Consider the following 144,179-nt stretch of genomic DNA (forward strand, 5'->3'; position numbering starts at 1 on the left):
ATCAACATGAACATTGAGGATGAATAGGATAGTCACTCACCATAACAGGACAGTTACTCACCATAACAGGATAGTTACTCAGCATAGGCAGTATTCAAGGGATCTCACATTCATATAAAAATTAATTGGTTACATCAGCATCAGGTGCTTGGTAGCTGGTGATCCAAGACTGAGTCATTTTTATGAAGGTGAGCCGATCAACTGAGTCTGTGGACAGGCACACTCTGTGATCATTGAAAAGCCTCCAGCAGCACTGAATGTGTGTTCAGAAAGAAGGCTGGATGCAGGACAGGCCAGTAGCTCAATTGTATATTGTGCAAGCTCTGGCCAGTTATCCATCCTCAAGACCCACTTACCCAGTGGATTTTCGGTTGGAAAGGTCTCCAAGTCTGATCTTACCCCTAGGTATTCCTGCACCATGTAAATCAGAGGCTGGTGATGGTTGCTGGAAGCGATCAGACCCTGGGGCTGCGGACTAAAGAATTATCTGAATGCATCTGTCAGACGGCCACCTTCTCCACCGTTCCTTCTGTGACTGACCGAAGCCTCAGCAACACGTTGTCCAGGAGGACCAGGAAATTGTAACCTCCCAGGCTCTGGAAACGCATTGCAAAAACCTTTCTGCAAGGCCTCCCGAAGATGTTTCATCCTCTGCTCCCTCTGCGAAGGCTGGATAAGTTCCACAACCTTACCGTTGTAACATGGACCAAGAAGGGTTGCCAGCCAGTAATGATCCCTCTCCTTGATACCATGAATCCGAGGGTCCTTTCGCAGGCTTTGCAGGATCAGAGAGGCCATGCAGTGAAGGTTTGTTAAGGCATTCAATCTGAAGTCCTGTGGGTCACTAAGGAAGACATGACCCACAGCCACCTCCTCCCAGCCACGTTCAAGTCCATGGGTTCCTGGGGACTGAAAACGATCCCTTGAAGACTGCTGCTGATGCTGAGTGCCACTCTCCACCTCCATGCTGACACAACCCTCCTCCTCCTCTTCCTGTGGGATTGGCTGGCCCGCAGGAATACTGTCAGGATAAAGTGGGCCTTGAGAGGTAAGGATGTCCTCCTCTTCCTCCCTCTGTTCTGCCCTGTCCATTATTCCACAAAGTGTGTGCTCCAACAGGAAGACAAGAGGGACAGTATCACTGATGCATGCACTGTCACTGCTCACCAACCTCGTGACCTCCTCAAATGGTGACAGGACAGTGCATGCAACCTTGATCAGTAGCCACTGGCATGGCAAAAAAAAGCCAAGCTCCCCTGACCCTGTCTTGGTGTCATACTCACACAGGTACTCATTGATGGCCCTCTGCTGTGTGTGCAGCCACTGCAGCATAGGCAACGTTGAGTTCCACCTGGTGGGCATGTCACAAATGACCTGGTGGGCATGTCTTGGGCAGGATGCATTCCTTTTGAAGGTAAGCCAGCCGAGCACTGGCATTATATGACCGGAGGAAATGCTCACAGACTTTCCTGGCCTGCCACAGGAGATCCTGTAAGTCTGGGTACCTGCACAAGAACCGCTGCACCACAAAATTAAGGATGTGAGCCAAACAGGGAACATGGGTCAAGTCTCCCTGTCGGAGGGTGGAGAGGAGGTTGGTGCCATTGTTGCAAACCACCATTCCTGTATGAAGCTGGCGTGACATCAACCACCTCTGAGTCTAGTCTGAATCTCTGCCCCAGTGTGGCTCCTGTCCCCTAAGCAGACCAACTCAAGCACTGCATGGCATCTTTTTTGCCTGAGTGCTTGCGTAGCTCCTTGAATGCCTACGGAGCACCACTGATTCAGAGGAGAAATCTGCAGATGAATAGGCCATAGAAAAAGAAGAGGAGGGGGTGGAGGAGAGAGATGTGGCAGAATCACCACTACTAGCATTTTGGAGGCATGGTGGCAGAACAAGCTCCAACAGTACTGCATCCTGTCCTGCATCCTTCACAGCTGCCAGCAGACTTACCCAGTGTGCCATGAAAGAAAGGTAACATCCATGTCCATGCCTGCTGGACCATGAGTCAGCCATAATATGCACCTTACCTCTGACTGCCCTGTCCAATGAGGCCAAGACATTGCCTTCCACATGCCAGTAGAGATCGAGAATTGCCTTCCGTGAAAAGAAATGGTGTTTGGGAACCTGCCACTGAGGTACGGCACATTCTACAAATTCACGAAAGGGGGCAGAGTCTACCAGCTGAAAAGGCAGCAGTTGGAGTGCTAGAAATTTAGCCAAGCTAGCATTCAGCAGCTGAGCACGTAGATGGCTGGGTCCGAGTTTCTTTCAACGGTTTAGCTACTGGGGAAGGGAAATTTGCCTTCTACATTTGGATGTTGGTGTAGTGATAGCAGATTGCCCGCAAGTATTTGGCACACCTAATTCTACATCTTCATTCCTCTCAGTGCAGGTTTCTGAGAGGACTGAAGGTATAGTGGGGTTGGAGATCCCAGCTGATGAGGAGCAAGGAGAGGTCCGCCTTGTTCTTTGGTGTGGGTACTGTTGCCAACAAACTGCATGGGAGGTCGTCATATGTCTGGTCAAGAATATGGTGCTCAAGTGGCTGCTGTTTTGGCCACGCTTGATACACCTCAGACATATGTTGCAAACAGCAACGGTGCGATCTGCTGCACACGTATCAAAAGGCCCACACCAAAGAACTTTTCAAAATACGTGGGGAGTCAGCAGCGCCCTGCAAATGCGGAACTCTGCGGTGTGATGCAGTTGGGTGGCTGCCCTTAAGCTGGCCCTTGGAGGGCATCCTGCCTCGTTGGAGATGTGCCTTCTCCTCCTCGCTTCTATCAAGCACCCACGTAGAGTCAGTGACCTCATCATCTCCTCCCTCCTCGTCACTGGAGCAAACCTGGCAATATGCTGCAGCTGGGGGAACATGACTGACAGTTTCTTGTCCTTCTTGGGCACCCCCTCTCTCTGGGCTCACGTTTCTGCCTTCCTCAACCTGGGTTCCATCATCTGAGCCTTCAAAATGCTGCATATCCTCCTGCAGCATGTACCCGGCAATGTGGTCGAACGGTTCGGGGGACTCCTCCGTGCATGATGGAGGGGCTACGGAAGGAGTGACTAATGAAATTGAGCTGATGGAATAGGCCGCTTTGGAGGCTGCATTGGCAGGCAAACTGCTCTGAGCCTGGGTGACAGAGGATGAGGAGGATGAGGACGGCTTAGTTATCCACTCTACCAACTCTTCTGCATGTTGTGGATCAACACGGCCAGCTGCTGAAAAAAAAGACAAGCGTGCCCCACGGCCAGGTGCTAAGGATGCACCGTGTCCACGACCAGCACTGTTGGCTTTAGACACTGAGCCTGCTTGCCCTCTTTTAGTGGCCTTTAAGGGTCTGCCTCTCCTTGGTGGCCTTCCAGACATGCTGTAAAATGTTATTAGCAAAACACCGCCAGAAGTTTACTACAAAAAGTACACCCGCAACGGCCTGCAGTCAGATATAGGCTTGGCTAGACTGGAATGCAGTGGATATTTATATGCAGGAGACTGTATATATATTTTATGCATGCTGTGGATCAACACAGCCAGCTGCCAAAAAAAGTGTGCCCCACGTGCTGAGGATGTACCGTGTCCATGACCAGCACTGTTGGCTGTAACACAGAGCCTGTTTGCCCTCTTTTAGTGGCCTGTGAGTGTCTGCCTCTCCTTGGTGGCCTTCCAGACATGCTGTAAAATTTTATTAGGAGACTGTATATATATTTTATGCACTGTAGATCACTGAATCCTATGCCTGCCTGCCTGAAAGTGTATTTGAAAACATACACCAGAAACAGCCTGAAGTCAGATATAGGCTTGGCTAGACTAGAATGCAGTCAATATATATATATATATATATATATATATATATATATATATATATATATATATATATGTAGGAGACTGTATATATATTTTATGCACTGCAGATCACTGAATCACCTGCCTGCCTGAAAGTATATTTGAAAATGTACACAAGCAATGGCCTGCTCAGATATAGGCTTGGCTAGACTAGAATGCAGTGGATATATATGTAGGAGACTGTATATATTTAATGCACTGCAGATCACTGAATCATCTGCCTAACTGCTTGAAACTGTACTTGAAAACGTACACCAGGAACCACCTTCAGTCAGATATAGGCTTGGCTAGACTAGAATGCGGTGGATATATATATGTAGAAGACTGTATATATATTTTATGCACTGCAGATCACTGAATCGCCTGCCTGCCTGAAGAAGTATATTAGAAACAGTACACCAGGAACAGACTGCAGTGAGATCTAGCTAATCTGTATGCAGTGGATATATATATATATATATATATATATATATATATATATATATATATATATATATATATATATATATCCACTGCACTGACTGAATCACCTGCCTGCCAGAAGTATAGTAGAAACAGTGAGTACACCAGGAACGGACTGCAGTCAGATATAGGCTTGGCTAGACTGGAATGCAGTGGATATATATATATATATATATATATATATATATATATATATATATATATATCCACTGCATACAGTTTAGCTAGATCTCACTGCAGTCCGTTCCTGGTGTACTGTTTCTAATATACTTCTTCAGGAGGTAGGAGACTTTATATATATTTTATGCACTGCAGATCACTGAATCACCTGCCTGCCTGAAAGTGTATTTGAAAATGTACACCATGAGCGATTTTCAGTCACATATAGGCTTGGCTAGACTAGAAAGCAGTGGATACATGTATGTAGAAGACTGTATATATATTTTTTGCACTGCATATCACTGAACGCCTGCCTGCCTGAAAGTGTATTTGTAAACGCACAGCAGGAACGGCCTTCAGTCAGATATAGGCTTGGCCAGACTAAAATGCAGTGATTATATATATGTAGGAGACTGTATATATATATATATATATATATATATATATATATATTTTGTGCACTGCAGCTCACTGAATCACCTGCCTGCCTGAAAGTGTATTTGAAAATGTACACCATGAGCGATTTTCAGTCACATATAGGCTTGGCTAGACTAGAAAGCAGTGGATACATGTATGTAGAAGACTGTATATATATTTTTTGCACTGCATATCACTGAACACCTGCCTGCCTGAAAGTGTATTTGTAAACGCACAGCAGGAACGGCCTTCAGTCAGATATAGGCTTGGCCAGACTAAAATGCAGTGATTATATATATGTAGGAGACTGTATATATATATATATATATATATTTTGTGCACTGCAGCTCACTGAATCACCTGCCTGCCTTAAAGTGTATTTGAGAACGTACACCAGGAACAGCCTGCTGACAGATATCGGCTTGGCCAGACTAGAATGCAGTGAATATATATATGTAGGAGACTGTATATATATTTTATGCACTGTAGATCACTGAATAACCTGCCTGCCTGAAGTATATTAGAAATAGTACACCAGGAACAGACTGCAGTGAGATCTAGCTAAACTGTATGCAGTGGATATATATATGTATATGTATGTATCCCCCCGAAAATAATGTATCCCCCCAAAATAAGACCTGCTTCCAGTTTTGCCTCTCGCTGTAATATAAGGCATCCCCCCGAGGGAGCAAACATTTATATAAGACACTGTCTTATTTTCGGGGAAACAGGGTATATATATATATATATATATATATATATATATATATATATATATATATATATATATATATATAGCGCCCACCCATTTTGGTGGGTGCTAGATAGGTTTTTTATAGGTAGCGATAGGTAAATTTGGCAAGGGCCTTACACTTTTTAGGCCTGGTTGTTTGTTTTGGGAGAGGGGAGTGATAGAATAGAGGGGGGTGTGGCCACCTACACTCTGGCTTAGAGAGATCCCCTTTACCTTCCAGTGGAAATGTTCTGGAAGGGAGGCTGGACTTGGGACTGGAGTGGCAGGCAGCTTGTATGGAGAGCTCTGGACCAATCATTAATTTGTGTTGGCAGGGGCAGGACTCGCATATAAGCTGGAGGTCACTTGCTTCCTGAGCGGAGTTTCTGGGAGCTTGAGGAAGAAGGAGTGAAGATGTAGTGTGCAGGAGGAGCAGGCTTGAAGGCCTGTCATTCAGAGACCCCAGTGCTGGATAGCAGAAGCGGGTTTGAAGGCCTGGGGGTTCAGAGACCTCAGTGCTGGATAACTCATACGGTCGCTATTTAATCTGGAGAAAAACCGGACGTCCTAGCCTGGGATGTACCGAACCATGCGGAGGAGGAACTAGTTGAAAAGAGGACGGAGGAAACTGGGATTGACCTTCTGTGGCAGTCATGGACTGTCAATGGAAGAGAGCAAGGGAGTGCAACCCAGCTGTGCTTATCCGTCAAGGACACTTTTCAGAACTAACACTGGGCGGATTGCAGGAGTCAAGGTAGGCGGTGAGGCCTGGGACTTTTAATATCCATAACCCACAGCATCTTTCAGAGGGGTGCTTGTCGGTTCATCACAGGAAAGTACACAGAGACAGAGTCAGGAACCAGATTATTAGAGGCAACCCATATCCTCTATTTCATCGGATCATCACTAAAGTTTCAAACAATAAAGTTACTAAAGTTTTGCAAAAGACTGCTGCTGTGAATTCTTGCATGGGATGAACGGAACACAAGTTAACACAAAGGTAATGAACACACTTTGCAGCTCCCAAGGGAGTAGTGCGCTATATATATATATATATATATATATATATATGATATAGATTTTGAATGTTCTGGTTATGGGTCTAGTTTTACATTTTCGGGAAGACTGTCACGTACCTGGTGGACGAGCCTGGAATGCAGGGAGCGGCCCCTCGTAGCCCCTGGCTCAAGAACCCCTGGAGGTGGTAACAGAGATTCGAAAGTTCAGGGGGCACAAGTGCCTGGCAAGTGAAGGCAGGTCCGGACAACAAACAGCAACACGGACAGCAGTCAGCAGGAGACAGCAGGCACAGACAGGTGGACTTGCAAGACAACGGTCGTCAGTGGAGACAGCGGACACAGGCAGATCAAGGCAGGAGCAGCAGGCACAAGCAGATCCGGACGGATCAGTAGACAACAGCAGAATCGGGTACAGGCAGGGTCGGCAGCAGGCGGGCAATACAGTACAAGGGCAGAGGCAGAGACGTGGTCAGACAGGCAGGTAGTCGGTGGCAGGCAGCAAACAAACGTGGTGAAGAACAAGCCGGGTCACAGGAATCAAGGTAACAGGTAACTGGTAAGCAGAATCTCCGAACACGCTGTAGACTGGACAGCAAGAGGGGAGTGGAAACCGAGTCCTTAAGAAGCCTTTAGGGCGCCAAAGCGGTCGCACGACGGGTCTGCGTGCCCCCGCGGGTGGCCGTGCGCCCGTTCGTGACCCCGCGCTCCCGCGTGCGCTCGTTCGCCACGTCGCGCACCCGTGTGCGCCCGATCGTACCGGCACGCACCCGCGTGCGTCCGTTCGCGTTAACACGCGCTAAAGGGAAACGACGGGTTCTCAACATTGGACCTCTGTGGGCAGATCTCCCATGAACGATCGGGACGCCAGGATGGTCGTGACATTGTACCCCCCCAAGGGGCAGCCTCCGGATGCCCAGTTGTGCCATCTTATTCGGGTGGGATCTCTTAAAAGCAGAAATTATTCTTCTCGCGTGGATATTGGATTCTGGTTCCCAAGAGTTCTCCTCAGGCCCGTACCCCTTCCATTTAACCAGGAATTGAACCTGGTTCCGTCTCTTCCTGCAGTCAAGTATGGATTCAACCTCGAATTCGATTTCCCCATCGACCATCACGGGTTCTGGAGGATTGGTAACTCGATCGGAAAAAGAATCTGGAACTACAGGCTTAAGTAGCGATGCGTGGAAAACAGGGTGAATCCGAAAAGACTCCGGAAGCTTTAGCTCGAATGCCACACTATTCAGCTTTCTTACGATTGGGAAGGGACCCACAAATTTCGGCCCCAACTTCTTGGATGGGCAGGACAGTTTGAGATTCAGGGTGGACAGCCAGACCTGATCCCCGACCTTGAGGTCCAGTTCCCCCCTTCTTTTCTTATCAAATACCTCTTTATTATATTCCTGCGACTTGGTCAAGGTTTCTTGCAAAAGCTTGTTATTTGTCTCGAAGAAGTTGAGGTTCTCCTGCACCGCTGGCACCGGACACTCGGGAAGGTCGCCAGATAGAAATAGTGGGTGGAAGGCAAAATTCGCAAAAAATGGGGATTGCTTGGTGGCGGAGTGCACTGAATTATTGTAGGCGAATTCAGCCAAGGGTAGAAGCGGGGCCCAGTCGTCTTGAGAGAAAGACGAGAAGCAGCGTAGATACTGCTCCAGCGTCTGGTTCGTCCTTTCGGTCTGGCCGTTGGTCTGGGGGTGATATGCTGAAGACAAGCGGAGATCAATTTTCAGCGCTCCGCAGAGCGCTCTCCAGAACCTCGAAGTGAATTGCACCCCCCTGTCAGATGTGATATTAGCGGGGATGCCGTGGAGTCTTACGATCTCCCTAATGAAGGTCTTGGCCGTCTCTGTGGCTGAAGGGGTGCCCCTCATGGGTAGGAAGTGGGCCATCTTGGTAAGCCTATCCACCACGACGAAAATCGTAGAGTATTCTTCTGAAGGGGGTAACTCGACGATGAAATCCATGGAGATCATCCTCCATGGTCGGTCAGGAACGGGCAGTGGCTTCAGTAGACCCCAGGCTCTTGACTTACTGCTCTTGTTTCGGATGCAGATGATACAAGCCTCAACATATTTCCTGCAGTCATCTTTCATTCGAGGCCACCAGAACGAGCGTCGGAGTAGCTCCAAGGTCTTGTATACCCCAAAATGGCCGGCCAATAGGTGGTCGTGACAGGCGGCCAGAACCAAAGTCCGTGCTTCCTGGGGGACAAAGATCCTGCCCTCGTACCAAAGAAGATCATCGCTAGAAGACAGCGAGAAGCCAGGTGGAGGAATAGTGCCTATGGAGGCCTGCTTAACTTGAGATACTAAATCCCCCTGGAGCAGGAGGAAGCTCCCCGCGGAGAGGATGGTATCCGAAGATGGAGAACTTTCTGGTTGGCCGTACATGCGCGACAGGGCGTCGGGCTTGACGTTCTTGGATCCTGGACGGTAGGTAATGTGTAGTGAAAACCTAGAGAAAAAGAGCGCCCATCTGGCCTGACGTGGTTTCAACCTCTTTGCTGATTTAAGGTATTCTAGGTTCTTATGGTCTGTATAAACCAGGATCGGGTGGGTGGCGCCCTCAAGAAGGTAGCGCCATTCCTCGAGTGCTGCCTTTATCGCCAACAGCTCACGATCACCGACATCATAATTTTTCTCTGCGTCGGACAGTTTACGGGAGAAGAAGGCAACCGGGTGTAGCAGGGACTTGGGCCCTTGTCTCTGGGAGAGCACCGCCCCTACTGCTATTTCTGAAGCGTCCACTTCTAGGATGTATGGTAGAGCGGAATCAGGATGCTTCAGGACGGAAGCCGAAACAAACAAGTCCTTCAGAGTCTTGAAAGCCTCTTGCGCTTCGGGGGTCCAACGGAACTTCTGACCCTGTTTGGTCAATCCGGTGATAGGGGAGATGATAGAGGAGAATCCCCTGATAAATTTACGATAAAAATTAGCGAACCCCACGAACCGCTGAACTCCCTTCTTATCGGATGGGGCAGGCCAGTCCTGAATAGCAGAGACCTTCTGGGGATCCATCTCCACCCCCTTTACGGAGATAACCAGACCAAGAAACTGGATGCTCTGTTTTTCAAAGATACATTTTTCAGGTTTGGCGTACAGGCCATGAAGTCGGAGACGAGCCAGGACATTCTTGACGTGTTCTCGGTGGTCGGCTAGAGTGGAGGAAAAGATTAGAATATCATCAAGATAAATTATTACGAATAAGTCAAGGTAGTCCCTAAAAATGTCATTGACAAAATGTTGGAATGTGGCTGGAGCATTGCACAGTCCGAACGGCATTACAAGGTATTCGAAGTGCCCAAAGCGGGTACGGAAGGCAGTTTTCCATTCGTCACCCCTCCGGATGCGGACGAGGTTATAGGCACCCCGAAGGTCCAGCTTGGAGAAGACTTTAGCAGAACCAAGTCTCTGAAAAAGTTCGGGTACTAGTGGCAGGGGGTAGCGATTCTTAATGGTAATTTTATTCAATGCCCGATAGTCCACACACGGGCGTAGGGAATGGTCCTTCTTTTCAACAAAGAAAATTCCTGCGCCTGCCGGGGAGGTGGAAGGTCGGATAAATCCCTTCTCCAGGTTGTCATCTAAGTAGGACCTCAGGGTACCCAGCTCGGACTCAGATAAGGGGAAGATTCTTCCGAAGGGAATCTCTGCCCCAGGTAGTAATTCAATTGGGCAATCGTATGGCCTGTGAGGTGGTAGGGTTTCAGCCCCCTTTTTACTGAATACATCCAGGAAATCGTGGTAGTCCTTGGGTACAGCTTGTCGGGTCTCAGTGTCTGTTTCCAAACAGAGGAGGGCAGAAGAGTCTCTATCATCAACGGGGCAACAATGCTGACGGCAATAGTCCGAAGTGAACTCAATCTTTCCAGTGGCCCAGTCGATGCGTGGATTGTGTGCTCTCAACCAAGGCATGCCTAGAATGATGGGAAACAGTGGCGACTTAATAACATCTAGGCATAGGAATTCCAGGTGGGTCCCGGCAATGGTAGCAGATAAAGGGGTAGTCTTCTGGGTCACTGGTCCGGATTCAAGGGTAGAACCATCGGCCAAAAATACTGAAAGTCCCTTCTCTCTGGGCCGAAGGGGAATCTTGTTCTTTAGAGCGAAGGACGAATCCACAAAGCCACTACACGCCCCAGAATCAATAACTGCGTGAGTCCGGACAGTCCTTTCTGGAAGCTGTAAAAGAACAGGGACAGCCAGGTGAGTAGTGTTGTTGGGTAGCACAGGTAAGGGAACAGATGGAATGAAAAGGCACTTACGCATCTTAGCTGGGCAAGTGCGAACAAAATGTCCTGATCCTCCGCAGTAAAGGCAAAGGTTTCCAACCCGGCGACGTTGACGTTCCTCAGGTGTCAGGGACGGACGGAGTAGCCCCAGCTGCATGGGTTCCGGCTGATCCAGTGTGGCTGTGGCAGGAGCAGGTGGGGCCGCATGACTTGAGCTGGGTACACGTGGCAACATCCAGACGGGGCGTGTGGCTGTGGAGGAACGCTCCTGGCGACGCTCCCTTAGACGTCTGTCGATCTGGACCGAAATGTCTATGAGGGCTTCCAGGGTCTCTGGGATGCCTACACGTGCCAATTCATCCTTCAGCGGTTCAGATAGGCCCAAACGGAACTGGTACCGGAGGGCTGCGTCGTTCCATTCTGTGTCGGAACTCCAGCGTCGGAATTCCGACACGTAATCCTCCACAGGCCTGCGACCTTGTTGCAGGGCGTGTAGGGCAGCCTCTGCGGTCGCAGCAAGTTGAGGGTCTTCATAAAGTCTTGACATTGCCAGGAAAAAGGCGTCCAAAGTGTCTAAAGATGGATCCTTTCGCTCCAAAAGACGGTGTGCCCAGGCCTGCGGTTCGTCCGTCAATAGAGAAATGACGAACCCCACTTTGGTCGCCTCGAGAGAGAAGGTCCTTGGTTGTAAAGCGAAAAAGAGCTCGCAAGAGTTGCGGAAGGCTCTAAACTTGTTCCGGTTGCCCGAAAATCGTTCCGGAGTAGGGACCCTGGGTTCAGGTGGCATCATCACCACTGATGGTGGGGCATGGAGCCCGGAGGCAGCTGGCGGGGTCGCAGACAGGGCTTGAACTTGTTCCTCCAGTCGGCCATAACCTCCCTGCAGACTCTTCACCGCCTGGGTAAGGCCGGCAAGATGGCGGCAGAGCTCGTCCATAGGGGAGGCTCCCTGCGTAGGCTCGGACATGGCTGTCCAGTACTGTCACGTACCTGGTGGACGAGCCTGGAATGCAGGGAGCGGCCCCTCGTAGCCCCTGGCTCAAGAACCCCTGGAGGTGGTAACAGAGATTCGAAAGTTCAGGGGGCACAAGTGCCTGGCAAGTGAAGGCAGGTCCGGACAACAAACAGCAACACGGACAGCAGTCAGCAGGAGACAGCAGGCACAGACAGGTGGACTGGCAAGACAACGGTCGTCAGTGGAGACAGCGGACACAGGCAGATCAAGGCAGGAGCAGCAGGCACAAGCAGATCCGGACGGATCAGTAGACAACAGCAGAATCGGGTACAGGCAGGGTCGGCAGCAGGCGGGCAATACAGTACAAGGGCAGAGGCAGAGACGTGGTCAGACAGGCAGGTAGTCGGTGGCAGGCAGCAAACAAACGTGGTGAAGAACAAGCCGGGTCACAGGAATCAAGGTAACAGGTAACTGGTAAGCAGAATCTCCGAACACGCTGTAGACTGGACAGCAAGAGGGGAGTGGAAACCGAGTCCTTAAGAAGCCTTTAGGGCGCCAAAGCGGTCGCACGACGGGTCTGCGTGCCCCCGCGGGTGGCCGTGCGCCCGTTCGTGACCCCGCGCTCCCGCGTGCGCTCGTTCGCCACGTCGCGCACCCGTGTGCGCCCGATCGTACCGGCACGCACCCGCGTGCGTCCGTTCGCGTTAACACGCGCTAAAGGGAAACGACGGGTTCTCAACATTGGACCTCTGTGGGCAGATCTCCCATGAACGATCGGGACGCCAGGACGGTCGTGACAAAGACACAGACATTTTTTTTTGCAGCAATTGACGTTTCCCTGCTGTCTTTTTTTGTGTGCAAAAAATGGCATGGGCGGCCTCTCAAAATAGATACCAGACCTGTCAGTAAGGCATTGTGCTACTGTAGCAGGGGGTTAAGCTGCTAGTAAAGAAGACCTGTCAGTATGGTATCATTTAGATGAAAAATTCATTCCACCTTCCATGCAAAAGGACCTGTTATAAAGGGATCATGTAGGCGTAGCACTGGCTAAATCCACCACCCAAGAGGATCTGTAAAAAGTTTAAAACTGAAGTCAAAGAGAGGTCAGCACCTGGTCAATGGTTTACTGAAGCAACTGGATCAGCCAGACAACTAGCCTCATGAAGAGAGGTCATATTTTTTTTCCTTAAAACTGATATCCAGTGTGGTAGCGTCCATGGAACAATCCTGAAAGATGCATTTTGGAATTGTATTGCAAGGTTCTGTCTATTTCTGCTACCCGTTTGATGCTGATATCTTACAATAAGTACATACAGTATGGTGCATATGTTGGTTTTCCATTCAAGTTGTGGTTAAAAGGTACATAAAGGGAAAAGAAGAGAAAACACAGCAGTCAGTGTTTGGAGAGACCTGCGGTTTGCTGGAAACAGAACCATATGTGTTTCCAGACTGTATACCAGATTTCACTTGCAAACAGCACAATAGTTTCTGCTAATGAAGGAAAAACTAACATATTTTCTACAGCTAGCAGATTCTAAAGACACCAAATATAAAACAGTACCAAAATGTCATACATAGCACTCTATAAATTCACAAAAAGCGTGACTGCTTAATTAAAGGGTGGCCTTTCATCTGGTCGTCTGGAGTATGGCTCCCTACATCAAAGGAATGAAAGGTCGACTATTGTCTTTTTACACTTTCAAAATCTTTCTGGAATGGGAACAGATTAACACTATAAAGCAGATAGAAAGCGCACTGGCATCTTGTGATACCTTAAAAATAAAATATTATACAATGATGTAAACTTTTATTACAAAATTATGTCTATAATACAAAAGCGTTTTTTAGTAAAAGTGCATGCAATATAAACTGTAGCCAAGGATCATGTAACTGTCGATTTTTTTTTTTAGAAATCACAAGAAAAATAAAGTGAAGGAAAATGTATCCAAGGATTGATCTACTCTAGCCACTGGATTCCAAAATTGTCCAACTGTTGAACCTGTTCAGCGGCAAATAGATATTGCCTTAAAGTGGTTGTAAACCCTTTAAAAAAATTCCCAAAAATTACTTACCTGAGATCGAAGCCCCCGCAGTAGTCCTCGTTCACCGCTCAGGTGGCTGACATCTCTCCAGGGGGTTACTTATGGGTATCAAGGCTCCGGCGCTGTGATTGGCCAGAGCCGCAATGACGTCTCTCCAGCGTATGTGCGTGGGAGCCGCCGGTAACGGCACAGTACAACTGAAGCAACGGCACGTACATGCCGTTGCTTCAGTTTGCTCAATTGCGCATGTGCCGATGATGTACATGCAAATACAGGGATGTCTGTAAACCATGCAGGTTTAGGAGATATCCAGGGTAGCTACAGGTAAGCCTAATTACAGGCTTGCCTGTAGTATACAGTGGTTGTAAAGGGTTTACAACCACTTTAAAGTGGTTGTAAATCTCCGAAATTAAGAATGAAAAAAGTATATACTTCTATGATGTGCACTTGCCTTTATCCAAAGCAGAGTGATTTCCGTCTACTCTCCCATTCATCTACTGTCTGCATGAGTCATTTCTGACAGTCTATGCCAGTGATGGTGAACCTTGGCACCCCAGATGTTTTGGAACTAATTTTCCCATGAAGCTCATGCACTCTGCATTGCAGTTTTCCATCACTGGCCACCAAGGTTCGCCATCACTGGTCTATGCCGACACCAGACAATCCCAGGAGATGGCCCTGCCTCCCCTCCAGCACAAAGAAGGCGATTGGAAGGAGATTTAGCTGTGCATGTTTCCCCATGAAATACTATAGGAGTCTCATGTGTACAGTGGGATGTGTCCATTCCCTTCATCCAGGTCTCAGATTACATTAAGCTCTCTGTATTGCATTATTTGACATCAGATCCCTGCCCCCTGCCTTCTGGTTCCGAGAAATGCTGTGTAAATTCTGTAATTTGAATTGTTGGAGAAAAGAGGGGGTTGCAGATAAACTGATACAATGTATGTAGGAGGATTTGTTTAATTTCTGTGTATCACCTGAGACCAGTCACCTCTTTGGGTATATGTAAATGTTTACAACCACTTTAATCATGTACTCTTACTTATGTATTTTGAGCATTTCGAGAGGGAATCTTCTTTCAAACCCACTAACCCTCTTCCTCAACCCTCACTGTGCTAGAATTTATAGTGCGGAGAGAGATGCAAGGCCGTGGGTATTACTTTTTAATCTCCTGGCAACACTACGGATGGAAGTATTATAATAGCTGGATGGGATCCTTCATAACACAAGCACTGACAGATTGCATGTAGACATGTGCGGTTTCGTCCCATTCCAAATTAATATTTGGACACATTTTTCGTTATTCGGAGATTTACAATATAAACAAATTTTTACCGAATGCTCCAAATAACGTAACAACATTTTGGAAATTCAAAATGAAAATTCAAATCGAATTTTACATTGAACTCCAGTCGAATTCTAACTACACATAATTCTGAAATCAAAAAGATTGTGTGTGCCAAAGGTGATTTAAGGAGTCATTGTAATCATTTAATGAAGAGAAGCAGCCAAGAGGCCCATGGTAACTCTGGAGGAGCTGCAGAGATCCACAGCTCAGGTGGGAGAATCTGTCGAAAGGACGACCATTAGTGTAGCACCCCTAGCGTTGCTAGGATGCTAAAGGTAATATTTTATTTAGAGTAGGTAAATTTGTGCAGGCTTGGCTGGCAGCCGAGCCTGTCTTTTTTTCTGGGTTGGGTAGAGATCCAGGGAGAGATAGATGGCTCATGGGTAGCATCACTGAGACCTCCCCCAAATTCTAGAATGTGCTGGAACCTTCTAGAAAGATGGTAGGGGAAGTAAGGTGAAGCTGCCTGGAGTAATTGGAGGGCCCTGACCAATCCCAAACTTGGGTTGGCAGGTGGCAGGCCCCCTAAAATACTCTGGGTCAGCCCAGCTGGGGAGGAGAGTTCCGGTGGAAGCTGGAGATGGAGTGTTAGTCTGTCGTGGCCTTTGACGGAGCTCCCCAGTCTGGGGGATGACCTTGGCCTGGGCTCAGGTGTGGACAGGACCTTCTCAAAATACACAGGGGTGTCCTGGTCAGGAGGCACTGGGAGCAAGGACAGTGGAAGAACACTGCAGGGCAAGTCTCCAGGAGCAACAGGAACAGCCAGGAGGGCTGGTGAGTGACACACAGTCAGGGGGACTGGCAGACATGCCTGAGATGACTGGGATGGAGCAGTCTGGCATGGGTGCAGAGCCAGTCAGGAGGACTGTGGTGGCATGGGCAGTGAAAGGGGCAGCAGCAGCCAGGAGGGCTGGCAGTACCTGAAGTGGTGGTACTGGGAGCATTAACCACATGCAGGACAGCTGGCACTAAGGACTACCATTTTGCTACACCATAGGGGTCCGCTGTCCCTGCTTGTAAAGGGCATTTGCTTTGAGCGTGACAGAGCCAAAGTCAGGTCCCTACATCAGTGCTAGCTGGTCCTGGGAGTGATAGCCTGCAAGCAATTGTATGTTCTGGAGGTCAAGGAGAAAAGGTTGTATATATACATTGTGAGTGTATATAGTTTAAGTCCCTACTAACTTTCATCAATCAAGTGGGCATCTCATATCAACCCTTTCCCCATCCAAGTTTTATTCCCCTAATAAAACACACAAAATAAAAATAAAAAGTGCAAGGACTTCGTCTTGACTTGGTGTGTTTGGAAATTCATGTGCCTAGCTATGCAGGGTGGGAGACGAACCACATTAACCACTGGCGGTTAACGGGGGTAGCGCAACATTAGTTGTGCGCTCCACAAATCTGGCCTTTATGGAAGAGTGGCAAGAAGGAATCCATTGTTGAAAGAAAGCATATAAGAAGTCCTGTTTGCAGTTTGCGAGAAGCCATGTGGAGAAAAGAACAAACATGTGGAAGAAGGTGCTCTGGTCAGATGAGACCAAAATTGAACTTTTTGGCCTAAAGGCAAAACGCTATGTGTGGCAGAAAACTAACACCACGCATCACCCTGAACACACCTTCCCCACCATGAAACATGGTGGTGGCTGCATCATGTTATGGGGATGCTTTTCTTCGGCAGGGACAGAAAAGCTGGTCAGAGTTGATGGGAAGATGAATGGAGCCAAATACAGGGCAATCTTAGAAGAAAACCTGTTAAAGTCTGCAAAAGACTTGAGACGGGGCAGAGTTTCACTTTCCAGCAGGACAATGACCCTAAATATACAGCCAGAGCTACAATGGAATGGTTTAGACCAAATCATATTCATGTGTTAGAATGGCCCAGTCAAAGTCAAGACCTAAATCCAATTGAGAATCTGTGGCAAGACTTGAAAATTGCTGTTCTCAGATGCTCTCCATTCAATCTGACAGAGCTTGAGCTATTTTACAAAAAGCAATTTTTAAAGAAGAATGGGCAGAAATGACATCCCCAAATAGACTTGCAGCTGTAATTGCCGCAAAAGGTGGTTCTACAAAGTATTGACTCAGGGGGGATGAATACATATACACGCCACACTTTTCATATTTATTTGTAAAAAATGTTGAAAACCATTTATACATTTTCTTCCACTTCACAAATATATGCCATTTTGTGTTGGTCTATCACATAAAATCCCATTAAAATACATTTACAGTAAAACCTTGATTTGAGAATAACTTGTTTTGAGAGCGTTTTGTAAGACAAGCAAAATGTTTTAATACATTTTGACTTGATATATAAGTGACGTCTTGATATACAAGTAGCGTCACGTTACAACTATATATAAGTATAAAATAGAAGAGAGGTGCCTCTAAGTGTAGCAATATGGTTACATTTAATGAAGGCACAACATTTAGCAACTCATGGTTGATGATTAAAACAGGCACATCTAAGTATGCAGGCATCCGGGGTAAAGCTGTCCATATAGACCATCCTCCTCACCGCCATCGTTGCCTCTTCCACTCTGCGCTCCATGAGCGGTTGAATCGCTCTACTGCAGGGTAGTCTTCCTGGTCACGATTGCAGACTGACAGCGGTGAGAGCCGGCGGTGCGGAGGATGGTGTATGTGGACAGCTTTACCCCAGATGCCTGCATTCTTAGATTTGCCTCTTTATATCATCAATGATATGAGTTGCTAAATGTTGTATCTTCATTAAATGTAACCATATTGCTACACTAAGAGGCGCCTCTCCTCTCTTTTATACTCTGTAGCTCCTGCTGGATTTTGCTTCTAATTCCCTCGCGGAGGCTTCCATTTGTGGATAGGCGTTTTATGGTTACACAACTTGGTTACATTGCTGTAATCCTTTTATATGGACTATAAACTGAAGGACTTACCAATAAATGGTTGTGGAACAAATCATCTAAGTTTCCATTATTTCTTATGGAGAAATTTGCTTTGATATACAAGTGCTTTATGCATTATGCATGTTTCCGGAACAAATTATGCTCGCAATCCAAGGTTTTACTGTACGTTTTTGATTGTTACATGACAAAATGTGGAAAATATCAAGGTGGTATAAATACTTTTTCAAGGCACTGTATGTGTGTGTAGGGGGGGGGGGGGGGGGGGGCACTGCAATTGGACTTCATCAGAAGTTCATTGTTAATCCTTCATTGTTCTATCCAAAAAAGAAAGTTTTGATTACACATACACTTTATTAATTACAAATTTGCAAAAATTTGTGCCTTTGAAATTTGGTTTGGCTAACATGTTAAATGTGCATTCTTCTAGCAGTCAATGGTATCTGAAGCATGTTTATTTACTTTTTCATTTTACCTTTCAAGGTCCATCAGTAGTTAAAATTCCCATGGCATGGCTTCACAGAATACAGCACTTTAAACCGTGAACACATTTCCCTAATGTATCACATGAAAATTTACAGCGGGGGGGGAGTCCTGCCTTTTAAAAACCAAATTTGTTTAGTCAGCGTTGTAAGGTTTATTTTATTGCAGAAACTCCAACCAACTGGCACACAGACTGTTCCAGTCATTTTGTAAAAAAAAAAAAAAATCCACAGTACATGGTAGATGTAAGCTGCATATAAACTCCTGGGTCCTAAGGTTTAAAATCATTGTTGGACAAAGAGGACCTTCTGCAGGCATAAATAGCACAGTCCCTCCTTTTTCCCCTCATCAGAAGAGCTCAGTTGCCAGCAGACACAAGTGCCCCCAGCCTGCAAGGACGCTGTAAGACTAAACTAGTAAGTACAAGCCTATCTCTTCTCCTCTTTGTACATAGCACTGCTACAAGCTGCAAGCCATGGCAAGCAGACCCTGCATGAACTTACTACAACCCTTCCCCAGAACTCTTTGTCTCTTTGTGGAACTTTCCTTGTTAAACTACTAAAACTTTCAAATTAAATTTAATATTTTGAATTCACTGAACTTTATTGCTACAAGCTAAATTTTACACTTTTTCAAAAGGCTCTTCCTAAATTTACTACTCCCAAGTTACTAATGTGGATATATTTTGAGCAGGTTCACTGAATTAGAATTGTAATTTGACTTCAGTCTTAATTCAAAAAGCTTAACACAGGGATAAGTATCTTTTAGTTTTGGTCATGTGATTGCAATTTTTAAATCTCATTGGATACAATAACTGTCACTTAAAAAAAAAAAAAAAAAAAAGATCCTTTATCTTGTTGTGTAATGGTAGCCAATGATTTCTTTTATGATCAATTGCTCCTGATAGGAATAATTGATCTATAACAGACAACACATTAAATCAATTAGTTACCCATGGGGAAGTGGATTTTGCTTGATGTTCTGAAAATACAATCATATGTTATGGGTTGCACCTCTGTGTTTTCCATGCAATCTCATAATTTGAATCTAATTGAAATAAGATCAAATTCATGACCAAAGCAAAGGCCTTTTTGATCAATTCAAAATGATTAATAGTTTTCTGCCCTCGACTCATTCTGATAGAATCTGGTCTAAATCAATTGAAAGGAAAGTTTTGCCTATTTTATTGTTCGCCAATTTTATTGTTTTGATCAATTCGCCCATTGATTGGATAATAAAATCGAAGCGCATATGGCCACCGTTAACTTTGTGAATTGAGCTTAATAATTGTTATCATCAGCAATGAAAAATAAAAATAAGAGTCACTTAGATGATAGTATAAGTTATTAAAGCTTAGTAATTTTAGGGCTGGTTCACACCACAAAATTGCACTCCAGATCTGTCCTTGATGCGTTTTTACATGTGCGATTTTAGCGTGTTTTTGGCACATTTTGGTGCGTTCTTGATGCGTTTCCAGATGCATTCCAGATGCTTTTTTTCTTCTTTTTTAATGTTTTAGTAGAAAATGAACGCTTTTAGAACATTGTACCAAATCTCTAGAGACTAAAGTTAATTATGCTATTAACTATTATATTATTATTATTATTAATAATGAACCCATCTTAACATTAGTTTATCATATTGGGCAAATGTCAGTATATAATTTTTAGTGACAAAGGTTAAAAACACAGAAGACAAATAGAGCATATGCTAGATCACTAACTGCTTATCCTAATTTTCTAGATTTAGAGTAATGGCGCATACACACGGTCAGATTTTCCAACGGAAAATGTTCGATGGGAGCTTTTTGTCGGAAATTCCGACTGTGTGTAGGCTTCATTGGACATTTTCCATCGGAATTTCTGTGGCACAAAATTTGAGCTCTGGTTCTCAAATTTTCCAACAACAAAATCTGTTGTCAGAAATTCTGATCGTGTGTACACATTTCCGAAGCACAAAGATCCACGCATGCTTGGAATTAAGCAGAAGAGCCACACTGGCTTTTGAACTTAATTTTTCTCGGCTCATCGTACGTGTTGTACGTCACCGCATGCTTGACGTTCACAATTTCTGACCAACTTTGTGTGACCGTGTGTATGCACAAGTTTGAGATCCGTCAGAAAAGATCCATGGATTTTGTTGTCGGAATGTCCGATCAATGTGTGTGTACAGGGCATAAGTTTTAGCTTTTAGAGTAGTAACTTTCATGCACTTTTATGATATGCAAAATCGGTGCAAATCTGCACTAGAATAAGAGTAAAAAGCTGCTGTTCACTGTTTCCTGAAACGAAAACACTGAAACACTGAACAAATGATAAAAACAAAAGTGCAACAAATATAGATAAGAAAACACCAATGGTTCATAAAGGTGAGACTTGTGTATTAGTAATCAAATAAAGTCCAAAAGAAAGCCCAAACAAAAAAGCTAAAGCTCCAGTTTCAGTGATCCCTTAACCTTGATGGAAAAGGAATCCTTAGAAAAGCCAGGTGATACCCTTCACGCCCATGCACTACTTACCAGATATCACGTGACCCCCTGATAAGAGTGGTCAACATACTCTTATCTTACAAAGACAATCTGGCATCTCAGGTAGACAGGAAGGCCACTTTAGGGTCGGTGAACAAACAGATCCAGCAATCAAACGGTGGCAACTCAGCAACCGTTCCAGCGCAGTGCCGGGCCACATATTAAAGAGAAGCACTCCAATAGTGTAAAATTTTAAAAACACTCTTTCCTTTATTAATAAAAAAAGATGCACTCATATATATTTATAGGGATATTGGGCATATAACAGATGCGACAGACCAGGCTTCCCACAACAATGATGACTGTCAAACATGCCCGGTGGTATGTGTGTACGTGGCCCCTCCCTATGCGTTTTGTCACATCTGACATCATCAGGGGCATGGGGCAGAAGCATGTACACATACCACCGCGCATGTGCAGCCATTTGACAGCCATCTTTGTTGTGGAAAGGCTGGTCTGTCGGCGTTCGCCACAACTGTTATATGACTGATATCTCCATAAGCATATGAGTGCATCTTTTTTATTAATAAATGGAAGAGTGTTTTTACAATATTACACTATTGGAGTGCTTCTCTTTTATATGTGGCCCAGCACTGAATGAGAATGATTGCTGAGATGCTGCTGTTTGATTGCTGGAGCTGTTTGTTCACCAGTCTTAAAGTGACCTTACTGCCTACCTGAGATGTCAGATTGTCTTTATAAGATAAGTGTATGTTGACCACCCTTATCAGGGGGTCACACGATATGTTGTAAGCAGTGAATGAGAGTGAAGAGGATCACCTGGCTTTGTTGTTGTGTGATCACTGAAACTGAAGCTTTTAGCTTTTTCGTTTGGACTTTGATTACTAATACACAATTATCACCTTTATGAACCATTGGTGCTTACTTATCTATAGATGTTGTTTAATATTTAAGTGCTGCACTTTTTTTTAATCACTTTTATGATGTCAGACTTCAAAAATATGTTTTTTAAGCTCTGTTACTAAATGTTTAACTTTTAATTTTCCAAAGTCTATACCTTAAATATGCTTATAAATAGAAGGCAATAATCTTGATTTACTAAACTGTTAAATGCATCAGTGTTCAAGTGTAGAAGCTCTATTATGGTCAACACGGGCTCACTTTACCTCACTTACAATCAGTAAGTAGGCCCATAGGACTACAACTAAAGGCCATAGAAAGGTACTCCAGGTCATTCCTGTCATGACCTAAATGCCCAGGCTAAATTTAGCAGTAGCAGCATGCAGTGATTAACTTGGCTATTCCATAATATGTCATTTGCATGCTCAATGTAATTTAGTCAGTTATGATTAGAGTATTTAAAGATAAACAAATAACAAAATATTTATAAAAAAAAAAAAAAAATATATATATATATATATATATATATATATATATATATATATATATATATATATATATATATATATATATATATATATATATATTTATATAAACTGTATGTTTTTTGAAATATTTTTTCAATTATTTATCTTTTAATCCTGTAATAATGTTTGACTATTGTCTCTGATGCCAGGGCAGAAAGGAATAAGAAATGTTTTTAAAACAAATTTTTAGTAGAGAGAGGAAAGGTTAGAATTTTTGACAATGTTTTTATTGTTACCTGTGCCTTTCTGTCCCAGTGACAACCATGCCCCTCCTTTTTTATGTCCTGGTGTCACAAACAGGGCCAGGACAAGGGTTGGGCAGAAGGGGCAGCTGCCCTGGGCACTATGGTATCATGTGAGGTGGGCGGGGGCACCACTGGGAGATTGGGGGGAGGGGATTTGTGTTGAAAGGGGGGATTTGGGGTTTGGCAGGGGGTAAGTATTGCTCTGGAAAGGGAAATTAGGGTGGGCTAAGAGTGGTGATCTAGGGGGATTTGTATTGGGATGGGGGATGGGGGGAACATTTGTGCTAGGAGGGGGGATTTGGGGAGAATATGTGGTGGGGGGGTTTGAAGTAGGGAGATTTGATGTGAAAGGGGTAGAGGATTTGTGCTAGGTGGGGTCATTTTTTTTGGGATGGGGGCATTTTAGCTACAGGGATTTGGGGGATGAGTGGCAAAGTTTTGTGCTGAAAAGGGGGATTTCAGCAAGGGGATGGATTTTTACTGGGAGGAGGAGGAATTTATGCATGCGGTGCTTTTGTGGGGGAAATTTTGCTGACACATAGAGATGGGCTCGGGCGAGTTCAGGATCTTAGTCCAAACTGACCTGCCTTATCCTGCCAGGAGGCTGACACTGGACACCACTAATCACAGGCAGTGACACATTTCCTGGTCTGTGCAGCTGTAGACAGGGAATTGTCTCACTGCTAGTGATTAGTGGTGTACATTGTTAGCTTCCAGGTGGGATCGGACAGGTGGGATCCCCGGACATGCCCAAGCCCATTCCTACTGACACATAATGCTCATACATCTTGGAGGGGGTGGGTCACAGTTTGGCATGTTTGCCCTGGGCTCTAGATGACCTTGTCCTGGTACTGTTTACAAGGACAGGAAGTGGGCGATTTTACCAAATGGGGGGGGGGGGGTGTCACAAAAATATTGACCTGCTACTACACCTAAATGTCTCTCAAAAGACCTATAGGCAAAACTTTTTTTTTCTTTTTTTTTGGGGGGGATAAAGTAAGGGAGGGTCACAGCCCCTGTCTGTTTATTTTTGGTCATCTGTGTTCCAATGGGGAGATTTACCTGCACTTCCTGTCCCATAGCCAAAACAGGAAGTGAAAGGAAATCCTTGCAAATTAAGGGAATCGGTTGGGGACCCCCAGTTCACCAGAACTAGTGTCCCCATTGCAAGATTTCCCCTATATTACTTTTCTGCGGACAACCCAAAATCTGGGATTTTCTTTTAATGTCAACTTCAATGATAATGGCAAACAGAACAAACAGAGAGAATAATCTTCCTACCAGGGGCACAGAAAGCAATACAAACTGCCAGGTGTTCTAATCTTTCTCCACTCTATCCAAAACAAAAACAAAAAAATACATTTAGTTGTAAATCTAGATGCACCACTTTTACCTACAGGTAAGCCTATAATAAGGCTGTAGGTACTGGAAATATCTCCTAAACCTGCACGGTTTAGGAGATATTTACAATATACGCTTGCGCCAAAGTCATTGGCGCATGCAAGCTGAAGAAAGGTCACAATCTAATTTCGAAAGGGCTGTGCCATGATCGGTGGCTCCTGCGCGCAGAAGTGATGTCATGTGTCTCCAACCAGTCACAGAGCTGGAGTCCACGGCCCCAGAAGGAAGAGGAAGATGGATGCAGCTACTAGCGGGGACAGCTTAGAGATCACAGGCTTTGCTTGCAGGTAAGTGCAACGTAATGGGCTAGTATGCCATACATACTAGCCCATTATGCTTTTACTTTGCAGGGGAAAAAAAGAGGAAGTAAAACTCATCAGGGTTTACTTACTCTTTAAGACATATCCCCCCTACATTGAGGTCCAAGTGATCACCATAAGAAGAGAAGGGGGTCACGTCCACCTGTTTCCTGAAGGTGGCTCAAGCTGTACCCCACTAAATTAGATCCATAGTCTTTTGAACCCAGATTCAGTGGCTCATGCATCACAGGCAGTATCTGGGTATGAACATTATTGAAAACTATTGTTTTTGAGAATAACTTGCCCTTTAAAATTAAGTCATCTGCTGGACATTTCTCCTTGTGGAAAATTCTGCTTCTATGCTAAAACCAAAGTCAAACTTTTGTTAAAGATTAATTGCATTTGGAATTGATGCTTTGCAATCTAGAACTCTGCTGGAACACTTTGAGCTGCTTCTAAGCAGAAATGTTTTGCAGATGTTTTGGGAAGTCACAGAAAATATTCATGTCTTGCTGTGTCTTTGTGTGTGTTTCTGCAGAGGACGGAAAACATGAATCTCGTGAGCAAGTTCTGCAACTTCGTCCTGACGGCGCTATTGATTGCGGGTTATTGCAGCTGTCTTCCTTTGAGCGAAGATGCTATTTGTACCGCAGAGGAGATTGCTAAGTATAGCATCATCTTTACTGGCAAATGGAACCAGGCATCCTTCCCCAAACAATATCCTTTGTACAGGCCCCCGGCACAGTGGTCATCATTGTTAGGTAAGTGATTATACACTATCCACACACTTCTGTGTTAGACTGTCGGAGATCTCATCTAGATAATGTGGGAATAGAGCAATAACACCAGCAATGGTCTTATCCTGCCTGGACCAAATCTCAGAGGGTTTCACTCCATCCACTGTGATTAGCGGGCCTGTCTGATGTGTCACTCAATATTCTTGGTCATTCTGCTGTAACGTGTGGCCTTTATAATGATATATCTCTCTCTGTTACCTGCTTTGTCGGTGCTACACAATCGGTGTACTTTACTGCTCCTTTCCACAATGCAAGACTATCATTTGGCTGACAGGTTAAAAACAATGTACTTCCCGTGTGCTTGATATCTCAACAAATTCTGACAAAAGTAAAGCTGGGTACACACTATCATTTTTTTTTAACCCAGTGGACTAAACAAAAAAAACTGAAACGCTCAAGAGCTCTATCTCATGTTAGTACAGCAATCTCCCCTGTTGAGCTTATGTGTGCTGAGTGGGGGATGCCCCTGCCAGAACACACCGGTCACTAAGCCATTGGCTGAGAGTGTTGATCGGATGTCGGCAGACCTTTTTCCGGCTCCTGTCGGACCAGCTGACGTACACATGGACTGAAAGCCGTCTGGTTTAAATTGAACCACCCAATATTTGGCCTGTGTGTATGACCCTTTAGACTGTAAAGCTGCTCATAGATGGATCATAATCCGGAGTGGTTATATTTCAATCCATCCATGGCCATTGCTGTTCCAGAGAAGTGAATCTAATGATGGACTTCTCTCAAACCTGCTTGTTGGATCTGATAAAGGTATTCTAACAGCAGAGAAGTCCCTTCTGTCAGAATACAATAACACAGCAGGGAGGATTCCTCCATCCACTTTGCGTGTGTGAAACGGAGCAATTCATTCCGTTTTTTCGATCATCCTATTGGCTGCCTGAAAAAAACAATCCACGAATGGCCAGCCTTAGGGCTTGATCACACTTGCTTTGCTCTTTGAAGAGTGATCTGCGTTGACAGGCCTTGGGGTTTGTTCACAGACGCAGGAAGATGGCAGTAAAACTGTGCAGCTGAGCCTTGGTTTTACTGCCTACTATTGCCCACCTGAGCACGAACATACAGCTGCTATCTGTCTGTGTACCAGTGACTTGGCAGCCTGACGGCTTTCTAATCACTCCTGCAACCCTTCTCAACCAGAGTTCCAAGGAACTTTAAGATTCCTTCAGAGCAAACCCGGCAAATTATTTCAGGGGTTCCTCCAATGTAAAAAGGTTGGGAAAGGCTGCTCTAGAGTAAACAAACAAGAGATGCACAGGATAAATAGGAGGCAAAATGTAGTGACTTGAACAACTTTACTGCTTCTTTTGCAACTTTCAGCATGAATTGCTCCAACTATAGAGGTCAGTGTGTTTTTTTTTTTATAAAGCCTATTTATGTTTTGTAAAGTGTAACTGAAGGCTAAAGAAAATAACAAATATGCTTTAAGTTTCAATTTGCAAGTGTTGCATTCTGTTCTTTAAACTTTTGTGTACATTTAGTCCCCGTCAACACCTTAGAATAATTGCATGGATGCCTGTCTACATCCATTTTCTGTGACTACAGTTCATTCTGTTTTTTAACCGCTTGCCGATCGCCTCATGCCCATATACGTCGGCAGAAGGGCTCGTACAGGCAAACTAACGTACCTGTATGCTGCCCTTTAACAGGTGGCCTGCGCGCACACGCTGCAGGCAAGCTCCGTGAGTCGGGTCGCGGGTCCTGCGGACTCGATGTCTGCGGGGATACCCGCAATCCTCTCACGGAGAGGAAGAACGGGGAGATGCCATTGTAAACAACCATATCACAGATCTCTGCTCCCTGTGATCACTGGAGTAGAAGTGTCTGCTAATTTACACCTTCCTTGGGGATCGAGTAGGTATGTTATATCATGCATACTGTAACCAAAAAACCATGTAAACGTCAGGTGCCGCTCCAAGCAGTTATCCTGTAATACTCCAGTGACTCACATTGATTAAGGATGTCAGCCTTGAAAGAGCCTGTCTTGGCTCTATGTACACTTATAGAAAGAGGAGTATGAAATGCCGTACTCCAAAGAAACAGCCTAAGTATGGAAAGAAATTAAAACAGCTTCAGCCCAGCTCCTCCCAGGCCACACACCTGACATGTTTTTCCCTGCCCACAGGGCTTAGTCAAATGATTAAGCTCTGTGGGTGGGCGAAATGTGTCATGACTAAAGGATTTGTCAACCTAGGTCCTTACAAATTTAGAATAAAAACACAGACTGAGTGACTGAGTGGGTTTTGTACAGCCACAGTAGCCAATTTTATTAACCAAAGAATAAAATAGCATAACCCTAAAACATACCAATAAGTGCAAATTCAACAATGTAATGCCCAACAAGAGGTCTTTGGGTGTCCTTAAGGCTCAATTTGAATTTGAATCGTCCATGTCCTCAGCTGCGCCCCCAACCGGCTCAAAGATGTTCCTTCATCACACATAATTCTATATTCCCCTCCCCTAGGAGACCTCGCTTCTGGGAGAACCACCGCTAACCAAGTGGAAATGCCATAGCTTAGATGGGCCCCACACTTTTGTAACCATATAATTACTGAGTGACACCTCATTCAAGCAAATCCCTCCACACCTGCAGCGCCCTCGGCACCCCCTCCTGTAGGCCCAAAGACCAAATATCTGTCCCTATCGCATTCAGGTGAACGCCATCGTCCCTCCAAAAGCAGACAGACTGATCCTCCAGCTCCCAGTGGCGAACCACTATGCCCCGAGCTTAGCCACAAACCTGCCTACCTCTCCATTTAAATTAAGTCTCGCCTTGTTCAGACGACCAAGCCAGGATATCTGACCATACAATGATACATCCAGGAAAAATCACGCATTAAGTGCAAACGTCAAATCTGACATCCCTCACCAGGTCCATGGTGGGCCGGACCCCAACTCATTACCCCTAACCTGCAGCACTAAACATCCAGGGGCCTGTCGACTCTAGAATAGTAATGAAAACCCGGCCCCATATCATGCCCCGAATCCCCAGCCATTTCAGAATAGCCTCACTGTACACTGCCAAGTTGCCTCCCCTCAGGATGAGCATCAGCCCACACCACCCCCCAAAAACATAGGAATTCCCCAAGATCCAGACAAAACCAGGAGGAAGATCTGAAAGAAAACAAAAGAAAACAGAGAGCCATGCGAAAACCCACAATGCAAAGAACAGCTGACAACTTCAGAGCAAATGAGGGCAAACATAAATCTTAAAACGATCAGAGTCCCACCTCCCTATGCGTCTCCCAGCCTGAGAGTCCCAACCCCATCTGGCAGCCGCCCCCACATGAAAGGAATGAGAATAGAGCTGGGAAAGCCCCGCTGCCCACCCCAGCAAAACAATGGCGAAAAACAGCCAAAAACTGAAAACTCAACAAGGACAATCCATACCTGTGCAGAAAAAAGGCACCAATTTCCAACCCCTCACCTCGACAAACCTCTGAACAGAAGAAACTGGACAAACCAAGTCATTCAGCGCCCGAAACAAGGACACAGTAACCCCCTTTCCCAACTGATCAGTTGTAGATTTCCCAATATAAATCCGGATGCAGTGGTCAGCCACTTTCATATCCGAGGCTCGCACCCCACCCACACCACACCTGTTCTTGCTAACCAGTTCCCCAATCCAGAATGCCCTAAAAAAAAGCTTGTGCAAAAGTCACAGTGAACAGCCACACCTCATAAGCAGAGGTGCAGACCCCGGGCAACTCCTCCACTAATTCCTGATGCAAATCAAATGAGACCGGGCGCCTGGTATCTAGCTGCACCATCCCATGCCGAAAACCCTGCATGGCCTGTCTCACCATAAAGTCTTTGGTAACATCACTCAAGCCATGTATTGGGAAGAGGAAAGCTAAAGCGGCCAAGCCCCTGTTCAGTTTCAAAACTGATGTGCCCCTGGCAAATTCCATCCTGATAAAATACAATAGCAAAGACAATTTATCCGGTGTGTAAAAACAACCGCATACCCAATAAGGATTGCAATTGTGCAAGCCTAACCTTCTTCGCTTTCTTGACCTCATCAACCACCCAAATGCAGATCTTCCAATTTGTCAATCGGTAAGCGACATTCCATCATTCGTGTGTCAATAACAATACCCCAGAATTGTATGACCGTGGCAGGACCCTACATGAATTTAGGTGCCAGGGGAATCCCAAACCGTGTTGCAATAGATTCCAAAGTGTCTAACAAAACAGAACAAACCAAGGAATCTGGGGGGCCAATGCAAAGGAAATCGTTGAGGTAGTGTATCATCAATTATACCTGGGTCTCCTCTGACACCACCCATTCAAAGAAGGTGCTAAAAACCTCAAAAGATGCACAGGAAATGGAACAGCCCATTGGGAGACAGCAGTCAAGAAAGAACGGCCCATCTCAAAACAATCCAGCAAATGTTGGCTCCCAGGGTGAACTGGCAGCAGATGAAAAGCACATTCGATATCTGTCTTCGCCAACAATGATCCCTGGCCATAACGTTGCACCCACCCGACTGTGGCATCGAACGATGTATATGACACTGCAACCAAATCTGGAGAAATGGCATCGCTCACTGAAGCTCCCTTCGGATGCTACAAATGGTGTATTCACCTAATTTTTGTTGGGTTCCTTTTTGGGGACCACCCCCAATGGAGACAAATGCAAAGACGGACTGGGCGGACGGTCGAATTGTCCAGCCATTCTCCTAAGTTCCACCTCTTTTGCTAATTTGTCAGAAACAAACTGAGGAAAATGCCGCGTGCCATGAAGATGGAGCTACCAGCACATAACACGGAAACAACTGAGGAAAATGCCGCGTGCCATGAAGATGGAGCTACCAGCACATAACACGGAACGCAAAAGACACTCGCAAAACCATCAGCCAGGAAATTTGCCACCTCCCTCTGTGGACATCCACCTAGATACGGCACCATCGCAGGAAGGCTTACCAGTGGCCTCCCTCTTTAAAGCAAACTCACCGGGTTGGGACTTCCCTTTGGCATAACTGTGTGAGCCCCCGCAACCGGAGCACTCATGGCAGAAACGACAGGCCACGCCAAGAAGGCATGACCCCTCACTGAACTGCCAACAAACTCCTTTTTTAAGGTTTGCTGACTGTCCAGCAGCACCCACACCGCTGCCCCCCTGAGAAAGGGCTGCCCTGGAGCCCTCGCCTGATCCATGAGCTTCATCCAAAGCCCAATGTCCTTATGATCCCAGCACAAGCCAGGCCACAAGGCCTTCTGCTGGTGGGACTGCTCATTATAATGCAGCCAAAGTGTCAAGATAGCAAATAAGCCACCAGCGGCACTTCGCCTCCTCCTCTTTCTTACTATCGTCTGCCTTACCCTTCTCTATATAAAATTGCTCCAAAGGCAATAGGGAGAATATTTCAACATACTTCGTCTTACAGATTTTGTCCCTGACATACTGCTTAGGATGGACCCCCAGTGGGCCTTCAAAGCACACGAAAATTTCACACTTTTGCCGCATTCCACCAATCCCACCTTATCCTCTGTGGTCTCCTTTGCCTTGAGGGGTTCCGACCTCCCAGCCGTCTGCATCTGCAATGCAGATGTAACACTGGAAATGGAGGACACGACTGCCTCAGTCCCGACAGTTGCCTCTCTGCGGCCCTGCAAATCAGGCTCCACCATGTCCGCCCCCCCCCCCCCCCGTAGATATCATCCCTGCTGAGGGAGGTGAAGAAGATCTGCAAATCTGGGGGGGCCTGAACCTTCCAACCTGATGCCCCTTAAAAGAACCCCATGTGGAACCCCTAAACTAATTGTTCCACCCTGACAACTAGAAACAGACATAAAGTGTAACTTACCAGGCTGCAGCCACGCTGAACCACGACCAGCCGTTCATCCGCATCCCAGTTGGCTCCGCAAGGCAGGGCGCCTCTCTGTAGACCGCCCATCATGATCTTTGCTGGTGACCTCATCGGATTCGGCAGAAGATTCCCATTCCATCAGCGTCCCTTGTGCCCTGCATTCTGGCAACTCTGGTTCAGGGCTCCCAGAAGCATCATCGATTGCCCCAGCTGTATCTCACAAGGATGATGAGCTGCGGGGCACCCTTTGAACCCCCAGCTGCAGCAGGGACATGCTGTCACTTTAAGGGGGCAGTCTCCTCCAGCATCCAGGGCAGATGATCTCCTGCCGGGAGCAGCTGAGGGGCTGCAACACCCCTCACTGCGTGTTCCTGATCATCTCCGTTGCTGAGCCCCCCCCACTTGGCACCTCAGCGGGTGGGGTCACCTCAAGCTCCAGTACCTGAAGAGAGAGGGAGGAGGGAGAGTAAGAGCAGGATGCTCCCTCCCCCCTCAGATCCTGCCGGTGAAGAGGATTCCTCCCAGGGCTGCCGCTGGGACTGGGAGCACAAATCACCACAGCAGGCCCTGGAGGGTCCCTATGACAGGGGCTCCTACCTAGACGCTGGACCCAGAGGACAGATGAAGGACTGAGGTGCTCAGGAGGGAGAACCCCCTAGCTTGTTTCTATTCCAGCAGTGATGTAGCAGGTGAGGGAGCTGCTCCTGACCCCCCAGCATGTCCGATAGCTGCTGCTGCACCCACTGTGGGCCTTGAACCTCAGCAGCAGTCCTGACTTGATCTAACAAGGCCTCCAAATCGCTCACCATGTCACTTTTCTTACAGTTGGGGAGCTGCCACTTCTCCTGACTCCTTGGAATGTGAGAGAACTACCTCATTGCAAAGACACTCTCATCTGAAGTGCCCTGCCCCTTCAAGCTCTGCCTCCAATCATGTAAGGGCTATACACTCCCATCAAACACATTGACCTAGCTGACCATTCCTGACCCTGTTCCTCCCTTAGTCATGCCGCCCCTCCGTCCATTTTCTGGAAGGAGTCTGGCTGAAGCCATGTTCATTTCTTTCCATACTTGGGCTATTTCTTTGGAATGCTCCCCTTCATCTGGTATATGCAAAGTTACATTGGTCCAAGCTAGAACAATGTAACTATGTAAAAATATCCATTCCTGGAATTCATCTTTAATGTTATGAATGTGACTTTAGCAATCCTTTAGGAATATGTCAAAAATATCCTTTGGCTGTAGATATATTGAAGTGAATGATGCTATATTTTCATATTTAATATACCCCAGTATGTAGAACAAGCTTGTTCTTGTGCCTATTCTGGCCATTTATGAGGTCTCTATTACACAGAATAAGGTAGACAGTGTTAATACACTGAGTGGTGAAGCAGAGATGGATGTGCTCATTTGTCGCTAGTGGTTGTTAAGTCTCTATTGATTTTACCTCTCTGCTCCCAACAAGTTAAATCCATTTTGCTGCGTTGATACTATCTCATGTGCTGGCGGTTGAGGCCTGCTGTGATTTACAAACAATTAATCTTGAAAAAGGCCAGTCGTACAACATGACCATCTACTCCTCTCATCTTTCAGGAGTGAGTCATAGCTCTGACTACCACATGTGGAAGAGGAATGATCATGCCAGCAATGGAGTGAGGGATTTTGCAGAAAAGGGGGAAGCCTGGGCCTTAATAAAGGAGATAGAGGCAGCTGGAGAGAAGATTCAAAGTGTCCATGGCATTTTCTCTACCCCATCCATGTCCAGTGGGACTGGCCACGCATCAACAGAGTTTGAGGTCCATACCAGGCACCCTTATGTAAGTACTAGGTAACCCAAATGTAAGTACCATGGTTTACTGTTTGCAGAGCAGTTTAAGCCATAAAGAAGTGAGAAAGTATTCCTAAGCAGCACTCTATATAGGTGGGACAATGATATCTTGGCCTCTTAGCTGCATCCTCCAGTGTACCCTAGGTAGACAGAGCAGCAAGTTGCTGCATCTGCATGCACCGCCATCTCAAATACTGAGTTTGGCAATATAGGGATTTAAAATTTCTACTACTTTTTGTGGATGCAGAATACCGGGAATGGAGTTACATAGAGGGAGTAGGTTTTGCTGACATTAAAATATCTGTAGCGCACCCCCTAAGGAGCTGCAAGTAGAATGGGATCCCCGACTAGGGTTACCACCTCATCCCTTTAAACCCGAAAACATATTAATTACACAGGTGCTGTGACCGATTAAGGTGGTAATTAAACTCACTTGGTGACTTGTTTAATCTACATTAAATTAGCCTAAGAACCTGTGTAATTCATATGTGTTCGGGTTTAAAGGGATGAGGTGGCAACTCTAAACCCCACTCTGCACAGCCAGGCACACTGCATATTCACAAGCACACTGCAGTCCGGAAACAGTCTAGTGCCTTGATTTTTTTGTGTTTTATTTAAGGGGAATAGTGATGGCCGAACGGTTCGCCCGGCGGTCGTTTCGCGGCGAATTTCCGACTTTCGCCGTCCGCGGGTTCGAACGCCTTTTTCCGTCGTTCGCCCCGGCGGACTTACGTGTTTAATGTATACAAGAACTTTAACCTTTCGTGACACGTTTATCATGTGTTACAGGACAACCAATTGAGACATGACAGCTCATGGACACTTGGACATTCCCCCTAACCTATAAATACACCCGATCCGGTGGCCATTTTACATTCTTTCTTCTGTCACTGTAGGGAAAGGATCCTGTGTGGAGTAGGGACAGAGAAAACGCTAGCTATTTGGTACACAAAAGTTCTTTTCAGGACTGGTATAGGTGTTAGGTCAGCAGCCTGAGTTTCTTTTGTCAGTTTAGATAAAGGGACAGAGCGCTGTATGCTGCTATTTTAGGGACAGCTCAGCCAGATTAGTCTTTCTTCATCATCATCATCATCATCATCATTAGCTGTTACTATCAGGTCCACAAAAGAGCTGTTCCAGCTAATCGTTCCAGCCTACTCTTTTTTGCCAATTTGTATAGGGACAGGCAGGAAGCAGTGTGTCAGGCAGTGAGGATAATTTTAAAGACTTGCTGTTACTATTAGTTCCACAAAGGTTCTTTTCAGGACTGGTATCAGTGGTACGGTAATAGGCTTGTACACGTATAATATTCTTTCTTCCAAATATAGAAAGAATATTATACTTGACTGCTGCCCTTCTGCTGCAGTCTGCTAATCATTCACAACTCACTTGTTCCACAAAGCTCTTTATCAGGACTGGTAACTTGGTCTGTCTAGGGTGCTACGGTACATAGGCTTGGGTGCGGTACAGTCTGCTGTTCTGTAAGGACCGCTATCGGTCCACAATACATAGGGTTGCCGTGCACTACTGCTGACCGCTGCCCTATACTGCAGCAGTCCTTCATTGGTATAGGGACTGACGTACAGTCTGCTAATCACTAACACACAACCTGCTTGGTCCACAAAAGTTCTTATAAGGACTGGTAACTTGGTATAGGGTGCTACGGTACATAGGCCTGAGTGCGTTACAGTCTGCTGTTCTGTAAGGACCGCTATCGGTCCACAATACATAGGGTTGCCGTGCACTACTGCTGACCGCTGCCCTATACTGCAGCAGTCCTTCAGCGGTATAGGGACTGACGCACAGTCTGCTAAACACTAACACACAACCTGCTTGGTCCACAAAAGTTTTTATAAGGACTGGTAACTTGGTATAGGGTGCTACGGTACATAGGCCTGAGTGCAGTACAGTCTGCTGTTCTGTAAGGACCGCTATCGGTCCACAATACATAGGGTTGCCGTGCACTACTGCTGACCGCTGCCCTATACTGCAGCAGTCCTTCATTGGTATAGGGACTGACGTACAGTCTGCTAATCACTAACACACAACCTGCTTGGTCCACAAAAGTTCTTATAAGGACTGGTAACTTGGTATAGGGTGCTACGGTACATAGGCCTGAGTGCGTTACAGTCTGCTGTTCTGTAAGGACCGCTATCGGTCCACAATACATAGGGTTGACGTGCACCACTGCTGACCGCTGCCCTATACTGCAGCAGTCCTTCAGCGGTATAGGGACTGACGTACAGTCTGCTAAACACTAATACACAACCTGCTTGGTCCACAAAAGTTCTTATAAGGACTGGTAACTTGGTATAGGGTGCTACGGTACATAGGCTTGAGTGCGGTACAGTCTGCTGTTCTGTAAGGACCGCTATCGGTCCACAATAGATAGGGTTGACGTGCACCACTGCTGACCGCTGCCCTATACTGCAGCAGTCCTTCAGCGGTATAGGGACTGACGCACAGTCTGCTAAACACTAACACACAACCTGCTTGGTCCACAAAAGTTTTTATAAGGACTGGTAACTTGGTATAGGGTGCTACGGTACATAGGCCTGAGTGCGTTACAGTCTGCTGTTCTGTAAGGACCGCTATCGGTCCACAATACATAGGGTTGCCGTGCACTACTGCTGACCGCTGCCCTATACTGCAGCAGTCCTTCATTGGTATAGGGACTGACGTACAGTCTGCTAATCACTAACACACAACCTGCTTGGTCCACAAAAGTTCTTATAAGGACTGGTAACTTGGTATAGGGTGCTACGGTACATAGGCCTGAGTGCGTTACAGTCTGCTGTTCTGTAAGGACCGCTATCGGTCCACAATACATAGGGTTGACGTGCACCACTGCTGACCGCTGCCCTATACTGCAGCAGTCCTTCAGCGGTATAGGGACTGACGTACAGTCTGCTAAACACTAATACACAACCTGCTTGGTCCACAAAAGTTCTTATAAGGACTGGTAACTTGGTATAGGGTGCTACGGTACATAGGCTTGAGTGCGGTACAGTCTGCTGTTCTGTAAGGACCGCTATCGGTCCACAATACATAGGGTTGCCGTGCACTACTGCTGACCGCTGCCCTATACTGCAGCAGTCCTTCATTGGTATAGGGACTGACGTACAGTCTGCTAATCACTAACACACAACCTGCTTGTTCCACAAAAGTTCTTATAAGGACTGGTAACTTGGTATAGGGTGCTACGGTACATAGGCTTGAGTGCGGTACAGTCTGCTGTTCTGTAAGGACCGCTATCGGTCCACAATAGATAGGGTTGACGTGCACCACTGCTGACCGCTGCCCTATACTGCAGCAGTCCTTCAGCGGTATAGGGACTGACGTACAGTCTGCTAAACACTAATACACAACCTGCTTGGTCCACAAAAGTTCTTATAAGGACTGGTAACTTGGTATAGGGTGCTACGGTACATAGGCTTGAGTGCGGTACAGTCTGCTGTTCTGTAAGGACCGCTATCGGTCCACAATAGATAGGGTTGACGTGCACCACTGCTGACCGCTGCCCTATACTGCAGCAGTCCTTCAGCGGTATAGGGACTGACGTACAGTCTGCTAAACACTAATACACAACCTGCTTGGTCCACAAAAGTTCTTATAAGGACTGGTAACTTGGTATAGGGTGCTACGGTACATAGGCTTGAGTGCGGTACAGTCTGCTGTTCTGTAAGGACCGCTATCGGTCCACAATACATAGGGTTGCCGTGCACTACTGCTGACCGCTGCCCTATACTGCAGCAGTCCTTCATTGGTATAGGGACTGACGTACAGTCTGCTAATCACTAACACACAACCTGCTTGTTCCACAAAAGTTCTTATAAGGACTGGTAACTTGGTATAGGGTGCTACGGTACATAGGCTTGAGTGCGGTACAGTCTGCTGTTCTGTAAGGACCGCTATCGGTCCACAATAGATAGGGTTGACGTGCACCACTGCTGACCGCTGCCCTATACTGCAGCAGTCCTTCAGCGGTATAGGGACTGACGTACAGTCTGCTAAACACTAATACACAACCTGCTTGGTCCACAAAAGTTCTTATAAGGACTGGTAACTTGGTATAGGGTGCTACGGTACATAGGCTTGAGTGCGGTACAGTCTGCTGTTCTGTAAGGACCGCTATCGGTCCACAATAGATAGGGTTGACGTGCACCACTGCTGACCGCTGCCCTATACTGCAGCAGTCCTTCAGCGGTATAGGGACTGACGTACAGTCTGCTAAACACTAATACACAACCTGCTTGGTCCACAAAAGTTCTTATAAGGACTGGTAACTTGGTATAGGGTGCTACGGTACATAGGCTTGAGTGCGGTACAGTCTGCTGTTCTGTAAGGACCGCTATAGGTCCACAATAGATAGGGTTGACGTGCACCACTGCTGACCGCTCACCTATACTGCAGCAGTCCTTCAGCGGTATAGGGACTAAGAGTTTTGTCACAGGGTCATTTAAAAAATGACATGCAGAGGAAGAGGCAGGCCCTTCCGCAGGGGTGGTAGGGGTAGGGCAGGAGCAACAGGCTTGAGCCAAAGTGGGAAGTTGCAGAAGGTGCGTTCAATTACTTTAAAGGATGCACCAGACTTGGTTGAGTGGCTCGCTCAGCCTTACTCTTCTGCACCCTCCTCATCCTCTCGATCTGCACCCTCTTCTTCACTCTCTGCTATGTGCACCCCCAAAGACACTACCACCAACAACACGACCACCACCACCACCACCACATACCTTCCGCTTGAGTCACTGGAATTATTTTCCGATCCATATCAAGAGGACATTTCTGATGCGCAGCCACTCTTGGTATTGGATCAGGAAGAGGAGGTAGCAACAAGCGCTACTCAGCAGTCTGACGCCAGTACCCAGATCAGCCCAAGGAGGAGGTTGGTCCCCGGTGTTGCTGCCTACTCTACTTATAGCGGTGGGGAAGGTGACGTTGATGATGACGTGTCTAGTGATGTCACGTGGGTGCCCACAAGAGAGGAAGAGGAGGGGAGTTCAGAGGGAGATATGGACCAGCAGATAGGGAGGAGAAGCAGCAATGACTTACATTGCACAGCAGGGACAAAGCAGACTGCAAATGTATCAGGAGCGAGTCATCGACCATGTACGGTCACATCTGGCGCTCCCAGGACACCGGCACATGGCTCCGCAGTGTGGGCTTTTTTTAACGTGTCCGCTGCTGACAATAGCGTTGCCATCTGCAATCTTTGCAGTCAACGCGTTAGTCGCGGTAAGCCCAATACTCACCTAGGGACGACCGCCTTAAGAAGGCACATGAGCAGCCATCACCGAGCCCAGTGGGAGCAACGGAACACACAAAGCCACACTGCAGGCTCTCACCGTCCAGCCTCGTCTTCTACTTCTCCTTCTCCTCTCTCCTCACAATTGTCCTCCACTCCACCTTCCATCACGCCAAGCTCACATTTTTCTGCAAAAAGGCAGGCTTCCGTGGGCCTAATGTTTGAGCGTAAAAAAATGATGACGCCGGATAACCCTCTTGCCCAACGGTTGGCGGCTGGCTTGTCAGAACTCATAGCCCGCCAACTACTGCCATATAAACTGGTGGACTCGGAGGCCTTTCGCAAATTTGTGGCCATTGGAACACCACAATGGAAGGTCCCAGGAAGGAAGTATTTCTCAGAGAAGGGCATCCCAGAGCTATATGGCCATGTTCAGCGGCAAGTGAATGTATCTCTGGCACACAGTGTCGGTGCCAAGATACATCTGACCACAGACACGTGGTCTAGCAAACACGGGCAGGGAAGGTATATCAGTTTTACTGCCCACTGGGTGAACCTTCTGACGGCCGTCAAGCATGTAACCCGTGGCACCCGTGTAGATTTGGTTTTACCGCCACGGATTGCATGCAGGCCTGACTCTTCTTCTCCTCCTCCTACTCCATCCTCCTCCCTCTCCTCCTCAGCTGCCTCCTCCTTTTCCGCTGCTAGCGTCTCTTCCACTGCACCGCCCAAGCTCCCCAGAACCTATTCCACATGCCAGGTGAGACGTTGCCATGCCGTGCTGCGTCTGTTGTGCCTGGAAGCAAAGAGCCACACTGGCCCGGCACTCCTTTCAGCTTTGCGTTCACAGGCAGATGAGTGGCTAACACCGCTCAATTTGACAGTTGGTAAAGTGGTGTGTGACAACGGTGCCAATCTGCTTAGCGCATTGAAACAGGGCAAAATCACGCACGTGCCGTGCATGGCACACGTCTTAAACTTGGTCGTGCAGCGATTCCTTGTCAAATACCCTGGGGTCCAGGACATCTTGCGGCAGGCAAGGAAAATCTCGGCCCATTTCAGAAGATCTTACACGGCCATGGCTCGCCTTGCTGACATTCAGCGGCGACACCATCTGCCGGTCAGACGTCTTATTTGCGATTGCCCGACGCGATGGAACTCAACCTTCTATATGCTTGATAGGCTGCTCCAGCAGAAACGTGCAGTTAACGTCTACCTGTATGAACTCTGCGAAAGAAACGGTTCTGGGGAGCTGGGTTTTTTTTCACCGCGCCAGTGGCTGCTCATGCGCGACACATGCAGACTTCTGCGGCCATTTGAGGAGATCACCAAACTGGTCAGTCGCAGCCATGGCGCCATCAGTGACATGGTACCTTATGCCTTCTTTCTGGAGCGTGCATTGCGTCGTGTCATTGATCAGGCTGTGGAGGAGCAGGAGCGGGAAGATGAGGAAGTCGCAATGCTGGATGAATTCCCAGGGGGGGCTACTCTATCTGAGACAAGTCAACAACAGGAGTCTGATGAGGAGTCAGAGGAGGATGGTGCCGGGGCGGATGAGCAGGAGCAAGAAGAGCATGCTTTAAACCTTTCTGGGATCCCTGTTGTGCGAGGATGGGGAGAGGAGAATGAAGAGGACGACATTATCCTGGATGATGAGCAGGAGCCAGGCCACCACACCGCTTCCACTTTAGTGCAAATGGGGGCCTTCATGCTCCAGTGTTTTAATAGGGACCCCCGTATAAAAAGCATGAGGGTCAAGGACCAGTACTGGGTGGCAACGTACTTAGACCCCCGGTACAAACACAAAATGGCGGAAATGTTACCGCCGTCGCAGAGGGCTGTCAGAATGCAGCACTTCCAGGCCTTGCTTCGAGAAATGCTGCATTCTGCTTTTGCGTGCGCTGGCAGAGGAGCAATTCCCACTCCCAGAGAAGGATTTGCGGGTACCAATCCAACAGCGCCTGCAAGAAGAGGCCGGTTTGAAGATGTGTTGGTGACTTCGGATATGAGGTCATTCTTTCAGCCGACCCATCGACAGGTGTCATCCGGATCCAGCATCAGGGAACGCCTAGACCGTCAGGTGTCCGACTACATTGGGTTAACGGCCGATGTGGACGCTCTGAGGAGTGATGAACCCCTAGACTACTGGGTGGGCAGGCTTGACCTCTGGCCAGAGCTTGCCCAATTTGCAATCGAACTGTTGGCTTGCCCCTCATCCAGTGTCCTGTCCGAAAGGACGTTCAGCGCAGCAGGGGGGATTGTGACCGATAAGCGTACTCGCCTAGCTCACCACAGTGTTAACTACCTCACATTTCTAAAAATGAATGAGGCATGGATCTCGGAGGAATTCAACACATGTGATCAGTAGACCATGTATATGTCTATAAACAATTTTTGGAATCAAGCACACAGACCTTCTTAATTCATTTGGCTCACTTCCCTGACCCAAAAAAGCACACCGTACTATATGCCCCTACCCTCCTCTTTGAAGAGGTTGAGCGGTGTCATATTTCTACTGGGGCTGCTTATTATGAGGGGTTCCCACCATCCCTGTGCTGTGCTGACTTCCTCCTGGGTGTTCTTATTATGAGGGGCTCCCACCATCCCTGTGCTGTGCTGACTTCCTCCTGGGGGTTCTTATTATGAGGGGATCACACCATCCCTGTGCTGTGCTGACTTCCTCCTGGGGCTGCTTACGGTGCTGCTGTCAGCGCTGTATGTCACGGAGCTGCTGTCAGCGCTGTATGTCACGGAGCTGCTGTCAGCGCTGTATGTCACGGAGCTGCTGTCAGCGCTGTATGTCACGGAGCTGCTGTCAGCGCTGTATGTCACGGAGCTGCTGTCAGCGCTGTATGTCACGGAGCTGCTGTCAGCGCTGTATGTCACGGAGCTGCTGTCAGCGCTGTATGTCACGGAGCTGCTGTCAGCGCTGTATGTCACGGAGCTGCTGTCAGCGCTGTATGTCACGGAGCTGCTGTCAGCGCTGTATGTCACGGAGCTGCTGTCAGCGCTGTATGTCACGGAGCTGCTGTCAGCGCTGTATGTCACGGTGCTGCTGTCAGCGCTGTATGTCACGGAGCTGCTGTCAGCGCTGTATGTCACGGAGCTGCTGTCAGTGCTGTATGTCACGGAGCTGCTGTCAGCGCTGTATGTCACGGAGCTGCTGTCAGCGCTGTATGTCACGGAGCTGCTGTCAGCGCTGTATGTCACGGTGCTGCTGTCAGCGCTGTATGTCACGGAGCTGCTGTCAGCGCTGTATGTCACGGAGCTGCTGTCAGCGCTGTATGTCACGGAGCTGCTGTCAGCGCTGTATGTCACGGAGCTGCTGTCAGCGCTGTATGTCACGGAGCTGCTGTCAGCGCTGTATGTCACGGTGCTGCTGTCAGCGCTGTATGTCACGGAGCTGCTGTCAGCGCTGTATGTCACGGAGCTGCTGTCAGTGCTGTATGTCACGGAGCTGCTGTCAGCGCTGTATGTCACGGAGCTGCTGTCAGCGCTGTATGTCACGGAGCTGCTGTCAGCGCTGTATGTCACGGTGCTGCTGTCAGCGCTGTATGTCACGGAGCTGCTGTCAGCGCTGTATGTCACGGAGCTGCTGTCAGCGCTGTATGTCACGGAGCTGCTGTCAGCGCTGTATGTCACGGAGCTGCTGTCAGCGCTGTATGTCACGGAGCTGCTGTCAGCGCTGTATGTCACGGTGCTGATGTCAGTGCTCTGTATTACGGTGCTGCTGTCAGTGCTCTGTATCTCCTGCACCCTCTTGTTTGCCTACCCTGGTCCCTGACCTTCCCTCTCCTCCATTGCCTTCATTAGCTCCATAGTCCTGAATTGTCAGAACAATTTCCCAAATAAAAAAAAAATGCTTGTAGTTATCGATCCCAAATTCACCTCATACATGTATTATGCTATTGTCCAGGTGGTGGGACTACGTGCTACCCCCTAATAATTACCCCGTGGCCGCAAATTCGACCTAAAGGTTTGCGAAATTCGCCTCCCATTGAAGTCAATGGAGCCCGCGGCGAACGGTCGTTTTCGCGAACGTTTGTGTCCGTTCGCGTTTCGCGTTCGCGAAACGTCCCGTCGGAAGTTCGTCCATCACTAAAGGGGAATACACTTGGACGGGGATAGGGGTATTATGGGAAGTTCACTTGTTTTAGCAGAACTCTTTAGGGACAACTTCTTCTGTACAGTCTTTTTGAACACTCCTCAGCTCCTCCAGCACATTGCTTGCAATACAAAATTCTCAGGACTAGCTGACACACTGTTAGGTGATCTGACAAAACAGCTCAGTCAGACGTAGCAAATGCCCATTACAGGCAGGGACCGCGGGCCCCTTGGTTGTGTAGCAAAGTCCTAGTGCCTAGCTGTCCTTCTGTGGCTACGGACTCCAGCACCACCTCTTCAGGCACTGCCAGCCCACCTGGGTGCAGCTTCCCCTTTCACTAGCTCTCTAGGCTAATTTTCCACAGTCCTCCCAGACTGTATCACTCAGGCTGCCTCTCAGTCCTCTCAGACTGTATCCCTCACCAACCCACCCGGCTCTCTTCTTCTTGGAGATCTCCCAGATGTGCTTACTGGCTCCTGCTGTCATCACACCTTCTCCCGTGCCACTGTACAGGATTCCTCCTTGGGTTTTCAGAGGGTGCCTCCTGAACCTGAGCTCCCAGGCCAGAGGTAACACCCCCCCAGACTAGGGGGTTAGCCTCAAGGGCCCACCTAAAGCCTCCTAGCACTCCATATCCAGCTTCCACCCAAACTCTCCTGCCCTGCTGGGCTGACCCTGAGTATTTGAGGGGGCCTACCCCCTGCCAACCCATCTTTTGGGGATTGGTCAGTGCTCTCATGAATTCTCAGGCAGCTCCTCCTATCCTCCCTCATATTCTTCTGGAAATTTCTCACAAGTCCCAGAAGTAAGGGGAGGTACCAGAGATGCTGCCTGATGAGTCATACCAGCCTCCCTGGATCACTCACCAGACCCAGCATAAAACACAGGCTTGGCTGCCAGCCAAGCCAAAACATTTTACCTACACAACATTACCTACTAGAGGGCGCAGAAGCTACAATGCACTTCTGTGATTCTGCTTCAATGTGATTGCCACCACTAGGGCATATATAGATACAATAAAGATAAAATAAATCTGGTGATTAGGCCTAATTACAGGGAAACATATGACAAATCCAGCCCGTGGATGAGATTCAGCCTCAAAGTGAGATCCAGCCTCACACATTAGATCTAGCTTCAGAGTTGAGATTCAGCTTTCAAATGAGATTTCACTTGAGATTCACCCTCACATAAGAGATCCAGCCACACGCAAGAGTTCTAGATTCACAGATCAGATCCAGCCTCTGAATTAAGATCCAACCCCATAAATGAGATCCAACCTCACAGGTGAGATTTAGTATTACATGACAAACCAAACCATCATAAATCTGTGCCTTTTATATCTGCCTGTAGTTTAGCTTTAATCAAACTGTAATTTAGTCTCACCGGCCCTTTAAATTCCTCAGCTGTAATAGGTGTATATAGTATACAGATCGGATTATTTTCACATACAGAGTATCGCTGACACCATAAAAACAGCACCACCAGCACTGAGGCAGCCTAGCAACAGACACAACAGTAACAGAAACATTGCAAAAGATGAATCCGTCAGTGCTTTCATCACCAAGAATTCCTGGACCGCCCTTGTCAGCCTCTCCTTTCAGCACATTCTTCTCTGTCTTCTCATTTGCTCTATTACCAGATGAGCTGAGACACCCCGAAAAGAACCTTATTGGTGCTTCTTGTAACCCAGCTGTGGCTCCCATGCCTATTTCATAACCCGTAAAAATTGTATGTTCCACAGAGAAATATTCCGGCCATTCTCACCTTCCAATTCTCTTCAAAAAGTAAAATGATCATTGGACTTTAGATGCTTTTAAACTTTGCATCAAATTGTCACAATAAAGAGAACTGGAAAGAGGGAGCACCCAAATATTTATTTGTGAAAAATATCAATGGTTGGGCTGAAACTGGTGAGCACCAAGACCTGCTGCCATGCAGGCAATGGAAATATTGGTCCCTTTTTTAACAATTCTCTTTTGCATGTGACTGGAGAGGCCTACCCTTCCCTTTAAGGTACTAGCTAAATGTGCCATACACTTTTTTGCTACCCTGTAAAAATGATCACCTAAAGCAGTGGTCTCCAGACTGCAGCCTGGGAGACCTTTGCTTGCCTTTTCCCAGCCCTTGGGGCACTATTCCTCCCACTGAAACCAACAATGGGGCACTATTCCTCCCACTGACACCAACAATGGGGAACTAGCCCACCCACTGACACCCACACTGGGGCACTATTCCTCTCACTGACACTGACAATGGGGCACTATTTCTCCCACTGACACCCACAATGGGGCACTATTAATTCCAATGACACTATTCATGGGGCACTATTCTACCTCCCTCCCCCATACCAAGGATGGGACACTGTTTACTCTCACCGACGCCAGGACATTTTCTATCCCCACTGGCCACAGCCTTACTCCCTAAAGTTTGAAGAACAGTAAACAGTAAGCTCTTTGTTTAGAGAGTTTTGGGGCCCCTGACCTAAAGAACTGTGTCCTTCTGCTGTGTCTGTTTCCTCTCTCTTCTCATTGGCACCTTGCTGGTAATCTCCATTGGTGCCTCACCTTACATTCACGCTGTGCTGCCCTGTGCTGTTCCTCATCTGTTTCTTGGGCAGTCGATTAGTGGGCAAGGCCATAGGACCAGGGAATCAATTATGGTGGTTCCCCGACATAAAGATGAGCCTTACACTGTGTGTAGTAATAAAAAGTCCCACTGTGCTGTCCCGTGTCACTGCACACCTTCACCTGATGTATATTGCATATACAGCAGGAGGGACACCGCTGAGCCCATGTCCTCTCCAGTCCAGCGTGCCTCTGCCACCTCGCTCCTAGTGACATAATGGGGTCCCGCCATGCACATGCAGACCACATGAGTGCACTTACTTAACTTCTTCACTCTCCATGCAGCTGAGCTACAGTATGGTTCTCCATAATGGAGGTTCGATCCCGATGCCTTTAGGGAACTTATCGCTGGAGAGGGAGCCAGATCACTGACTCCCTCGCTACTAGAGGACCCTCCACCATGCCAGGCACCGGCTGCAATGTATCTTGCACTAGTTACTGGTTACTCATAGCAACCACATTCCTCCTCCTGCTTATCTCTCTGAGTAGACCCTTCATAGTGGTTTTTCTTCATACCCCACATGTGTTTTACTGATCCTGTTTTTTCATACGCCAGAGACCATCATGCACCCCTTTAAATAACTTCAGAACAGCCTTCAAAACAGTTGATGTAATGTTACTGAACATTTGTGGCAAAGTAGAACAAGTACAATCCAATGTGACATAACCCTATCTAACTCACCTAAGCTGCCCAGGCATACCTTAACAAGGCGATAGTCCATGGCTGGCATCGTCCGAGGTTTGGCAGTTTTCCAGACTTTAGGTGTTTTGACAGACTACTTGGCGTAGTAAACCCTCTAATGCCCCGTACACACGAGAGGACTTATGTCCGACAGACTTCCAAAGGAGTTCTGCCGGAGTTCCGACGGAGTTCTGACAGACTTTTCGGCCGAACGGACTTGGCCACACACGATCACACTAAACTCCGACGGATTCGAACGTGATGACGTACGACCCGACTCGAATAAGGAAGTTCATAGCCAGTAGCCAATAGCTGCCCTAGCGTCGGTTTTAGTCCGTCGGAGTAGCACACACACGAGCGAATTTTTCGAAGGGGACCGGGTCCGGCGGAGTTCCGTCGGGAAAATTTGAAGCATGCTTCATTTCTAAAGTCCGTCAGACTTTAGCGAAGCTAAAGTCCGTTGCAGCCCACACACGATCGGATAGTCTGACGGACTCAGTCCGTCGGAGTTTGGATGTCGAAAAGTCCGCTCGTGTGTACGGGGCATTAGTGTTCCATGTTGATTTTGAAATTTCCGAGAGTGGGCCCATAACCCAGCCTTCCCCCATTATTTATATCACAGGGTGGACAGGCAGGGCCAAAAAAAACAGGAACTGAGGTGCTAACAGTTAACCCTTTCCCCAGCCTGGGCAAACCAGCTACCTAACTAATACACTGCAGGCAACACGCCTACATAATTCTCTTTCTCCTTTCCCTTTCTTTTATTTTATTTGCTTTCCAAATTCCCTTTTCTGGTTGCTCTGGTGGTCTCAGGAAATGGCACCTGGGAATCCAATGCTGTTGACACCTAGTAGTGACAGTGTATTTATTTGTCCTTACTTAATCAAAAACCACCAACTGAAATCAGAACTGCCCTGGAGGTTAGAATCAAATTTTTGTCTATGGTGAAATAATACACTAGACCAGCGTTCCTCAACCAGGGTTCCTGGAACCCTAGGCATAGGTGTCGTGAAGGGGTGGCTATTGAGGCTGGAGCCCCGAATGTGGGGGCCAATAAGCCCGAGTGTCTAAGCGGGTCCAGCAGTTATTGTAGAGAAAGGGAGAGAAAGGATGGACAGCAACGGCCAAATCACCTTCTGTGTGATTCGGCCGTTGAGGCACCTCCCATTGCACTGACTACTGGTAGAGTGATATGCCGCCCAGCCTGAGGAAAGCAGCTGGAGATCAGGAGAATGGCAGCAGCGCTCGATTTCTCCTATGGAGCCGGCGTTGCAATGCCCCCTTCTCCCTCCAGAGTCATGCTGTGTTAAGCAGCCAGCAGGAGAATGGAATAACAGGCGTGGTTGGCTGGGAGTGGGACAGAAGAGAATATTCAAGGTACCAGGTCAGGTAGGTCAGTGTGGGTCAGTGTATGTCAGATAGGTAGGTCAGTGTATGTCAGATAGGTAGGTCAGTGTGTGTCAGGTAGGTCAGTGTATGTCAGCCAGATAGGTCAGTGCATGTTAGGTAGGTCAGTGAGTGTCAGCCAGGTAGGTCAGTGTATCTCACATAGGTCAGTGTATGTCATGTAGGTCAGTGTATGTCAGCTAGGTAGGTCAGTGTATGTCAGATAGGTCAGTGTATGTCAGGTAGGTAACATCCCCCCTCCACACGACCCCACCACCTGCCGTCCCAGTGTATTTCAGATAGGTCGGTGTGTGTCAGGTAGGTCAGTGTATGTCAGGTAAGTCACTGTATGTCATTTAGGTAATTTTATGTCATGTACGTGTCAGGTAGGTAACACCCCCCCCCCCCTCCACACAACCCCACCGGGTTGTCAGCTCCACATGAGTTCACCTCAGTTGGACTACAGAACACCTCCCACTCTCTCTTCATCTCTATTACAAGGTGTTTTATAGTTCAGCAGATGAGAATAGGGCAGAGCTGAAAACACTGAAGTGGATTTCATTGCTACAGAGGTATTGTGTTGTCGAACAAGCAGTTAGAAGCCCAATGGGTTTCCTGCAGGATCAATAGGCATTTTTTGTACTTGCAGAGTTTTTAATGAGATAAAACATGCAGATCTAGATACTCAGACACACACATATCCATACTAGCTTCCACCCTAGTGTTAGCCAGGGCCACATTCATGGTTAGAACAGCACAATGGATACTGATAATGGGCCAATGTGTAATGGAGAAGTCTTTTTCCCTTTGATTTAATGGAAGCTTTGATATGTGCAGTATCATCCATAGTTCTGAGAAGCTTACAGGTAATCCAAATGCCCCCTTGTCTGTCAGCTACTGCCACCAAATTGGATCACATCCTATGGCAGATTTGTAGGAGGATGGCTAAGGACCAGCCAGTACTCATCCTCAGTACAGTAATGTAATAAACATTGGTACGTTGGTACATAGCAACTGCACCATTACAATTAATTTTAAAACTCAATTCATTGACTTTCTGTTCTCCTACCACTAGGTTTCATTTATGGTGAGGATTGTACCGAGTCCGGACTGGTTTGTGGGAGTGAACAGCCTAAACCTGTGTAACGGTAAACAGTGGAAAAAGTCAATTACACTAGACCTCCATCCCTATGATGCTGGAACAGACAGTGGATTCACATTCTCTTCTCCAAACTATGCTACCATCCCCCAGGGCACTGTCACAGAGGTATGTCTTAATATACCATTAGGCACAGTGGGCACCATCTTTTCTTTTGGCTGCCAAAAATTGTGTGTCTACAGGTCACAGTGATGGAAATCCAGCCTTGGGAATACACATAAACTTAAAGAAAAAAGTCCTCCCTGCAAAAAAAAAAAAAAAAAAAAAGAATACTTACCTACTGCTCACACCACTGATCTATGCTCTCTTCAAGCACTAAGTTTGCAGAAGTATCTTCCACACCCCATCATTTAGGGTTTGTTCGATGCCTGGCTGCCCTACATTTTGTAGTGCCGTAGGGACTGGCAGAAGAGTATGATGGAGTACCTGACACTGCTGGATGAGGTCCAATGCTGAAAGCTGTTCACCAAGCTTAGCTCTTTAGGAGAGCAAAAAATGGCAAGGGAGGCAATACGGGTAAAGTAATGCCGTGTACACACGACCAGACTTTTTGACAGCAAAGGTCAGACGGAACGAATCCGTCGGACAATTCGATCATGTGTGGGCTCCATTGGACCTTTGCTTGCCAAAAATCCGATGGACTTTAGAAATAGAACATGTTTTAAATTTTCCCGCCTGAACTCTGCCGGACCCAGTTCCTATCGGGAAACCCGTTGGTCTGTATGCTGGTCCGACGGACCAAATACAACGCCAGGGCAGCTACAGCACCTGCCCGTGAGAATGTTTCTCGGCGACAGGGTACTGTACATCTCGCGCTGGCTGCAATAGGAAAAACACATTTTCCTATCGCAGCGAGTGAGAGAGGGAATGCCCCTCCAAGGGCATACCAGGCCCTTAGGTCTGGTATGGATTTTAAGACCCTTATCTGAGCACGCAGCTGGCCTGTCAGGAAAGGGGGTGAGGACGAGTGAGTGCCTCCCCCCGAACCGTACCATGCCCTCAACATAGGGGGTGGGTGGTTTGGGAAAGGAGGGGCACACTGCGGGCCCCCCACCCCAAAGCACCTTGTCCCCATGTTGATGAGGACAAGGGCCTCTTCTCGACAACCCTGGCCATTTGTTGTCAGGGTCTGCGAGCAGGGGGCATATCGGAATCCGTGAGCCCCCTTTAATAAGAGGGCCCCCAGATCCCGGCCCCCCACCCTATGTGAATAAATATGGGGTACATCATACCCCTATCTATTCACCTGGGGGAAAGAAAGTCAATAGAAAAACACACTAGACAGGTTTTTAAAGTAGTTTATTAGGCAGCTCCGGGGGTCTTCTTCCGACTTCGGGGGTCTCTTCTGACTTGTGACAGGAGTGGGGCGGTGCTATGGAAGCTGAAGTTCAAGTACATTGTAAGCCAATACAAATTGTTTATGGAAGAGATAAAAGCTGTAAGTAAGCATTTTTAAACATTTGATTTACAGTGCCTTGCGAAAGTATTCAGCCCCCTTGAACTTTTCAACCTTTTGCCACATTTCAGGCTTCAAACATAAAGATATAAAATTTTTATTTTTTGTGAAGAATCACCAACAAGTGGGACACAATTGTGAAGTGAAACTAAATCTATTGGATTTTTGAAACTTTTTTAACTAATAAAAAAATGAAAAGTGGGGCGTGCAAAATTATTCGGCCCCCTTGCGTTAATACTTTGTAGAGCCACCTTTTGCTGCGATTACAGCTGCAAGTCGCTTGGGGTATGTCTCTATCAGTTTTGCACATCGAGAGACTGAAATTCTTGCCCATTCTTCCTTGCAAAACAGCTCGAGCTCAGTGAGGTTGGATGGAGAGCGTTTGTGAACAGCAGTTTTCAGCTCTTTCCACAGATTCTCGATTGGATTCAGGTCTGGACTTTGACTTGGCCATTCTAACACCTGGATACGTTTATTTGTGAACCATTCCTTTGTAGATTTTGCTGTATGTTTGGGATCATTGTCTTGTTGGAAGATAAATCTTCGTCCCAGTTTCAGGTCTTTTGCAGACTCCAACAGGTTTTCATCCAGAATGGTCCTTTATTTGGCTGCATCCATCTTCCCCTCAATTTTAACCATCTTCCCTGTCCCTGCTGAAGAAAAGCAGGCCCAAACCATGATGCTGCCACCACCATGTTTGACAGTGGGGATGGTGTGTTGAGGGTGAAGAGCTGTGTTGCTTTTACACCAAACATATCGTTTTGCATTGTGGGCAAAAAGTTCGATTTTGGTTTCATCTGACCAGAGCACCTTCTTCCACATGTTTGGTGTGTCTCCCAGGTGGCTTGTGGCAAACTTTAGACGAGACTTTTTATGGATATCTTTGAGAAATGGCTTTCTTCTTGCCACTTTTCCATAAAGGCCAGATTTGTGCAGTAGATGACTGATTGTTGTCCTATGGACAGACTCTCCCACCTCAGCTATAGTTCTCTGCAGTTCATCCAGAGTGATCATGGGCCTCTTGGCTGCATCTCTGATCAGTCTTCTCCTTGTCTGAGCTGAAAATTTAGAGGGACGGCCAGGTCTTGGTAGATTTGCAGTGGTCTGATACTCCTTCCATTTCAAAATGATCGCTTGCACAGTGCTCCTTGGGATGTTTAACCACTTTCAGACCGGACCATTTTGCTGGTAAATGACCAGAGGTCTTTTTACACTTTGGCACTGCGCTGCTTTAACTGGTAATTGCGCGGTCATGCAATGTTGTACCCAAACAAAATTTGCGTCCTTTTCTTCCCACAAATAGAGCTTTCTTTTGATGGTATTTGATTGCCTCTGCGATTTTTATTTTTTGCGATATAAACGTAAAAAGACCGCAAATTTTGAAAAAAAATGATATTTTCTACTTTTTGTTATTAGAAAAATCCAATAAACTCAATTTTAGTCATACATTTAGGCCAAAATGTATTCAGCCACATGTCTTTGGTAAAAAAAAAGTCAATAATTGTATATTTATTGGTTTGCGCAAAAGTTGTCACATCTACAAACTAAGGTACGTTTTCTGGAATTTACGCAGCTTTTAGTTTACGACTGTCTATCTCATTTCTTGAGGTGCTAAAATGACAGGGCAGTACAAAACCCCCCCAAATGACCCCATTTTGGAAAGTAGACCCCCTAAGGAAATTGATAAGAGGCATGTTGAGCCCATTGAATATTTTATTTTTTTGCCTCAAGCGATTGAATAATGACAAAAAAAAAATTTTTTTTTTTTTTTTACACAAAGTTGTCACTAAATGATATATTGCTCACACATGCTATGGGCGTATGTGAAATGACACCCCAAAATAAATTCTGCTGCTTCTCCTGAGTACGGGGATACCACATATGTGGGACTTTTTGGGAGCCTAGCCGCGTACAGGGCCCCGAAAACCAAGCACCGCCTTCAGGCTTTCTAAGGGCGTAAATTTTTGATTTCACGCCTCACTACCTATTACAGTTTTGAAGGCCATAAAATGCCAAGATGGCACAAAACCCCCACAAATGACCCCATTTTAGAAAGTAGACACCCCAAGCTATTTGCTGAGAGGCATGTTGAGTCCATGGAATATTTTATATTTTGCCACAAGTTGCGGGAAAATTACAAACTTTTTTTTTTTTTTTTTTTTTTTCACAAAGTTGTCACTAAATGATATATTGCTCATGCATGCCATGGGCATATGTGAAATGACACCCCAAAATAAATTCTGCTGCTTCTCCTGAGTACGGGGATACCACATATGTGGGACTTTTTGGGAGCCTAGCCGCGTACGGGGCCCCGAAAACCAAGCACCGCCTTCAGGCTTTCTAAGGGCGTAATTTTTTGAGTTCACTTCTCACTACCTATTACAGTTTTGAAGGCCATAAAATGCCAAGATGGCACAAAACCCCCACAAATGACCCCATTTTAGAAAGTAGACACCCCAAGCTATTTGCTGAGAGGCATGTTGAGTCCATGGAATATTTTATATTTTGCCACAAGTTGCGGGAAAATTACAAACTTTTTTTTTTTTTCACAAAGTTGTCACTAAATGATATATTGCTCACGCATGCCATGGGCATATGTGAAATGACACCCCAAAATAAATTCTGCTGCTTCTCCTGAGTACGGGGATACCACATATGTGGGACTTTTTGGGAGCCTAGCCGCGTACGGGGCCCCAAAAACCAAGCACCGCCTTCAGGCTTTCTAAGGGCGTTACAGTTTTGAAGGCCATAAAATGCCAAGATGGCACAAACCCCCCCCCCCAAATGACCCCATTTTAGAAAGTAGACACCCCTAAATTTAGGGGTACACTAGTGAGACTAGGTAATAAATGGCGGGTGCCCTGAAACTATAAAAAAATAACTAACCAACCAGCGTCACCTGTAACAGTTATATGGTGATCACTGGTGAAAGGGTTAACTAGGGGGCAATCAGGGGGCTTTATGCGGTAGTATATGGGGGTCCCTGGCGCTATAAAAAGCTGCGGCGAACCTAAATACCTACCTGCCTAACTAGCGTCACCTGTGACACTAATACAGCGATCAGAAAAACGATCGCTTATTAGGCTGGGTTCACACTGGAGCGATGCGGGAACGCCACGAATGCGCGGCGGGTTCCCGCATCGCATGCCTCCCGGCGGCAGTTCACACTGCCCTATGCGAACTGCTGGGAGTGTCAGTGAAATGTTAATGACACCCCCAGATCAGTTCGCATATCGCAGTGCGATCTGCAAACTTGGATCGCATGGTGTGAACACCCATGCGATCCGATTCTGCTGCGGACCAAAAAAAGGGTCCCGTGCGAGTTTGCGGCGGGTGCGGCGGGTGCGACACGAATTCAGCCATACTATCTGTATAGCTGAACTCGAATCGCACAGAGATCGGATGTGATTTGCACTGCAGTGCGGTGCGAATCACATCCGTTCTCATAAACCGCTGCAATGTGAACCCAGCCTTAGTGACACTGGCGACGGGGGGTGATCACGGGGTTAAACCTTTATTGGGGGGGTTAGGGGGGTACCTTAGAACTAAAGGGGGCTAACCCTAACTGCCCTAACAGTTATTAGTCACAAATGACACCTGCCGGGTGATCAGGGGGTTAAACCTTTATTAGGTAATAAATGGCGGGTGCCCTGAAACTATAAAAAAATAACTAACCAACCAGCGTCACCTGTAACAGTTATATGGTGATCACTGGTGAAAGGGTTAACTAGGGGGCAATCAGGGGGCTTTATGCGGTAGTATATGGGGGTCCCTAGCGCTATAAAAAGCTGCGGCGAACCTAAATACCTACCTGCCTAACTAGCGTCACCTGTGACACTAATACGGCGATCAGAAAAATGATCGCTTATTAGGCTGGGTTCACACTGGAGCGATGCGGAAACGCCGCGAATCCGCGGCGGGTTCCCGCATCGCATGCCTCCCGGCGGCAGTTCACACTGCCCTATGCGAACTGCTGGGAGTGTCAGTGAAATGTTACTGACACCCCCAGATCAGTTCGCATATCGCAGTGCGATCTGCAAACTCGGATCGCATGGTGTGAACACCCATGCGATCCGATTCTGCTGCGGGCCAAAAAAAGGGTCCCGTGCGAATTTGCGGCGGGTGCGGCGGGTGTGGCGGGTGCGGCGGGTGCGGCGAATGGCTGAACTCGAATCGCACAGAGATCGGATGTGATTTGCACTGCAGTGCGGTGCGAATCACATTCGTTCTCATAAACCGCTGCAATGTGAACCCAGCCTTAGTGACACTGGCGACGGGGGGTGATCACGGGGTTAAACCTTTATTGGGGGGGTTAGGGGGGTACATTAGAACTAAAGGGGGCTAACCCTAACTGCCCTAACAGTTATTACAGTCACAAATGACACCAATGCAAAAAAAAAAAAAAAAAAAAAAAAAAATGACATTGGTGTCACTGTGACTGGGGGGCAGGGGTAATTGGGGGGGTGATCGGGGGGTAAAGGGGGGGTGTGAGTGTGCCTGGCATGTTCTACTGTGTGTGGGATGTGTTGGTGCAACTCACTGATCCGCTCTCCTCCGTGTCGGAACGAAAAATACCGACACGGAGGAGAGAATACATCACTTCCTCTCCTGTGTTTACATTACAGGAGAGGAAGTGATGTCACCGGGGATTTCCATTCGTCGGGAGCGATCGCGAGGGGGTGGCCATGAATGAATGGCCGTCCCCTCGTCCGGGATCGCTCCCGAACGAAAACCGACCGCCGCAGGCACCGGGCGGGGGCCCGATCGGGCCCCCGACCCGCGGGAGGCAAAGCACGTACATGTACGTGCTTATGCCTGCCCGTGCCATTCTGCCGACGTACATCGGCGTGAGGCGGTCGGCAAGTGGTTAAAGCTTGGGAAATCTTTTTGTATCCAAATCCGGCTTTAAACTTCTCCACAACAGTATTACGGACCTGCCTGGTGTGTTCCTTGGTCTTCATGATGCTCTCTGTGCTTTCAACAGAACCCTGAGACTATCACAGAGCAGGTGCATTTATACAGAACTTCTGGAGTGAGTTTTCTGCACTGAAAGTAAAGGGGCCGAATAATTTTGCACACACCACTTTTCAGTTTTTTATTTGCTAAAAAAGTTTAAAATATCCAATAGATTTCGTTCCACTTCCCAATTGTGTCCCACTTGTTGGTGATTCTTCACAAAAAATTAAAATTTTATATCTTTATGTTTCAAGCCTGAAATGTGGCAAAAGGTTGAAAAGTTCAAGGGGGCCGAATACTTTCACAAGGCACTGTATCTGTAGTTTTGCCTGCAGTTTTTAAAGTTGGTGACTGGGTCTCTTTTATGGCCCGCACACACGGTCGGAAATTCGAACAACAGATCGTCCATGTTTTTTTTGCATGCTAGCTGCATATCGAAAATGGAGAGGTTACTAAATAAAATTCTCATACGACAGAATAAATATTGGAAGTGATGTCATGTGTTGTTGTGTATTTGTATTGTATTTTTGGACGACAACTGAACTGATTCGACAAAAATTGTACAATCTGTTATCATACGAGAAAATGTTTTGTGCTTGCTGATCAGATAATATATGATGAACTGTCATGATCGGTTCTCGAAAGCTCCGTACTAACGATCCAATTATTGTACAATTGCTTTGAAAGTGGTATTTTAGACGATTTTCAGATAGTATGTACAGGCCATGAGGATAGCCATAAATCATGAACAATCATAATGACCTTTGAGTAGAGGTGGCTGTGGAGGCTGATGGGTTAGGTGGCTTTGAAGGCACCAATTCACCCTGTATGATCCAGCCCTGAGGAAAGCATTGCGTCTCTTTGACATACACGGAAATAAAAACGATTTTACCGGTTAGACATTAGTTATTATGCATTTCATAAAACAAGATTTTTCTTTGCTAACAGAGGTTTTTCTTTAAAATCATCTGAACACATCCATAGCAAGTAATCTTCTTTTATGCATTGAGCATATAAATCTATTCCAAAATATATTGTTTTAGCCTTTACATGGTATTCTGTGGAATAATTATATGTGTGCCTTTCCTTCAGAATTTTATCATACTCACCACGGAAAGAGCTACAAAATGTCTAGGGTATTCAGAGTTGTTTGAAGTTCCGTCTTATCACTTTGCGAAATAAAAATGCAAATGTCAAAATCATTCTCTTTCATTGGCAGATTACATCTTCCTCACCAAATCATCCGGCAAACTCATTCTTTTATCCCCGACTAAAGAGCCTGCCGCCAATTGCAAAAGTGACATTTACAAAACTCAAAGGCAAGATAATGTCCTTTCTTGATATTACTTCAAATGTGACGACTACAGGAAACGAAATAGACGAAAATATCTCAGGTAAAGCACTTACCATTCTGTTAGGTTAAGATGAAACACACATTCAATTTAGAACATATACAGTGTGTATCTATACACATTATATACATATACAGAGTGTATGTGTACTGTATATATAACCTTTTCAGTCCATCAGTTATTTCAAGTCAACTGGTGTAGGCTCAGTCACTGGTTATTCTTTAAACCTCAACTCTAGCCTCACTTTACACAAAATAAAAAACTAAAAAACAAAATTTGGCTTAAGCTAAGCCCCTCCCCTGCTAGAAGCCCAATTTATGGACATTATTATTGTTGATCACAGGCAGAGCCAGGCATGTACTGGCCATTGGGACTACAGGGAGTTTCCCGGTGGGCCGATGGCTCAGTGGGCCGGTTTCAGTGACAAAGTAATGGCTGCGTGGCTCGCCCTCAACTTCATACAGTGATATGAGACAGATGAGAAAAATACAGAGGAGAATAAGTGAAATGCATGAATTTGCACAATTGCGTATAGTTTTATATACTGTTTTTTGCTTGTTTGCAAAATTAAAGTGGGCTGGTCTGGATGAAGTCCAGGGCCAAATTTTTGTCCCAGTCCAGTCCTGGGCAGAGCTCAACAATAATTACGGCTACAAATTGAACCCCCTTTTAGTGAGTGCTCCCGTGGGGCATGCTTGTTGGGAACATTGGTGTTATGCACACTGACCATTTCCCTAAGCTACCAAAATCTTTGTTCCCTCCCTCTTGATATGGCATGAGTCTGGCCGTAACTCCGGCACACAGGTCCCATGTTCCAACCCTCGTTTTAACTGTGAGAATTGAGAGGCCGAGCCTGTTATTCTTTAGAGACAAAGAGAGGGTGTAACAGGGAAAATGGTTGTCAGCTGGGTCTGTGTGTCAGGGGGCCAAAGTGTAAGATAGCCTACTTAGAACGTGTCTGTCTTAACAAGACGCATGGCCACTCATTAAAATTAGAAGAAAAGAGGTTTCTTTACTATAAGAGCGGCAAGGATGTGGAATTCCCTTCCTTATTAGATAAGCACCTGAATGACCACAACATACAGGGATATACAATGTAATACCGACATATAATCACACACATAGGTTGGACTTGATGGACTTGTGTCTTTTTTCAACCTCACCTACTATGTAACTATGTAAGAAAGGTCTTTTTTTTTTTACTGGCAAGGTATTTGACATGACCGCCAGCATTTCTAGTGATGGCTCTCATCTTGAGCAAGCACTAGTCAGCGTTCATTACATATTCATCTCCTCATCAGATGTGTGCTCGGAGAGAAAGAAGTGCTGTTGGTAACTCTAGCTTAGCATCTAGGCCACCTAGAAAGCTACATGCACTTGTTCCCTTGGGGACATGAGTAACTAAGATAAAAGTTAGGTGAGACTTCCTCTTTAACAATAGCCACAAATCATGAGTTGGTTACCAAAATGGTTGGCTCCTAGTCCTAGATAGAGGTATTGGGAGGCTGCTGGGTAGAGGTAACTTTGGAAGTTAGTAGCAAGTTCTTTAGCAGCAATGCACCCTGCATGATCCTGCCCCAGCAAAAGCTTTGAGCCTTGTTGAGATACGGGCTTGCCCTAAAGGACTGCCATAGTCCCCAGAGGGGAAGAGCAAAAACCCACTGTTCATACAGTCAGTGATTTGGACAGCAGGTGGAGCAGTATGTGGCACTGGGTGAGTTGAAGAAAATGACGTAGAGCCTACCAGGACATAAATATGTTTTTTCGCATAGTCATCCAAATTTTGCACCCATACAAACAAAGTGCAAATAAAAATATATGCCAACATGATGTCTTAGTTACATGGGCGCTCAACCTGTGGCCCTCCAGATGTTGCGGAGCTACAAGACCAATGAGGCATTGTAAGGTTGACAGTTAAATGCATGAATACCAAAGGCAGATTCATAATGGGACTTGTAGTTCCACAGCAGCTGGAAGGCCACAGGTTGAGCACCCATGTAAGATATTTTAAAGTTCCTTACAATGTGGTGTGGCATTATTTTACTTTGGTTTCAAGCTCCATCTAGTGACAAGATGCAGTATGCGCTTGGTGAATGCTTTTTTTGCTGTGTATGACTGGCATTTTCTACATTTGTTTGTGTATTTCAGGAACACCCCTGGATTGTGAGGTCTCTGTCTGGTCTTCCTGGGGTCTCTGTAAAGGAAGCTGCATATCTAATGGGGTGAAGACCAGGACCAGGTACATACGCCTGAAACCAGCCAACAACGGAACAGCCTGTCCGATGCTGACAGAAGACAGACAATGTGAACCAGAAAACTGTGTTAAGGAAATAGTATGATAATAACTTATTTTAGGAGTAGCATCAAAGTATTAGTTGTAAATATTATACAAGACAATAGAAAATCATTATGTGACCATTATCAACCAGCTGTGTCTTGAAGTTTATGATTAATACAGATACGTTTAACTAAGGCTCAGTGACTATAAGCCGAGCAAAGGATAAAAATGTGGAATTATGAACATCGAAGCATGTTTATAGGGATCAATGAGTACATCTACCTGATATAAATTATATCAGCTCCAATTTCAGAATGCTTCTGGCTCAGTTCATACCTTAGGACTTCATGGCACATAAGATTTTATTCCGCGTTGGACCCATAATACAGCTTGAAAACTAACCTGATCCACTCCTAATGGTTAAAAGTCAATCCCCTCAAAACACATATGACTAAAGTAGATCTAAACCACTAGAGGTCAACTTTCTTTATATAGGGGGACCTCAAGTGTGGTCCCTGACATCGCCAAAGAGCCAAGCAAAGTATTCCATAAATATAATGCTATAGAAAGCTGACAGAGACTGTAGACATGCAACAGGGACATGGTCAGAGACTGCAAATATGCTGCAGAAGATGGTCATAGATTGCAGATATGGTGCAGAAGATGGTCACAGACTACAGGTGTGGTGCAGCAGATGGTCACAGACTGCAGATATGGTGCAGGAGATGGTCATAGATTGCAGATATGGTGCAGGAGATGGTCATAGCCTGTAGATATGGTGCAGGAGATGGTCATAGATTGCAGATATGGTGCAGGAGATTGTCATAGCCTGTAAATTTGGTGCAGGAGATGGTCATAGACTGCAGATATGGTGCAGGAGATGGTCATAGCCTGTAGATATGGTGTAGGAGATGGTCATAGACTACAGATATGGTGCAGGAGATGGTCACAGATTACAGGTATAGTGCAAGAGATGGTAAGAGACTGCAGATATGGTTCAGGAGATGGTCAGAGACTGCAAACATTCTACAGTTGTTGGAGTTTGGGGACATTCTTAAAGTAATTGTAAACATAAAAATAAAGAATAAAAAAAAAAATAACAAACATGTCATACAGCCCTGATCCTCCTCTACTGGAGTACCCTGCTTGCGCTCCAGGCTCCTTCCCCCAAGTTCGTGGTCCCATAGCAAGCTGATTGCTATGGGAGCACTCATGCGGCTCACTCAAAAGCCAGCTCTACGTGTCCATAGACACACCCCCTGCTCCCTTCTCACTGGCTCCCACTACTGTGTCTGAGCCAATGAGGAGGAAGAGAGCTGCTGCTCTAATGCACATCTCTGTGGGGGAGAAGGACTTGCATATTGAAGGTTTTTTTTTTTTAATCTTAATGCAGAGAATGCAAAACCTTCAGTCTTTAGAACCACTTTATGGAGACATTACATGGGACTGCTAGAGATCACTGTTATTACAACCCCATTAAAAATCAATGCTTCCACATGTAGCCCTCTTAAGCACTTGACCTCCGGAAGATTTTATCCCCTTCATGACCAGAGCATTTTTTTGCTATTCGACACTGTGCTACGTTAACAGGTAATTTGCACGGTCATGCAACGCTGTACACAAGTTAAATTTATATAATTTTTTTCACACAAATAAAGCTTTCTTTTGGTGGTATTTGATCAAAACTGGGCTTTTTTTTATTCTATAAATGAAAAAAGACTAAAAATTTTGAAAAAAAAACAAACAAAACAATATTTTTTACTTTCTGCTATAAAACATATCTAATAAAAAAATAAATAAAATTAAATTTCTTCATAAATTTAGGCCAAAATAAGTGTCTATTGATTGGTTTGCATGAAAGTTATAGCATCTAAAAACCATGGTACAAATACTGGACTTTTTTTTATACTAGTAATGGTGGTTATAATGGGACTGTGATAGTGTGGTGGCCAATATGAGGATAACTGACACTGGGTGGAAACTGACTAACTGACACTGACATCACCTGTGACACTAATACAGTGATCAGTGACAATACTACACACTGTAACTGTCAGTGTTGCCAACCTCCTGCAGCATTTTTTTGTGACAAAACATGGAAAATTTACTGACGGAGCACATTTTTACTGATAACCTAAAAAAATGACAGAACTCCTATTAAAAACCAAAACAACCGATAAACACAGTATGGAAACACTGGCAATACACATAACAGGTAATTTCCCCGGTTTATACTTAAAAAGTCAATACAGCATAACAAATTGACTGCCCCTGATATGTACAGACAGTTCTGAAAATCACAGATTTTTACAAATTGTCCGTAAATTTACTGATGGTTGGTAACCCTGGTCACTATACTAATGACTCTGGCCGGGATGGGGGTCAACATCAAGGGGTCTAAGAATGTGCCTAACAATGTGTAATGTGTGCACTTAATGCTGCTTTTACTAATTGATGTGACTGATTTACCAGGGAGAAAAACTCAGCCACATTGCTGCTCCGTGTACAGAGCCCTGTGTTGTAGTAAACACAGAGCTCTGTACTGTGAATTGTTAAGCCAATCAGCAGGTCCCACCCACAAATCATTGGCCAGGATCTGCTGACCGACTTGTGTTGTACTGAATCATAGCACAGATTGTGTGACACGCAACCCCTACCCGGAAATGCCGAATCATGTACATGTACGTGATCTGGCGCAGAGTGGCCGTCCTGTCGCCATATACGTGCATGGGGTGGTCGCATGTGGTTAAAATACTTGTGCCGCATTTGATATTTCTCTCGGCAGGATCCATTATAAAAGATCAGAGGGATAAAAAAAAAAAAAAAACAACTTAAAAAAAGGAAAAGTATTGGACAGCACAGAAACAAAGTAAAGTAAGAGTAAACACTTAGGGAAGGGAAACACATACTAATGTCTTCAGGAGCCCTGAGAGCCACATAGTAGGGGCAAAAGGACTGTATACGGCTCCCAGGCTGCTGATTGGGCACCAGGGATCCACTTCCTACCTAACTGGATGACATTTGACTTGCTTAGACACTACGGGGTCTATTTATAAAAAATGTGCTGTGTGGATGTCTTAAAGCGGAGTTTCACAGAATTTTTTTTTTTTTATTAAAAAGTCAGTAGCTACAAATACTGCAGCTGCTGACTTGTAAAATATGGACACTTACCTGGCCCGCAATGCCTCACCGAAGCCGATCTGCCTCTCGGCTCTTGGGTGGAGGTGCCGCCATCTTCGGTAAGGGAATCAGGAAGTGAAGCCTTGCAGCTATGCCGGACATGGCATAGATCACGGCGGAGCCTGCCGTGAGCTATCCCTGAAAGTGGGAGCAAATACCTGGATTATACAGGTATATGCTCCCTCCCCCCCCCCCCCGAAAGGTGTCAAATGTGAAACCGGAGGGGGGGAGGCATCTGATTAGCGGAAGTTCAATTTTTGTGTGGAACTCCGCTTTAAGCAATCGCACATGCACAATGAATGATCATATTTTTTACAATATGATTATCTCCTATGAGCCTCAGCTCCATCTAGTGGCCTTAATGCAGCATTTCTTTTTTTTTTTGATTGAGACATTTCAGAAACATACCGCATTATAGCCACTAGATGCATCTGATGATCATAGGAGATGAAAACCACATTACAAACAATAATTTCTGGTTGTGCCCGTGCAAATGCTTAATATATCTGCACAGCTAATTTTATATACACAGACCCCACATTATCATAAACAATTGACACATTTTATTTCCATAAAATACTCTTTCATCTTTTTTTACATCTCAGACACTTTCTGTGCACATGCACACATTCCAGCATTGGCTGCACGTCCCTGCTTGGGGTGGGCTTCCTGATGAGTGACAACGGTGGACCGCAGCGACACTATGGGTTGATTTACTAAAGACAAATAGACTATGCACTTTGCAAGAACAGTTGCTCCAGATCTTAGTAAATGAGCAGAAGCTCTGCTGACTTTCATCATCCAATTATGTGCAAGCAAAAATGCTGTTTTTTTTAATTTTCCTTTCATGTGATTGGGTATTCTTTGCAAAGGGAATCTTTACCTCATTTATTAAGCTACTGGAGCAACTGCTCTTGGAGAGTGCAGTCTATTTGTCTTTATTAAATCAACCCCTATGTGTCAGCATGGCTCCTTGTAGCCTCCACCAGGGGGTGCAGGTGACCACACAGGAGCACAATTGGGAGGCAGTTGTCACCCTAGAACAGGAAGCAACTGATCAAAAAATTTCATGGCAGGATCACCAGGTGTTCCTCAATGAAAGATGCAAATTTGAAAAGATGAAAAACAAGTTCTGATTTGATTTGACAGGTTGAAGCTTACATGAGATTTTAGCGATTGCGTTCTTGACTCAGCCCTCCCTTCTCCTTAGTCCTCCTGCTGTGTCAAATGTAATGTAATAGTAAACTTTAACATATAGAATGCCCCCGTTTTTAATATAATCATGTCATTGTGTATTGTACCATGAAAATCTTCCACACTGTGCCTTAATAAACTGTTTATCACAAAAATGTTGACCCATGGTGATCAGAACTTGACAGTCTGTCTGGAAACCCGGCCCGTCCTATAAGTGCACCTGATGTAATTATATCCGCACTTTAAAAGCTGTACTGTATATTAGGAACCAATTGTCAATTCATGCTGACTGTTCTGGGGTCCAGTTTGGTTTTGCTACTTTTTGCTCATTCTCATGGCCCCCTCTTGTGGCTGGATATGGGATATATCCACCTTGTATCGTTACTTAAAGGTATTGTCTTTAACTACTACTATAATGTATATATGAGCACAAATTTGAACCAATAAGTGAGAAATAAAGCCACATTTTATTTTATGTTTCTCTTTTGCATTGTTCTTTCTTTTGCTTTTTCCAAGTGCAAAGTGTCAAATAGTGAGCCTTATAGTGTATTTAAAGTGCCAGCTCCCAGGGACTGAAACATGTTTAAATACCGTTTTGTGAAATACTGAAGAGCCTGACTAGCTCACAACTGATACTAAATCTTCTATTCTATTTTATGGAACTGTGTTTTCTGGCTTGAGTTCATGGGAAGCACATTTTTTTGCACATTTTGTGGACTTTTCTTCTCTTTTTTTTTCCCCACACACACACTATCACTAATGCCTGTATTTTTTTGAAAGGACTGGATTTTTAATTAATTTATAGCTTTTGTATTTAAATTTACATTTGTTTATTATAAGCGCTGCACCTAGAATGAATTATATGGCATACAGGTCAGCAACTCGACAGCTTCTCCATAGAAAATATTTATTTGAGCATTACAGCAATAACATCATCCAAAAATCTGTCGTGTTTCGGCCTTAGGCCTTCATCAAAAGCATGAAGACTTTTGATGAAGGCCTAAGGCGGAAACGCGTCAGCATTTTTGGATGATGTTATTGCTATAATGCTCAAATAAATATTTTCTATGGAGAAGCTCTCAAGTTGCCGGCCTGTACTTTCTATGGATCTTTTGTGAGCTTAATTAGCTAGAGCACCGACTACTCTACACACCAACTATACTATATAGCGGTAGAGCTTGGGTGAGTTTTTCTCTAGCTAATTATATGGAGTAGGTTTATATCTGTTAACCTGTGCCAGCAGCTGTTCTTTTTTCTTTCTCTTTGTTTTTTTTCTAGTGTGGGTTTTCACGTGGTTATATTGTGCAGAACAAGGCATTGAATTGAAAAAATAAATAATAATTATGGCACAAAAATTAGAACAATTATTAATAGAAGACAGGTTGGCCTAAGGGTTAAACATAAAAAGTCTTGTGGATGGATGACAATTAAAGTGGAGGGCCACCCTGAAAAAAAAATGAAAAATTACAAAAAAATCAAAAAAAATAAAAATCAAAAAAAATTTTTTTTTACTTACCAGAAGTGCCTGTTGCTAGGCACATAATCCTAATCTTCCTCTTCCTCCTCCGCGGAGATCTTCTTTCTTCTCTCCTCCATGCGGCGTCTTCTGGGTAATGGGTCGCGCTGTGTTCTGGGAACTGTGTGTTCCAGAACACAGCGCGTCCCATTCACAAAGCGCTGCGTGACTTGCGCATGCGCAGTAGGAAACGGGCAGTGAAGCCGTAAGGCTCCACTGCCTGTTTCCCTTACAAGGAATGGCGGCGCCAGGACCCGAGAGCCGAGGGACGGGTCGGCCTCGGGCGGCCGACATCGCGGGCGCCCTGGAAAGGTAAGTGGGCTGATTAAGTCAGCAGCTGCAGCTGCTGACTTTTTTTTTTTTTTTAAACGCCCCTCCGCTTTAAGTAAAAACAAAGTCGCTTAATGATAGTTGCAGCTCCTCAATGTCTAAGTCTTGAGTGAAACCTAGTGCACGTATATTAAATAGAAGAAAGAGGGCACCACCATCTAAGTGTAGCAATTTATTATTATAAAAATAAAACATAACAAAATGTATGCACTCACTGCATTAATATAGGTGTAGGCATATCAATCCTAATCTCCATGCAAAGCTGCACCGGGAAGCTGCTGGATGTAAGCAGCCATAACGGAGCCACACTGGAGTGCTAAATTGCCAACAACCCCTTGGTAGACGCATTATACTAATAGTCACACTTTCTTCTATTGTAAGTCAGTTGCAAGGAGAACACAGGCAGTAATGGTGACTAGTGCCGTGTCCTCTTCCTGCATTTTATTGAACAGAACTCAGGTCCTATTTAATTTTGCGGTCAGTGGGGGCCATAATATATCCTCATTACAGCCATTATTCCAAGGTTGGATTTTGCCTGTCTGATCTGGGGTGCAGTAGAAAAAGTCAGGGGTCATACTCTTAGCGCACCTTTGTTTTATCCTCTCCAGCACCCTGTTTTTCTGACTCTCCAAGTCATACAGTGTGATAGAGATGTGATGAGGCCAGTATACCCTGTTCACTTGGGTCACTTCTGTTCCACAAATCATGACCTGGAACTAATCCTGACATTGCTTCTGGGTAATGCAGAGGTGGTGCAGGAGTGAACAACAATTTTTTGGGCTGAAGGACATTTACATCTGCACTGGATAATGATGTTACCCTCTCCTTGGCACTACATGGGGTAGTGCCTCCTTCACATTAGCATTCCTGCCATCACATCAGAGTTGGCACCCTTCACATCAGACTTCCCCTATCACATCAGAGCCCCCCCTTCACATCAGAGTCCCCAGTCACATTAGAACCCCTCCTTCATATTAGTATCCCTGTCCTGCTTCCGAAATCTAAGCACTGAAAGTTTGATCTCTATAACTGACCCAGCTGTGGTGAGATAGCTTAACTTACACTCTCAGTAGTGTGGCAGACAGTGAATCTATCCAAATGGCATATTGCAGATCATAGAAATCCCAGACTTGTGCAGATCACACCAGATGAAAATCAGGAAGGTTAAAAAAAATCATAGTGTGCCTAGCTCCAGCAGAATACAGTACATGTGATGAATGGAGGCTAAAGCAAGGAGAAAAAAGGTGGGACAAAGTCAGTCCCTCCATCACATTAGAGTCAGCCCCTATCATATTAGAATTAGCGCCCATCACATTAGAGTCAGCCGCCATCAAATCAGAGCCAGCCGCCATCAAATCAGAGCCAGCCTCCAACATATCAAAGTCGCCCCCTAACAACAGTCCTCCTTTCATCAAAAAGAGTCCACCTTTTAAATTTTCATCACAATTGCACCATTATGTTAGGGGCAGGAGACAGAATATATATAGTAGGATTCAGTACTTCCACCTTCTTCTGAAATCCCAACCTGGATCAACTCCATCTGTTTCCATGGTGTGGATGGGATTGGTGGCCAGCACCAAAGCCACAAATAACTTGATACATGCACCACAGAAATGAATGATGTGGGGCTCTGGATAAGGATAAGAGCACTGTGCAGCCATGCCAATTTGGGATCACCAAGGCTATGCATTGGCCCCTCCACTTCCTGATACTGACATCACTGGTCCTGGGGGGACATGACAGAAATCTGAGGGGGTGCAGCCAACCCCAGCACTCTGGACACACTTATAGGAAGTAGTTGTTACCAATTAATAAATCTGACTAATCATATTACCTACGTCCTGTTACCAACTCCCTCACAAACTTTGACTCTGTTCACATACCTCAGCTGTGTCATGCTGATCAATATCACAGCTCATTCAGATGCATGTAGTACCCCCTAGCTGTGGGGAGTCCTGGCAAGGTACCTCCAACCAGGGTCCTATAGTAAGAGAGTTTCACCACCACTTACAGGATGGTGACATTTGGACCAGGGTGCTAAACCAGTTCCCAGTCCAGTCACCTGATTAGCTTCCCACAGGCTCTGTTACTTTTTGAGATTCCTAGACCATCTTTGTCATTAGGCCTGGTCAGGAGCAAACATTACATATGTGCATATTACAGTTTTGGTGGTTTCAGGTCTGGTCCATAGACAAGCCCAGTGCCATGTAAGAGGACTGCATTATGGTAGCCCAAACCTCCCAGAGATTGTGTCCATGGAACCTATCTGACCACTCAACTGCCCAAACTGCAGTCTCCAGATCACCACTTACTCATTATCCAAGTCAGCTGCTAGATACACTTCCAGATATAGACTGTGCTCCTCTCTTCTAAAAGACCCATGACATTCCCTGCAGTAATGTCACTGTTCCCTATATGCTTGCATCCACTGTCATTAATATAGCAGACTTCTAGATTGTTTTGGTCTATTCTGTGTTTCACTGACTGCAGGATTGACTGCTTCTCCCTGTCTGTCTGGATTGGTTCTAGAATATAGTGGGCTGGGAGAGTAAAATTAGCAGGTGAATATTTATGCAACCCTCGCCAATCCTGTGTGAAAGGTGTGCAGATGGTGGCTGGGAGAGAGCATAAATACTCCAAGATCTGGAGCAGAGGGGTTCTTGTTCTAGACTAGGAGATCCTAGCCTACAGCTCTCGGGGGCAGACCTGCCATGTGTCAGCTGTTCATCAGGGTTCCAGCTAAGCCAGCTGGGGAGCCTATTCTACTGAAAGTTGCTGGAGCTGAATGAGGGATGTTCATCTGGGGATCACTGGAAAAGGTGTCTGGAAGATATTGGAAGGATATAGTAAGCACAAACTGGTGCAAGAGACCCCTGAGGCTGTGTGCTGCTGCTATCCCTCGGGTGCTAAAGTCAGCATTGTTCAAAGATGACATGGTGCTCGGTTTCCAGGGCAGCTCTGTCCACTAATTGCTTCTGCAAGGACACCTGCTCAGAATATTAGAAGGAAGATTAATGTCCTCACGTTGCTACTAAAGTTACTGAAGTAACCCACAATTACCCTACTCCTATCCAAGTTCAAGTTATGCAATATAGCATCAGAAAAGCCTACCCCTAGACAGTGATCTTGTTATGGGGGTACGGGGGTGCGGTCCAGACACGGATGACACCCGCCAGAGGGGTGACACCAGGCCCCGACAGACAACAGGTGGCATTGCACGGGCTGCCTGCTGTGGAGACACAAGGCCAGCACACCGCTTTTTCTTATGACAGAGGCAGCGCTGGAGATCAGTAGGGGGCCCTGTGAGAGGCAGATAATTTAAGCAGCAAGGAAGAACTCGAGAAACCAGGAGGAGGCTGACTATAAGGGAAGGGACCGGATAGGAGGAGCGATGAGGGGAATAAGTAGTGAGTAATCCTTCATCCTTACAATATGTGGCACTGTACACGGCTTGGTCTGTGACCCTAGTGAGGATGGCAGAGCCCCCTCTGTGCCTGGACAGGATGTGCAGGAAACATCTGAGGGGTAAGGAGTCAGGGGATGGTGATAAGGGGGAAAGGGGAGTCTCACTCTTCTCTCTCTCTCTCTCACACCCCGTCTCTCTCTCACCCCCTACCCCCCTCTCTCTCACCCCATCCCCCCTCTCTTTCACTCCCCCTCTTTCTCTCACCCCCTCTCCCTCGCCTCTCCCGCTCATCCCCCACTTTCCTCTCTCTCTCTCTCACCCCTTACTTCCTCACCCTCCCACCCCTCCCACTTCACCCCCCTCTTCCATTCCCCTATATCTCTCACCCCCACTCCCCTCTCTCTCTCACTCACCCCCACCCCCTCACTCTATGATGCCCTACTCCCCTCTCTCACCCCCTTTCTGTCACCCCCCACCATCCTCTCTCGCCACCCCTCTCTTTCCCCGCACCCCCTTCTCTGCCACCCCTCACTCACCCCCCCATTCTCTCTTACACCCATCTCCCTCTCTCATCCTCCATCTTTCTCTCTCTTAGCCCCCTCCTTCTCTCACCCCCTCTCTCTCGCCACTTCCTCAATCTCTCTCCTACTTTCCCATCTCCCCCATCTATCTCTCTTCCCACTCTCCCCCCTCCCCTTCTATCTCTATCTCTCCAACCCCTCTTTCCCTTTTAAGACGAATTCACACTTAAACAGCATGAAATCGCAGAACAGTCAGAGCAATTTGGCACTCCAGCTACTCTGCATTACAGGCTGCTAGGGGGCAGTGTGGTGCACAATTCATTTCATTCTCCACAATGTTGGGCAGCATGCTGTCACATTTCAGGTTCTCAGGAAAAAAAATGCATACTGTCAGTAGATTTTCCACGTTTTCTCAGTGTAAAAAAAAAGTTCTGGAGGGTTGGCAACACTGTTGGGGGGGGGGGGGGGGGGGTCTGGTGCTTCAGAGTCCACCACCTATAGGCTCCTGAGATGTAAATATGGCCCTGGAGAGAGCGAGACCGGGGTGGGGGACAAAGAAGAAGAGATAGAAAGAACAAATATGTTGGATGGAGAGAGAGAGAGAGGGGAGAGAAAGAAGAAGTGATAGAAAGAACAAGAAAGATGGATAGAAAGAGAGAGAAAAAGGGAAAGAAAGGAGAAAAGAAAGAAAACAGTAGGGTAAAAGTACATTGGGGGAAAAACTACTGAGGGGGGTTTACATTTTTGGGGTTGTATTCAAGATGTGCAAAGAGAGATCACACAAACACTTGTAGGTATAACATTTAATTGAATAATGACAGATACAGATAACAAATGTAATAATATTAGAAAAGATAACAAGAATACTTAACTAAAGATGCTGCTTCGCCACAGAGTCCCGTCTGATTTCCATATGGGATGGCACAGATGATAATAGATGCATGCATGGTAGCAAGCTTTGATACGAGACTGAATATTCCAAGTTATCGCTGTAGTATATACAGGACTTGAATGTAAGGAAATGGTCAACTCCCACTGCAAGCAACAATATGACCTTTTAAGGACTTGGTCAGTTTGCAATTACATTCCTTTGGTATGAAGTCAGCTAAGGTAACAAGGATAACCAGGACATTAGAGGCTTTCTTAGATATTGTGAGACAACTAGACAACTTTAATAAGTAAATATGAAACATGCAATTTTTCCATTAGGGTGCTACTATGGGAAAATACCCTAGGGACCTTATACTGAGGGCTCCTGCAGGAGTGAGCGCTGCAGTAACAAGGCTTTGCAGTGCCTTTTATGAACTTGAATAGTATTTAAAACAGTTCACACACATTTAGTTACATACCAGGGAATTGATCAAGCTCCCTGCACCATAAAACCAGTGCAGGGAACTGTTGGGAGTGGTGCGCACCACATTAACAAACAAAAAGATCTGTTTAGTTATTTTTTTTTCCTGTTTAGTTCTGAAATGAAAAGTGAAATAGAAACTGGTGTGGGTTCTGCAACTAATTAACAAAGAAATAGCGGCAAGTGCGGCAGTTTTTACTATAGAAGACTGCTTCAGATTCTCACCAGGTTGGACCTGGCATACTGACAGCTCACATTCCTCTCTGCCTGTGCTGTAGTTACACTGCACAAACATTTCCAGCCAACAATATACCTGGCTGTTAACCCTGGAAAAGGCAGAATTAACAATTTTCCTCTTCCGTCTCATTTAAGCAGGGGCGCAGTTGGGCATTGGGAACTTGAGCAACAGACTGCCGCTAAGCACTTCTGAATTGTATGTTATGTCTGGCTGAGACACGGCATCGAAGACAGGGGAGATCATTCTTAAATAACAGAGGGGCTTCCTCTCACCACTCTTTGTTAAATACCCCCATAGCTGTTCATTACAGTTTCACATGATTGGCAATAATAAGTCCCAAAGAGGATGGCATAACATCCAAATTATTAGCAGGATTATTCTTAAAGTATGTTAGCTGGATGAAGCTCTTATTCATTAGACACAAGCTTCTCTTGAAGGTAGACTTTGCAATTAATTGAAGGTATACCCCGAGTGTAAAAAACACACATGGTAATGCTACTAGTAAGATTTATTGCAGGACTCTGTGTCTATGTTACACTATATATTTCTTCTGAGTAAAAAGAGAATTTCCTGAGAAAAACACTCAAGATTTATTATCTGTGGATGTACTGTTGCATACTTCTGAGGGCCAGGATCCAGCTGAAATTTTCATCATGAGATGCAAGTTTTGTGTGATGGAATCTGCTTTCCCTTTTTATTTTTAGGTGTGTTACATCCACTACAGCTAGTAAATTGTATCTATGGATGTGCCATGGGACTGCAATCACAATCACGATTGCCCAAAGATTAGAAATACTCTCAGGTTTGGGTCTGATGCAGATGTTGCATATTCAATACACATTGTATCCTAAAATATTCACAGATAAAAAGCAGGGGTAAGCAAAATGGGAAGTTTTGCCTTACCAAAATTTCTGTGAAAAATCAGGACATTTTGGCTCCTTTCTCCTATCCCAGACCTGTTCCAAAAAACTGAACTCTCTTAGCTTGGAAGATGACGTTAAAGTTTGTGGATATAAGAACCATGTGCGTAGTCTGCATAGGAAAATTTGAGTGAAAGGATGCAAGCATTTACAAAATTTAGTAAAAAATGTGGCAAAAGCAAGGTTGATCATTTTGCTACAGAAACAGTTTTGTCATTTTTCTCATCTCTCTGGTGATTCAAAGTATCTAGGATGTTTTAAGTGCAAATGGATTTCTCAGATTTGAGCCACTACAGTAGATAGAAGTAGACCATGGTGGGGAGATGTGCCCTCATCTCTGGCGCAGTTGGCTTTTCATTACAGGGTTTACAGCACTTACAGTATATCCCCTGGTACAGTGGGCTTCTCATTATGAGGGTTACAACACTTCTAATCCCTGGTACAGTGGGCTTCTAATTATAAGGGTTACAACACATCTAACCCCTGGTACATTGGGCTTCTAATTATAAGGGTTACAACACTTCTAACCCCTGGTACAGCGGGCTTCTAATTATAAGGGTTACAACACTTCTAACCCCTGGTGCAGTGGGCTTCTCATTATAGGGGTTACAACACTTCTAATCCCTGGTACAGTGGGCTTCTAATTATAAGGGTTACAACACTTCTAACCCCTGGTACAGTGGGCTTCTAATTATAAAGGTTACAACACTTCTAACCCCTGGTGCAGTGGGCTTCTGATTATAGGGGTTACAACACTTCTAACTCTTTGTACAGTTGGCTTCTCATTAAAATGTTTACAACAATTCTCATCCCTAGTAAAGTTGGCTTTTCTAAACAAGATATTATACTCAAAAGCCTAAGTAAATAACTAAAATATTCAAATCTTTGCACAAAATACATCCTAGCTAATACATCTCGTTTGCTTAAACTTTGATTTTGAGCATATAGGGGGTGATCTGTGGCAGCTAAATGTTCATTGTGGTGCATGGGTCCACGTCACTGGATGAACTTGGTGAACTAATAGAGGGAGTTCACACTGAAGAATGGATAAGCTGGCTTTCCCTTGCTGATGAGATGTAAAGGTCCAGATGGGATCTGGACATTAAAACCTCAACAACCACAACAGTGTACACCTTTCTGTGAACTGTGGCATCATGTCCCAAATACATTGAGGATTTGCTTAGTACCAGTTGTACCTTTTCTAAAATTAACATGTAATTCACTCTACTCTTTGCTCTTGTCAGTATGTCCACTGGGAACAGCCTAATTGGCCCGTAGTCAAGATAGAAAGTGAAGGAAAATCTTCCCATTAGAACACAGATCTGAAATCAAAACCTGAGGGACCCAAAGGATCTTGTACATGTGTTTTTAATCTTTTTTTAAAATGATAGTTCTCCCAGTGGGTTGCCCAGCATGTCCCCATAACACCTTCACCAGAATGCTGAAATCACCATCTTTAACAGTTCTGTTGTATATCAGTATGACTTAAGAATATGTTAATAGCTTGGTTACATTTCACATCTTGGTAGTTAGGAACAAAACAGCTGAATATTTGATCATAATTAGATTTTTTTTTTTAATGTGAAAACAGTAAATTATAAATACAGAATCTAGCTACATCCAGTGAGCTTTATGCTGTTGTTTTTATGGGTGTCATTTCTGTAACCTAAGAACAGGAAGCCGAGGCTACAATTTTCACCAGAATTGGACAATAGAAGATTGGAAAAATATGGCCTGGCCTGAGCAATTTTGATGGCAGGGTCAGAATTTGGCGTAAACAACATGAAAGCATGGATCCATCCTGCTTTGTATCAACAGTTCAGGCTGGTGGTATTGGTGTAATGGTGTGTGGGATATTTTCTTGTCACACTTTGGACTCCTTAGTACCAATTGAGCATTGTTTAAACGCCATGGCCCATCTGAGTAGTGTTGCTATGTCCATCCATTTATGACTACAGTGTACCCATCTTCTGATGGCTACTTCCAGCAGGATAATGCACCATGTCACAAAGCTCCAATGGGTTCACTGTACTCCAATGGCTTCCACAGTCACCAGATCTCAATCCAATAGAGCACCTTTGGGATATGGTGGAACAGGAAATTCACATTATGGATGTGTAGCCGACCAAATCTGGAGCAATTGCGTGATGCTATCACGTCAATATGGACCAAAATCTGTGAGGAATGCTTCCAACACCTTGTTGAATCTATGCCATTAAGAATTAAGGCAGTTCTGAAGGCAAAGGGGGGTCCTACTTGGTACTAGCATGATGTACCTAGTAAAATGGCTGGTGAGTGTATATTATTCATTCTATTCTATTCTAACATTTTTTTTTTAATATTCAGAGATACAATCCCATGCCCCCTTGATTTGGTTCCTATACCCCCTGGTATGAAGACCACAGTTCTAGCCCTTCTCCTTTCAGTTTTGGTTGGAGTTGGGCTTTAACTGGTCTTTTTTATCTTCTTCAGAATATTTCTAGTAACACTAGATATGTTAAAGTTTGTATTTCTGAATGTTAATAATTAACATGCAGATATTAAGCAGATGGCCTTTCCCATGAGAGTCGGTTGTGTGCTGCTCACTCCTTGTGAACGCTGACCTCCATCTGTGCTTCTAGCGTGCTTTCTCTTTGCTGTGACTACAGACATGTCAGCACATGTACCATGTTTAGTGATCATCTTCAATGTCTGGACATTGGCAAATGCTATGTACTATCATTCTGCAGAAAGAGAGGAGAAATGTGTCATAGAAGATCTCCCTGCTGAAATGCTGGTTACAGGTAAGAATATAGTACTGTCTTTGTTCATAAAGTATATCTAAAGGCACAAATATTATTATTATTTGTATTTTTGAATAGAGTTGGGAATTAATAAAACGTCTTTTTTTCTTTTGCTGTCCTTTTTGGGTTATAGCTCTTTTCTTTTTGTTTATTCTGTCCTGGAGAAACAACTGGAAGTGCAGGGTGGACATACTGTTTGAGCAGCTGCACAAGGGTCTTCCAAGACTTAGGGGCCCATTTATACTAAATGAAGAACAGATGTTTGCCAGGACCCTGCCACTGTCACCTATACCTGGACCTGTCACATGGCTCACCAGATGTTCACTGATACAATATTTTCCTTGGACAGTAGTTGGTATAGAAAATTTTATTCACAAAGGGGCCCTATGGTGACTCTGTGCACCACTCAGGAGATGAGAGGAAATTTCTCCAAAGTCAGGGGAAATCTCTACTTAGTCTAGGTTGACATTTATATGGGTGCGCTTGATGAGTTGTGGCCGCCGTGATGCCAAGGAGGAGATGCAGGGGAAGCCCCTCCAATCGCCCGGAGGGAAGCGTTGCCCGCGCCATAGATGAGGTAAGTGCGGGTTGGTAACCGACCAACCGGGGGGGGGGGGGGGAGTGTTTTTGGGTGCATTGTTTGCCGCCCTCCAAAAATATACTACAAGTCACCACTGTTAAACCCCCTGTTGCTTTTGAACGGTGCTACCGCCTGCCAAACATGACCTATTCAAGTAAATGGGGCCAATATGCAAGCGCCCCTCAACTGCATGCTTCTGGGGGGTCCAAGAGGTTAATGCAGGGGGTGAGAAAGCAACACAACATTGCCTGCTGGTTACAGGGCACTCACAGAGTGGCCTCATTTACTTGAATGGTCGGCAGGTGCTACACCCACCAACCATGACAGAGCGTATAACTCCTGCTGCAGCTGTGACATGTGCACAACCCTGGCCACTGCAGCTAAAGGGTGGTGCGGTTGGGGCAGAGGTGGTAAAAACACATCTTAACTATGGGGATTTCCCACCCCCCAACCTGCAAATGTAAATGATCCCTTACAGTTCTGAGCCCCTTATAAGGCTGCTTTCATACTGATGTGCTGAGTTTACCTGAACCGTGAATGCCGTGCATCTGTGACTTTCCTGGGTTAGCTGCGCTTTGCCATAGACTTCTATTATATCCTGCAGGTGTGGTTCACTTTCTGAAAGCACACCAAAAACTCCTGCATACAGAAAGTGCACCAAACTTACAGGATATAACTGAAGTATATGACTGCAGCAAACCCACAGGAAAGCTTCAGGTACACTGCACTGCACCCGCGGTGTGGGTAAACCGCAGCACATCAGTGTGAAAGCAGCCCTATACTATTATGCCCAGTGTAATTCTTCACACTGACCTGAAGATCTCTGGCACCACTCTGGAGACCTCTAGCCAGGATAAGAGGTGGAGTGCAGTTGGTATTACTCCTGGGACAGGAGCCAGCACTACAGAGGAGGCATTGGCTTATTCAGCTCTTTCTCCCTACTACAACTTTACAGGTAGTCCTTCTGCACTGCACTCTGTTTGATGCTCTGGTATGGTGGGTCAGCAAGCCCAGACCATGAGCTACCAGTCACCTGTCTGCAATCTACTGGTTGCTGACCCCCTGAACTATACCCTAAACTGAAAAATCCTAGAAAATCAATATACACTATATTACCAAAAGTATTGTGACGCCTGCCTTTACACGCACATGAACTTTAATGGCATCCCTACCAGTCCGTAGGTTTCAATATTGAGTTGGCCCACCCTTTGCAGCTATAACAGCTTCAACTCTTCTGGGAAGGCCGTCCACAAGGTTTAGGAGCGTGTCTATAGGAATGTTTTTGTAATATAGTGTATATAAGTGTGTACTTACCAAATCTTTCAAAACTACCTTGTTGCAAGCCCCCCCCCCCAATCTATGTTCTCAGTTCCTAGTCTACATGCATGGATTTCAACAGTTTTGTTTGGTTTGTTTTTAGAAGCACATGATTAGAGCCTGAGGCTCTAATTAGCTTCCAAAAAGGGAGGGCTCACCCAGTTGTGTGGCATTAGCAAATTAATATTTGCTAATGTCTTCCTGTCTCCCGGCCAATCAGGAAGCTGATCCTGAGACCCGATTGGCCGGGAGTCCTAAGACCCCATTGGCTGGATTCCAGGACTCCTGACTGCCCGGGAGGAGACCATTGGGACTCAGGGAGAGAGATGCAGGAAGAGAGATGTACATGAAGGTAGGTGTGAGGCTGGCAGACAACGGGCAAGAGTGCAAAATGGCGATCGACGGGGGGGGGGGGGGTGTAGCGTTGATCGATTGAGTGATGGGAGGGGGGTTTGGTGGTGGTCAGATGGATGGCTTGGGGGGGGACAGCAGGCTGCCCCCCTCCCCCCCAAGGGAAATTTGAGCAACAGCCACCACTGCCTAGTAGCCTTCCAATCCTCCAGAGTTTCTTCAAAAGGGTGACAACATATGCACACTGAGGAGAAGAGATATTAGCATTGTCACTGCCGATAGCCCATCCCACTACATGCTGATCAATGCCTGATCAGGGCCGTCTTTAGCGCAGGGCAAACAGGGCACCTGCCCTGGGCCCAATGTTTGTAGGGGGGCCCGCACTGCTACCCACGAATTAGGGCCCCAATGAAGGTTTTGCAGAGTGTGCAGAGGACACGGGACGGGAGGCTGTATTCCCGTGCTAGCCAGCTGAGAGGGGGCGGGGCTGGGAGCTCCACTGATGCTCTGACCCCTCCCCCGTACAGCCTGTATGCTCGGAACAGAGCGGCTGTAGTGAGAGCCAGTGATCGGAGTGGGAGCGTCAGTGGAGCTCCCGGCCCCGCCCCCGGACCTCTGTATTCCGCAGCCAGTATAGAGGGGCGGGGCTGGGAGCTCCACTGACACTCCCACTCCGATCACTGGCTCTCACTACAGCCGCTCTGTTCCGAGCATACAGGCTGCACGGGGGCGGGGTTAGAGCATCAGTGGAGCTCCCGGCCCCGCCCCCTCTCAGCTGGCTAGCGCGGGAATACAGCCTCCCGTGTCCTCTGTGCACTCTGCAAAACCTTCATTGGGGCCCCAATTCACGGGTAACGGGGCCCCCCTACAAAGCATCAGTGGAGCTCCCGGGTGTTGTAGTGAGATCAGAGAATGGAAGCCCCGCCCACATTCCTCTAAATGTATGTAGCGAGTTTGGCTGTTCAGGTATGTCCTTGCACCCATAAAATGCCTGACTGCTTAAACCCTGAGCTGTGTTATTCAACTGTCAAGCTGTGGTTGCTGAAAGTTCTCTGACCATCACCTGTAGCATGTCCGCAGTCTCTGATTGTCTCCTGCAGTATGTCCGCAGTCTTTGATTGTCTCCTGCAGTATGTCCGCAGTCTCTGATTGTCTCCTGCAGTATGTTCGCAGTCTCTTATTGTCTCCTGCAGTATGTCCCCAGTCTCTTATTGTCTCCTGCAGTATGTCCGCAGTCTCTTATTGTCTCCTGCAGTATGTCCGCAGTCTTTGATTGTCTCCTACAGTATGTTTGCAGTCTCTGATTGTCTCCTGCAGTATGTTCGCAGTCTCTGATTGTCTCCTGTAGTATGCCCCCAGTCTCTGTCTCCTGCAGTATGTCGCCAGTCTCTGATTGTCTCCTGCCGTATGTCCGCAGTCTCTGATTGTCTCCTGCAGTATGTCCGCAGTCTCTGATTGTCTCCTGCAGTATGTCTGCAGTCTCTGATTGTCTCCTGTAGTATGTCCGCAGTCTCTGATTGTCTCCTGCCGTATGTCCGCAGTCTCTGATTGTCTCCTGCAGTATGTCCGCAGTCTCTGATTGTCTCCTGCAGTATGTCCGCAGTCTCTGATTGTCTCCTGCAGTATGTCCGCAGTCTCTGATTGTCTCCTGCAGTATGTCTGCAGTCTCTGTCTCCTGCAGTATGTCCGCAGTCTCTGTCTCCTGCAGTATATTCGCAGTCTCTGATTGTCTCCTGCAGTATGTTCACAGTCTCTGATTGTCTCCTGCAGTATGTCGCCAGTCTCTGATTGTCTCCTGCAGTATGTCGCCAGTCTCTGATTGTCTCCTGCCGTATGTCCGCAGTCTCTGATTGTCTCCTGTAGTATGTCCGCAGTCTCTGATTGTCTCCTGCAGTATGTCCGCAGTCTCTGATTGTCTCCTGCAGTATGTCCGCAGTCTCTGATTGTCTCCTGCAGTATGTCCGCAGTCTCTGATTTTCTCCTGTAGTATGTCCGCAGTCTCTGATTGTCTCCTGCCGTATGTCCGCAGTCTCTGATTGTCTCCTGTAGTATGTCCGCAGTCTCTCATTGTCTCCTGCAGTATGTCCGCAGTCTCTGATTGTCTCCTGCAGTATGTCGCCAGTCTCTGATTGTCTCCTGCAGTATGTCGCCAGTCTCTGATTTTCTCCTGCAGTATGTCGCCAGTCTCTGATTGTCTCCTGCAGTATGTCCGCAGTCTCTGATTGTCTCCTGCCGTATGTCCGCAGTCTCTCATTGTCTCCTGCAGTATGTCCGCAGTCTCTGATTGTCTCCTGCAGTATGTCCGCAGTCTCTGATTGTCTCCTGCAGTATGTCTGCAGTCTCTGTCTCCTGCAGTATGTTAGCAATCTCTGTCTCCTGCAGTATGTTCGCAGTCTCTGATTGTCTCCTGCAGTATGTTCGCAGTCTCTGATTGTCTCCTGCAGTATGTCACCAGTCTCTGATTGTCTCCTGCAGTATGTCGCCAGTCTCTGATTGTCTCCTGCAGTATGTCGCCAGTCTCTGATTGTCTCCTGCAGTATGTCGCCAGTCTCTGATTGTCTCCTGCAGTATGTCCACAGTCTCTGATTGTCTCCTGCCGTATGTCCGCAGTCTCTGATTGTCTCCTGTAGTATGTCCGCAGTCGCTGATTGTCTCCTGCAGTATGTCCGCAGTCTCTGATTGTCTCCTGCAGTATGTCCACAGTCTCTGAACCTCTCCTGTAGTATGTGTATTATTGTGCCCCTTTACTTGCTCAATTATTTAGGATTGCTCCACTGCTCAGTGAGAGGTAATGATGTGCATTAACCTGTAGCAACCAATCAGCGAACAGTAGTGATCTGCTTTAATCTCTAGCAGCCAATCAGTAAGTGGTAATGATGTGCATTAACCTTTAGCAACCAATCGGCAAGCAGAAATTATGTGTTGCAACCTCTAGCAACCAGCCAGCGAGCAGTAAGGATAGTCTGTAATCTCTGGCAAACAATTGCAATCACTGCGTGATCTGCTGCAGTAAACTGATTTTGAGTCTACCTGCTATTTTTTGTATGTCTCAGAATGGAGGGGGGTGGGGGGGCCCAAGAAAATGTTTGCCCAGGGCCCAATCAAAATTAAAGACGGCCCTGTGCCTGATACATGATCCAATAGAGCGCCCTATGCCTGGAAGGAGATGACAAAGGGTACAGTCTTGGATCACAACTCCAGAAGGGTGAAGACCTTTGCAACCCCTGTCATAATCTCATGGGAATAAAAAGAGAACCTTGGCATCTAGAAAAAAAATCAGGAGATGGTTTACAAAAAATCCTTTGGGCAGAGCTTGACTTTAATGGGGCTGATTCAATAAATCTTGAAAAAGAAAGTCAGTGCAAACTGGAGTTCATGTCATATTGAGTCAACATTCATTTTTATGAAAAGAATGAGACAAGGATAATAAATAATTGTTATGGAGAGACAATATAGCCTCACATCATTACATCTGTAGATATGGAAATATTATTGAAGTAAAATCTATATACGGTACATCTCTCACATTTAAAGAGAGATCAGTGTCAGGACGCATTTCAGTACTCAACAAAACACTGTTATTTGATAAAGGAACAATATGACTCCAAAGTGTTCTCTGGCTCAATGTTCTGTATGATCCCAAGGCTGCAGAATAACTTTATTTCCATCATGAATACTGTACACACTGAACAATTGCATATATCAGACAGAAAACATTATACAATATGCTGATGATGTCATCTGTATTTCTGTTCATTGACCCTTGGCAAATGTAAGATATTGTTCCTTGGCATACTAATACTAAGTACATTTTACAATGAAAGCATATCAATTTTATTTACAAACTTACTTGATTTTAAAAACGAATTGGGTTTAATATATTTTGCTTGATGGCGACTGCAAAAATGCAAGATATATTCTATATAGTGCTTTAAAAAAGGGTCTCAGTCTGTTGAAATCCACAATATTTCATCCTCCTCCTTCATCCTCAATAGTAGTTCCCCCAGGGATGCCTCTAGAGTCCTTTTACTGTGCACACAGTTGACATACCATTGCTCAGTTAAGTCTGATTGACAAGGCAATCTAAAGCCCAGGGCAAACCTACCAAACTTTGCCCCCCCCCCACTCCCAAAAATCCCCTCCAAAAAAATCTGCATGCTTACCCTCTAAGCATTAATCCCCCCTCCTCCCAGTACAAACCTGCCCCCCCCCCGCTGAAATCCCCACTGCCAGCACAACCCCCCCCCCCCCATCCACCTCCGAGCTCAAATCCTCTCTCACCAAATCCTCCTAGCTCAAATCCCCCCCCCCCAAAAAAAAATCACTCCTCCTAATGCAAATCCTCTACCCCTCAAATTTCCCCTCCAAGCACAAATCCTCTCCCTCCACTCCCATTTCACCTCCTAGGACAAATCCTCCCCCCCCCCCCCAAATTTCAGCTCCTAGCACAAATCATCCCTACTAGCACAAATCCCCCCTCCCCAAAAAAATCCCTCCCCCTCTACCATATCACCTCTTCTAGCACAAACCCCCCAAACCTTCATCCAAGCATAAATCCTCTTCCCCCTCCCAACACATATCACTCCAAATCACCATTCCTAGCACCTCTCCTAGAACAATTCTTATCCTCTGCCACCCTCCAATTTCCCCCTCCCAATACAAATCTCCCCTCTCCCCCGCATGGCAATCAATTACAGCCAGCATAGAAGGCCTATCAACTTATTGAGAGGATTGATGTGCATTGGCATTGGTACTTTAATCCTCATGTCCTTTTCTAGTTTTAAGGTTGAGAATATTCTAACTTTTTGCATTACTGCTTGGTATGTTAATTTCTCTGCTGTGAATAAACAGACACTGCAGCAGGTGGTAAAGACTGCACAGAGGATTATTGGCAGCAATATGCCCAGTTGCCCACCATCAGGAATATTTACAACAGCAGGTGTAGGAAGATGCTCCTCAATATTATGAGGGACTCTTCTCATTCTGCTTATGGACCCTCCTTGCAACCTAAACACCAATTGTTACGCCTGAACAACATGAAAGAGATCAAAGATCACTGGGGTAGTGCAGTGGACAGTGTCAGTAGGGCAGTGTAGTGTCAGTAGGGCAGTAGATGGTGTCAGTAGAGCAGTTGATGCTCTCAGCAGAGCAGCGGACAGTGTCAGTGGGGCGGTAGATGTTATTAGTAGGGCAGGGATTGGTGTCAGTGGGGCAGTGGATGGTGTCAGTCAGTAGAGCAGTGGACGGTCTCAGTAGAGCAGTGGACTTTGTCAGTGTGGCAGAGGACAGTGTCAGTAGGGCAGAGGATGTTGTCAGTATAGCAGTAGACAGTGTCAGTAGGGCAGAGGTTGGTATAAATAGGGCAGTGGACAGTGTCAGTAGTTTTCTTTATTTTTATTATTGTTTTTTTATTGTTTTTTTCAATTTTATTTCAGCTCCTGGAGGGGAGAGTACAGGTTATCGGTTCCAGTAAAATCCACCTCCGTCGCTCCTTCTGTCCAGGCTCCCCTTCATTCTGCTTGTCAACAGCGCAGCATACTAAGTTGTTACTTTCCTGTGCTACTCTGCATATGTGGAAGGAGTAGTCGGGGTTGGCAAGGAAGGGACACGATCTTCCCATCACCTGCCCGCGATCGACGGGTTACTGACCTCCATCCTTCACTAATCATCCTTGTAATCCCAATATGAATCTCACAACAACCCTCCCTAACACCTTCATAAAACCTCAACATAAACACTCATACTGGGCAAACACACTTGAAGAATGTTGGACATGAGGGTGCCAGCACCAGGACCACCCACAAAGTGAATTTTGACTGGTTCATCAGAAACTGGCCAAAATTCGCTAAGTGTATGGTCAGCTTAATCTCCTCATTAAACCTAACATTGCTAGATGTAATCTTCACCTTTTGTCTAATTAGAATCATGATGCAAGTTTGTCCTCTTAAATAAAGGAAAAAACACAGTTTTTTTTAACATTTAAAAAACTGACTTAAAATGGTTGCACCCACACCTTGGTTATGTTTACAGTGCCTTGAAAAATATTCATACCCCTTGAAATGTTCCACACTTTGTCATGTTACAACCAAAAATTTTAATGTATTTTATTGGGATTTTATGTGACAGGCCAACACAAAGGCGCACATACCAGTAATTTTTAAGTGGAAGGAAAATGGTAAATGCTTTTCACTTTTTTTTTTTACAAATAAATATGTGAAAAGTTTGGCGTGCATTTGAATTCAGCCCCCCTAAGTCAATACTTTGTAGAACCCCCTTTCACTGCAATTACAGCTGCAAGTCTTTTTGGGGATGTCTCTCCCAGCTTTGCACAACTAGCGAGCGACATTTTTGCCCATTCTTCTTTGTAAAATAGCTCAAGATCTATCAGATTGGATGGAGAGCGTCTGTAACCAACAATTTTCAAGTCTTGCCACAGATTCTCAATTGGGTTTAGTTTAAGTCTGAACTTGGCCATTCTAACACATGAATATGCTTTGCTCTAAACCATTCATTGTAGCTCTGGCTGTATGTTTAGGGTCGTTGTCCTGTTGGAAGGTGAACCTCTGCTCCAGTCTCAAGTCTTTTGCAGACTCTAAAAGGTTTTGCCAGATTGCCCTGTATTTGGCTCCATCCATCTTCCCATCTACTCTGATCAGCTTCCTTGTCGCTGCTAAAGAAAAACATACAGAAAAATAAAATGATGCTGCCGCCAATATTTTTCACAGTGAGGATGGTGTGTTCAGGGTGATGTGCAGTGTTAGTTTTCCGCCACACATAGTGTTTTGCTTTTAGGCCAAAAAGTTACATTTTGGTCTCATCTGACCAGAGCACCTTCCACATGTTTGCTGCGTCCCCCCGACTTCTCACAAACTGCAAATGGGACTTCTTATGGCTTTCTTTCAACAATGGCTTTCTTCTGGCTACTCTTGTAACGGCAAGATTTGTGGAGTGAACGAATAATAGTTGTCCTGTGAAACAGATTCTCCTACCTGAGTTGTGGATCTCTGCAGCTCCACCAGAGTTACCATGGGCATCTTGTCTGCTTCTTTGATTAATGCTCTTCTTGCGCGGCAGATCAGTTTAGGTGGACGGCCATGTCTTGGTAGGCTTGCAGTTGTGCCATACTCTTTCCATTTTCGGATGATGGATTTAACAGTGCTTTGTGATATGTTGAAAGCTTGGGATATTTTTTTTATAACCTAACCCTGCTTTAATCTTCTCAACAACTTTATCCCTGACCTGTCTGGTGTGTTCCTTGGCCTTCATGATGCTGACAAACCTCTGAGGGCTTCACAGAACAGCTGTATTTATACTGAGAGTAAATTACACATAGGTGGACTCTTTTTAATAATTAGGTGACTTCTAAAGGCAATTGGTTCCACTAGATTTTAGTTAAGGGTATCAGAGAAAAGGGGGCTGAATACAAATGCACGCCACACTTTTCAGATATTTATTTGTAAAAAAAATTTAAAACCATTTATCATTTTCCTCCCACAATTATGTACCACTTTGTGTTGGTCTATCACATAAAATCCCAATAAAATACATTCACGTTTTTGGTTGTAACAAGACAAAATGTGGAACAGCTCAAGGCACTGTATACTGAGACAGGCAAGAGACTGATATCTCTTGCCCTGTACACACGGTCGGACTTTCCAACGGAAAATGTGCAATTGGATCTTGTTGTCGGAAAATCCGATCGTGTGTGGGCTCCATCTGACTTTTTCCGTCGGAATTTCCGACACACAAAGTTTGAGAGCAGTATCTAAAATTTTCCCGACAACAAAATCTGATTGTTTAAATTCTGATCGTGTGTACACAATTCCGACGGACAAAGTGCCACGCATGCTCAGAAATTAAAGCTATTGGCTACTGCCCTCTTTATAGTCCCATCGTACGTATTCTACGCCACTGCGTTCTGAACGATCGGATTTTCCGACAACTTTGTGCGACTGTGTGTATGCAAGACAAGTTTGGGCCAAAATCCGTCTGAAAAAATCAGACGGATTTTGTCGTCGGAGTGTCTGACTGTGTGTACAAGGCATTAGAGGTACATCTATTTTACACTGAATTATTTAAAAAAAATGACTCATTTTGACTACCAATCTTAGATTATAGGAGGAGGGTGACTGTCATTAAGGTCATTACATGTGTCAATGTCATAAGACCCTATCCTAACCTGTCCAGTCTGCCACAGGTCTAAGCACTATGCAAAGCTGAAGGTTTTGTCTACTTTTCCTTTCAAGCTTTATCTCTACTACTTCACATCTAAATCACACTGTGTTTTTGTTCCCTGATAAGGTCGTTATAAGATACAACAGTGGGACTTAAGCCAACATGATTTCCTTCCATCTGCTCCTGGACTTGGAATGGTTGTGACTATCAAGGCTCCAAATAGTGAGGTAAGTGCTATAATATACAATAGTTTTCACTTTGCTTTTTCACTGATTCTTTTATTTCATGTGACTTGTTAAAGACTTCCACACTATGTGTCGGAAATATTTAATCCAAGGTAAAGACCCAAAGAGGTTACACTGTGGTGGCTGGTGCTAAATATTTCAGGGGGGGACGGAAAACTAACGCCACGTAGACAGAGAGACAGACGGTGGATGGGATGGGAAGGCAGCGAATGCCGCAACCAACCAACCAACCATTCCCCCCAGCGGGAGACAGACTGCGGATGGGAAGTTGGCGATCGCCGCAAGCACCCCCCTACCCACCACACCTGGCGTTAGATGTACGAGAACGTGGCGGCGATCCACCACCACCCCTCCTGCGGGTGACTGACTTTAACTTAGGAGACAGGGGGAAGGAAGAGCTGGGCTTCTCTTCCCGGCTGAACAGAAAATGTGTCCTGAGACCCGATTAGCTAGGGAGTCCTAAGACTCCCTGGCCAATCGGGTCTCAGGACCTGCTTCCGGATTGGCCGGCAGTAGAATCAGGAAGACAACAGTGAATATTAATTCGTTATTGTCACACAACTGGGTGGGCTTAGGGTGCAGTGGTCTGCAACCTGAGCCCACCATTTTTTTAAGGAAATTAGAGCCTCAGGCTCTAATCATGTGCTTCAACAAAAAAAAAAATAACCCTGTTGGAATCCATGCGTCCGGCACTCTGCATGTAGATTAGGGGCCAGGCACATGGATTAGGGGGCCAGTGGCCCTGCGACCCGTATGGACAGGCCGCCACTGTTGCTAACTGTTCTTTACAGTACATGGCCACTGCCAAATTGCTCCTGAATGTAACATTATTGAGTATAGGAGAGGTAACTATTGGTTTCAAATCAGTGGCGTAACTAGAACCTTCAGGGCCCCGGTGCAAGAAACCATGGAGACCCCCCCCCTGACTTCCAGCCAGGGCTCTTCCCACTGATTCTGGGGGCAGCAGGACCCGTTTAGGAGGGGGAACAAATCCCCTCCATTTTCCTCCTGCAGTCACTTAATGCCTATCAGAGGGAGAGGAGGAGAAGCAGACTTTTAGTGGCTGCAGGAGAAAAATTGAGGGGATTTGTTCCTCTAAATGCCCCCATGCCCCCCCCCCCCATCCAGGTGTTCAGGGGCAACATGTGCGCTATTGCGATTGTGACCCCTGTAGTTACTCCCCTGGGATGAGTGCCAGCGGTGGTGGTGGGGGATGGGATTAGTGGCAGCACTGGTGGTTGAGGAGGGATAGGATCAGTGGCATCGGTGGTGGGGGATGGGATGAGTGGTAGTGGTGAGGGAGAGATGGGATGAATGGAAGCGGTGGGGAGGATGGGATCAGTGGCAGCAGTGGTGGTTGGGTGGGGATGGGATCAGTAGTAGAGGTTGTGGTGGGGGGATGGGATGAGTGGTAGCAGTGAGGGAGGATGGGATCAGTGGCAAGGGTTGTGGTTGGGGGGTGGGATCAGTGATGGGGGGGTTGAATGGGATGAGTGGCAGATGTGGTGGTGGGAATGGGATCAGTGGCAAGGGTAATGGTTGGAGGGGGATGGGAATGGGATGAGTGGCAGTTGTGGTGGGAGGATGGGATCCGTGGTGAGGGTGGTGGTTGGGAGGGTGGGGTGGGATGAGTGGTGGGGAGGGGAACGGTATCAATGGCAAGGATGGTCGTTGCGGGATGGGATCAGTGACAGTAATGGTCATGGTGGGGTGGATCAGTGGCAGCACTGGTTGAGGTGGTGTGGGGGGAATCAGTGGCAGTAGTGGTGGTGCCGGGGGGTATCAGTGGCAGTAGTGATGGTGCTGGGGGTATCAGTGGCAGTAGTGGTGGTGCTGGGGTGTGTCAGTGGCAGTAGTGGTGGTGCAGGGGAGGTATCAGTGGCAGTAGTGGTGGTGCCAGGGGTATCAGTGGCAGTAGTGGTGTGCCGGGGGTATCAGTGGTAGTAGTGGTGGTGTGGGGGGTATCAGAGGCAGTAGTGGTGGTGTGGGGGTATCAGTGGCAGCAATGGTGTGGGAGGATCAGTGGCAGTAGCGGTGGTGTGGGGGTATCAGTGGAAGTAGTGGTGGTGTGGAGCGTATCAGTGGCAGTAGTGGTGGTGTGGAGCATATCAGTGGCAGTAGTGGTGGTGTGGGGGGGCATCAGTGGCAGTAGTGGTGGTGTGGGGGGCATCAGTGGCAGTAGTGGTGGTGTGGGGGGTATCAGTGACAGTAGTGGTGGTTTGGGGGTATCAGTGGCAGTAGTGGTGGTGTGGGGGGTATAAGTGGCAGTAGTGGTGGTGTGGGGGCTATCAGTGGCAGTAGTGGTGGTGTCGGGGGTATCAGTGGCAGCAGTGGTGTGGAGGGGGGATCAGTGGCAGTATTAAGGAATGGGTGCCACTCACTTGCAGATCACTTGGTTCCGCCTCCTTGCTTGGTGTGAGTGAAGGTGTGGCCAGAGAAGATGGGCGGAGACTGTGCGGGCAGAGCGAATGGGTGGAGAGGATGGGCGAAGCGGGGGACTGTCCCTGTGAGTGCGGTAGCAGAGGATGGGTGCAGAGGATGGGCGGGGAGGATGGGCGGAGCAGCCGGAAAGGATGGGCAGAGTGGAGAAGGACTCCGTGTAAATTACTATCTCCCGGGCGGGGCCCCCCTACAGTGGCGAAACTCAAGGGCCCAGTCGCAAATGTGACTGGTGCGACCCTGATAATTCCGCCACTGTTTGAAATTACCTAATAGTAATTTACCCATTGGAACTGGGAAAAGTAATAAGGTAGGAATTATATTGCTGCTTGCTGCCATCTTTTCTGACCTAAAAAAAACCTATTTTGAATTGCTAAGCATGCGGTATCAGCCCTGCCTATTTATTTTCTGATAGATTACAAAGAGAGATAGATTACAAACCTTCAGAGTTTATTCTGCCGGAAAAAAATGGTCGTGTGTACAGGGCATAACACTGCACATCACCCTGAACACACTAACCCCACTGTGAAACATGGTGATGGCAGCATCCTGTTGTGGGGATGCTTTTCTTTAGCAGGGACAGGGAAGCTGGTCAGAGTGGATGGGAAGATGAATGGAGCCAAATACAGGGCAATCTTAAAAGAAAACCTGTTAGAGTCTGCAAAAGACTTGAGACTGGGGCAGAGGTTTGTCTTCCAGCAGGACAACGACCCTAAACATACAGTCAGAGCTACAATTTAATGATTTAGATCAAAGCATATTCGTGAGTTGGAATGGCCAGTTCAAAGTCCAGACCTAAATCCAATTGAGAATCTGTGGCAAGACTTGAAAATTGCTGTTCACAGACGCTCTCCATTGAGCTATTTTAAAAAGAAGAATGGGCAGAAATGTCACTCTCTAGTTGTGCAAAGCTGGTAGAGACATCCCCAAAAAGACTTGCAGCTGTAATTGCAGTGAAAGGGGGTTCTACAAAGTATTGACTCAGGGGGGCGCCATACAAATGCACGCCACACTTTTCACATGTTTACTTGTAAACATTTTTGAAAACCATTTATCATTTCACTTCACAATTATGTGTCACTTTGTGTTGGTCTATAAAATCCCAATAAAATCCATTTATGTTTTTGGTTGTAACATGATAAAATGTGGAAAATTTCAAGGGGTACGAATACTGGCACTGTAATTGTAGCACTCTTTAGCTTAGTGTGCTAGATTGTACACATTCTCTCCCTCCCTCCTCCTTCCTAGCACAAATATTCCCCCATCTCCCCTCTTAGCATAAACACCCCCCAATCATCCCTACTAGCACAACCATCCCCACCCCCCCCCAAAAAAATTCTCCTTCTCTCCCTCTGCCATCTCACCACTTCTAGCACAACCCCCCAATCGACTTCCCTAGTACAAATCCTCTTCTCCCACCCTCCTCCCAACACAAATCCCTCTGAATCATCAATCGTAGCACACACACCCAAATTTCCCCTCCTAGAACAACTCTTACCCCCTGCTGCCCCCCAAATTCCTCCTCCCAACACAAATCCCCCCCCTCAATCTCCTCTAGGTGCCCCCCTCACCTCATATAATACTACAGTGCCCAGGGCAGCTGTCCCCCCTGCCCATCCCTTGTCCTGGCCCTGGTCTTACATATTTATACTTTTTGAAATATTGTGTGCTTTAAATGTTGCTTTATTTCATACTCTCTATGCAATATTTGATGTACAACTTCTAGTCTTACATTTTATGTTTTTATTGCCTTTGTTGGTTGAGATTTCTCCTCACGTTCTGGCCTTGTGACAATCCCCCCACCCCTCCCCTGCAAAGCCATTCATTGGGAAGCTCAGTATACTGCTGTTTCTCCTCTCCCAGCTCTCTAAGATAATTATGCTGCTGTGAAAAGTGAAAATGTGATCACTTATAAAAAAAAAAAGAGTATTTATATAATTTACACTTTAAATGTACTGTATTTTGTACCATTGTATAATTTATGTTGGTATATTTATAGCTATTGCTGTCTAAATTGTATGGGCCGGATGGGAAGTTTACATTTACATCCCATACTCCTGGAGAACATACCATCTGCATGCAATCAAATTCTACAAATCTTATTGCCTTTGCTGCAAACAGATTGGTACGTATCTTACAATGCATGGTATGTGTAAAGCATTGATAACAATCATTTTGAATTAATAAGGTTTTCTAAATCTCTATCTTTTTTTTTCTCTTTTGTTATGTTAATGACAAGTCGCACAAGTGTGAATGAGGTGTTAGGGTGGCAAAGAAAATGCATACACTGCACTACCATAGACTCTTCACAGCAACGTGTCTGTGGCTCAATCATTGTATGTGTGGCCAGTGACAAATTGTCAAATAGACAGGGGAGGCATCTGTTGTTGCAGGGCCCCAAAACATTTATTGCTCTTGGCACTAATGACTTACCATTTTTTTTTTTCTTGTCAAATTTGTTTATTGAATTTTAACAATTAGTATACATAAGTACATATGGTGGCAGCAAAAGAAAAGATCACATATATGGTAATAATATTGAGTTTCAGTTCCAACATAAACTAAAAGTAGTTTAACTAAAACAATTTTAGCATGGATCTAATTACTCAAAAGATTGTGTCATACGTTGTATAAGAGGGGATACAACCAACTTAGACCAGGTTAATATAAGATGACCTCAGATTAAAAAAAAAAAAAAAAAAAAAGGTCTTAATTATTGTCAAGAGTATAGTTTTTAAATAATAATAATAAAATTTTTTTTATTATAGAATCTAAAATCTTATACTACATATTGGAACTATGTACAATTGGTATAATGATAAAAATACAAGTTCTGCTACCAGAACTATATAAATTGAAAGAGGAAAGAAAGAGAATGGGGGAAAAAGTAGAAGCGAGAAAGAAGATAAAAGAAAACGTAATCTTAGGTAGGAGAAAAAATAGATAGGGAAGAAAGAAATGAGACTTACCATTTTTTTTAATGCTAGGTGTTCATGGCTGACCAGATATTTGTAAAAGGCCATCATACATTGTTGGATGCCTCCGGTATGCAAAGCGGCAATTCGCTAACCATCACATGTCAGAAAACACAACATTGAAGAAGAAGTAAGCCCCAATGGATTTACTTCCTCTTTTGCTCCCCGCAAGGCCTGCAAATAAAAGCATAATGGGCTAGTAGGCATGGCATACTAGACCATTATATGACACTTAACTTCAAAGCAAGCGAGCTCTGTCCCCAGTGCAGGCCGCGTCTATCTTCGCCCCTCTTCCTTTCCGGGGCCGCGGACTCTGGCTCTGTGACTGACCGGAGTGGCGTGATGTTACTCCCGCACATGTGCACGGAAGCCATCAGTCACGGCACACGCTGGGTGAAGAAATGGCACGATGGTCCGTTTTTTCACAGCTCATGCGCCGATGATGACATTGACGCACTACAAGTGAAATATGTCCTAGACCGCGCATGTTTAGGAGATATTTCGACTACCTATAGGTAAGCTTTATTCTAGGCTTAACTATTGGTAAAAGTCACTTAAACGGGGTTTACAACTACTTTAAGACTAAATATACCCAAGCGTCTAAATATGTGCCATCAGTCACCATACAAAACATAAAATATTTAGATGGAGATTTCACTGGAACTGAGATGGTGGAGCAAACAAATCTAGTTAGACAATTTCACAGTCCATTTTCCCAAAAGCCAGTTAGTGTAAATACGTGAGAGCGGAGGCGCTGAGGCTTCCTGTGCGTAGAATGGAGCTAATATTGCAGAGACATGCTGGAAATCAGTTCAGTGTCTGCTCCATTATTCTGCTCCAGTGAGATGTAGAAGAGAGCCGAGCCATACTCATCACAGTTGGAGGAAATTCCATACAGATCATCGCTACCTCCTCACTCTTCTGACTGTCACTCTGGATGTCTTTATAGTTTGTTAGGATTTCACAGATGGAGCAGCGGATAATCGTTCAGGCTCAGGGGCCAGAAGGAACCACAGCAACTTTTAATAAAACAGTACAATATTGCATATATTAACCCTAACATGGAACTTTTCTTAGTTTCTCCCATTTGGTCTATTAGTTAGTTCATCTTTACAGGAAAACTGCCTATGCAGATAAGGGGCACCTCTAGGTAAAAACAAACTGTGCAGCTCTGACCAAAGTAGAATAATACCCTTGCTTTAGGTATTAAGTACCTCCCAAAGCCTGGCTAAAAAAACTCCCAGAGATGGCATCATCCCATCCTGCCTTGTCCCAAGGATTTTGCTAAGACACTCCCAGCACACGTGCATTGCCTCTCTCCCCTGTCACAGTAGCTCTGAGCTCTGATATATTTTTCATGGCTTCTTTTGATGAGGTTGATATAGCAGTGGGCCCTATGACTAAAACAATGTTGGCTCAGTTTGTTTGTCTTTGATCTGTGCATATACTGTACCTCCTGAAGCCTGGCTGTAAAACTCCCGTAGATGGCATCATCCCGTTATGCCTTGTTGCTAGGATACTGCTAAGACATTCCCAGCACATCCCCACATGTGCGTTGTCTCTCTCCCCTGTAACAGTAGCTCTGAGCTCTGATATCCTTGTCAGGGATTCTTTTGCTAAGGTTGAAATAACAGTGGGCCCTATGACTAAAACCATGTGGGCCCAGTTTGTTTGTCTTTAAAGCAGAGCTCCACACAAAAGGGGAAGCTCAACTTGTCTGCCTCCTCCCCCCTTCCACCGCCACATTTGGCACCTTTTTGGGGGGAGGGGAGAACTGGTTTTGATAGGTACCTGCTCCTACTTCGCCATGGCAAAGTGAGCCAGAAGTTTGCCCCCCCCCCCCTCCACAGCCAGCCCATTGAGAAAGCGCAGAGTGATTCGCACATGTGCAGTAGGGAACATGGCGCAAGGTCGGTTTCCCTTAGCCAAGATGGTGGTGGCAGCACCCGAGAGCTGATTCAGGAAACAGCTTGGGTGAAGACACTGCTGGATGCCTGGGTAGAATCGGCTTGGGTGAAGACACCACTGGATGCCTGGACAGAATCGGCTTGGGTGAAGACACCACTGGATGCCTGGACAGAATCGGCTTGGGTGAAGACACCACTGGATGCCTGGATAGAATCGGCTTGGGTGAAGACACTGCTGGATGCCTGGAGAGAATCGGTTTGGGTGAAAACACTGCTGGATGCCTGGACAGAATCGGCTTGGGTGAAGACACCACTGGATGCCTGGACAGAATCGGCTTGGGTGAAGACACCACTGGATGCCTGGACAGAAACGGCTTGGGTGAAGACACCACTAAATGCCTGGACAGAATCGGCTTGGGTGAAGACACCACTGGATGCCTGGATAGAATCGGCTTGGGTGAAGACACTGCTGGATGCCTGGAGAGAATCGGTTTGGGTGAAGACACCACTGGATGCCTGGACAGAATCGGCTTGGGTGAAGACACCGCTGGATGCCTGGATAGAATCGGCTTGGGTGAAGACACTGCTGGATGCCTGGACAGAATCAGCTTGGGTGAAGACACCACTGGATGCCTGGACAGAATCGGCTTGGGTGAAGACACCACTGGATGCCTGGACAGAATCAGCTTGGGTGAAGACACCACTGGATGCCTGGATAGAATCGGCTTGGGTGAAGACACTGCTGGATGCCTGGATAGAATTGGCTTTGGTGAAGACACTGCTGGATGCCTGGATAGAATCGGGTTGGGTGAAGACACTGCTGGATGCCTGGAAAGAATCGGCTTGGGTGAAGAAACCACTGGATGCCTGGACAGAATCGGCTTGGGTGAAGTCACTGCTGGATGCCTGGATAGAATCGGCTTGGGTGAAGTCACTGCTGGATGCCTGGATAGAATCGGCTTGGGTGAAGACACTGCTGGATGCCTGGACAGAATCCGCTTGGGTAAAGACACTGCTGGATGCCTGCACAGTTAAGTACCCTAATACAGTATTTGTAGCTGCTGACTTTTACAGTTTTTTTTTTCGGGTGGGGGGTGGAACTCCTCATTAATTTGCATATACTGTACCCCCTGAAGCCTGGCTGAAAAACTCCCAGAAATGGCAACATCCCATCATGCCATGTTGTTAAGACAATCCCAGCTGATTCAAATCCCCTCACATGCATTGGAGTTTATTTACTAAAACTGGAGAGTGTAAAATCTGGTGCAGCTCTACATACAAACCAATCAGTTTCTAACTTCAGCTTGTCCAAATAAGTGCAGCGCTCTCCCCGACATCCAGAGGCCTGGTGGTGACCCCCAGAGACCGGGAGAGCTGACATTCCTCCTCAGGGTGAAGGTTCCTAGGCATGGTGGGTGTAAAGCAAGGTGGAAAGATGGGCCCCAGTCACTTTTAAAAATGAACAAAGAAAAGTTTATTTCTCTTAACAGGAAAATGTGTGAGAGAGGGGTAGGGCTCAGGACACCCCTAGGCAAATGCAATGGCAATTTAGCAGGCCAAAAATGCAGAACAAGGCAGACAGCAATACAGAAAAAGTGCCTTTAAGCTGAACCCATTGATCTGTATTCTATAGCAACAGCTGTCTCTTGTAGCAACAACTTAACTCACAGTATCCCACTGAGTTTCCTCGGACAAGTTCTCTCCTGAAGCTTTCCCAGCCACTTCATAGGCCCGGCTTATGAAGAGTCTACTCTGGTAGTCCTTCAGAACTCCAGCCCACTCAACCTGCCAAGGCACCATGGGATGATAACAGTGCCAGATTACACTCTGCGGAGGCCCCTAGGCAGTGGAAACCCTAGAGCCCTCCCTGCAGGTTTCTCAAGGTTTCCTGTACGTACGCTCTAGTGGGATAACATTAAACAAAGTAGTGTACACGTCGCCGCTGGATGGAGATGACCATCATTCACTACTGTACATTACACATATGTAGGTTGCACCAAATTGAGCTTTTAAGAGACAAACTTCAATGTGAACCTGATGTCTATGGTTTATGTACTTTATGCTGTTATTGGGTACATTACATGAATACAGGATTTTCTCTATGGAGTCTTTAATTGAAAGTTTTAGTTGATTCACTTTTTTCTATCTTTTGTAAGCAATATAAGAAAGCTCCATTGTAATTTTCTTTCAAGATCAAATCAAAGAAGTATTTTGCTCTGTTGTCGCGGGGCCCTTAAACGGCGCGGGGCCCATAGGTCAGTGCCTACTCTGCCTATTTGCAAATCCAGCACTGAATGATACTATCAACATGCCATTTTTACATAGGCAGAACGGCTGCCTTTCTCCGGAACGATCGGCGGGTCCCGGAGGACCTCACATCTGCCAGACCCGCTGATTGGCTCCCGTTGATTGGCTCACTCTGTGTCCAATGACAGCGGGAGCAGGTCTCCAGCACGCCCCAGACTCCGAAGTGCCAGATCACGTACTAGGTACACATACCTCCCCCAACATTTTGAGATGGGTATGAGGGACACCCACCAGGCATAAAACCACTCTTATTCGTTTATATTGTTTTTTAAAATGTACAAATACAGCAATTTAGAATTTGGATAAAAGGTTTAGCACTGGGAAACACTTTTTGAAAGATAAAAAGTGAATTTTATTTACAACTATATGGATTAGACCAAAATGAGGGACAAATGAGGGGGACAGAGGGACATTACTCAAAATCAGGGACAATCCCTCGAAATCAGGGACCATTGGGAGGCATGGACACGCTCTGGCACAGAGCTAAGAGGTTAAAGTGGTAATAAACCCAATACCATATAGTGATTATATTGCAGCTTACCAATCATTAGATGTGTTGGCTTGATTGATTTCCTTTTTTGTGCTTTTTTTTCCGCTTGTGGGGGAGGGCTGCACATAGAAGGTTTTGTTAACTTAGCCGAGAATGCATTAAAACCTTCTACCTTTACAACCACTTTAAAATAAAACTATGGCAGTAATGACAGCGCCATCATTATACTTTTCAGCGCATACACTTGGACATTCAGGTTGGTGAACACCCTCTTGATTTCTCAGCTGTGGATCCAAAGGACAAAGTGAAGGAAGTTTCCAACATGTTAGAAAATCTTCAAGGGGAAATGAACCATATCATGAAAGAACAGGAATATCAGCGGGTATGTTTATACATGAAATTTCTGTAATGGCTTTTCACTTCAAATATAAGTGTTTACAATTGTTTAACCACTTCAGCTCTGGAAGGATTACCCCCTTCATGACCAGGCCATTTTTTGCGATACGGCACTGCGTCGCTTTAACTGACAATTTCGCGGTTGTGCGACTCTGTACCCAAATAAAATGTATGTCCTTTTTTTCCCCACAAATAGAGCTTTCTTTTGGTGGTATTTGATCACCACTGCGGTATTTATTTTTTGCGCTATATACAAAAAAAAGACCAACAATTTTGAAAAAAAACCCCAATATTTTTTACTCTCTGCTATAAAACATTTCCAATAAAATAAGTAATAAAAAAAAAAATGTCTTTATCAATTTAGGCCATTATGTATTCCATTACATATTTTTGGTAAAAAAAATCCCAATACGTGTAAATTGATTGGTTTGCGTAAAAATTACAGTGTTTATGGGATATTTTTATTTTATTTTTTTAATAATTCATTTTTTACTAGTATGAGTGACAATCAGTGACTTATAGCGGGACTGCGATATTGCGGCAGACAAATCAGACACCTAACTGACACTTTTGACACTTTTTGGGGACCAATGACAAATAATTTGGGGTGTTTGCGGCAAATTCGAAAAGCTGCGGAACACCCTTTAAAAGTCTATGGGAGAAATCTAAATTGCTCATTTTAGAGGCTAATATGCAAGTTATTGTCATAAAAAGTGTTTGGGGACCTGGGTAGGACATCATCGGGAGAAATCACCCATCGCTGGACCCCGGAGAACAGATCACCCATTGCTGGATCCTGGAGAAGAGATCACCCATCGCAGGATACCAAGAGTGGATTAACACCACTGGAATCTTTTTTTTATATTTTTTATTTTTAATAAAGGACTTATCCCAACGGTGTCTGTGTGTTTTTTAACAATTTTTTACACTTTCTTTGTTAAATGGTAGGGGTACAATGTACCCCCTTACCATTTCAAACAGGGATCTGGGGGTCCCCTTGTTAAAGGGGGCTTCCAGATTCTGATAAGCCCCCCGCCCACAGACCCCCACAACCACCGGCCAGGGTTGTGGGGACATGGTGCTTTGAGGGGTCACAGACCGCCAAAGCATCCTCCCAATGTTGAGGGCATGTGGCCTGCTACGGTTCAGGAGGGGGGGCACTCTCTCGTCCCCCCCCTCTTTTCCTACGGCCTGCCAGGTTGCATGCTCGGATAAAGGGTCTGGAATGCATTTTGGGGGGAACTCCACGCCATTTTTTTCTAAAATTTGGCATGGAGTTCCCCTTAAAATCCATACCAGACCCTTCTGGTATGGATATTTGGGGGGGAACCCCACATAATTTTTTTTTTCAATTTGATGCGGGGTTCCCCTTAATATCCATACCAGACCTGAAGGGCCTGGTAATTGAATTTGGGGGACCCCCACACATTTTTTGTTTATCAATGACTTTCAAAGACTGTTCTCTGTATTACGGTGAGCCAACAATTCATTATAGCCGCGAGTGCTTTTAAATTACTTTTTTCCTGCAGAAATTATACTTTGTGCAGGGACAGTTCTAAGCATGGGAAACATGCGCCCTTTACAGGCATACTATACACACCCCCCAGGTACAAAATTTAAAGGAATATTACACTTTTATTGTTTCACTTTAAGTATTATTAAAATCACTGCTCCCGAAAAAAACTGCCATTTTTAAATGTTTTTTTGCATTGACCCATGTCCCCTGGGGCAGGAGCCGGGTCCCCAAACCCTTTTTAGGACAATGACTTGCATTATTATCCTTTAAAATTAGCACTTTTGATTTTGAACGTTGGAGTCCCATAGACTTTAATAGGGTTCTAAACTTCACGTGAATTTTAGGTCTATTCGCAGGTTCTGGTGCGATGCGATCCAAACCGGGGGGGGGGGGGGGGGGGGGGGCGGTTCGGCTCATCCCTACTGTATATATCGATTTGAAGGCCCTCAGCCATTGCTGCTCCGAATAAGATGTCCCTAGGTCCATTGCCAACTTGAGAAGGGGTTTAGACTTCAAAAATATAAGTTTTTGTTGAAAAAATTGTTGATTGAAGTAGTTCTGGACACCACAGAAATGCATTCATTCATTTGGAGAGATTTCCTGTGGTCTGTAGAGTGGCTTGGTGGTTAGCCCTTCTTTATCGGTTCAAATCCTGGTCATGTTCCTGCATGTTCTCCCTGTGCTTTAGTGGGTTTCCTGCTGTGAATGTACAGTGTGTAAAGGACTGTGAAATATGTTGGCACTATATAAACATCTATAATAAAAAAAAATGAAAATGCCTGCTTGGGTACTCAGTACCATTCTCTGGTTTCAGATTGGCCGTCAGAAGTAAAGTACACAGGCTGGTACTGAATTAATGTACAGCTAAATAACTGCCGCCAAATAAATGTTGTTTGTGACCAGGGCCAGGACAAGGGGTGGGCAGGAGGGGAAGGGAAGATGCACAGGGCCCAGCTGTAGGTGGGGTGCCCCCCTAATGTGTCCAATCTTCAGATCAGTGGCTAGGTACCACAAGGCAGCTCTGGCAGCTATGCCTTCACACTATGCTCGGACATGCCCATGAAAAAAAAAAACTGCACTTTCAGAAACTACCTTCTAATTTGTAGGAGGCAAGCAATTGGCTATGCATGTGTAGTGCACACTCCATGCCAGCCGGGGCAAAGGGTGCAGAGAATCAATGCAGGGCAGTACACCCATTTTACACCATGCATTAGTAGTGGGAGACTAAGTGCAGTTATCCATCCATGCCCTGGGCACTGGACCAGCCTGCCCCGCTACTGTTTATAACAAAGTCTGCAAAGTTGTTTTCTGCTTATAGTATTACTTGTTCCCTTTTCAGGAGCGAGAAGAATATTACAGACAGACGAGTGAAGACATGAACAGCAATGTTTTATGGTGGGCTATTGTGCAAACCATCATCCTCACCTCTGTTGGCATCTGGCAGATCAAACGCCTAAAAGATTTCCTCATCGCCAAGAAAGTTGTATAACAATTCAGCCAGGAATGAATGCCTATTTTTACATTTGTCAGATAGAGGAGCCTCTTCTTTGATACACAGCTCTCCCCCCTGCCTAAATTCTGGTTTTACTTTGTTACTATGTGTTTGCCACGTTCACTTGTCTAATGAGTGCCCTTACTGGCCACATGGATGGTCTCGCTAGACAAGGCAAAGATAAATGAGACAAACCTCCATGGGAGGGGCTTAGGGAGGACCTTAACTTTTTAAATGGATGACTGGTTCAATTTAATTGAATCCCCTCATAACCATTCCGGTCAATGTAAAATGTTTAAAAGTGTCCCCTCAACTCAGGCATGGAAACTTTCTTGTGTTACCCTGGAATAATATAAGATAATTCACTTTTTCGTAATATAAAAATAAAATTGTTTGTGAAAAAAATAAAGTGTATGCAGATTATTATGTAATTTACATTTGTTTTTTTTTATTTTAAAGGAAATAACAGAATTATTGTACTCACTGTAAAGCCACTGTAAAGCCATGGAATGATATTCTATTCAGGAACCATGGGCTATACTGCCATCTACAGGAGGATGGACCCAAAAGGACTGAGCCCTAGGGGGCTATAACCCCAGTCCCTTACCATGCATGTCTCAGTTATAGCAAATAGTATCAAAAATTACCCCCAAGAAGAAGGGAACCTGTGCCCCTCAATTGGCTCAGAGGAAGTAATTTTACAGTGAGCACAAAAATCCTGTTTTTTTCTATTATCCTTTGATGGGCGTAGGATTCAATTCAGGAAACATTGAATGGGACATTCGCAAAAGAGGGGCTAGCAACAGACAACAACAGGCAACAAACAAAAAGACAAATCAAAGCATAATGGCGACTTTCAAAATCCTGCAGTCAAAACAACATTTGCAGTGGCTGAAACATCCATCTGTCAAAATGTTGTAAAAGTATGAACAGAAGACAGAGGTCTGATGACGAAAGGCCTAAGAGCTACACACAGTGCTAGTGGAGTGAACATTCAGAGAGATAGGGCGAACCTTATCTTTCAAATCACAAGCCCAAACAATTTGGAAATCCACCAAGAAATGGTGGAACTAGATGCCAGAGCAACCTTCCAGGGACCTTGCGGAAAAACAAACAAGAAACCAGATTTTCTGAAGGAAGCTGTAGCATTTAAATATACCTGAGCAGCTATCACTACCTCCAAACAGTGGAGAGAAATCTCCATGCCAAAATGACATCTACATTCAAAGGCTAAATTCAACTTTTCCAGGTAAATGCCTATGTTATAGCACTGCCCCCGTAGGGGTCGCTGAGTATAGCCTTCCCTGGGCTTCCCTTTCATTATCCTGCAGCCAGATGCTTGCGTATTTTCACACAACCAGGTGGACACTCATCCGCTCGTTATCCAATGACCAGTCTAGAAAATAGTTTTTTTTTTTTTTTTGTATTTATTGGTAGAACTTGGATAGGAGAAGGAATTAGTGGGATACTCCAACGTTTAACTATGCACAGAGGAGGACAGCTCTCACTTGGCCTCAATTGATTGAACTGAATAGCAGATCCTCTGCTGAACCATACAGCTCTTGTATGGAAGAAAAAGTATTTTGCTTGCTCTGGCAGCAGACTCAATTAACTTCTGATTCTTCGGGACACTAACTAGTATCCCCTTTTGCTGGCACCCATCCACTGACTTTACTAGCTTGCATGGGTGGCCCTCACAGAACAGGCCCCTAGACTTAGGTTTATACTCACAGTAGCCAGGAACAGATCCTTCTAGGTGTGCCTCCCTCCTGGTCATCTCTGCAGGACATCTGGGTTGCAGCTTCTGTGGCTCTGGCCCTCAAGTCGATCACCTGAGGCCGCATGGCAGCCTGTACAGGAGGGGCAGCAGCCTCCTTCGTCTGGGACTCCCGCTCTTCAGCCAAAAATCCTGTGTACATGTGCTCTCTTGATATAAATACAGTTACCCAGCATGCCTTGAGGCACCTTCCTAGGCTAATGGCCTGGGCTGTATCTACACCCATGCTCCCATTTGTCAGGTCTTCTCCCACTGTCCAATATGCCCCTTCCTATTGGACCAGTGTGAAACAGGCAGACAACATGAGCAGTATCTGAGCACAATAAGCAGACCCTGACATTCCTCCTGTTAGGCAGGAAAATACAAAAATTATGCACTCTCTAGCACAGGCATGTCCAAAGTCCGGCCCGCGGGCCAATTGCGGCCCGCGGCCCGGTTTTGAACGGCCCGCCTGGTTATTTGGACATACATATCTTTTGTGGCCCCCGACGATCTCCCAGCGCCGGGGCCACAAAAGATATATATCAGCCGTCACTAAAATGGCGGTCCGAGTCCGGACCGAGCAGCGCTTCTGCCCGGACCGCCATGCCGCCAGTGTAGCAAGCGACAGCAATCACTGGTTTGCTGGGACCGCGGGTTTCCCCAGCAACCAGTGACGCTGCGCGCATGCGCCCGCCCCCTGCTCCTGGCCGCGTCTCTCGGAGCTGAAGAGACACGGGCAGTAGGGGTGTGACGTCACGTGCGCGCCCCGCCCCCCTGCTGCCCGCGGTTCCCGGGTCCTGGATCTCATCACGAGGCAGCTTCAGTTGTGCCCACACTCCTGCTGCAGTTAAGGTATGTGGGCACATTAGTTATCTATTAGTGATCAGTGTTGTGCACACTGTTGGGCATATTTTAAGGGGCTTTTTTTTGTAAAGGGCACGCTGATGGGAAAATTTTATGTTAAAGGACACTCTGATGGGCACATTTTATTTTAAGGGGCACGCTGATGGATATATTTTTTATGTGCACACTGATGGGCATGTTTTGTTAAGGTGCCCCTTAACAAAATATGCCCATTGATGTGCACATTAAAAATATACCCATCAGCGTGTCCCTTAAAATAAAATGTGCCCATCAGAGTTCCCTTTAACATAAAATTTTCCCATCAACGTGCCCCTTAACATAAAATAAGGGTCACGCTGATGGGCACCTTTTATGTTAAGGGGTAATCCGATGGACAAATTTTATTTTACGGGGCACGCTGATGGGTATATTTTTAATGTGCACATCGATGGGCATATTTTGTTAAGGGGCACGCTGATGGGTACAACAAAATGTGCCCTACAAAATATGCCCATCGATGTGCACATTAAAAATATACTCATCAGCATGCCCCTTAAAATAAAAATTGTCCATCAGAATGCCTCCTAACATAATAGGTGCCCATCAGTGTGACCCTTATTTCATGTTAAGGGGCACGCTGATGGGCAGATTTTATTTTAAGAGCAACACTGATAGGTACATTTTATATTAAAAGGGGCACTTTGATGGGCAAATTTTAAGTTAAGGGGCATGTTTTGTTGTGTCCATCAGAGTGCCCCTTAATATAAAATGTGCCTATCAGCATGACACTTATTTTATGTTAAGGGAAATCCTGATGTGCACATTTTATGTTAAGGGGCACTGTGATGGGGACGCCTGATGTAAAGGGGCACTGTGATGGGGACACCTGATGTAAAGAGGCACTGTGATGGGGACACCTGATGTAAAGGGGCACTGTGATGGGCACACCTGATGTAAAGGGGCACTGTGATGGGGACACCTGATGTAAAGGGGCACTGTGATGGGGACACCTGATGTAAAGGGGCACTGTGATGGGGACACCTGATGTAAAGGGGCACTGTGATGGGGACACCTGATGTAAAGGGGCACTGTGATGGGGACACCTGATGTAAAGGGGCACTGTGATGGGGACACCTGATGTAAAGGGGCACTGTGATGGGGACACCTGATGTAAAGGGGCACTGTGATGGGGACACCTGATGTAAAGGGGCACTGTGATGGGGACACCTGATGTAAAGGGGCGCTGTGATGGGGACACCTGATGTAAAGGGGCGCTGTGATGGGGACACCAGATTTAACTTGACAATAAATATTGTTGAAATGCTAAGGAAATTGTACATTTCTCATGTTTTTGATAGATATACAGTTACTACAATATTTCTGAGTCGTAGCACAGACTTGAGATTCGGACCTCGGCCCAAAGAAAATTTTGGCGACCGGACCTCCTTTAATTTGAATTCATTACCCCTGATATATATGCTTCGGAAGGTACAGGGAGGACAGGACCGAGCGCCGTACACAGGAGAATTTCCTGTTTACGGGCGGCCTCTGTAATAGGAAGTCCTTCTCCTGCACTGCCATTGGACGACTTTTCTGTCCATCAAAGGAGGCGGGACTTTCTATTAAAGAAGCCGCCGTGTAAACAGGAGATTCTCCTTTGGCGCTCGTCAGTGCATTCCTGGCAATGGTGCTGTGTTCCTGGCAATGGTGCTGCGTTCCTGGCAATGGTGCTGCGTTCCTGGCAATGGTGAGGCATTTGGGGAGGCATTCCTGGCAATGGTGAGGCATTTGGGGAGGCATTCCTGGCAATGGTGAGGCATTTGGGGAGGCATTCCTGGCAATGGTGCTGCGTCCCAGGCAATGGTGCTGCGTCCCAGGCAATGGTGCTGCGTCCCAGGCAATGGTGCTGCGTCCCTGGCAATGGTGCTGCGTTCCTGGCAATGGTGAGGCATTTGGGGAGGCATTCCTGGCAATGGTGAGGCATTTGGGGAGGCATTCCTGGCAATGGTGCTGCGTCCCTGGCAATGGTGCTGCGTCCCTGGCAATGGTGGGGGAATTCCTGGCTATGGTGGGGGCATTCCTGGCTATGGTGGGGGGCATTCCTGGCTATGGGGGGGCATTCCTGGCTATGGTGGGGGGCATTCCTGGCTGTGGTGGGTCTGCAGATGTGCACTGATTAGGCTGCATTGGTGGGCACTGACCATTATTTTGCTTCACAGTTCTTTATTTAAACATTTTTTTTTCCTGAAACTTCCCTCTTAAAGTGAAGGTGTGTGTTATACGCCAATTAATACAGTATGTACAAATACGCCCAAGCTCAATTCTTCCCACACACAGCCACAAAGGCAAGAGAATTCTTGTTGGGCAATGTATTAGTGCTCGAACGAACACACTTAGACCGAATTTTAACGATTCAAAGAATGTCAGGCAAAATGGTCGGCCCTCGCGCATGTTCACTTCATCAAATCCGGCCCTCTTTGAAAAAAGTTTGGACACCCCTGCTCTAGCACCTACCTAAGAGGGTGTTACACAGTCAACATGCCCTAGTAGGTATTAAAAAAAAACTGTGCACTTTGTAAAATGTTCATTAACTTTCTTGTCATACCTGTAGGCATACCTCACAATTTTTTGAAATGATAAAGAGAGGCAGATTTTAGCAAACAGTATGCAGATGTAGCCCCCTTGTCCTAAACAGGGGCTACTATGTCAATTTAGTGTTTGGCTGGGCTATAGTTAGCTCAGCCATTGCATAGTTTTTTACCTGGTTCTTCCCTAAGCTTAATATTTCTCACCTTTGCCAGTAGATGCCACTGGTATCACCAGTCACAGTATGAGACTTCCCATGCAAAACTAAGTTATTAATATTTATATTTTCTTCAGCCAATCCAGTAGGTGGTGTATGCCACTGGTGCATGCTGGGGAAGGACATAAATATTTGGGACTGGTCATGTGTTCACTCTCTTTACCTGGACTAAGGCATAGGCAGGTACTGCTGGATGGAGCTCTGCTGTTAGACCCAAATACACATACACATACACATTTAAGGGTCTAATGCATGCTCAAGTGGTCCTTAAACTGTCCTGCTTGGCCTGGAGGAAGCTGTACCAAGGAGAAGACCCAGGGGAGGGTCTTCAGAGAGATAGGAAGAAGGCTGGTCTCTCAGAAAGGACTGGTGACTCACTTGGAGGATGCATTGAAATTTGGGAACGGGTGTTCAGTGTTGCCGGGTTGGCTTAAAGTTCTGACATTGGGAAGCTGGACATTCATCTGGGTCTTGAGAGTCTGTAAGTGAACTGCTACAGTATCTGAGACCCCTAACCCTCACCTCATTAACCGTTCTGCAATTCAATTTAAAAAAAAAGTGATTGGCGCCCAATATTATTTTTTCGGTCAACCATTTCATCTACAGCCTTAACCCTGGCGTGAAATTCTAGCCCGCCCCTGGCTTCTGGAGGTGCTATTCTGCCTTTGGGGTATCAGAGGGGAGCTACAAAGGTAAAGGACATGTCCCTGCCACAGCCCCAGTTACATGGACCACAAGGGTCTAATATGCAGAAAATGATTGGCTGAACCACACAAGTGCTAATTTTCCTTTATTTTGACTTTTCAAAATAACAAATGCAGTAATATTGAGCTTGCATAAACAGTTTAGCATACACTTTTGGTAATAAAATAGTACGTTTTGTATAGAGATGTACACATTGGACCAAAAGAAGGGACATCTGAGGCTGCACGAGAGACAGATGGATTTGGTCTCAAGGGGTCAATGGGAGGTACAGGTATGCCACTAGATATCCAAGTTCAATTCAGAAGTCTTTTTGATTGTTCTATTAGCCTTGAAGAAAGAAGAGTCTTATCCCCAGAAACATGTTGGCTGCTATGCCCCGTACACATGATCTGAAATTCCCGCCAGCAAAAGTCCGATGTGAGCTTTTCGTCAGAATTTCCGACCATGTGTATGCTCCATCGGACTTTTGCTGGCAGAATTCCTGAAAAATGAAATTCCGATTGCCTGTACCAATTCCAACGCGCAGAATTCCTACGCATGCTCGGAAACAATTCGACGTATGCTCGGAAGCATTGAATGTCCTTTTCTTGGCTCGTCGTAGTGTTGTACGTCACTGCGTTCTTGATGGTCGAAAGTTTAGAGAACTTTTGTGTGACCGTGTGTATGCAAGACAAGCTTGAGCGATATTCCTTTGGAAAAACCATCAGATTTTTCCGACGGAAATTCTGCTCGTGTGTACGGGACATAACTGTTCTTAACAAAGATTTTAAAAGAATTTCAAATAAGATGTTCATTTTTTACTTGGTACCCCTAACCCCACATCTTAGACCCCTTTCACACTGGCGCGGTGCGGGGGCGTTCGCGGTAAAGCGCCCCTTTACCGCTGTTATAGCACCACTTTTCATCCACTAGCAGGGCACTTTTAACCTCCACAAGTGGCCAAAGAAAGGGTTAATAGCACCCGCAGGTGCTTTGGCAGTGCTGCCCATTCATTTCAATGGACAGGGGTGGTGCACCATCCCAAAGATGCTGCTTGCAGGCCTTTTTTTCCCGCCCTGCAAGCGCACCGCTCCAGTGTGAAAGCACTCAGGCTTTCACACTGTGGTGGCTTGAGAGACGCTTTTCAGGTGCTTTACAGGTGCAATTTTTAGAGCTAAAATGCCTGAAAAGCACCCCAGTGTGAAAGAGGTCTAAAAGTCATGCATCTGTTGAGTAACTCAACTATCGTAACCAGAGAGAGAGCAGCCTAGTGCCCAGATCTGGGTCCATACCTCTACAATAAATGAAACTTTGGCTAGGAAAATCCATTTCATCCTCTATTTAGGGGTTATTTTATTAATTACCTCTATTCACATTAGTGTAGCGCTATCGCACACCTATCAGATATGCAGGGATACATACACTGCAAATTTGTCGTAGAGAGTTTACCAATATACTTTAAGAGGAGGTCCAGTCCCCCCACGGAAAATTAAAAGTCAGCAGCTACAAATACTGTAGATGCTGACTTTTCATATATGGACACTTACCTGTCTAGTGAGCCCGCAATGTTGGCACCCCAGCCGATCTTTGGATCGGCTGTCGGGTGAAGCCACTGCCATTACTGGTAAGGGAACCAGGCAGTGAAGCCTTTAGGCTCCACAGCTGGTTCCCTAATTTGCATGCGCGAAATGCACTGCGCTTTCTAATTGGCCCGGCGCCGGAGGAAGGAGGAGAGGGGCCGAACTTCCGAGAGATGTTGCCACAGCGCCCTCTCCAGAAGTGAGGAACGGTACCTGTCAAAAACAGGTACCCATTCCCCCCTCCCCCCTGAAACTCAAGCTAAACTAGGGTATGCATGGAATGGCAAGGGTTTATCACATAGGGGCGCTACTCATTTCTTTTGTGCCTAGTGTCCAATCTTCCTGTAGGAAGCAGTGTAACTCATTGTTCCTGAATAGAATCCTGTGTCTTCCAATGGAAAAGAGGAAAAAAATACAACCTTAGCTTGCAAAAAATATACTATAAGCCAGGGGTAGGCAAACTTTTGAGCACAGTGTGCCGAAAAATGTTTTCAAAGAAACAAAAAGTCAACTTCACACTCTCAATCACAAAAATAATTTTTTACAAAGTTAATGCTGTAAACTACTTTAGTAAATCTGTTTCATCACTGTACCCCCTGCTCATCTGCCCCACCAATGTACCCCCCCTGCTCATCTGCCCCACCACGTTAACCCCCTGCTCATCTGCCCCACCAATGTAACCCCCTGTACATCTGCCCCACCACTGTTCCACCCTGCTCATCTGCCCCACCACTGTAAGCCCCTCCTCATCCACCCCACCAATGTACCACCCTGCTCATCTGCCGCACCAGTGTACCCCATTTCTCATCTGCCCCACCAATGTACCCCCTGCTCATCTGCCCCACAACTGTACCAACCTGCTCTTCTGTCCCACCACTGTGACCCCCTGCTCATCTGCCCCACCAATGTTCCCCCTTTTCTCATCTGCCTCACCACTGTACCTCCTGCAGATCTGTCCCACCACTGCACCCCTTGCTCTTCTGCCCCACCACTGTAACCCCTTGCTTATGTGTTCCACAAAGGAATTCCTTTCTCCTCTGCACCCCTCTGTACATCTGCCCCACCTCTGTACCCCCACTCCTCTGCCCCACCGCTTTAACCCCCTGCTCATCTGTCCCACCAATGCACCTCCTTTCTCCACTGCCCCCACCCTACTCATCTTTCCCACCACTGTAATCCTCTTCTCATCTGTCCCACCACTGTAACCCCCTGCTCATCAGCCCCATCACTGTACCCCCCTGTTTTTCTGTCCCACCACTGTACCTCCTGCAGATCTGCCCCACCACTGTACCCCCTTGCTCATCTGTCCCACAACTGTACCTCCCTGCACATCTTCTCCCCTGCCCTATACCCATGCTCTTCTGTCTCATTACTGAATCACCTTCTCATCTGTCCTAACACTGAACCCATCTGCTCATCTGCCTCACCACTGTAACCCGATTTCTCTTCTGCCCCACCAATGTACCTCCTGCACATCTGTCTCACCTCTGTTTCCCTTGCTCTCCAGCCCCACCACTGTAACCCCTTGCTCATCTGTCCTACCAATACATCTCCTTTTACATCTGCCCCACTGCTCTACCCCCCCTGCTTTTCTGTCCCACCACTGAACCCCCACTCTCATCTGGCCCAACACTGAACCCCCTTCTCATGTCTTCCACCACTGTACCTCCCTGCACATCTGCCCCACCGCTGAACCTCTCCTGCTCATTTTCCCCACTGCTGTACTCTCTTGTCATCTATGATATGTAGAGAGGTAGAGAGGTGAAAGGAAGCAGAGATGAGACACATCTACCTGTCCTGGCACACTCATCCTGCCGATCCACCTCTCACATCTCGCCCACGTGCTTGTATGTGATGCATGGGATGTATGGGATGTATGTGATGTATGTGATATCACATACAAGCATCTGGAATGGATGCGCAATGTTGAGCTCAGGTCAGGGGTATTTTCATGAAAGCAGTGGGTCTATGTGCAGTATCATAAATTGGGCCCCCGCAGCTGAAAAAAGTGTGGAGCTCTGCGCCACAGGAATAGTTGGGTGTGATTTTCATTGTGCTGAATACTGGCAGTGGTTTAAAGGGACACAGAGTGCCGGGGTTCAGTAGTAAGTGACACAAAGTTCCCAGAAGCTCAAAAGTAATTCCACAAACTGTCACCTGATTGGGGTTTTCTCAATCGCAGTGAAATCCCTTCTTTCTGTGATTGGTAGTAGCAACCAAGTGAGTCATCTTCCTCCAGATGGTGGGCGGGGCTAGTGGGACTGGATTGGCTTTAGCAGTGGCCAATGAGTCATCCTCCTCCTGGAAATAAGGACCCCCCGCAGCAGAACTGCACCCAATCTCTTCCCCATTACAAAAGCTGACGATCACACCTACAGCAAAGTTAGAGAACCAAACAATGTTTCCCATCTTGTACAATATGTGGGGGGCGCAGTGCCTCCCCCTCAGGGCAGGTGCGGTGTGGGGAACTCTGATATTGGAATGCATTAGTGTCTCACCGACACTTCCCTGCACTGCTCTGCTAATGAGTCGAGTGTCGGCAAAAGAGGCTTTGCATGCAGCTTGTGGCACCAGTGCCGGGGGGTTGCCTACCCCTGTTATAAGCTCTTTAATGGTACATATTTATAGTTACACCCTTGCAGGTAAGGCAAGCAATCTTTAGATGACGGTCTTACTCATCCATAACTATGTTTATATTTTTGGTTAAAGTTAAAAAAGTAACTCATATTATCCACAGATTCGTAAAGTATAAAAATGTTTAATACCTAAAAAAAAAAAAAAAGCATACAAAACATATACATTTATATCTAGACCATTTACATGCTACGGTTTTCAGGTTTCAATAAGTATGCTGATAGTCCATGCTTAATGTAGCATTCACTGACAAATATGAGTGGCCTTTATTTAAAGCGGAGTTCCACCCTAATTTGCATGCATGTTCCCATGTGTTGCTGATCACTCCGCCATCCCTTTTTGGATAGTGTCAGTTAAAAAAAATTATATATATGTATAGTACCTTTTTTTCTAAAAAAAGCTAAATTTCAGTCCAAATCTCGCTGCGGCGAGGTACATCATATCCTTATTCGCATTGGCTCCTGGGATACCAGTTGAATAAATCCCAGGAGTCAATGGGCATCCTCTGCGGCTAGCATTGCATTATTTCTAAACCTGAAATTACTAAATGCTAGACTTCATTGGCCATGGTAAATGTGCAAGATCGGGAGGTGCTTGCTGAGTAGCCATAAGCACCTTATCCCGGAAGAGATTCCTAGTGGGCTTCAGATGCCCACACTCAGGATGGACAATCAGGAGGGTAGAGTGAGTACCAATACTTTTAATAACACAGAAAACTTTTTCAGATGTAGCATATGCCGATTTTTAAAACATAATTGACGACTATCGCGGGGGGGGGGGGGGGGGGGGCGATTAAAGAAAAAAAAAAAGTCTGGAACAGGAGGGAACTTCGCATTAAAACCAAAATCACAGAGCAAATCTTATCTGATCCTACATCACCCTCTAGTGAAAAATTAGGAAACTGCGAGCCAGTTTCCTTAATAATAAAAAGATCATCTTCAACTTCAAGTTTTTTAGCCATCCAGGTTTCATGTATATTTCCTATTATGTTGTTAGGAAATGTATTTATTTATTTATTTTTTAAGTAGTTTGGGAGCAAACTAAAATTATACCACTCTCCCCTTTCCAAAAAATAATAACACCAATTCAAACCAAGCATGTAGGATGGTGTCCTTTAAGACCGGTGGACCATATACAGTATACTGTATGTGTGGACCTCTTGACATGCTGTCACCAGCCTATATATCCTTTAGCATTATATATATATATATATATATATATATATACACATATATATATATATATATATATATGATGACTTAATTGTGACTTGAAGCTGAAAATGGTGCTGACATCCCAGTGATAGTCATAAATAACAAATGTGTTATAGGTGTATGGGACTTTAAAGGCACCAGCCTAAAATACAACCCTGAGATAAAAAAAATAAAATAAAAATGTTATTGCAATAATGTTAAAATCAAATAAAAAACATAGACCCCTTTCACATGGGGCGGATCTGTTTAAGCGGACTCCGCTTGCTCAGCCAGGGAACCTTCTGCTGATCCTTGCTGAGCAGGCAGATGACCGGTTCCTCTCTGCTCACTGCATATCCTTTTTCATCCAAACCTGATCTGCCAGATGGATGGAAAATAGGGCCACCATCCGCTTGGATTTAGCAGACAGGATCGGACCGGATAGCAGCGGGTGTCCGTGGACATGTCACTGCTGACATCTGCCACTCCATAGGGAGGAATGGATGATCCGATCAGGTCCGCCTGAAAAACTGACATGCGGACCTGATAGGACAGCCCATGTGAAAGGGGCCATAGGCTTAACATATCTACTTGACCCCCGGAAGATTTACCCCCCTCATGATTAGGCCATTTTTTTATTTTTGCACTGCATCACTTTAACTGACAATTGCACAGTCATGCACTGCTATACATAAATGAAATCTATGTAATTTTTTCCCAAAGACAGAACTTTTTTAAATAGATATTTGATCACTACTGGGTTTTTTATTTTCTGCACTATGAACAAAAAAAGACAGACAATTTTGAAAAAAACAAACAAACAATATTTTTTACTTTCTGCTATAAAAACATATCCAATCAAAAAGTTAAAACTTCAAATTTCTTCATAAATTTAGGTCAATATGTATTCTGCTACATATTTTTGGTAAAAACAAAATCCCAATAAAAGCATATTAATAGGTTTTTGCGCATAAGTAATAGCCTCTACAAACTATGGTTTTTGTACTGGAATTTTTTATTTATTTTTTAATACTAGTAATGGCGCAATCAGTGACTAATAGCGTGACTACGATATTACAGTGCAAAACTGACACTTATACCCCATACACACAAGCGGATTTTCCATCAGAAAAATCTTGGATGGTTTTTCAGACGAAATTCCGCTCAAGCTTGGCTTGCATACACACGGTCACACAAAAGTTCTCTGAACTTTCGACCGTCAAGAACGCAGTGACGTACGCCACTACGACGAGCCGAGAAAATTAAGCTCAATGCTTCCGAGCATGCATCGAATTGTTTCCGAGCATGCGTAGGAATTTTGCACATTGGAATTTGTACAGATGATCGGAATTTCCGATCTGAACTTTTTCTGACCGAAAAATAGAGAACCTGCTCTCAATCTTTTGCTGGCAGGAATTCGGCCAGCAAAAGTCCGATGGAACATACACACGGTCGCATTTTCAGACCAAAAGTTCTCATCGGTCTTTTGCTGGCCGAATTTCCGAACGTATGTACGGGGCATAATACAGTGATCAGTGCTAAAAATATACACTGTCGCTGTACCAATGACACTGGCTGGGAAGGGGTTAAACATCTAGGGCGAACAAAGGATTAAATGTGTGCCTAACCAGTGTTTTTGTTTTAACTATGTGATGCTTTTACTAAGGAATGTACTGGATTTCGCTCCCTGCTTTGCAGGACATCAAATCCAGCACATCCCACTGACAGCGCTTTACATCATGCGGGCAGACAGTACACTTACAATACAAATCAATACAGGAGGGACTAGAGGGCCCTGTTCTTTAGAGCTTACAATCTAGAAGGGAGGGTCAAGTGGAAACAAAAGGTAATAACTGTGGGGGATGAGCTGATGGAGAAAATGAAAATACAGTTGTTAGGTGTGGGTGGGATAGGCTTCTCTGAGGAGAAGGGTTTTCAAGGATTGTTTAAAAGCTAATAGAGTAGGAGATGATCGAACAGATTGGACTTCCATAGGATTGGAGAGGCTCTGGAAAAGTCCTGGAGGCGAGTATGGGAGGAGGTGATGAGGGAGATAGAGAGCAGGAGGTCTTGAGAGGAATGAAGAGAATGAGTAGGTTAGTATTTAGAGACTATGCTAGTGATGTAGCTGGGGGCTAAATTGTGGTTGGCTTTGTACGTAGTTAGTTAGTATTTTGAATTTAATTTGTTTGATGAGCGGAAGCCAGGGGAGGGATTGACAGAGAGGGGTAGAAGGCACAGAGCAATTGGTAAGGTGGATGAGTCTGGCAGCAGCATTCATGATGGATTGAAGAGGTGATAGACTATGTGCTCGGATAGGGGTCTGGTATGGATTTTGGGGGAACCCCCACTCCATTTTTTCGGCGTAGGGGGTTTCCCTTAAAATCCCTACCAGACCTAAGGGCCTGGTATGCCCCTGAAGGCATGCAGGTCTCATTAGAGAGGCGACATTGTCGCTGATCCCTCACGCTCGCTATGACAAGATTGCGCTGGTTAGAGAAGCCTGTCGCCAGGAACCAACATGACAGGATCACGCTGGAAACACAATATCGGCGGCACCTACTGTGTGTAGAGGTAAGCCAATGAGAAGGGAATTGCTGTAGTTGAGGCAAGAGATGACCAGCGAGTGAATTAAGAGCTTTGTTGTGTCATGGGTTAGAAAGGGGCGCATTTTCGAGATGTTGAGAGGTTGAGGCAACAAGATTTGGACAGTGATTGGATGTGGTGCTTAACTGCTTGCCGACTGTTGGCTGTCAATTGACGGCCAGGCGGCGCAGCTCTCGCTGCGGGAGGGTGTCATATGAGGCCCTTGCATTCCCCGCCCGCCATTTCACTGGGGACTCGATGCACATGCCCGGCGGCCATGATGTCCGCCCGGGCACCCGCCAGCAGGACCCTGGACCTGTGTATGTAAACACACAGATCCACGGTCCTGTCAGAGGAGAGGAGACCGATGGTGTGTTCTCAGTACAGAGAAACACTGATCGGTGTCCTCCCCTTGTGAATCCCCTCCCCCTACAGTTAGAATAACTCCCAGGGAACATATGAACCCCTTGATCCCCCCCTAGTGTTAACCCCTTTCCTGACAGTCACATTTATACAGTAATCAATGCATTTTTATAGCACAGATCGCTGTGTAAATGTTAATGGTTCCAAAAATGTGTCAAAAGTGTCCGATATGTAAAAAAAATTATAATAAAAATGCTTTAAAACTATCCTCTATTTTGTAGGTGCTATAACTTTTGCGTAAGTTTATAAGTTAAAAATATTTTATTTTTTTTTCAAACTTGTCACTTTTCTTTTGTTTATAGCGCAAAAAATAAAAAATGTAGAGGTTATCAAATACCACCAAAAGAAAGCTCTATTTGTGGGGACAAAATCTTAACAATTTCATCTGGGTACAGTGTTGTATGACTGCGCAATTGTCATTCAAATTGTGACAGCGCTGAAAGCTGAAAAATGGCTTGGGCAGGAAGGGGGTGAAAATGCTCTGTATTGAGATGGTTAAAGGAGAGTTCAGAGTCCAGGAATACATCTAGAACCTTGGCATGTGGGGGATGGGCTTATAGTTGTGCCATCGATTTTGACAGAGAGATCAGGGGAAGGGGCATATGGGGGAGGAAAAATTATAATTTCGGTTTTGGATAGATTGAGTTGGTTGAAGTGGTGTGACATCCAGACTGATATATCTGATAGTAAATTAGTGATACGTGAGGAGGGAGTGAGCTGAGGGGTAGAGATATACAGCGGTGGGACAAGGCCATCCAAAGCCCAGGGCAAACCTGCCAAACTGCGCCCCCACCCCTCCCCACACAAAAAAAAGAAAAAATATTGCCACTCTATGATATTACTTTTATAGCACAAATCCCCAAAATCCCCCCTTCTAAACAAACGCAGGTTTATTAATCATTCAAAAAGATTACAAAGAAAAAGTAGTGGGTGCAACCACACATATCTTATATAGTATACAAATACCAGTAGGGGTTCACCCCCAATACAGTGGGGAAAGACATCATGAATAACAAAATAGGAGCTTCCCGCCCACCCCCAACTCAGGCAACTCATCCCAATCCGACCCCTCCAGTGGACCTGCGCCCTCCTCCCATCTAATCCTGGCCCTCTCAGAGATCTGAATCGTCGCCCTCGCCCTCAATAAGTTGTAGAATGTGGAAATCAATTGAGCCGAGGAGTCACCCAGCAGCAGCTCAACCAAGGACAAAGTCCGGACGTTTGGGAGGCCTTCAGCAAATTGCGATCTAAGTGCGTGTCGCAGCTGTAGGTAACGAAAATACATAGATTGGGGCAGGTCAAACTCCACCTGCAACGTAGAAAAATGGCGAATGCCAAGGGGGATATGACCTGGTATAGAAAAATAATACCCCTAGCGGCCCATAAGGCAGCCCCAGGGACAACTAGTAACTCCTTCAAAGCGGGGTTACACCACAGGGGGGTGTGTGAGTGGTGAAAGTCAGCACCAACAACCCCCAACGCCAACCTCCAGATCCTCCTATGGTAGGACAGCAAAGGGGTCTGGGCATCCCCTGCCCTCCCGGCCCGGAAGAGCAACTGTAAAGGAGTGTGAGTATGTAGACCCTCTCCGCCACCCACCAGCGTCTGGTATCTTGCCCCATCCGACCTGTGCAGGTGGTAGAAATGCGACAATTGCGCCGCCAAGTAGTAAGTCCGAAAGTCCAGAAGGGCCACCCCCCCTGAACACGACGGGTTTTTGAGAGTAGTCCACGCCAGCTTGTGCCTAGAGGAACCCCAAATAAACGTATTCAAAATATTATCTAGCGTTTTGAAAAAGCGGAGAGGGATCAGGACCGGGGAATGCCAGAGCGCATAGAGAATTTTGGGGAGCAAAATCATTTTTGTCAAGTTAACCCTGCCCATCACCCCAAGAGGGAGACGGGACCAGGCTTGGGTGCGCGTTTTTAGAAATAAAAACAGGGGCTCAACATTATGTACTAGGTAATCTCGCGGTTCTCTGGTAATATGTATCCCCAGATACTGAATTACGGAGACCCTGGAGAGTGGAAGGGAGGCCGCCAGCGGTCCGGCACCGATACGTCCAAAGGCAAAACCTGTGACTTGGACCAATTTATGGTTAAGCCCGAATGTCTGCCGAACTCCCCCAACACCTCCAGAGCACTCCGTAGCGACGGACCCTCATCCTCTAGATACAAAAGGGTATCATCCGCATACATACTCACGGATTCCACCAGGGTGCCACTGCGGAGGCCGACCATCCCCGGATGATGCCGGAGCCTGGCCGCCAGGGGTTCCGCCGCAAGGGCATATAAAAGAGGGGAGAGTGGGCACCCCTGACGCGTGCCCTGCCCAACGGGGAAGGGATCCGACACCCAGCCGTTTACCGCGACCCTAGCCATCGGTCGATAGTAAAGTAAGGTGACCCATTTTACGAAGTTGGGGCCGAAAACCAAAGCGCCCCAGGCACTCCCAGAGATAACCCCACTCGATGGAGTCGAAGGCCTTGGCCGCGTCCAAGGACACTACCGCCCTCGACCCCACCGAGCCGTGCCCCGCCTGAACATTCATGTATACGCGACGAATGTTCATAGCCGTGTTTTTCCCCGGCATAAAACCTGTTTGGTCGGGATGTACAAGGGACAATATGATCTTATTTAGTCTGAGGGCCAAAATTTTTGCTAGAACTTTAATATCGGTCTAAAGTAGGGAAATGGGGCGGTAAGATTCAGGAAGATGGGGGTCCTTGCCCGGCTTGGGCAACACAATAATGGTGGCCTGTCGCAGCGTCTCGGGAAGTGTTTCTGATTCAAACATACAGTTATATAATTTCAACAGTTCCGGAGCTAGTACGTTGGAGTATTGGGCATAGAAATCTAAGGGTATGCCGTCCTGTCCGGGGGCTTTAGCAGATGCCAGAGATGATATCGCCAATGCGACCTCATCGCTGGTCAAGGGGGCATCAAGATCTGCAACCTGTGCCGGTGACAGTCTAGGGAGAGAAATTCCCTCTAGATAGGTCTTGGTCTCTATTCTGGGAGTAGTCACCTGGGAGGTATAGATCGCCATGTAAAACTCCCGAAACATCTCCGCCACCGCCGGCGGATCAATCACCTTCACTCCCCGGTGATCGGTCAAGGAGACTGCCACCGGAGGTCTGGAGTCCTGATGTGCCAAATAGGCCAGAAGCTTCCCCGCACGTTCTCCCTGCTCGAATACCCATTGTCTAGTAAAAAAGAGCTTCCGCTTAGCTTGTTCATATTGTAAATGTTCTAGTGCGCGAGTGTGATGCCTAAGCAACTGTGCCTTGGCCTGAGTGGGGTCAGCGCTGAAGTCGGCTGTAACCGCCTCCAGCGCCTCTGCAGTTTGTGCCAGCTGGGTCAGGGATGCCTTCTTCAACCGGCCTATCCGCCGCGAGAGGGTGGAGCGGACATGTAGCTTAAAGGCCTCCCAAACGTGATCTATCCGGGCTGTGTCTCGGTTAGTATCAAAATAGAACCGCCATTCCTCCTCTATATCCTCGCATTTGCCCAGTGCCGACAGCCAAAAGGGGTGTAGCCTCCACTGTCTCGGACCCGCCTGCCGTGCCAACTCAAATGTAGCCCAACAAGGAGCGTGGTCCGAAAGCGACCGGGCACAGTACCCAGCGTCCAACAGTCTGGGTAGTAGGCTCCTTGAAGTCATAACGTAGTCGATGCGGGACATAGAGGAGTGGGTTGCCGAAAAACACGAGTACTCCCGCTTCTCTGGATATCTGTGACGCCACGGGTCAATGAGGGAGAACTCCCTGAATGTACGACCCAATCTGGTCTCACCATGGACTTGATCCCCCCCAACTAGACGCATCCTGTCTGCTCCCCGGTCTAGAACCATGTTAAAGTCCCCAAGCCATATGGCAGGGGTGGTGGGGTGCATGGCCATGTAGGATAGCCCCTCATTAATAACCGTAGAGTTATATGGCGGTGGAATATAAAACGCCAACACAAGATATTGAACCCCATAAAGACCACAATGCAAGAATAAGTACCTGCCCTGGGGATCGGTCCGCAAAGAGATCAACTCAAATTGGGTAGATTTAGTCACCAGGACAGTGACCCCACGGGAATAGGGGGATAGGTGGCATGATATGCCCAGCCAATCCAAGGTCGCTTCAGCGCCAACTGTAATTGTCCAGGAATATGCGTTTCCACCAAGACGATAACATTCGCCCTATATAATTTAAGACGGTCAAATACCGCCGTGCGCTTCAGTTTGTCGCGCAACCCCCGGACATTCCAGGACAGAAATTTCAACTCACCCATGCGTAATATCCCATAAACACATGGAGATGAGGGGGGTGGACGATCCCCATGGCAGTGACTCTCCCCAACCCAACGCGGTTATACAGCATATAAAAAATCAATCGTGTTGTAACTGGCTTGTATACATTTCCCGCAGCTAAATGCAAAGTGGAAGCTATAGGACACAAATAAAACCAGCAACCAAATCTAAAACTTAAACATTCCAACCCCCCCCTCCCAACTCTCAGCCACCCCAACCATGCCGGAGCATACATCCCTGAACAATGCCCAACCAGGTTTAACCCCAGTAAACTATGGGGGCGAAAAATTCGCTGGGTGTAGTCCCAGCGATGGAGTGCAACGCACGCACACCGCTCACTGGTGCAACAACCAGCAGCTGAACATGTGAATGAACCGAACTCACAACACCACAGTCATGTAGTGCCCATATTATCCTATCATCATGTGTGCAAGCATCAGAGTCAATTAGGTTCGAGAACAAGGCTCAGGCTCCAAGGGTCTTAGAAAGAGTCTGTCACCGGCCGGGTTCCATGTCTCAGGTGCATGCACTAACAGAGTAACTGTCAAACGATGTACAGATGATGAACCCATTTCCAAAGGACCATGGCTTTGGGGAAGACGAAGGGAGAGAAAGCAGGTTTAGAGAGATATCAGAGGAGGTGGAGGGGAAAAAAGAAGGGGGAAGAAAGGGAGAAGGAGAGAAAAGGGGAACACCAAGGAGGGAGAAAATAGAGGGGGGGGGTAGATCGGGAAAGGAGGAGAAGAGAGGAAGGGGTGAAAAATGAAGCAGCTGAGGGACCAAAGATACAGAAGGGGGGGGGGAGGGGGGGTTAAAAACAAGTCCGGTACAGGAGTATAGAAGTTCCGTTGAGCCTGGAGCCTAATGCAGATCCTGGTGACATTGAGAAGGTACCTGCCACGACAGTTAAATATCTAGCCACAGTCAAACAGCCACCATGTAGTAGAGACGGCATCAATGGGGGAAAAACACACACATATGCCCTGCTTACATTCGCAGGTAGAACTGGGCAAATAAAAAGGGGGGGAATACAGGTGCCCAGGTAAGCCGTCATTGCATCCGTAGCAGTAAGGCTCGTGGAATGATCAGTCCCGCGGCGGCCGGTTACGGGCCGCGTCCCTCTGATCCAGCCAGGCCACCGCCGCCGCCGGATCTTCGAAAAAGGGACCACCGTCTTCCCCCACCACTCGAAGCCTGGCTGGAAAAAGCATACCATACTTCACGTGGTGGGCCCGGAGGCGCCGCTTGATCTCCACAAAGCGGGAACGTTGCCTTTGGACCTCCGCCGAGAAGTCCGGGAAGACCGAGATGTGACCATTCTGGAAGGGGATGTTTCCCCGCTCCCGGGTGAGTCACAGGATGGTGTCCCTGTCCCGGTAATTCAGGAGTTTGGCAATGAAGGTACGCGGCGGGGCTCCATCAGGTGGCGAACGCGCCGGCATCCTATGAGCCCTCTCCACTACAAATGAGGTGGTACGGAGCTCAGCTCACATGCGTCTCACTCCATCGCCGGCCAGGCCACGCCCCCCCAAATCCCCCCTTCTAGCACAAATTCTCTTCTCCCATCCCTCTTCCCAGCACAAAGCCCCCCAAATCCCCACTCCTAGCACACCTCCCAAATTTGCCCTCCTAGAACAATTCTTACCCCCTGACACCCCCCCCACTCCCTTTCGTAGCACAAATCCCCCTCCTCCCAGCCTCCTTGTGGTGCTCCCCTATCTCACATGATACCACAGTGCCCAGGGCAGCCTCCCCTCCTGCCCACCCCTTGTCCCGGCCCTGGAGATATAGATTTGGGTGTTGTCAGCGTAGAGGTGGTATTGGAAGCCATGGGAGGCTATCAGCTGACCCATGGAGGAGGTGTAGACTTAAAATAGGAGAGGTCCAAAAACAGAACCTTGGGGGACCCCAACAGAGAAAGGAAGAGGAGAGGAGGAAGTAGAGTTGTAAGAAACGCTAAAGGTGTGGTTGGATAAGTAGGAAGAGAACCAGCGAAGAGTACAGTCTCATCGACTGCGTTCAGTTTTGCCCTTGAAAAGAGAAACTTAAAATACGTCAGCCATCTATAAGGAATATGGACACTCTGTTTATTTTGAGGACCATATATTGTCCATTGAGTTTTTTTATATCAGCATATTTATGTCTTTGAGAGTATAATGTTACAGACCACACACAGTCGGAATACCCGACAAAACGGTCTGATAGGACACATTCCGTCGGAATCTCCGACGGTGTGTACAAGGGCTAATACTGCCCTTAGTCTGGCGCTATTATTTTTCCATAATACTTAGTCTGGCGCCCCCTTGTGTTTCTTTTTTGTATTCTTACAGAGTCACTGCTCCAATCTACGGGGCACTGCCACTGATGCTGCATAGTTACAATATCTCACAAAAGTGAGTACACCCCTCACCATTTTTGTAAATATGTTATTATATCTTTTCATGTGACAACACTGAAGAAATGACACTTTGCTACAATGTAAAGTAGTGAGTTTACAGCTTGTATAACAGTGTAAATGTGTTGTCCCCACAAAATAACTCAACACCCAACCATTAATATCTAAACTGCTGGCAACAAAAGTGAGTACACCCTTAAGTGAAAATGTCCAAATTGGGTACAAAGTGTAGATATTTTGTGGGGCCACTATTGTTTTCCAGCACTACCTTAACCCTAATGGACATGAAGTTCACAAGAGCTTCACAAGTTGCCACCAGAGTCCTCTTCCACTCTTTCATGACCACATCATGGAGCTGGTGGATGTTAGACACCTTGCGCTCCTCCACCTTCCATTTGTGGATGCCCCACAGATGCTCAATAGGGTTTAGGTCTGGAGACATGCTTGGCCAGTCCATCACCTTTACCATCAGCCTCTTTAGCAAGGCAGTGGTGACTTTGGAGGTGTGTTTGGGGTCATTATCATGTTGGAATACTGCCCTGTGGTCCAGTCTCCGAAGGAAGGGATCATGCTCTGCTTCAGTCTCAGTGCATGTTGGCATTCATGGTTCCCTCAATGAGCTGTAGCTCCCCAGTGCTGGCAGCGCTCATGCAGCGCCAGACCATGACACTCCCACCACCATGCTTGACTGTAGTAGGCAATACACACTTGTCTTTGTAATTCTCACACACGTGACACCATCCGAACCATAAAAGTTTATCTTGGTCTCATCAGACCACAGGGCATGGTTACAGTAATACATGTCCTTAGTCTGCTTGTTTTCAGCAAACTGTTTGCAGGCTTTCTTGTGCATCATCTTTAGAAGAGGATTCCTTCTGGGACAATTAAATATGTGATGATCACTCAATGCATTAACATCAAATAAATCTTCAATTAGTCATAAAGTGCAAAATACAAAAGTGACAGTGCAGGAAATAAACATCCAATAACATAATCTTCATGCACCATAAAGGTGTCACAGTATTTAAAGTGACAATGCAATATATAACTAAAGTGCACAATCAGAAAAGGTCCATAAATAAAAGTGCTTGTGTGAAAAAAATGTAGAATCCAATAAATCCAGATCATATGCAACTTTCACCATTAGTAGTGCGCCAGTGGTTTGCCCCAGCTTCTCACCTCAGATAAAGACCCCTACAGGTCTAGTTGGGCTTGTATGTAATATGTGACTCCACGATCCAAACAATGAATTCCTACTCCTTGGACCTCCAGGACAGGTCTGACAGGTAAAAGATTTCCAAGGACACCAGTGATATCTTGGACAGATCCTCACTTCCCTCTATATATCGTTCACATGCAACATAAAGGAATCTCCATGGTGTAGTAATCCACTCTCAGGTCTGTGTCTCAGATGAAGCTGGATTTTACTCCAAGGATCCCTTTACTGTTTGTTCTGAGCACTTAGAAACTGTTCTTGAATCTGAGAACTGGTTGGAGCCTCTTGAAAGTGTACACAACCACTTGCTATGATTACTGATAAGGGAGACCATTTTAACACATAGGTGGGCAAGTACCTCAAGACCATTTTAACATATTTTTGGGCAAGTACTTTATGGATGGGTCCATCTTTTTATTCTTCCAGCACAAATGCATTCTATTTCCAAATATAAACACGCTGCAAAATAAAAGCTACAGGCTTTGGATAAGGAACCACAAGTGTTAACTTGTAGTACCCCCTGTTTTTATTGCTCCCAGTCTCTACAGTGACATGTGCTGGAAAGAAGCATTGGTTAATTTTGTACATGGTGGTCCAGTGGTTTTTCAAGTGTATATAATAATCCCCTACTGGCAGACCTCAGATCTTAGAAACCTGAAAGATATACTTTCATGTAGCACCTGCTGCATTTAAATGCATGAACTGAGACTCCTTGTAGAGTGATGAAATGACTTCCGCACTCAGGAAGGGGGCAATGGAATGCTTGTATGTACAGGTGACCGGATTGCAGAGATCTGAAGTCTGGTGACTGGAGGTTGTAGTGCTACATGATAAGTAATAATTTTTATATTACATTAAAAGCCAAGACTAAACCACAACAGGAACTCAGCCTAGCAGAAATAGAATTCACAGGCTAACTGTTTAGCAATGTTCAACTGCACTCAGCAAAAGTGTTGTATTAAAAAGTGCATGTTCAGTGCAGACTTTTCATTTTAGTTTTGGATAGCATGGGGAACAGTTAGAATCCCTGTTGGCATTTACCGATTACTGGGACACCATTAGAGAAATGCCACTTCCAGTTCTGCTGGTTTTACCAGCAGGCCTGACTGAGAACTTTCCAGAATTAACCCTGGAATGACAGAAATTTTCTCCAGATGGAATTTCTATTATAAGTCAGATAAGCTATGCCTCACACAATCACCAGCTGCCAGGGAGGAGCGAGAAGAGAAGGAGCTGGGCAGAAGCAAACAGAACAGGGTGGGGGGCAATTCATAAACATCACTGCCACCTCTAGGCTTTTCTGTTGGCAGGAGCTGGGACACTGGGAACTGAAAATGCCAGCAATACCACCAGAGAGGTGGGTGTATAAGCTACATTGGTGGAAATGCAGATTTATTACAAGAAAAAAGCAAGCTACATTTACCACCACTTCAAATTCATGAAATTATTTTCCATTTTATGTAAGTTTACAACCTTCTTAAGAGTATGCAGGTGGAACTTGTCCTATGCAAACCTCAGAAATCTAAGGTCTGGTGTTCTCTTTCCCATTGACATGTGTGCTGCCATCATATCGAGATGAAAAGAGCATATAGGCAAAGAATAGGACTTCTGGAACAATGTGCTGAGGAGTGGCAAATCAAAGATAGAGTACTTTGGCCACCATAGCAGTAGACATGTCTGGTGCAAACCAAAGACAGAATTTCAAGAGAAGAACCTGAAACCAATTGTGAAACATGTTGGTGGAAATGTTAAGGTTTAGCATTGCTTTGCTGCTTCAGGACCTGCAGTCATTAAGTTAACAATGAATTCTGCATCACATCAAATAGTGTTTGATATAAATGTGTGGCCATCTAAAACTTGAACTTAAACTTGTATTGGATCCTTCAACACATTAATGATCTAAAACACACTAGCACATCCACCAAGGAATGGCTCAAAAAGAAGAAATGGAAGGTTATGGAGTGCCCTAGTTAAAGCCCTGATTAGAATCATATGGAAATGTTGTGTTGGGGAAGTCGGCAGTTCATACTGTGTTAACATTTTTCAGAGTCCATGACAGAGATGTGTATTATGTATGCAGTTATACAAAATGCCTACAAGAAGTAATTTCTGATGAAGGTGGTGGTAGTCTTGGTACAAGGTGGTACAATTTTGTATTGTATCCAGTGGATGGAAGACCCCTGTAATGATTCCACCACATTATCCAGGGTGTGTTTCCTTGTAAGAGCCAGTGTTAATTTTAGATTTAGGACTAAAATGGCATTTTAGTTTTAGTCCCATTTTAGTCTTCTGCAATGGTTTTAGTTTTAGTTGTATTTAGTCAACTAAATCTCCAGTACATTTTAGTTGACTAACATGTCCTACGTTTTAGTCGACTAAAATCTTCAGTACATTTCAGTAATTGCAATTTAGTTGTAGTCATAGTCTTTTGACTAAAATGGCATTTTAGTTTTAGTCTCATTTTAGTCTTTTGACTAAAATGGCTTTTAGTTTTAGTTGTATTTTAGTCATCTCGATTGTTTTAGAATTTGTCGTATTTTAGTAAACTAAAATAGTATTCATTTTAATCAACTAAAATGTTTTAGTCGTTTTAGTCTACTAAATTAACACTGGTAAGAGCACTGCTATTTGCTTATTATTATTATTATTATTATTGCAATAAATGCTGAACATTTAAAAATATTGAAAATAACTTTTGACATTGAACTAACATGTTAAAGCCAATATGATATTTTAGTGATTGAGTTTACATATACTTTTCAAGGCATTTAAGGGTGCATCGTGTGCTATTTGGTCTCCTTTGTTTTAAAATAGCTTGTAACAAAATAACCATTTGCTGCAATTAGCTTTACCACTATATTTAATACAAATAAAATAAAGTTTCACTAAATATGAACTTATCAGTAAATGTTATTAGAAATTCTTTAAATAAAGGTATTGTTTTTCTTGCAGATCCTTACTGGAATCCTTACTAGCATTTTCCTTGCTGTAGTTTAGAAAATAGGACAATAGAGGGCAACAAAGACTCACAAGTTATTAGTAGGTTACGTTAATATTGGCCCAGATATCTATTAAAGTAGAACTCAAAAAGTGAAGATGTGTTAAGTTATAGGAAACATATAGAAATTTTTAAATGAAAGCTAACCTGTATCTGAGCAGCACAAACTGAAAACACTATTTTATTAATTTTTAATATTCAAAGCACTCACCCATCCATCCATGGAGTTGATTTACTAAAACTGGAGACTGAAAAATCTGGTGCAGCTGTGCATGGTAGCCAATCAGCTTATAACTTCAGCTTCTTCAATTTAGGCTCCATTCACACTTATGCGACTTGTCATGCAACATTGGACATCAAAGTTGCATGACAAGTGGTTTCCCATATATTCCAATGATAACTATTCATATATGTGCGACTTAAAGTTTCAGCTCATACACTACTTTGGTCCCACTTTCATGCAACTTGAGGGCCATAGACTTCAATGGTAAGCCTCAAAAGTTGCATAAAAGCCGTACCAGAATGTAATACAATGCAACTTGTGTTCAACAGTTGTCCATTTTCACTGGTCAAAACCAAAGTCGTATCCAAGTTGTACCCATCCAATGTTGCACTCCAAAGTCGGCGCAACTTTTAAGTTGTTACTAATGTGAATGGAGCCATCGCTTTGACAAGAAAACGGAAGCTGATTAGTTTCTGTATAGAGCTTTAGGTAATATACAAGAAATAAAGTTGTAGTTTTGCCACTTACCCAGATGGTAAAAAAAATGTACTTCATGGCAGATTCTAGGTCAGGCAAATTAAAGGACACAGTGAAGCTCCGTCCCAGAATCAGCAAACTTGTTGGGGGTAAAATGCTACGATCCACATTGCGGGTTAGTGGCATAAACAGGAATGAAGAGGGTGAGGGGTAAGAGGTGACACGTTTCCTATTACAGTATAACACAAAAAACAAAAATATCATGTATTGCAGCTTAGCAGTCCCTAGATGTAGCGACTGCATTTGTTTTCTTTATTCAGACTTTTTTCACCTGATGATCCCATGAATAAAACACAGTTCATGTCTTAGGGCAGCTATACTTACTCCTCCACTGCATCTATGGAGGGAACTATGGTTATCACCCAGGCTGGACTTCCTCTCTTTCATCTCTATTACATGGGAAGTTGGGGGATTAGTAGTAAAGCGCTGCGTAAATTGACAGCAGTATAAAAGCACCTGTAATGTATAAGTATTTGTTTACAGCAAGAAAAGAACTTTCAGTTCAAAAATTCTTTCAGTTCAGCTGACACTTTTTCTGGCAAGATCCATCCAAGAGGTCTTTTCTATTCTTGTTAAAAATGTACTGCCAGAAAAGTGAGAACAAAATCATCCACCACAACCAAAGGCTGGTAAACTAATATAAATTAACAATTTTTTTTGTGCATGCAGAAAGTATCTATAATGTTTTTATTTTTTTATTTACTTTCCTGGGTTTCAGCCGTTTCTCTCTATAACCCCTTTAGTCTGCTGATTTGAAAAGATATCTCAGTGTGATTTTTATGTAGCAGAGCAGAATGGGAAAGTTCAAAGCACTTAGGGGAGCTGTGTTTCCCTCTTGAGGCTACACTCATGCAGAGAAAAATAAAAATTGGCTTGTGTAAATTCTTAAGCTTGAATTCCAATTTACTCATTTTAATTATGTAAATTATTCGAAAATTGGATGAAAATATCGGTATTCTGAACGATCGTTTGCTTTTCTGATCGTTATTATATACTGCTTTCGAGAGCTGTTCTCAACTGTTCAGACAAAAATTTCTGAAGGGACCTGCTGGAAATTATTTCTTGTTAGCTTCCAGAATGAACAATTTCCAATTAGTTAGTACAGTATTCCTCCTTAAAAAAAATCCATTGAGCAAGACCATGCTTGATCGGAAGAATTAAAGATTTTTTAAAGGAGATATTAACTGAAATTTCTGTGACAAGTGAATAGCAGTATAAAGAAAAAAAAGACCAGAAATACTATAGGACTTTAAAGGTTGCTACTAGTAATCCCAAAGAAGGAACAGAGTACTCTGTTCCTTCGTAGGGATTACTAGTGGCCTGGCAACCTTTAAAGTCCTATACTATTACTGGTCTTTTTTTGCGCTCTAATTTTGGATGCGCTTGCCACATACAGAGTGAGTTGTGTCTCTACATTTTGTATAATGCGAATATCAGTATAACGTTTTTTAGATTATCTCTTGGACAACAAAGTGTTAGGATTAATAGTGTTATTATACTAATACTATTTTTAAATTAACTAAATATTATTATTAAATAATATTATTGTCACCATGATTCAATTCTTTCAAAAAAAATTTTTTTTTTTGGGGGGGGGGGGGGTTGCATTTTTTTAATTTCATTTATTTGCAAATAAAGGATCACACCCACATTACATCACTTGTGATTCTATGCTGAAACGTAGCTACTTTACGTATATGGGAATTTTTTCTCTGTCAGTCTAGAATTTTTGTACCATTAATAGTATTCTCCTTTTTAGCATGGTACAAACCTGTGGGGGAAAACGGACAATTGTCCGCCTGATTTTCAAATAGTATCTACTAGGATTTAGTCTAAGCCCTTGTACACACGGTCAGACATTCCGACAACAAAATCCGTTGGATTTTGTCCGAAACTTGTGTTGCATACACACGGTCGGACAAAGTTGTCGGAAAATCCGATCGTACGTAACGTGACGACGTTATTTCGTTATGACGGGACTACGTTCAGGCTAGTAGCCAATAGCTTTGGTTTAGGAATTTGATCTGAGCATGCGTGGCACTTTATCCGATCGGAATTCTCTACACACAATCGGACAAAGTCCGATCAGATCATGTTGTCGGAAAATTTTCGAGCCCAGCTCTAAAACTTTGTCCGTCAGATATTCAGACGGAAACAGTCCGATGGAACCCACACACAGTCGGATTATCCGACAACACGGTCCGATCGGACATTTTCCGTCGGAATGTCTGACCGTGTGTACAAGGGATAATGCCGCTTACACACAACTGTACTTTCGGGCAGAATAGGTCCAACGGAATCATTTAATCGGATATTCCGATCGTGTGTGGGTTTCAGCTGACTTTTTTTTTTCAAAAATTCTGACAGACCTAGAAATAGATCATGTTTTAAATCTTTCCGATGGAATCAATTCTTATCGGGAAAACCATTTGTCTGTATGCTATTCTGATGGACCAAAAATGATGCAAGGGCAGCTATTGGCTACTGGCTATTGAACTGCCCCTTTAGTCCCGTTGTACGTCATCGCATTCTAAACAAACGGACTTTGGTGTGATTGTGTGTAGGCAAGTCCGTTTCAGCGGAACTCCGTCGGAACTCAGTTGGAAAGACCGTCAGAGTTTATTCTGATGGAAAGTCCGGTCGTGTGTATGCGGCATAACACAAAAGCTAAAGTCTGGGCTGCAGAAAAAGTTACCTTTGCGGTAGGTGTCCCTCTGCACCGCAAAGCTTAGGGGGTGGTTCACACCATATTGGTGTGTCTGTATGTTTTTTTGCATTTTTTTTTTTCCAGCAGCCTATTAATTTAAATGGGCTGAGAAACCCGTGAAAAAACAAAAAGTACAGCAGACACAATTTTTAAAATGCGCTTTACCAAACTGCATAGAATTGCAGTAATATGCGTTTTTATATCAGTGAACACACCTATGATTGCTGGATGCGTGGGGGTGCCATTAGGAATTATCAGGTGTCACTGTATCAATGGATGGAGCTTTGGTTGTCACTCAGCCTGGAATTCAAACAAGTCTTCCTCTGTTCATCTCCATTACATGGAAAATAGTTTTTTTTTTTTGAAAACTAACAGTCTAGTTACATTTTAAATTGTTCAACATACAGAGAAAATGTACACAAACAGCAAAGTAAAAAGACAAGAAATTAACCTCTAACCAAGGCACTCAGTAAGTTAATGCTAATGGTATGGCAACAAGTGAACGTTACCAGGCTTGCATCCAAGCAGGAAAGCAGGGGGTACATATTCACAGGAATGTCTTAACCGTATGACAGTATAAAGCTACCAACCAATAGTCAATGTACCAGATGCAAAAGAAGAGTAGAGGCAGGGCTGGTGCTACCACTAGGTAAACTAGGCAGCCGCCCAGGGCCCCCGACGGACTTTCCGAATGAACGGACTTGGCCACACACAATCACACCAAAGTCTGACGGATTCGAACGTGATGATGTATGACTGGACTAGAATAAGGAAGTTCATAGCCAGTAGCCAATAGCTGCCCTAGCGTCGGTTTTTGTCTCGGTCCGGCGGAGTTCCGGTGGAAAAATTTAAAACATGTTCTATTTCTAAAGTCCGCTGGATTTTTGGCAAGCAAAGGTTCGATGGAGCCCACACAAGATCAAATTGTCCGACGGACTCGTTCTGTCGGACCTTAGCTGTCAAAAAGTCCGGTCTTGTGTACGCGGCATAAGTCTCAACATCAGCAGACAACCGCCGCTCCATTTGCACGTGTCAGAGGCACAGTGGTGGCGGAGGACTGTGTCTATGTCCCGACTCCTGAATGAATGGAGGCAAGCAAACATTCATTGATGGGCATTGGTAGGCTGCATTTGATGGACAAAGGGGATGGAGACAGGAGTGGAGCCAAGGAGGGGGGCAGCAAAATTAGGTTTTGCCTAGGGTGTCAAAAATCCCCAAAAAATGGATGAGGACAACCTCAATGCCCACAGAGTTCAGCCAAAACCAAAAAAACAACCCTGTGCACCCAACTCACAGCGATCCAGGAAGTGTCAGACAAGGGAAGTTTCCAAAAGGTCCCACAGGTCCCAAACCCAGTTGTGAGTATCTAAATAATAGTTCAGGGAGGCAGTCAAGTAGGAGAATTTTTACTTTAGAGAAGATAGTGTGGAAAGAAATTAACAATGCTTGTGCTTTTGGTTTAATGCACAGAAAGTGTCAGGCACACTGCATTTGCTGAAAAGGTTCTCCATCTAAAAAATGAAAACCAATGCAGCCACCACATCTAAGGACTGGTAGAGAGCATCACATCACTGCTCCACCTCTCCACCTTTTCCAATCAAAGAACATTTTGCATTCATTTAGAAAATGCAAAACATTCTCTGAATGGTACCTATCCTGAATGGCCAACCTGCTGTGTTCACAATGCAGTAGGCAGTTGCTCAGCATGGAACCCGGAGGCAAGAGGAGATGACTGGAGTAGCAATGTCTACAGTGATTTCCAGCTTCGAGTGGCATTGGCTAGGTGTGATATACAGCCGTGGCCAAAAGTTTTGAGAATAACACAAATATTCATTATCACAAAGTTTGCTGCCTCAGTTTTTATGATGGCAATTTGCATATACTTCAGAATATTATGAAGAGTAATCAGATGAATTACAATTAATTGCAAAGTCCCTCTTTGCCATGAAAATGAACTAAATCCCATCAAAAACATATCCACTGCATTTGTGAAGAAGGCTTCAGGGCGCCCAAGAAAGCCCAGCAAGTGCCAGGACCGTCTCCTACAGTTGATTCAGCTGCAGGATCGGGGCACCACAAGTACAGAGCTTGCTCATCTGCACATTGAGGAGAAGACTTTTGGAGGATGGCCTGGTGTCAAGAAGGGTAGCAAAGAAGCCACTTCTCCCCAGGAAAAACATCAGGGACAGACTGATATTCTGCAAAAAGTTACAGGGATTGGACTGAGGACTGGGGTAATGTCATTTTCTCTGATTAATCCCTTTCTGATTGTTTGGGGAATCTGGGAAAAACCTTGTCCAGAGAAGAAAAGGTGATAGCTACCATCGGTCTTGTGTCATGTCAATAGTAAAGCATCCTGAGACCATTCATGTGTGGGGTTGCTTCTCAGCCAAGGGAGTGGGCCCACTCACAATTTTGTCTAAGAACACGAATAAAGAATAAAAAATGGTACAAAAACATTCTCTGAGAGCAACTTCTCCTGACCATCCAAGAACAGTTTGGTGACAAACAATGCTTTTTCCAGCATGACAGAGCACATTGCCATAAGGCAAAAGTGAGAACAAAGTGTCTTGGGGAACAAAACATCAACATTTTGTGTCCATGGGCAGGAAACTCCCCAGACCTTAATCCCATTGAGAACTGGTGGTCAATCTTCATGAAGCGGATAAATTTAAAGAAAAACACAAATTCTGACAAACTTCAAGCATAAATTATGCAAGAATGGGCTGCCATCAGTCAGGATGTGGCCCAGAAGTTGATTGACAGCATGCCAGGGTGGATTGCAGAGATCTTGAAAAAGAAGGGTCAACACTGCAAATATTGACCCTTTGCATAAACTTAATGCAATTGTCAATAAAAGCCTATAACACTTAAGAAATGCTTGTAATTATACTTCAGTATATCTGACAAAAAGTTCTAAAAACACTGAAGCAGTAGACTTTGTGAAAATTAATATTTGTGTCATTCTCAAAACATTTGGCCATGGCTGTATACAACATAGATAAGTCAAAGCTGGCCAACGTCACTATGTATAAAATATCTATACCTGGAACATAAAACTAAAAACCATCATTATGTATTCAGATGTCCCTACACTATCACGCAATGAGTAGTAAATGTCCTCCACAACAACAATGCAATCGAGTCACGCATCATTATTAACTGCTGTCCCGGCCTCTCCTACCATTATTTCATAACCGCTATTCACATTTTCTTTTCCTTCATCTTTCAGATCATTATTGACTTGTCATTGTGTCTCATTGAAAATATCAAGGGTGTAGTCGATGTTTACATGGCGGAACATCTGGTGCTTTTAAACGCCATATACTTTATTTTTAACTGCGTCTGTGTTCCATTTATAAAGGGCTTTGTTTAAGAGTCACACGAACTTCCTTAATAGAGAAACATGTTCAGAGAGCTCTGTGCCTGTGTGATCTCAGTGCATCTGTTGTCCCGGCACTTCTAGAAATAAGTTTTGGACACACTACAAAGCCTTTTCGGCATGCAAATAGCATTTTATTGACAGCGTGTTTCATGTGTTAAAATTACACGACAGAAGATTGTCCAGTAACTTTTGTTTAAGAAGAACGAACTAAAGCCCATCTTTGGGAAACCAGTTTATTGTTCATCAGACTTTAGGAGGGCCAGACTGTGGCCAATGTGAGTAGAAAATACCCCAGAGTCAGAGGGATGTAAACAATGCCTCAGGCTTTGTGCTCAGTGGAAGTAAAAATTTTACATAATGCCTGTGGTCTGTAGGAGGAATAGTGCCCCATTACTGGTATCAGTGGGAGGAATAATGCCCCACCATTGGTTTCAGAGGAGGGAATAGTGCCCCTCATTGGTATTTAGTGTGAAGAGAAGTGCTCCATCATTGGCGTCAGTGGGAGGAATGATACCTCCCTGTTGGTGTCAATGGAAGGAATGGTACTTTATCATTGGTGTCAGTGGAAAAAAATAGTGCCTTATATTAGTGGATGAAATAGTGCTCCATTGTTGGTGTCATTGGAAGGAATAGTGCCCCATTGAGGGTAGGGACTGATGTCAATGTACAATATATGTATATATATATATATATGTAAAGTGCTGCGTAAAGTGACAGCGCTATATAAGTAGCTGTAATAGATATACATATACTATATACAGTATCGCACAAAAGTGAGTACACCCCTCACATTTTTGTAAATATTTTATTATATCTTTTAATGTGACAACACTGAAGAAATGACACTTAGCTACAATGTAAATTAGTGAGTGTACAGCTTGTGTAACAGTGTAAACTTGCTGTCCCCTCAATATAACTCAACACGCAGCCATTAATCACTTAAGCCCCAGACCATTTGGCTGCCTAAAGACCAGAGGACTTTTTACAATTTGGCACTGCGCTGCTTTAACTGGTAATTGCGTGGCCATGTAATATTATACCCAAACAAAATTTGTGTTCTTTTTTTCCCACAAATAGAGCTTACTTTTGATGATATTTGATTGCCTCTGTGATTTTTATTTTTTGTGATATAAACGGTAAAAGACCGAAAATTTAAAAAAAAAATAATGTTTTCTACTTCTTGTTATTTGAAAAATACAATAAATTCAATTTTAGTCATACATTTAGGCCAAAATGTATGTAGCCACATGTCTTTGGTAAAAAAAAATGTCAATAGGCGTATATTAATTGGTTTGCACAAAAGTTTTTTTTCCGAAACTTGTGGCAAAATATAAAATATTCCATGGACTCAACGTGCCTCTCAGCAAATAGCTTGGGGTATCTATTTTCCAAAATGGGGTCATTTGGGGGGATTTTGTGCCATCTTGGCATTTTATGGCCTTCGAAACTGTGATAGGTAGTGAGGAGTGAAATCAAAAATGTACGCCCTTAGAAATCTTGAAGGCAGTGCTTGTATTTCGGGGCCCCATACGCGGCTAGGCTCCCAAAAAGTCCCACATATGTGGCATCCCCATACTCAGGAGAAGCAACAGAATGTATTTTGGAGTGTAATTCTACATATGCCCATAGCATGTTTGAGCAATATATCATTTAGTGACAACTTTATCTGACCGAAAGTTTGTCTTTTTCCCACAACTTACCGTATATACTCGAGTATAAGCCGAGATTTTCAGCCTCTTTTTTGAGGCTGAAAGTGCCCCCTCGGCTTATACTCGAGTCACCGCTGTCTGACTGCTCGATCAGCGTATCGAGCAGACAGACGGCGGACATTAAAATTCAAAAGCCGCGCCTCCTTCTCCGCCTCCGCCTGTGATAGGCGGAACACTGAATTTCCCAGCAGTCAGTGTTCCGCCTATCACGGACATCCGTTCATTCTCATACTACGGACGAGTATGAGAGGATGTCCGTGATAGGCGGAACACAGGCTGCTGGGAAATTGAGTGTTCCGCCTATCACAGGCGGAGGACGGAGGCGCGGCTTTTGAATTGTAGAATGGCCGCCGAGAAGAGCGGCGATCCTGGAGCGGCGATCCATCGGCACGACACGGGACGGAGGAGGCACGGGACGGAGGAGGCACGGGACAGAGGAGGCACGGGACAGAGGAGGCACGGGACAGAGGAGGCTCGGGACGACGGCGGCTCGGGACGGAGGCTTGGGACACAGGTAGGCTGGACACACACACAAGGCTGCACGGACACACACACACACACACACACACACACACACACACACACACACACACACACACACACACACACAGGGATGGATGGATGGATGGATACACACACACACACACACAGGGATGGATGGATGGATGAATACACACACACACACACACACACACACACACACAGGGATGGATGGATGGATGGATACACACACAGGGATGGATGGACGGACACACACACAGGGATGGATGGATGGATGGATGGATGGACACACACACAGGGATGGATGGACGGACACACACACAGGGATGGACGGACACACAGGGATGGACAGCCATGTCTCACCCTCGGCTTATACACGAGTCAATAAGTTTTCCAGTTTTTTGGGGGTAAATTGGGGGCCTCGGCTTATATTCGGGTCGGCCTATACTCGAGTATATACGGTATGTCAAAATATAAAATATTCCATGGACTCAACATGCCTCTAAGCAAATAGCTTGGGGTGTCTACTTTCCAAAATGGGGTAATTTTCAGGGTTTTGAACTCTCCTGGCAGTTTTATTTTATGCACAACATTTAGAAGCTTATGTCACTCATCACCTACTCCTCTAACGACTTGAAGCCAAAGCCCTTTCTGACACTTTTTGGATACATGAAAAAACATTTTTTTTTGCAAGAAAATTACTTTGAACCCCCAAACATTATATATTTTTTTAAAGCAAAGGCCCTACAGATTAAAATGGTGGGTGTTTCATTTTTTTTTTACACAATATTTGCGCAGAGATTTTTCAAATGCATTTTTTTTATTTTAATACACTAAAACACACTATATTGCCCAAATGTTTGATGAAATAAAAAAGATGATCTTAGGCCGAGTACATGGATACCAAACATGACATGCTTTTAAAATTGCACACAAACATGCAGTGGTGACAAACTACATTCATTTTTAAAAGCATTTAAAAGCCTATACAGGTTACCACTTTAGATTTACAGAGGAGACGCCAGAACGACGCTTGTGTTCCCCTTTGAGCAAGAGCAGGGGAGAACAGGGGTGCTTTTTTTTCATTATTTATTTTGCTTTTTTATTTTTAAACTGTTCAATTTTTAAAAAATCATTTTTATTGTTATCTCAGAGAATGTAAATATCCCCTATGATAGCAATATGTAGTGACGGGTACTCTTTTTTGAAAAAAATGGGGTCTATTAGACCCTAGATCTTTCCTCACCAAGATCGGTGTGATAAAATTCTTTCCCAATTTCCCAATGGCGCTGTTTACATCCTGCAAAATCGAAGTCATGAAATGCTTGTAGCTTCCGGTTTCTTAGGCCATAGAGATGATTGGAGCCATTCTTGTCTCTGATCAGCTCTATGGTCAGCTGGCGGAAACACTGACTGCATTCTCAGGTTCCCTGTTGCGACAGGAGAGCCAGAGAAAACTATGGACGATGGTGGGGGGGGGGGGGGGAGACATTCCCTTCCACTGCTTGTAAAAGCAGTCTAGAGGCTAATTAGCTGCTAAGATTGCTTTTACATGAAAGCGGACTGCTGGCTGAAAAAAATTATACCAAGATGATACCTAAATCTGCAGGCATCATTCTGGTATAACCACTCAAATCCAGCAACATACCAGTACGTTGCTGGTCCTTGTTGGGCATATATTGTCTTTTTTTTTCATGCAGCCTGTGGGCTGAACAAAAAAAAGAGATCGATCGGTGGGTATGCCCACCATTAGAGTACCTCCCTTCATCCACCCACTTCTAATGATGGGCATACATGCACCAATTTGTTTTTAACTATGATGGTGAAATCACCTCCTACAGCGCTGGAGTCATGGCTTTATGTATTGTGGGAGCAAACGCTGTTGCTGTTAAGATAAATAAAACAATGCTGCCGCTGAATTGCCTAAAAAATATATGCCGAAGCATGGGGGCATCCGCCCCAAAAGTTAGGAGCATATTGCTCCTCCACCCCTGCTGCCCCCATGCTTCAGCATATATGCTCTTTTTTTTAAACTGTGGTGGTGAAATCACCACCTACAGCGCTGGAGTCACGGCTTTATCTATCTTGATATGTTTATCTCAAGATAAATAAATCTGTGCTGCAGCTGAATAGCAGACTTGCTAAGCAAATGATGGTTAACAATAAAACAAAGTAACATTACAGTATAACAGTGAGACATACCATACCTGCAAAGCAAATACACAAAAATAGTAAAAAATTTTTTTTTTTTACATAAATTTACATCAATGCAGTGATCAGTTAAAAAATGAACACTGCAATCAGTGACACTGTGACTGCGGTGCAGGGGGTGATCGGGGGGTGATGGTATGAACGAAAAAGGAAGAGCAAAGAGAGTTGACATCACTTCCTCTGAGCTGTGTTTATGGTTCACAGGCAGGGGAAGCTTCGCATTCGTCAGGAGCGATCGCAAGGGAGTGGCCATGAATAGGTGGCCTCCCCCTCAGGTACACCCATTTGCCTGCCCATGCCATTCTGTCAACGTATATCATTGTGCGGCGGTCGGCAAGGTGTTAACCACCTCCTGTCTGCACTATAGCTGAATGACGGCTACAGCGTGGGCCTTGATTGCCGGGAGGCCATCAATAGATGTCTTCCCGAGCATGCATTGTCAGCGCGTCCATGCGGGGTACGCGCGGGAAAGCTCTGTGATTACCAACCACGGACACTCACCACATGATCAGCTGTCAGTCAATGACAGCTGATCACATGATGTAAACATAAGATCGGTAATCGTTTTTTTTTTCCCACTCTCGCTGACAGGGTGAGGGGAAAAAAAAGCCGATCACAGGCTTCTGTCAGAGGGACATCGACCCCTCACACAGAGAGCTGCTGCTGCCTTGTCTGTGCCCACCAGTGCGACCTGCGAGTGCCCACCAGTGCCACTTACCTTTACCCACCAGAGCCATCTATCAATGCCAACCAGTGCTGCCAATCAATGCCCATCAGTTTCTCATCATCAGTGCTGCCTATGAGTTTCACCTACCAGTGTCCAGTAGTGCCCATCAGTGCCACCTATCAGTGGCTCCTATCAGTGCCACCTATCAGTTCCCTTCAGTGCCAACTATCAGTGCCCTTCAGTGCCGCCAATCAGTCCCAAACATCAGTGCCCATCAGTGCCACCCATCAGTACCATCACTCAGTGCCAATCAGTGCCATATCATCAGTGCCCATCAGTGCCACCTTATCAGTGCCCACCAGTGCTGCCTTATCCATGCCTATCAGTGCCCATCAGTGCAGTCTATCAGTGCCCATCAGTGCAGCCACATCAGCGCACATCAATGAAGGAGAAAAATTACCAGTTTTCAAAATTTTCGAACAAACTATGAAACAAATTTCTCTGAATTTTCAGTCTTTTTTCGTTTTTTTAGCAAAAAATAAAAAACCCTGCACTGATTAAAAACCACCAAAAGAAAGCTCTATTTGTGTGAAAAAAAAGATAAAAATCGAATTTGGGTACAGTGTTGCATGACCGCGTAATTGCCATTCAAAGTTTGACATCGCTGAAAGCTGAAAATTGGCCTGGGCAGGAGGGGGGTTTAAGTGCCCAGTAGGCAAGTGGTTAATATCTAAACTGCTGGCAACAAAAGTTAGTACCCCCTAAGTGAAAATGTCCAAATTGGGCTCAATTAGCCATTTTCCCTCCCCAGTGACATGTTACTCATTCAAACCGGTCCCTGGAAGTTCAACATGGCACCTCATGGCAAAGAACTCTCTAAGGATCTGAAAAAAATTATTGTTGCTTTACAACCGCTGTATGGTCTTGGCCACCATGCTGTAGCTCAGTTTAAGGGTCTTTGCAATCTTCTTATAGCCTAGGCTAGTGTTTCTCAACTGCAGTCCTCAAGGTGCCCCAACAGGTCATGTTTTCAGGATTTCCATTATTTTGCACAGGTGATTTGATCAGTTTCACTTCCTTAGAATTTACTACTGCCGTTTCATCGGACGGAAATTATGAAAAAATGACCTGTTGGGGCCCCTTGAGGACTGGAGTTGAGAAACACTAGCCTAGGCTATAAGAAGATTGCAAAGACCCTTAAACTGAGCTACAGCATGGTGGCCAAGACCATACAGCGGTTTAACAGGACAGGTTCCACTCAGAACAGGCCTTAAAATGGTCGACCAAAGAAGTTGAGTGCACGTGTTCAGCGTCATATACAGAGGTTGTTTTTGGGAAATAGATGTATGAGTGCTGCCAGCATTGCTGCAGAGGTAGAAGGGGTGGGGGGGGGGGGGGGGGTCAGCCTCACAGTGCTCAGACCATACATCACACACTGCATAAAATTGGTCTGCATGGCTGTCATCCCTGAAGGAAGCCTCTTCTAAAGATGATGAACAAGAAAGCCCACAAACAGTTTGCTGAAGACAAGCAGACTAAGGACATGGATTACTGGAACCATGTCCTCTGGTCTGATGAGACCAAGATAAACTTATTTGGTTCAGATGGTGTCAAGCGTGTGTGGCAGCAATCAGGTGAGTAGTACAAAGACAAGTGTGTCTTGCCTACAGTCAAGCATGGTGGTGGCAGTGTCATGGCCTGGGGCTACATGAGTGCTGCCAGCACTGGGGAGTTACAGTTCATTGAGGGAACCATGAATGCCAACATGTACTGTGGCATACTGAAGCAGAGCATGATCCCCTCCCTTCAGAGACTGGGCCGCAGGGTAGTATTCCAACATGATAACGACCCCAAACACACCTCCAAGACAACCACTGCCTTGCTAAAGAAGCTGAGGGTAAAGGTGATGGACTGGCCAAGCATGTCTCCATACCTAAATCCCATTGAGAATCTGTGGGGCATGCTCAAAAGGAAGGTGGAGGAGCGCAAGGTCTCTAACATCCACCAGCTCCATTATGTTGTCATATGGGAGTGGAAGAGGACTCCGGTAGCAACCTTTGAAGCTCTGGTGAACTCCATGCCCAAGAGGATTAAAAGAGAAGTAGTTCTTCTTTTGCCTATTCATACTTACCTAAATGGATGCCACATCAGACCGATGCTGCATCTGTCCCCCATCGCCTTTTTACTGAGAACCGAGCCACCGAACATCGCTAATGGCTTGGTTATTTCACCTGCCGAGCGGAGAGCTGCTGACTGTCAATCAGCAGCTCTCCTTCTCTGCTCCTCCACGCTCGCTGGAGTGCTGAGCTGTGGAGGGGCGGGGAGTGGCCGTCTCAGGGTCTCAGTGAGCTGAGCTCACTGAGACTGAGATTAGTCTAGGCGGCTTCCTAAGATGGGAAGATGAAGTGCCTGGATGGATTCCAGTGACGTCATCGGAGAGTGGATGTCAGACCGATCTCCGCTGAAATGGGTCACAGGAGTGCAAAACGAATTGCACTCCTGTAACCCATAGGAGAAGCCCAGCCTAAAATGCTCAGGCTGGATTTCTCCTTTAAGGCAGTGCTGGAAAATAATGGTGGACACAAAAAATATTGACACTTTGGGCCCAATTTGGGCATTTTCATTTAGGGGTGTACTCACTTTTGTTGCAAGCGGTTTAGACATTAATGGCTGTGTGTTGAGGTATCTTGAGGGGACAGCAAATTCACACCATTATACAAGCTGTATACTCACTACTTTACATTGTAGCAAAGTGCCATTACTTCTATGTTGTCACATGAAAAGATAAAATATTTACAAAAATGTGAGGGGTGTACTCATTTTTTGTGAGATACTGTATACTATATATATATATATATATATATATATATATATATATATACACAGTAGTACCTTGGATCACAAGCTTAATTCGTTCCAGAAGTATCCAGAAGTATATCTTTAATCCAAAGCACTCCTATATCAAAGCGAGTTTCCCCATAAGAATCAATAGAAACTCACTTGTGGCGTATGCAGTACTACATGTGGTCAGAGGTGCAGAGGCACCGGTGAAAGCTTGGAGACACTCAGTTCCCAAGTGTCTCCTGCGCTCCCGCACCTCTGCCCACATGCGGGACTGCACACCCCAGCGGCTTGAATCCTGCTCGTCTTGCGAGGCAACGCTTGCAAATCGAGTCTGGATTTTTTAAAAATAGCTCATATTGCGAAACACTCTTAAGCCACGTTACTCACAATCAAAAGTTTTACTATATATATATATATATATATATATATATATATATATATACGTATATATGTGAATAGTATATACTGAGCTCCAATACCTAATAATAATAATAATAGCATGTGTTTCCAAAAATGGATTTTGCATTAATTTACTGATGGCGCCAGCCGGTGAGGTTTGTTACTCACATAGTCACGTAGCTGGAAGGTCTGATTTATAATGAAGCATATAAATATGTAAATTCAAACTAAGGAGAATGGATAATTTTTTGGCAGTCTACCTTAAAGTTGGTCTGAGAGTTTTGGCACGCTGCATAAATAGCTTGGTGAGTGTGCCTAATGGTATTAGCTCAAAGTGGTGAAAACGTTACATTCATTGCAATTGTTATATATTCAAGAACTGGTCCAACAGTCAGCAATATTCAACAGCTGGTCAGAAAACCAACAGAACGGTTACTCTAATCATTATTACTCATGGAAATTGTACTTGCATTGCAGGTTCCTGGAGACCTGATCCAAAACTGGGGTAAATAAACCTCTCTGTGAACTCCATAGGGCTCATGTGGGCCTCATTAATGAACACTGCTTTTCACATTTGAACATAAATATATGTGTTTGAAAGGAAAAAGCTGTACCCAAAGGAACATAAAGCAAATCAGGTCAAACACAACCTTGGAATGGTCATCCACACTACACTGTTGAAGTTAATTGCAGACATTTAAAGTGAGCTCCAACCTCATAGCTACATGAACCTCCATTTTTGTGTTCGCCTGTAGCCTTCTAACTCATCTGTGATTATTAGGAATAAAAGATTTTGGCAAAATTTTGATAAAATGCATTGTAGTTAATAGGGAAGGCACAAACATAAACAAGCCAAATTTCCAAATTTTCGGATTCTATCATGCTGAGTTTCTTTTTGCTCAAAGTACGAGATAAAGTGAGGGTTTGTTAAGGATAATCTCTGGTGTTGTAGAAGGTGCAGGATTGTGCTTCGTGATTGGATGGTAATATGGAGGTACCTCTAATGTATCGCTTGGTCATGGCAGAAGGGTAAGAGATGGAAGAAAAGGAAAGCAAGGAAATGAGGACAAGCAGATATGCAAGCAGAAAATACAGAAACATTTTGATAAAGTCAATAAAAGATCATTTGAAATTGAGGGGAAGCCAAGAAAATGCTCCAGGCTTTTTAATTGGCTGTGTAGGCCAAGTATTTGTTGCATTGTCGGGCAACCAATTCTTCCAGGTGTTGCAGGCATATTAACTCGCTTTAGTAACTAACCAATCTTTCTGTTGTTTATGTTCTGGGTGAACTTATTACTTTTAAAATTTCAATTAATTTTTATCATTTATAAATAAACATACACCACATACAAAAGACATCAAGATCAAGGGATAAAACGGCATAAATTTTTCAGTGCCATAACTGTTATCAAACTTAAAAAACTTCTTAACCACCACTCATATTTTCTCCACTTTAAAGAAACAGGAATAAAGAAAAAACACCTCTTGTTACTTTGTTAAACTTTTATACCCCATCCCACCCTTCATCCCTCCCTGCTCACCCACCACCACCCTCCCTGTGTTATACTGTAAACCATCCTATCCATGCACTTTATCAATTTATTTTATAAATAAATGTATATTGTGTATATTTTATTTTACTCTACTTTCTCACTTGCTCTCCTTCTTCCCTGTCCTCTCTGCTCCCCCCTCCTCTTTCTATCCCCCCACCCTTTAGTCTACTATCTCTGACAATCTAACAGCCCCCTCTATGGCGGGCAGTCCATTTTATCTAACCATGGCTTCCACAGCTTTAAAAATCTGTCAAAGTTCCTCCATTTAGTAAATACCACTTTTTCCCTCCATACAGTGTCATCCATCACCTTAACCCACTCTACAAATGTCGGAGGCCTTACTGATTGCCAATTGTGGGCTATTATCTTTTGTGCTGGAAATAGGCACCTTATTACTGCCGTTTTAATATGTACAGACGCATTGATTTCCTCTGTTTTTCCTAACAGACACACTGCTCCATCCAGCTCCAACTTAATCCTAAAAATACTATTGACGTCTTCCAGTATCCCTGTCCAATACCTAAATAGTTTTGGACACCTCCACGTCATGTGGATCAGATTGCCTATTTCTTGGCACCTTGGGCATTTTGCATCCACTCTATAACCGAACCGAAAGAGCTTCTTCGGTGTGTAATAAACTCTGTGTAAAAAAAAAAAATAACTGCACCATTTTCTGTGAAGGGGAGACTGACACATGGGGACTACATTCCAATATCCTCCTCCACTGCTCTGCTGTTATTGTTTCCCCTAGGTCCTCTTCCCATCTGTTTCTATTTTTAGCCACTTACCCTAGTAATGGTTTTACTGCAAATCTGTTCATATATCTCAGATATCAAACCTTTAGACGATCCTATATTAACTATTTTTTGGATTAGAGGGGCTTTACACCATTCTACTATTTGAGTTATAAAATGAGAGTTCAAAGCGTGTCTAATTTGAAAATATCGGTAGAATGAATGGTTGGGGATACCATACTCACTCCTTAACTCCTCAAATGACTTCAACGTACTCCCCCTATATATTTGAGCAAGTCTTCCAATACCACACTATTCCCATTCAATTACTTTACCCATGGGGATCAAGTCTGGGAGATATTCATTTCCCCAAATCGGGGTATATTCTGTTGGTCCCCTATATCCCATTACTTTTTTAACTGTCTGCCAGACCTTTGAGGTTAATTTTAATTTGGGGCTCCCCAAAAGGAGAGATTCCGCTTCCAGGGCTTCAACCAATCAACAATGCTCCCTGTAACATCATTCGTTCACTTTTATTCTGCTCCCCCGACATATCACATCCCCTCAGATGCTGTAACTGGGCAGCTAAAAAATAGCTGCGGGGGTGTGGGACTGCCCCTCCTCCCTCTTTTGTTGGTAACTGCAATATCTGTAGGCCTATACGGGGCTGACCCCTCTCGCAAATTAAGTCCCTAAACAAGGTTTCAATCTTTTTAAACCATTCCATTCTGATCCAAACTGGGGAGTTATGTAACTAATACAGCAACTGTTGCATCCAAACCATTTTTAATCAAATTTATTCTTCCAGCCGCTGATAAAGGTAGGTGGCTCCAGATGTCACACTTTCATCTAAATCTAAGCAGGAGAGGAACAAAGTTATCGTCAATGTACTGGTTTGGATCCTTTGTTAGCCATATTCCTAGGTACTTCATCCTATCCACCGCCCTCAATTGCATAACCGAGGGTGGCAGAGAGTTCATTGGGTCAACAGGCACCAGGGCGGATTTCTCCCAGTTTATTACCAGGCCTGAGAACTGCCCAATGTTCTCCACAATATTCATAGCTACCAATAAAGATGAGTCTATGTCACCAAGGAAAAACAGGATATCACCTACATATCATGTGATGCTGTTGTAGTGCCGGCTCCTGAAGAGCATGCAGTATGTTTTTTTTTTTTTTTTTAAAGTTAAGGTTACACCTGAACTGCAGTTTGGTTCAGGCACAGTTGTTCTAAATGTGGACCTCAGCATCAGTCTGACTTGACTATAGGATGTTCAGCCTGGCCACAAGGGGCACTGTCTCTTCTGGTAGGCATGGAACCACAGTTTAGTTGGGTGCTTTAAGTTTACTCTCTCTTGGAGCCCGCCCAGTGGGAGTGTCACTTTTTCTGTGCTTTCTGGGAGAGGGTACTTAAGATGCGGATGTCAGGTGGTTCGGGGGTTCCGTTCCAGAAGGATGTTCTGACTCCATGGTCCTGGTCCTCCTGACCAGCCCCCAGGAAGGCTATGGCCTGGGGTGCGGTTCCACCTGACTTATTGTCTCGGGGCTGGCTAGCCCAAGGCAAGGAAACTAAAGAAGGATTCCAAGGTGGTCCGGTGCCGTCTCCGGTAGTTGGAGAGGCCCAGTAACTTCAAAGCTATCCAGGGGAGGACTCTTCAGAAGAAGGCCATGTACGGGTTGGCTTCTTAGAAAGAGCCTGGAAGGGCTGAAGTACCTAAGTGAATCCTGTCTCGTGGGTATCGCCAAGCTGGCTGAAAGATCCAGGTATCACACGAGTGTTCCATAAGTGTTAGTTTCCTGAAGTCTACAACACCGTCTGTGGTAGAGACGTATTCCTGTATGTTCTACAACAACGTCTGTGGCAGAGACTTGTTCCTGAGTAAAGCACCTTGTTGGCTGCTAGGTTTTGTGAGAGAGGGACTATCCAACTTGAGTGAACATCCAGTTGTGAATGGCTATTCTCTGGATTTAGTCAAAGCAAGCAATTCCTTCAGTATTGACTTTGACACTAAGATTACCTAAACTTCCTTCCTAACCCTCTGATCCTATTTTGAGACACTGTTCGTTGTCTACGTTTTGCAAATAAAAATCCCTTTATGCAGATTTGTCGTCAGTCTCTGAGTTTACTGGACCGTCTACCACGGGAACCCCTAGACACAGATCGAGGAGGAGAAGGTAACGGTAAGCCCAATCAAACCAGCAGCTCCTTCGGGAGTCAGTGCTACACTGTCTTCCCCTGTTTCTCTTTTAAATCCCTGTATACCCCCAGCTGATCTGATCGCAATTGCTAACGGCTCTATTGCCAAACCGAATAACAGGGGTAACAAAGGACATCCCTGTCGTGTTCCCCTCTCGAGCTGGATTGGCTTGGAATGTGCATTGGTAATCCTTATTCTGGCACTTGGGGCCCTATAAAGTGCTTTTACCCAGCCCACAAAGATAGGTCCAAACCCAAATGACTCCAAAACCAGTCATAAATAGTCCCACTCCAAGCTATCAAAAGCTTTAGCGGCTTCCAAGAAAACTATAGCTTGTGAACCCGTATTTACCATCGGAATTTGTAAGTTCAAATACACCCTCCTGATATTGACACCGGTGGACCTATTGGGGATGAACCCAGTTTGATCCGGGTGTATAAGCCTTTGTATATATTTATTCACCCTAGCTGCCAACATGCTTGCGCGTATTTTGGGGTCTGAACACAACAATGATATCGGTCTGTAGGCTGAGATATCCATTTGAGCTTTCCCCTCCTTTGGCAGTACTACTATTGTGGGCTCTGTCATTGAGGAGGGCATCCTCCCCCCCTGTTGCCACCTCCCCTAACACCCTCAACAGTTCTGGGAGCAACACCTCCCCATACTGCCTATAGACCTCTATTGGAAGACCATCTGGTCCCGGCCACTGCACATTGCAATTCCTCTAAAGTTATAGGGGTCTCCTTTTTTTCCTGTTCTAAAAGGACTGGTACCTCAATCCCCCTAAAAAAGCAGTCCATTTCTGCAACCTCTTCTCCCAGCCTAGATTTATATCAATTTACGTAATATACAGTAGCCTAAATGAGTCCATGATTTCAGGGGTTCAAGAGGAGATTTCTCCCCCTGGCATCCTAATCGCCACAATTGCAGATGGGGAGTTGTTGGTTTTTACCAATCAAGCAAGCATACGGCTTGCGCTCTCCCCATCGGCAAAAGCACCTTGACTCTGAAAAAGGCGCTTATTCTCAGCCATTCTGGTGACAGTATTTCTATATCTCTGTTGACTTTTGAGCCACCTCCCTTGTTTTTCTGGGGTTGGGTCTTCTACGTATTGTTTTTCGGCCTCCACAACTTCACTCCCAATACTCTTCTCCCATTCCCTGGACCTCCTCTTAATCTTTGCGACCTGCTGTATTATTAGCCCTCTAAGGAATGCCTTCAGAGTATCCCACACTATCCCAGCTGATGCAGACCCCTCATTCAATATTACAAATTCTTTTAATTTTGATATTATCTCCATTGGCTCCCCCATTAGCTCCAGCCAAAATATAGTTATTTTCCACTCTC

General features: G+C 45.3%; 2 protein-coding genes across 2 annotated transcripts; both read left to right on the plus strand.

The window, feature by feature from the left end:
* The first annotated feature begins 18,842 nt into the window (after positions 1-18,842).
* On the plus strand, positions 18,843-62,971 carry SPON2 (spondin 2). The gene is made up of 6 exons (XM_077477950.1): positions 18,843-18,989; positions 24,972-25,194; positions 32,645-32,868; positions 47,997-48,188; positions 55,712-55,886; positions 57,993-62,971. The coding sequence occupies exons 2-6, from the start codon at positions 24,984-24,986 to the stop codon at positions 58,181-58,183; spliced, it is 993 nt and encodes a 330-aa protein (XP_077334076.1). The 5' UTR covers positions 18,843-18,989; positions 24,972-24,983; the 3' UTR covers positions 58,184-62,971.
* A 10,374-nt stretch (positions 62,972-73,345) lies between these two features.
* Positions 73,346-98,174, plus strand: LOC143975503 (transmembrane emp24 domain-containing protein 11-like). The gene is made up of 5 exons (XM_077477951.1): positions 73,346-73,561; positions 84,111-84,211; positions 88,668-88,793; positions 94,583-94,729; positions 97,599-98,174. Exons 1-5 carry the CDS (start codon positions 73,429-73,431, stop codon positions 97,746-97,748), a joined length of 657 nt encoding a protein of 218 aa, XP_077334077.1. The 5' UTR covers positions 73,346-73,428; the 3' UTR covers positions 97,749-98,174.
* Positions 98,175-144,179: the final 46,005 nt, after the last annotated feature.

The sequence above is a fragment of the Lithobates pipiens genome, unplaced genomic scaffold (assembly GCF_037356315.1).
Source record: "Lithobates pipiens isolate NorthernLeopardFrog02 unplaced genomic scaffold, aLitPip1_a1.2 Scaffold_13, whole genome shotgun sequence".
Classification (NCBI taxonomy): domain Eukaryota; kingdom Metazoa; phylum Chordata; class Amphibia; order Anura; family Ranidae; genus Lithobates; species Lithobates pipiens.

What these genes read in the sequence shown, in the direction of transcription:
- SPON2 (XM_077477950.1), top strand. Translation starts at nt 24,984, where the DNA reads ATGAATCTCGTGAGCAAGTTCTGCAACTTCGTCCTGACGGCGCTATTG. An exon ending in TCCATACCAGGCACCCTTAT is followed by an intron (nt 32,869 to 47,996) that starts GTAAGTACTAGG and finishes TCCTACCACTAG; the next exon opens with GTTTCATTTATGGTGAGGAT. An exon ending in CCCAGGGCACTGTCACAGAG is followed by an intron (nt 48,189 to 55,711) that starts GTATGTCTTAAT and finishes TTTCATTGGCAG; the next exon opens with ATTACATCTTCCTCACCAAA.
- LOC143975503 (XM_077477951.1), top strand. Translation starts at nt 73,429, where the DNA reads ATGTCAGCACATGTACCATGTTTAGTGATCATCTTCAATGTCTGGACA. An exon ending in CCTTTGCTGCAAACAGATTG is followed by an intron (nt 88,794 to 94,582) that starts GTACGTATCTTA and finishes TATACTTTTCAG; the next exon opens with CGCATACACTTGGACATTCA. An exon ending in AAGAACAGGAATATCAGCGG is followed by an intron (nt 94,730 to 97,598) that starts GTATGTTTATAC and finishes TTCCCTTTTCAG; the next exon opens with GAGCGAGAAGAATATTACAG.